General features: G+C 41.7%; 5 protein-coding genes, 3 non-coding genes and 1 pseudogene across 15 annotated transcripts; 3 read left to right on the top strand and 6 right to left on the bottom strand.

The window, feature by feature from the left end:
- The first annotated feature begins 25,308 nt into the window (after positions 1 to 25,308).
- LOC109443678 (lysozyme C, milk isozyme) lies at positions 25,309 to 28,187 on the top strand. Its single transcript, XM_074319203.1, has 4 exons — positions 25,309 to 25,902; positions 26,950 to 27,111; positions 27,692 to 27,770; positions 28,121 to 28,187. The coding sequence occupies exons 1-4, from the start codon at positions 25,764 to 25,766 to the stop codon at positions 28,185 to 28,187; spliced, it is 447 nt and encodes a 148-aa protein (XP_074175304.1). The 5' UTR covers positions 25,309 to 25,763.
- A 7,491-nt stretch (positions 28,188 to 35,678) lies between these two features.
- On the bottom strand, positions 35,679 to 63,568 carry KANSL2 (KAT8 regulatory NSL complex subunit 2). 5 transcript variants are annotated; one of them, XM_074325765.1, is made up of 11 exons: positions 63,437 to 63,568; positions 54,236 to 54,580; positions 53,417 to 53,675; positions 52,458 to 52,636; positions 51,844 to 51,958; positions 46,692 to 46,859; positions 46,301 to 46,463; positions 45,211 to 45,307; positions 41,402 to 41,655; positions 37,118 to 37,237; positions 35,679 to 36,405 (listed from the first exon to the last, which is right to left on the bottom strand). In XM_074325765.1, exons 2-11 carry the CDS (start codon positions 54,426 to 54,428, stop codon positions 36,274 to 36,276), a joined length of 1,680 nt encoding a protein of 559 aa, XP_074181866.1. In that variant the 5' UTR covers positions 54,429 to 54,580; positions 63,437 to 63,568; the 3' UTR covers positions 35,679 to 36,273. The 5 variants fall into 5 exon arrangements, 4 of the variants coding, with proteins under 4 accessions (XP_074181866.1, XP_074181867.1, XP_074181868.1 ...); XM_074325766.1 differs by having other exon boundaries at positions 41,504 to 41,655; XR_012493995.1 differs by having other exon boundaries at positions 36,267 to 36,405; positions 36,553 to 37,237.
- LOC141570280 (small nucleolar RNA SNORA2/SNORA34 family) lies at positions 36,625 to 36,761 on the bottom strand. Its single transcript, XR_012494285.1, has one exon. It is a non-coding gene; the product is annotated as a small nucleolar RNA SNORA2/SNORA34 family (small nucleolar RNA).
- Positions 38,027 to 38,160, bottom strand: LOC141570279 (small nucleolar RNA SNORA2/SNORA34 family). Its single transcript, XR_012494284.1, has one exon. It is a non-coding gene; the product is annotated as a small nucleolar RNA SNORA2/SNORA34 family (small nucleolar RNA).
- On the bottom strand, positions 44,984 to 45,120 carry LOC141570278 (small nucleolar RNA SNORA2/SNORA34 family). Its single transcript, XR_012494283.1, has one exon. It is a non-coding gene; the product is annotated as a small nucleolar RNA SNORA2/SNORA34 family (small nucleolar RNA).
- Positions 59,256 to 94,954, bottom strand: CCNT1 (cyclin T1). Of its 2 annotated transcripts, XM_019724690.2 has the most exons (9): positions 94,685 to 94,950; positions 90,862 to 90,943; positions 84,290 to 84,418; positions 82,168 to 82,228; positions 80,127 to 80,189; positions 77,818 to 77,863; positions 76,568 to 76,731; positions 76,335 to 76,405; positions 59,256 to 65,321 (listed from the first exon to the last, which is right to left on the bottom strand). In XM_019724690.2, exons 1-9 carry the CDS (start codon positions 94,837 to 94,839, stop codon positions 63,918 to 63,920), a joined length of 2,175 nt encoding a protein of 724 aa, XP_019580249.1. In that variant the 5' UTR covers positions 94,840 to 94,950; the 3' UTR covers positions 59,256 to 63,917. The 2 variants fall into 2 exon arrangements, 1 of the variants encoding a protein (XP_019580249.1); XR_012493994.1 differs by lacking the exon at positions 76,568 to 76,731 and having other exon boundaries at positions 65,183 to 65,321; positions 94,685 to 94,954.
- LOC109443657 (cytosolic 5'-nucleotidase 3A) lies at positions 91,589 to 93,466 on the top strand (annotated as a pseudogene).
- A 24,087-nt stretch (positions 94,955 to 119,041) lies between the features above and the next one.
- Positions 119,042 to 122,784, top strand: SPMIP11 (sperm microtubule inner protein 11). Its single transcript, XM_074324896.1, has 4 exons — positions 119,042 to 119,057; positions 119,893 to 120,090; positions 122,064 to 122,208; positions 122,675 to 122,784. Exons 1-4 carry the CDS (start codon positions 119,042 to 119,044, stop codon positions 122,721 to 122,723), a joined length of 408 nt encoding a protein of 135 aa, XP_074180997.1. The 3' UTR covers positions 122,724 to 122,784.
- A 466-nt stretch (positions 122,785 to 123,250) lies between these two features.
- Positions 123,251 to 143,070, bottom strand: ADCY6 (adenylate cyclase 6). Of its 3 annotated transcripts, none has more exons than XM_074325764.1 (22): positions 142,924 to 143,070; positions 137,711 to 138,569; positions 134,114 to 134,263; positions 133,589 to 133,710; positions 133,384 to 133,495; positions 133,087 to 133,214; positions 132,457 to 132,615; positions 132,228 to 132,369; positions 131,985 to 132,113; positions 131,701 to 131,726; positions 131,320 to 131,467; positions 130,987 to 131,084; positions 130,714 to 130,801; positions 130,431 to 130,547; positions 130,007 to 130,165; positions 129,530 to 129,708; positions 128,604 to 128,639; positions 128,391 to 128,520; positions 127,844 to 128,107; positions 126,834 to 127,038; positions 125,904 to 126,028; positions 123,251 to 125,711 (listed from the first exon to the last, which is right to left on the bottom strand). In XM_074325764.1, exons 2-22 carry the CDS (start codon positions 138,566 to 138,568, stop codon positions 125,586 to 125,588), a joined length of 3,501 nt encoding a protein of 1,166 aa, XP_074181865.1. In that variant the 5' UTR covers position 138,569; positions 142,924 to 143,070; the 3' UTR covers positions 123,251 to 125,585. The 3 variants fall into 3 exon arrangements, with proteins under 3 accessions (XP_074181865.1, XP_074181864.1, XP_019580248.2); XM_074325763.1 differs by lacking the exon at positions 142,924 to 143,070 and adding an exon at positions 140,589 to 142,828; XM_019724689.2 differs by lacking the exons at positions 123,251 to 125,711; positions 125,904 to 126,028; positions 126,834 to 127,038; positions 142,924 to 143,070 and adding an exon at positions 140,589 to 142,836 and having other exon boundaries at positions 128,095 to 128,229.
- Between the last annotated feature and the right edge of the window lie 1,109 nt (positions 143,071 to 144,179).

Below are 144,179 nucleotides of genomic sequence, written 5' to 3'. Positions count from 1 at the left end.
TGAAGGTGGGGGGGGGGGAACAGGTGAATTCCTATATTGCAAAGAATCAAACTGTGTGAAAACAAGAGCAACCTCCAAGATATGTGACAAGTATTGGGAAATCAGTACCAAGACTCATAAATTGGGTGAGAAATATATGGGTAAGGTGAGATCAAAACCCAGAATAGAGTTAGGGATGAACAACAAGTAATAATAGATTAGAATTCAGGCAGTTGGAAACTGGGCAGCAAAAAAAGGTTGGGAGTTCCAGTAGAATTTACCCTTCAGCATGGCTGGATTAGAGGCACTTTTGGAAACAATAACCTGGGTTTCAATTCTTAGAAGTGATAAAAGCTCCTTTAAGAATAGACAAATCAGGAGTTCTGACAATTCAACCTTTCCTCTACCCAAGATGACCTTACCATAGATTTTTAAATACCTTTGTTGATGGGAAATTTACATATAATTAAATGCATCTATTTTAAGTGTACAGTTTGACAAGTTTTGATAAGTATATATACCCATGTAACACAACAATCAAAATATAGAACATTTCCATCACTCCAAAAAGTTCCCTCATATCATTTAGCAGTCAGTGTCTCCTCCCTGACACCAGGTAACATCTGATCTTATTTCTATAACTATTAATGGGTTTTGCCTGTTCTAGAAATTCACATAAATGGAATCATACAATATTATGTTTTGTGCCTAGCTTCTTTCACTCAGTATAATATTTTTTATATTCATCGATGTTGCTATATGTAACTACAGTTCATTCCTTTTTATTACTGGGTAGTTTTCCATTGTATGAATATACCACAATACACTTATCTATTCACTTGCTAGTGGACATTTATTTCCACCATGGGACTGTTATAAATAAGGCTGGTATGCACATTTGAGTCAAATCCATTATGAATATATGCTTTCATTTCTCTTGGATAAATACCTAGGAATGGAATTGATGTGTCATTGGGAAGTGTATGATTAATCTTATTTTTTAAATGTCAAATTTTTGTCCAAAATGGTTGAATCATTTTTGCATACCATCAACAATGTATGAGAGTTTCCATTGCTTCACATGCTCATCAACACTTGGTATTATCAGTCTCTAATTTTAGCCACGTTAGTGGGTATATAGTGGTATCTCATCACAATCTTAACTTGCTAATGAATATCTCTATATGTAACAATTGACAAATCCTAAATAATCTTTTATGAAGTCCCTGTTTTTTATCTTCTGTCCATTTTTTAATCTGTCTTCTTATTAAGTTGGGAGCGTTCTTTGTATATATACTAGATACAAGTTATTTTTTAGATATATTTATTGTAAATATTTTCTCTCAATCTGTGGCTTGCCTTTTCATTTTCTTAACAGTACTAAAGTTTTGGAGGGTTTTTGTTTTTGTTTTTTGGTAAAGTCCATTTTATCATTTTCATCTTTTACGTTTAGTGTTTTTCATGTCCCAGCTAAGAAATCTTTGCCTACATACTCCAAGTCACTAAGAATTTCTCCTATGTTTTCCTCTAGAAATGCTATTGTTTTATATTTTTCATTTACATCTATAATACATTCTGAGTTAATTTTTGTGTATGGTGTTAGATAGGGGTCAGGGTTTAGTTGAGTTTTCTTCCCTATGTGGATAGTTGTTCTATAAGTTGTTCTATAACTGTCTATATGGATAATTGTTCCAAAATTATATATATATGTGTGTATGTGTGTGTGGAGAGAGAGAGAGATCCAGTTGTTCCAGAATATTTGCTAAAAAGACTAACTTCCCTTCCCCTATTGAATTACTTTGGCATCTTTGTCAAAAATCAAACATTTATGTGTTCATCTATATCTATACTCTTACTTCGTGCCTAATACAATATATCCTTATGTCAGTATCACAGTTTTGATTGTTATAGCTTGCTAATAAGACTTAAGACAAGTGTAGCTTTTCCAACTTTGTTTTCTTCTTCAAAATTGTTCTAGCTATTCTAGATCCTTTGATTTCCATGTAAATTTTATAATTCTCTTCTAATTTCTACCCCCAAAAAATCCTGATGTAATTTTTTTATTTGAGCTCACATTAAATCTATAGATCAATTTGGGGAGAATTGATATATTAACAATACTGAGTCTTTCTATCTACAAACATAGTATATTTCTCCACTTAGGTGTGCTTTAAATTCAATGTTTTGTCATCTGCATTGTATACATCTTGCCCATATTTTGTTATACTTATCCATGTTTTTATGCTATTTTAAATGGCATCCTAAAATTCATTTTCCAATTGTTTATTCTAGTTAATAGACATAAAGTCAACTTTTGTATATTTACTTTGTATTCTGCAACATTATCAAACTCACTTAGTTCTGGTATTTCTTTGTAGCTTCCTTAGTATTTTCTATACACATGATCATGTCATCTACAAATAAAGACAGTAATGTATTCAAGGTTTTAATTATGACTGGGCGTTGAATTTTTTCAAGTGTTTTTTCTGCATTTATGATTTTTCTCCTCTGTTCTCTAATGTGGTGAATAACATTGATTTTTTTTTTATGTTAAACTAATCTTGCATTCCTGAAATAAACCACACTTTGTCATGGTGAATCAGCATATCTACATATTGCTAGAATTAATTTGCTACAATTTTGTTAAGGATTTTTGTGTCTATGTTCATGAGGTATATTGATCTGTGACTTTCTTTTTCTATAATGTCTGTGTTAGCTTTTGATATTAAGATTATCCTGGTTCCACAAAACAAGTTTAGAAATGCTTCCTCCTCCTCTAATTTCTGAGAGAGTTTCTGAAGGGTCAGTATTATTTCTTACTTAAAATATTATAGAATTCATCAGTGAAGATATCAGGATCTGGAGTTTTCATAGTTGGAAGGTTTTTAATTGTTAATTCAATATATTTTGTTGATATACAACAGCTATTCAGGTTTTTATTCATTCTTGTCCCAAATTTTGTATTGGTATCTTTTAAATAATTTGTATATTTCATTTAAATTGTCAAATTTATTGGCATAGGTTGTTCATAACATTGCCTTTTTTATTCTATTAATACTTACAGGATCTATAGTGAGTCTCCTCTTTCATTTCTGATATTGATAATTTATACTTAATCTGGGTTTTTTAAATGAATCTAGCTGAAGTTTTTTTCAATTTTATTGATTTTTTTCAAAGAACGAATTTTTGTTTTATTGATTTTCCTCTTTTGTTGGTTCCTTTTGTGTTTCATTGATTTCAACTCTTATCTTTATTTCCTTTGTTCTATTTCTTTGAGTTTATCTGGCTCTTCTTTATCTAGCTCCTTAAAATAAAAACTTAGATTATTTGCTTAAAATTTTTACCTTTCCAATATTAGCATTTAAAGATACAAAGTTATAAGCACTGCTTTAGCTGCATCATACAAATTTTAATATTAACATTAATTATTATCAAAATATTTTCTAATTTCCCCTGTGATTTCTTCCTTTACCCTTGGGTTATTTAAAAGTATGTTGCTGGTGACTATAGTTAATAATTATTGTATGTGTGAAAATTGCTAAGAGAGTAGATCTTAAAAGTTCTCATCACAAGGGAAAAAATGTGAAACTGTGAGGTAATTGGTGTTAACTAGACTTATTATGGTGATCATTTCATAACATATGCAAATATTGAATCATTATTTTTACACCTGAATGTTCACACAGTATGTTGCTTAAATTCCAAATATTTAGAGACTTTCTAGATATTTTATTGCTATTGATTTCTAATTTACGCATCCTGTGGTCAGAGACTGTGCCTCTTTTTATACTGTGTATCCATTAATATAGATTTATAATTATTTTTTATTATTTTGTGTTTTAAATTCTATATTAGATTTCAAAGTGGTTTACACATCCACATTACAATACTATAGTATTCTATATTTGGCTATATATTTACCTTTACCAGAGAGTTTTATATTTTCATATGGTTTTGTGTCGCTCTTTATTATTCTTTTCCTTCAGACTAAAGGACTTTCTTCAGTGTTTCTTGTAGGGCAGGTCTACTGATAACGAACTCATTCAGTTTTGTTTATTTGGGAAAGTCAACTTCTCCTTCATTTTTGAAGGATAGTTTTGCTGAATATAGTATCCTTTGTTGGCAGGGTTCTTTTTTCCTTTCAGCACTTTGAATATATCATCTTGCTCCCTCTATTCTTCAAGATTTCTGCTGAGAATTTTGCTGATAATCTAATAGGAGCTCCCTTATACATGACAAATCACTTTTACTCTTGCTGCTTTCAGAATTCTCTCTTTGTCTGTGACTTCTGACAGGTTGATTATGATGTGTCTTAATGTGGGTCTCTTTAGATTGAACTTAGTTCAAGTTATTTGAGCCTATTAAAATTGTATGTTCATTTCTATCCTCAGATTTGGGGAGTTTCCAGCCATTATTTCATCAAACAGGCTCTCTGCCACTTTCTCTCTTTTTCTTCCTTCTGTGACTGCCATAATGTATCTGTTGTTCTTCATGATGGTGTCCCTTAAGTTCCTTAGGCTATCTTCATTTTTCTTCTCTCTTTTTTCTTTTAATTACTCTACCTCAGTAATTTCAAAATTCTTGTCTTTAAGTTTGCTCAGTCTTTCTTCTGCCTGGTCAAGTCTGTTGTTGAGTCTCTGTAGTGTATTCTTCCATTCAGTTATTGTGTTATTCACTTCCAGAATTTATGTTTGGTTCTTTTTCATAATTTCTATCTCTTTGTTGATGTTCTTTCTCATTTTGTGCATGCATCATTTTCCTGATTTCATTTAGTTGTTCCTCTGTGTTCTCTTTTTATTCATTGAACATCCTTATGATGGTTATTTTGAGTTCTTCGGTAATTCACATATCATCATTTCTTTAGGGTTGGTTTCTAGAGATTTAATTTGATCCTTTGAATAGGCCATGTTTTCCTGTGTCTTTGTGTGTTGTGTTATTTCCTGTTGGGACTTCAGCATTTGAAAACTCAGCGAACTCTACCAGTCTCTGTGGTCTGGTTTCATACAGGGAGGATTTTTGCTAGTCAGCCCAGCTATCTGGAGACCTCTCAAGCCATTTCTGGGGATGCATCTTCTCTGGGTTTGCACATATAATCTCCTATTAAAGAGGAGTGCCAGTTTCTACTCAAGATCTCCTTGTGTCTATCTGCATTACTTCATTCGCTGTGGTGCTGTAGAGAGTTGTGATACTGGAGTTCCACCTAGTGTCTGTCTGTGGTACTGCAGACTCTGGTGCTAGACCTGGCCACACTGATTGCCTGTGTTCTCAAAAGCCCCCCAACCTGACAGCCCATTCCTGTCAGTAGTTAGATTCAGGCAAGATGGAATCCAGTGCTTTGGCAGCACCCCAAAAAGTCAGAACATTGGATATACATTCTACGCCTTCCTTTTCCAAGGAAGAAGTCAGAAGTTGAGTGTTTCCTCCCAATCATGTTATGCCATTCCACGCCGAGGGGAAGGTCTCTGGTGAGTGAATGCCAAAAATTCTCCTGCTGGGCTTCAGTAGGGTTGTCTTCATGCTTGAACAACCTTAAACCAATAAAAAAAAAAAAGTATATACAAAATAGCCTTCATCACTTTTAGGGCAAAAATATAAATGTTTATTTTCTGTTTATCCATGTTTGTGGTCTGCTAGCTTCAAAAGATTAGACTGTTCGTAGCCATTTCCAGGAATACACCCAAACAACATAAGCTTTCAAATCTGAGGTGCTCACTTTCACAAAACCACAAATTGATTTACCCCAACAAAAATCCATCATTCTTCTTCTGATATAAGAAATGGAAACTGTAACCATTTTGAGAGCAGGTTGGTGCCACTGGTCTCAGGCTCAGGGCAGCTATCTCCATCTAGTATGGAAGAAGCTGCAGGCTAGTCTCACGGAGTCACCAGCAGGAGAGTTGAAGCAGGATATTTCAGCCACTCACTGAACCTGGGAGTAGCAGGGTCTCCAGTCCCATTGGGTCTTGCCAAATTTTAATGAAGTAAAGCACTAGACTTTCCCTGTTTACATTGTTTCAGATTTGTCCTTTTATTGAGTGGTGAAGAGGGCAGCCAGTTAGTAGCTGAAGCAGAAGAAAGAACCTGAAATCCCAAAATCTACCAGGAAGATCCCAATCCAGGAATCTCTTCACTGGTTTCTGGATTTCTCACAAAGGCACTTGGTTCATATATTATTGTAAATCTTGTCTCTATGTGGGAAGGAGTGTCTGAGCTTTCCTATTCTGCCATCTTGCTGATGTCCTTTATTGCCTCATTTTTCTCTGCCTAGTGGACACATTTCTCTGTTTCTTTGCATTTCTACTAACTGTTTTATTAGCTTCTGGACATTATGGAGGTTCTGTTGTTGTGTCTGAATTTTGTTGTCTTCCTTATAGGAGTTTTGGCTTTGTAATGGTAAGCAAGATACTTGAGGCTCCATTTAATCTTTTCAAGCCTTTTTTCAAGCTTTGTTAGAGCAGGTCTAGATTAGCCTTTATTCTTGGACAAGTTTAATCCTGTTCCTAAAGTGTAGCTTTTCTGAGGCATCTACTGAAAGCTCCCAGTTTTCAATGAGATTTCTCCACTCTGGTGGATTGGAACTCAAATACCTCCCACTCTGAATGAATTCCAGTAGTTACTCAATTTATAGCACTTAGTAATGTTCAGCTAAAGTCTTGTAGAGATCCATATACAGGTTTCCGGAATTCTTTCTCTGCATACCTCCCACCTGCTCTGCCCCACAAATTCAAACAACGTCTGCCTCCCCAAACTCTGATCTCAGTCTCCTCAACTCAGTAAGATAACCATGCTCTGCCCCTCCTAGATCCCAAATCTCAAACATGTGTCAAGGCAAAAAGCTGAAGTGATGGTAGGACGCGCCTTAATTGTTTCCCTTCTTTCAGGGATTACAGTCCTGTACTCATGTTTTCCAATAGCTGAAAACAGATATTTCATATAGTTTATCCATTATGTAGTTGTTTATATCAGGCGTTGTTTAATATCTGGGACCAGTTACTCCTTCATATGTGGAAGCTGAAGACACCCTCATTTTTAAGTTTCTAAAAAAAAACAAAACTTTGCTACCCTTTAAATTCTAGTTCATATTTCACTCTCTCCATTAATTTCCCCTACCCCCTTCTCTGTACTTTCAAACTGTAGCTCTTTTATGGCAGTTTTTACATTACATATTGTATCATAGTTATCTTCAGGAAGATCTTATGTCTTGATCCAATAATACCTAACATGGGGTTCAAAAACATAGATTTGTTGAATTAATGATACCCAAAAATATATTGTCTTATCATCAGTGGAAATATATAAGAAAAGGATAAATGACCCTCCCACTTAGTGGAAGGATGGAATATATATAGTCATTTCCCACTTAACAATAGGGACAGGTCTGAGAAACGCATTGTGAGGTACCTTTGTCATTGTGTGGAGATCACAGGCGGCACCTACACAAACCTAGATGGTATCACCTGCTACTGTAATTGTATGCACTGTACTTTTATACAATTTGCAGCACAGTAGGTTTGTTTATATCAGATCAGCATCGATACAAACATGTGAGTAATGCGCTGTGCTGACATTATGATGGCTATAACATCACTAGGTGATAGGAATTTTCAGCTGCATTATAATCTTATGTTACCACCATTGTATATGTGGTCCATCATTAACCAAAACGCATTGTAGTACATGACTGTAGAAGAGCTAGGGTCTCTCCCAACTCAAAGTTTCAATGGAAAAATGGTTAGGCAAATTGTGCTACATCTACATAATGAATATTATATGATTATCTTGAATGGAGGGATATATAAAATGCTTATAATAAAATTTAGGTAAAATTGCAGGATTAAAATTGTATATATGACAATAATTATAACTGTAGAAATGCATACAAAAAACCTGAAGGACATATATTTTTAAATAATGGAGTGATTTTAATGAGTAGGTGGTATTCACATGTTTTCATTGTCATGATCTAAAAATTAGTCTTGAAAGACAATTGGCCTGGCTACCTGATTACATGCATGAAGAATGATTTAGGATGCTTAGTTATTCCGAAAGCCAAACTATTTTTATTAAATATGCTCCAACATCTTACTAGATTTAACAGCCTTAATGAGTATATTAACTCATTTGGTTATCTGCAAGCGCTTTTGTAACAGGTTTATCCTGCCGGGTTCACCAGGAAGTTTTACTGTGCACAGTGAGAAATTATAATCTTATGAGTGTTTTATTGAGACTTGGTTAATGACTGAGGCCATTGTTTGATAACATCCACTTCATATTTTTTCCAGGATGAAACTTTGAGAATCAAACAGTGCCAAGTTAGGGTATATTTTATGTATGTCTGCACACCTGTGTGTCCGTTCCACAATATTTAGGAGGTAGCAAGCATCTGAAGACAGTTTTTATGGGCCAACTTAATCATATTTCCAGACAAGCCCATTGGAGTTTTCTTCTTTTCCTTAACAGTTTCTATTTACCCTTCTCTTTATTAGCCACAGGCAAAATTGTGTGGAATGTCAGATTAGAATTCTGATTCCACCAGTTTTTTTTCTGACTCTGCCACTTAATAACTGTATGAGCCTGGAAAATGTATTTGACCTTTCTGTGCTGTAGCTCCTGATATATATAAATTGTAGATTATGATAACAACTACCTCCTAGGATTCTGGTGAGGCTTCAGTGACATAAGACTCTTGTCAGAGTGCCTGGCACATAACAACTATTCAATAAACGGTCTCTTAGTATCATTATTTTGCTATCTTGGTTTTACCATAACCTCTTCTTGATATTCTCTCCATTAATTCTTGATGATTATTTGTATCAGGGAGTTAGGATGAGGGATACAAGAAGCTAGTCTTACTCGTATGAAGGTGAATTTTTCCCCAGGCAGGATTTTTGCATTCAGGGATGCGGGCTCTGGATGAAGGGGCTGTTTGATCAGGGTAATATGGGCCCATCATCAAGATAAGAGTAACTGAAAATAGTAAATAGATAACTCTATTAACCAAATTTTATTTTGTTCACTACTATATAGAGAGTCTAGAACAGTGTCTGCCAGGTCATAAATACTCAAAAAATATTTCTTGAATTAATTAAGGTAATGACACTTTTCATATAAAAACATAATCTAATACCTATGAAACAGTACTAGATCTTTCATTTCTACTTTAAATTCTACCTCACACAAAGAGCTGAAATTAAAACTAACTTTTAAGCACAAGTTGGATATTTTTATTACTAGTATCATAAACTCTAAGTAAATAAACACTAGGTTTTCTTTCTACCTAGAAAAAAAGCTCTCATTCTTCTCTTTCTCACTTGGCATCTCCCTCAGGCTCTTTGCACAACGCAAGACCTAGGCAGCCATATTTCATTCTCTACTATTCCCTCAAAGAAAATATGCTAATTACTTCCTTGTAGATCATCATTTCCTCATCCAAGTTTTCCACTCTGCCTTTCACCTGTCAAGGTAAAACACTTGTCCATTTCTTCCAGGAAGGACCATCCCAGTCTGCTACTAGGGAAACCCCTGCCGTGACCCTGTGCTGCCCTCTTCCTGGCCTAGATCTGTTCCCTACTTTCATTGGAAGGCACTCAGTGCTATATTTCTGCAGCAGATTTCCTTCTTCGCATTTGTCAGTCAGCTGCATTTCACTATCTGCCTCCACTATCTTGAAGAGGCCTGACCTGGTATTATGTTTAATCTGTGATGTTAAACTATCAAACTAAACGGAACAAAGTATCTACAGAATTATACTACAGTTTTCTCCTGCCTCCTCCCTGCTAAGAGATTAAAGCAGGTCCCCAGCTCTTAACCCATGCCAGAATAGAAAGAGTGCTAATCTATTACTTAGAGGTCTCACTCTAGATAATCAATCCATACGAATGCTACAAGGACAAATCACAGTGTACTCACATTCCACCTTGGGCTTCATTCTGAGCATTGGATATATATTACGTAAGTTAATATTTCCTTTGTGAATTATAAAGTATTAGATAAATATTGGTTTTAATTGTAGCTATTCTTATGTCTTTTCAGTCTTTCCCTACCTCATAAGGAAGAGGTCACTGGATTTTAGTGAAACAGCTAGCTGTAGTCCCTGATGGACCAGAACATTCCCCTGGAACCAAAACATAGATGCAGCTGCTCTAGTTGGCTCCAAGCTCCATCTCCTCCCCAGGGAGGCTCTTCTTCAAGCCCCACAAGGGAAGGAGGTTGTCCTGGTCTAGAAAAAGCAATAGTGACCATAGCAGCACATATAGAATAGGGACAACAATCTTCTGTGGGCACCCTGAAGTGGGGAGAAGCCAGTAATATGGAGCTTCCACAGGAGAGCAGAAAGTCCACAGAGCTGTCATCTGGCAGAATAATTTAGTCCAGGAGTAAGATGACCAGGACAGAAGGGCTGGACTCCAAGCCCAAAGCAAGTCAGGTCCCCTCTCCACTGACTCTAAGTATCTAGAGTTAATCTGGGTTGACACTAACCTCTGCCTGCAGAGAGGACCACCTCTGACCCAACCTAAACAAATTCAGAAGAAAGGTTGCCATATGTTTTAAATGTCTTGTGTTTGTTCCAGGAGGTTCCAATGAATGGGGCCTATATTTGCCAACAAACTTCTGGAGGCTCTAGGGAGAAACTTTATTTCCCCCACTCTCACCCTGTCAAGCGAGTTTCACCTCATTTTCATACCTCCAAATCCTGCTATATCCTAACAGTTGTTACCCCATAAGAATCACCTCTATGAAACCAGCACAAGTAGGTAGGTATGGGTTTTCCATCACCAACCCCTTGGTCCTTGTTCTGCTGTCTGAGCCTCTGTGGGCTAACTATAACCCCACTTCATAAGAATTCCTCCAATATTGAAAACAACTATTATATTCTTCCATTAATTTATCTTTTCCAGATTAAACATTTCCTCATTCTTCATGTGTTCCTCATACTTGACAGTTCCCAAGTCCCAATTCATGATAATCAACAAAATCTCAATCATTTTCACATAAATGGCTACTAAGTCAGGTCTTAACTGTATTTTTCCAACTGGAGGTTAAAACCGACGTGTAGATATTATATGTGCCCCTGTTAAGTTTCATTTGTCTTTAGTCTAGAATTCCAAAAGACATGATTATTTTGAATTGCAATTCTATCAGCTATAATATTGGTTTCCCCTCTTTTTTTCATGTCATCTGAAGTTTGATGCATATTTGCTATGTCTACTGGTCACTGCTAAAATAGATGAAGAAAACAAGATCTACAAAACCTTCTCCTTTTCACTAGATATCTTTCTCCACATTTTCAGAGAGTCATTCATGAATAGTTTTGGTATACAGCAGCCACACTAAGAGCATTAACTTTAAGCTCACAATCATCTTTTCTATGAAGCTTTACTGAAATTAATATGTCCTTTTCTTACTCCTTTCTCCTAATCTATTCAATTATTAATACTATAAATAAAGGACATTATATGAGGTTTCACACTGTAATTAGCATTACAGAGCTCCTGATGATGTTTCCTTATGAGCCTTCCAAATGTTCTATGAAACATCTGTTTAAAAATTTTACCAGGAACCAAGGTCAAATTCACTGGTTAGCAGGAGCAACAATAACTTTTTGATCATAAGCATTAATTCACAGTCCAGACTTGGAAAGTTTTGGGTTGGTTGACTGGTTGATTGGTTTGGTTAGTTTTACCTAGTTTCTTCCCTTGCTCCATCTCTCTGCTAAACCTGGGGTCCTAAGTCTCAATTTAAGTCTCTTCCCTGACTCTTTAAGAAGTCACTGGTATAGACAAGACAAAATATTTTCAAATACATCTGAACATATTCTATTCACTCTTTGTCTATACCTCCCATGTGACCAAATGTCTATCTGCAAACTGTAAGCCCAAAACCAGAGGGAAGGGGAAGGAACACAAAACCCTATGTTCTCACTGCAATCTGCTAATGTTGAACGTCATCTTTCTTAGCTTCAAAAATGAGAAAACTCTTTATCATGTTGGGCTTTCTGGTTTCTTCCCCCTACCACACACACACACACACACACACACACACACACACACACACACCTCTTTGATTTCCATCTCCAATCTCAATCATGGTTCCATCTCAAGCGCTGAGTGGCAATGTTCCAATATTCCCTCAGTTAGGGGAGAACCCAGTGTTTTCTTTTCTCTTTAAGTAATCATTTAAATGCCTCTTTCTCTAGCCCAAGATTAACTGTCAGATGCTGTAGTTTTTCTATGGCAATTTCCTATTGGAAAATTATTATAACTAACTCATTCATTCATTCATTCATTCATTCCATAAGTACTTATCAAGGCCTTCCTGTGTGCTTGGTGTTAGGGTAGTATTGCAATAACTGAAAGAAAGAATCTTGTACCAGGGTAGAAATTGCTAAAGACTCCACAGTTAGGCAAGATAAGTTGAGCTTTTGACTTGTATGGGGAACACAGAGCAAGAGAACCAAGAAAAGAAAGCATTCCCAGCTTCCAATAAACTGCTCAGAGATTAAGCAAAGTTTGAAAATGGCTTTACCAATGGTCACCAGTCCACTTTTCCAAGGGAAAAGAATGGCTTCCTGGGAGAGTGGGGTCTGAGTTAATTCAAATCTTTCTATATGGCCTCTTTCATAGAGTTCATAATATATATATTGCTTATTGGGATTTCCAAGTCTCATTTTTTTAGAAAGGGAAAATAGTCTGAGATGAGTAGCTGCTTCAGGAATGTGTAAGAATTCAAAGTAGACCACCTCCCCAAGAGGTCACGGGTACTTCTCTCACCCTTCCAGAACAGTCCACCAGGTGTGGTTCTCCTATTGATGATTGGAAGAGCCCTATGCTGCTCTCTGATACTGACATTTCCATCATGGAAAGGATTTGGGCAAGCACCGTATGATAGTAGATACAGGAGTTTTGGAGTCAAGCAAACTTGGGTCCAAAACATAACTCCACTCCAATGACCTTGAATAACTGACTTAAACTCACTGGGTCTCAGTTTCTTTTCTATAAACAGAAGACAGGAAGGCCTGTCTCTAGTGCTTGCTGTGCTGAATAAATGAATAAGCGAAGCACAGCATGTGGTCATAATGGAATCTTGGTTAATATTACCTTCCTGTCTTCTCTTGGATCCAGATCTAGAAGAGGAAGCAGTCCAGTAGTAACAGTGAGAAGCAGACCACCTGGCTGATCTTAGTGGGCTGAGGGGAGAGGGGAGCTGCAACGCCGCGCTTCCTCCCCTTCACCTCTTCCTGGCCATCTATGTGGTAACATTGGGGGGCAACACCCTCATTGTGCTGGCTGTGGCCTCCAGTTAGACTCTCCACACACCCATGTCCTTCTTCCTCTGCCACTTCTCCCTGCTCGAGGTTGACTAGACCTCCAACGTCGTGCCTCCGTTGTTGCAGAGCTTTCTGGAACGGAGGGAAGCCATCTCGCTGGTCAGCTGTCTCGCCCAATTCTACGTGTTTGCCTCACTGGCTGCAGCTGAGTGCCTCCCGCTCTCGGCCATGTTTTATAACTGTTACTTGGCCACATGCTGCCCCCCTCACTACCCTGCCATGACGAATACCCGGTTGTGCGTCTGCCTAGCCGCTGGAGCCTGGCTCAGTAGTTTCTCCTTCTCCACCTTCACTCTGCCCTTGGCAGGCCCTCTGACCCACTGCCCTGGCAGCAGGGGGATCCCCACTACTGCTGTGAGTTTCCTCCAGTTGTAAGACTGTTCTGTGAGGATGTGGGGGTCATGTCGGGAGCTGGAGTGAGCGTCTCAGGCTTCCTGACACTGGCCCCCTTCCTGCTGATTGTGACCTCCTATGCCTTCATCCTGAGAACTGTGCTGCCAATACCTTCGGTCACAGGAAGCAGAAAGCCTTCTGTCCCTATTCCTCCCACCTCAGTGTGGTCAAGGTGTTTCATGGCATCCTCATTGTGGTCTATGTAGCCCCCACACACCGCATGGTCCTGTTGTTCTGAAAGGCCTCTGTCCTCTACACAGCTCACCCCTATGTCCAAACCCACAGTCTGCAGCCTCAAGAACCAAGAGGTAAAGGGGGACTTTCATAGGCTCTGGGGACAGCTCATCCCAGGACAGCTATTGACTTCTGCCTAGATTCCAGCTTAGCCCCTTCCTCAAAGTCTAAAGGACTCAAGGCCACTGCGATGAAAAGATGGAGACTGGGATTGAAAACAGATGTCTAACAAAATGAAGTAACTTCATTTTTCCAGTTGAAATGGGGGGTAGGGATCAAAAATCTCAAGCCTGGCATAGGGCCTAAACACTATAGACATTCCAAAAATATTCATTGGGAAAAACATGAACTAAGTAATTAATACTGAAAAGAATGCAAGAGGGAGCAGAGCCTAACACCAAGTGGGGAGCACTTGCACATTAGTCATTTAAGGTGGCAGGACTAAGGTTGGCAGAAAGAGAAAGGAGGGTTCGGAATATGGTAATAAGAAGCATTAAGAATTAAGACCTTATGACATGCTTCAAATGAAATCTCAGAAATAGAGAAACAAAATTCTTGGGGCTGAAGTCTGTAAAGCAGTGATGCAGGTAGTGACAGGATGAGAACCATTTCCACTGCATACTGGCAGCTCCTCCTGGGGACAAGAAGGGTCAGTGAGAGGCCAGGAAGGAGCTCTAGTCATGCCTGTAGCCCAGGAGGTCAATGAGGCCCCTGCTCTGGGAGTTCCCACTAGTCCTCCTGTCATTGATGTTGGACAGATAAGTAGTAGGGGAAAGGAAGGAGGCAGCTAAATGAGAAAAGAAGGAAATAAATTAAACCCAATGAGAGGATTCTCAAATTCTGCCTCTATCAGAGAATCTTTGAAGGCTTTTTAAAATGACACAAAACCATTTATCTCTCTTTTTTTTTTAATACATCAACATGTTTCTCAAGGTATGGTATGTAGGCTGCCTATATCAGAATGATCTGGAGTAATTGTTTACAAATGCAGATTTCTAGACTTCTCGCCATACCTACAAAATCAGAATCTCCAGAAATGGGGCCCAGGACTCTGCATTTAACAAATGCCGCAACTGATTTTCGGTGTAGGGAGAGGGCATGGTTTCCAGGGGTGAGAGGAATGATAGCAGGAAAACAGAGCAAGAAAAAAATAAAATATAATTACTCATAAATATAAAGAGATGTAACCCTGCACAGTGGGAATAAGACAGTCATACAAAAAGGGCCAGTGAAGGGACATGGAAAAAAGTAAAAAAGTCTGTAATAGACAACTGTCCTGAGTGGGTGGAGTGGGAACATAGAACAAGAAAAAAGAGAAGAAAAGTTCCCTGTCTGGCATGTTGCTCAGGAAATGGTTAGGACCTAGGCTGCATCTGAGTTTTTAAAATGTCTTTATGATGTTTTTTCTTTTCATTAAAGTCAAAAGTGAAATCCTGTGCTGTGTGGGACAGTGTCCTGGACAGAGGACCAGGGTAGAGGGAACAGAAAGCATATCAGGTTCCCAAAGCTTCAGGATGCATGACTCACACCATGCCCAGAGGACTCTGTTTACTCTCTGTGTGGGGGGCATTGAGAACACAGTCTATAGATAGGAAGGGAATTGTCCAGGAGGCACTGGAGGTATGGGCCCCAAGTCCTGCACAAGGCATGTGGCTGCCTTTATCATATCTTTGCAAGAGTATTGAGAAAGCTCCAAGCCCTTCCCCTCACCCCCACCATCACCTGATGCCCATAAGCAGTCCCCTGCCTACTCCCAAAACCAGAAAGTCCAACTTAAAATGTCTTTTTATTTTTTTAATCATTGGTCAAAGGTACATGGTTTTGTAGTCTAGAGGAAAGAAGCAAACTTCTCTATGTTTTGATCCCTGTTCTGCCACGTAATAGCTTGGGCAAATTAACCTCTTTGAGTCTCAGATTCCTCATCTGTATAATATGGAAGGAATAAAATGATAATAATAATACTTCAGAGGATTGTTGTAAAAATTAAATGAAAGACATACAATAAATCTATCTCTGTGTTTTGATTGGCTTATGGTATATTTTAATAAATATTAGCTTCCCTCACCCTACTTCTCCTCAAGGAACACTGGGAGACACTCTGTCCCTTTGGTCACAGCATCACTGAAGGCCAGCCCTTTCCTGCAGCGGAACCCTGATTGCATATAACCACGTGGCACATCTGCTCCTTCCTGTTACCTGGCATTAAAGGACTGAGACAAGCCTGGCAGGGTGGCAGACCATCAGAAAATGGGACCTAAATAGAGGGGAAATCCTGGGGGAAAGAGTCAGAGAAGGAAAGCAAAAGGGAGGAAAGGGAAGAGAGGAAGGGGGACAGGGAACAGGGAAAAGAAAAAGGGAAGCAGTGAGATAATGGAACGGAAAAGAAGAAAATAATAAATGGAAGCGATAAGAAAGGAAAGCAGTAGGAGAAGGAAAAAGAGAAAAGAAAGATTTGGGAAGCCTTTCCCAGATACCTCCACTTAGACCACATGGTGTATTTTCCTAGTGAAAAGGAAACTGGCTGGATTTTTAAAGGATTGCATTAAAATTTTTAGGTTATGAAAAGGAGTTCTGTTCAATATTGCTTTGTAAGTCCATGCTTTGACATACCCTATGTATAGCAAGCACATACCAATAATTGAAAATATGCAAAAAGAGAATATTAAAAAGGCATACAGTAGTTCAAAAGCAAGATAAATATCTCCATGGGCCACAAATGTAAAAAAACTATTAGTAAAAGTGTGAGTACTTGCAGGGCTGAAGCTGAGGACTTGTAGGGTTCCAAGTTTAAGCAGGTACAGGCAGCTATGCGTTCAGCTCCTGCAGGTTAAGAGACTAAAAGGTTTCCAACTTCAGCAAAACTATAACTAGAGTCACTCTACAAATGAGGATCTAGGATCCAGGCTTCTTTTTCATTAAAGAGAAAAAAACAAAAACAAAACCTGCTGCCTGCTTCGTGTGAGGCAAAAACTTATACAGAGCATTTCTAGGGAGGCAAGAGAGTGCATAGCTTCAAAATCAGGAATTAAGAGAGGAAGGGAGGGAGGGAAAGAGGGAGAGAGAAAGAGAGAAAGCTCTCCCATTCAAAATAAGTCTGAGATCAAACATAAAATACTTTGAAAAAACCCTACCCTATAAAAGGTAGCCAAAAAATCAACAGTTGGAAGATAAATTTACAGTAGAAAAAACTGAAACACTGAAAGTCTGGAAATCCTTTAAAATAAATGTTTACGATCCTTAAAAAGACAGTGAATAAATAATTTACATATAACACAGGGGAGAAAATCATGAAACACATAGGCAAAATTAAAATGAGCCCACATAGGAGGGATCCAAGATGGCGGAGTAGACACTGTGCCTGCGTCCTTCCGTGAACACATTAAATTACACATAAATTATAGAACAACCAACCTGGAGAACCATCTAAAGTCTAGCCAAACAGAAGTCCTATAACTCAAAATATAAAGGAGAAGCCACGTCAACACGAGTACAAGGGGCAGAGACTCAGAACAAGCCCCAAACCGCCCTGTTGCTGTTGAAAATCAAGAGGGATATTTCGGCCACGGAAGTTCCCCCTTAGGAGTGAGGGACCCCAGCCCCCCACACCAGGCTCCCCAGCCTGGAGTACTGGTGCCGGGAAGAGGAGCCCCCACAACATCTGACTGTGAAATACAGTGGGGATTCCGACCATTCAGGTGGGACAGAAGGCTGTGGGAAACCAAGATGTCCTCTTAAACGGCCCAAGCACAGAGTCACTCGCTCACAGGCACTCACCTTGGGCTCCAGCAGAGGGACAGTGACTCGGGAGGCCTCAGAGACATACGGGCAAAGACTGAGGTGTATGGCTTCGGGGGAAGGACTAGAGTACAGTTGGCATTTTTCCAGTGAGGAGTCCTTCACCCCTGCAGCCAGCAGGCGGGCGCCATCTTTCCTATGTTGAGCCCGCCCCACAGGCCAAACCTGAATCTGATTGGCCTGGTGAGCTCCACTGCTCCGCCCTGCTGACTCAGCTGGGACCCCACTGCACCAACTCATGCACGCTGGAGGCACTTTCTCTGAGAGCAGCAAGCCCCTCCCCCATCGCACTCTTTCTTGGAAAACAGAGTCCATGGGCCCCAGGCAGGCTGTGACTGGCCTCCATGTGCTCTGAGACTTTTGCTGAGTCACTCCAGGCCCATCACTTGCACCAAACCAGAGTCTACATTAACCTAGGCTAGGGACCACAACTCTTCCCACTTTAGTGACTCCAAGACCCTGCCTCATCCAACTCCCATACCACATGAGACTATCAGTGGCTGAGCCTTAAGGGAGCTGGCAGGTGGCAGCAGGCCTCCAGGTGTCCAGGCTTTTCTTGGAGTTACCTCAGGTCTGGTATTAGTGGCAGCTGTCTTCAGCTCACAGCATGGCCTCTCCCACGTGCCTCCAGGTTTAGCACAGGCAACAAACAACCATGGATCACTTATTAGCTCCTACCAGGTAGCCCCCAGCCAGTCACAGGCAGTGGCTGACCTAGGCCCACAACAAAGGCACTCCCAAGAGGCCCCAGAACCAACATACTTGGAGGTTGGCTTCAGATCATAGCAGAGCACCACCCAATTAGCCCCACAAGTGGCACACACAAAGGGTGGTCTCAACAGGTACCAGAGCCCACTGAGGCAAATCCCACTCACTGGCGTAACCCTCTTGCACAGCAGCCCATAAGCTGTGGATGTGGGCAAACCCCACAGCCAGTCAGCCTGAGGGTCTGTCCCACCCCCTGACATGCCAATAGCAATCAAGGCTCAACTATAACAGGAGAGCACAGACAATCCACACAAGGGACACTCCTGGACCCAGCTCAGGTGACGAAGAAGACTGTGCCACTGGGCCCCACAGGACACCTACTACATAAGGCCACCCAGCCAAGACTGGGAAACATAGCAAATCTGCCTAGTATATAGAAACAAACACAGAGAGGCAGCCAAAATGAGGAAACAAAGAAATGTGTCCCAAATGAAAGACCAGGAGAAACATCCAGAAAAAGAACTAAACAAAATGAAGGCAAGCAACCTACCAGAGACAGGGTTCAAAACAATGGTTATAAGGGTGCTCAAGGAAGTTAGTGAGAACTTCAACAAAGAGATTGCAAGCTGGGGCAGCCGGATGGCTCAGTTGGTTAGAATGCAAGCTCTGAACAACAGGGTTGCCAGTTCGATTCCCACATGGGCCAGTGAGCTGCGCCCTCCACAACTAGACTGAAAACAACAACTTGACTTGCAGCTGATAGGTCCTGGAAAAACACACTGTTTCCCAATATTCCCCAATTTAAAAAAAAAAAAAATCTTTTTTTTTAAAGTGTGATATGGGGGGAGTGAAGGGGAATAAGAGGTTCAAATTTCCAGGTATAAAACAAATAAACTATGGGGATGTGATGTACCACATAGGGAACATAATAATATTGTGATAGCGTGGTACAGTGTCAGATGGTTGCTGGACTTATGGTGATCACTTCTTTAGGTATATATAAATGCTGAATAATTATTGTGTACCCCTGAAACTAATATAATATTATATGTTAGCTATATTTTTAATAAAACTTTTTTAAAAATCAGATTTGTAGCGAACAAAGGAACAGAGAAAGTATGGAGGGAACGGATAGCCAAAGGAAGATGCCTGAGCAAAGATGGATTTGAGGTAAGGAATCCAGAAAGTGGGTTTCAGCATCAAGGACAGCACACACATCCCAGAGTTGTTGGAGATTAATAAGCAGGAGCAGAGAGCTTTGTCTTCTGTGTTTGAGTGGGAAAGAGGTGGAAATATTTCCTTTAACCTCAAAAGGGAGTAGACAACATGGGAGCGGATGAGACCTGCCATTGTGACACTGCCCAACGGAGGAGGAGCTAGAGGAGATCCCTGCCTGGGTTATGAACAACACTCTGACTTCCTTTCCCTCCCCACCCCCCACATCCCAAGGCTACCTGCTCTCTGTCCCTTGAGATTCCATGTGAATCCTTTTTTCTTGGCTCACCTTCAGACAGTGTTGTTGTTGTTGTTTAGGTATTGAGGTTTTTGCCTAGAACAAATCATTCCCCCAGGAAGTAAAGGAACTCAAAAAGGGTGAGTAACAAAAGACAGCAGACCCCCCCATGATCAGGATATGCCCCCGTCTGTACTACATGGACTTCTCAGGACCTGAGGATTAAACTCTTCATACCATCCTCCTACCAGCAGCTCAAGATTCCCTGTGGCATTTCCAGCAAGGTCATCAGTTTTCTAAGAAGACAGAATAATCTTTGTTCCAGGAAGTGGAGTTCTTGACTGATACATTATCTCCCAAAGAGTAATATACCTGGAAGTTGCTCCAAGCCTTAATCCCCGTACATAAAACCAATCACAAAATTAGACTATCCGAGTTGTAAGGCCAAATAGGACTCAGGGAACAGAGAGCTATAAGTCAGAGCCAAGGCCAGACACAGGGCAAGGTATAGAAACTGGACACAAAGATTATGAGAAGTTAGACTTCTAGAGCTATTATGCGGGACAAAAATTCTACCATGAAAAAAAGAGGCACTTCAAACAGGTACTGGATGGATAACTACCCAACTTTCCTATGGGACAGGCACTAGATTCCCCCAACAGTGTTTTTATCCTAATCCTTTCCCTACCACCTGGCTTTAAGCCCTAGACTTTGAGATGGGTGGAAACACAGAGTGGGATCATGCCTCGGAAAAGTGAGAATAACTTCCTCATATCTCTTAAAGCTAACTAGCTGGTGCTAAGGGCTGAATGTGTCCTCCCCAAATTCATATATTGAAATCCTAATCCCAGTATGAATTTATTTGGAAATGGGGCCTTATGGAGGTCATTAAGTGCTGAGCGTGGAGCTCTCATGATGGGATTAATGCCCTTTTAAGAAGAGATACTGAAGCACTCCCTCACCCTCACCCTTCTCACTCTCTCTCACACACACATTAGATGAAGGAGGTGGCCACCTGCAAACCAAGAAGAGGGTCCTCACCAGGAACCCAATTGACTGGCACCGTGACCTTGGACTTCCCAACCTCTAGAACTGTGAGAAATACACTTCTGCTGTTTAAGTCGACAGTATCTTGTTATAGCAGCCCAAACCGACTAAGACAGATGGTGCACAGCACTAATGGACCTCAGGTATTCCTGAGAAAATTAAAACAACCCATGAAGTAATCCTCTAGGATAGCCTGATCACTGCAAAATTTTCTCTGGAACAGAGGTGGGAAGTTACATGAGAGGGAATGATGAAAGCCTATATTTGCTGTGTGCCTACTACGTATAGGCACTGCTTTCTACTAACCCATTCAATACAATAACCCTACAAAGTATATACAATTATCTCCGTTTTAGAAACAATGAAAGTGAGGCATAAAGATAGTGACTTCCACAAGGTCACACATTAACAAATGTCACAGCTCGGACTTAGACACCAAAGTCTGGCTCCAGAGTCTGTGCTCTCCACTGTTGCACTCTAGCCTGTTGCAAACAACAGTGTAACCCCCAGAATAGTAAATCTCACTCTGTGAGCCCCGAGGTCCTATTTTAAATTCAAACATTTTATAGTTTCCTCTTTATTTTTCTGAAATGAAATTTGTGGATAACATACCCTATCTTCATAATTTCATGAAAGGCAACTTAATGTACCAAATGAAATGTAAGAGAGAAACAAAAAGGAAAAAAATTATTATAAAATCATATGTTTTCATAGAAATGTTTGGATACCACCACACCAGAAGACATAATAAAATAGTTGGCTATTAGACCCTCAAACACAGACACAGACATGTCACACTGGCAACTCAAGCATCATGAGCAGCATTACCCCTGATGACAGGATTTTCTGAAATCATAAGTATCCTTGTTAAAGTTCCAAACAAAACCAAGTACAATGTCCCCTTGTTTTACACAATAACTGTATTCCCAGAAAATTCAGTGTATGTTCATTCCATGAAAAATATGCTTGTGTTTGTATATGAAACAAAGTTCGGCTTAATTAATTCTTAACAGGCTTTATACCTACATGAATGTCCACCAAAACATTTAAAAGTCAAGCAGGACACAGAAAAAGTCTTTAGAGGATCGTACTGTCCTGCACGGTGACAGATAGCTAGACCCCACTCCCTAAGTACTAGTAGCTCCCTCTAATCATTATGACAACCAAAAATGTCTCTACACATTCCCCAGTTGCCTCCTAACTTCAGTGAGTCTCCGTCCTTGCCCCCTATCTCAAACCTTCATCCCAGATTCATGACCTCTGAGTTGCTAACCTGATTCCTTTTTCCACTGAACCTTTATCATCTCCTGATCCCTTCACCATATCCCTTCCCTTATCTCCAATTCTATAAAGATACAATACAATATTTAAATGTAACAACAGGAACTAAAGCCAATGAAGCTTTATGAAACCAGAACAGAGTTTGGTTTCATAAGAGAGAGATCTTAACACGTTGCGTACGGCAGGGTTTAAATCCCTCATAAAAATCCACTCAGAAAAAACGAAGATTCTCGTGATCCGTACGCAACGTGTTAAATCAGCCAGTGTATTCCAGGCAGAAGTGGGAGAAAGGGAAGGGAAAGAGAAAGGAGTGGAATGATGGCAGTAAGGGAAGGGATGGAAAGGGGAGAGAAAGGGCCTCTCTCCATCTCACCAGAACCCCCAGAGTTCCTAGAAGTGACTAGGCCCCACCGACAGAGACCACTCTCTAAGGATATGTCCAACGGAAGGACAGTGGTAGTTTCAGGATGGATACAGAGCATCTGATCCAACAGCAACAGAATACCCATTCTTCTCAAGTGCACATGAAACATTCTCTAGGATAGATCATGTTAGGTCACAAAGCAAGTCATAACAAACTTAAGAAGATTGATATCATATCAAACATCTTTTCTGACTACAAGATATAAAACAAGAAATCACTACCAAGAAGAAAACTGGAAAATTCACAAATAGGTAGAGATTAAACAATATGCTCATGAACAAACAATGGGTCAAGGAAGAAATCAAAAAGGGAGTCAAAACATATTTTGAGGCAAACAAAATTGGAAATACAACATACCAAAACTTATGGAATGTAGCAAAAGCAGTTCTTGAAGGAAGTTTTTAGTGATAAATGCCTATATTAAGAAAAAGAAAAGAAAAATCTCAAATAAATGATATAACTTTACACCTCAAAGGATTAGAAAGAAAAGAACAAACAGAGCCCAAAATTAGTAGAAGAAAAGAAATAACAAAACAAAAAAACAAAAAAATAGAGCATACATAAATAAAATAGAGACTAAAAAGACAATAGAAAAAGACAAAATATCAACTAAACTAAAAGCTGGGGTTTTTTAAAGATGAAATTGACAAACATTTTGCTAGACTTAAAAAGAAGAAAAAGAGCAAAGACTGAAATAAATACAATTATAAATGAAAGAGATTATACTGACACCAAAGAAATACAAATGACCATGAGAGACTACAATGAATAATTATACACCAGCAAATTTGAAAACGTAGAAGAAATAAATTTCTAGAAACATACAAACTACCAAGTCTGAATCATGAAAAAACAGAAAATCTGAACATACCAAGTAAGAAGGTTGAATCATTAATCAAAAACCTCCCAACAAAGAAAAGACCAGAACCAGATGTAGTATATCAATTGTTTAAAGATGAATTAGTTAAACTCTTCCTAAATTGAAAAGAACAATCCCAATCTCTTTTTATGAGGCCAGCATTATCCTGATAACAGAGCCAGATAAGAATACGACAGATAAGAAAACTACAGGCCAATATTCTTAATAAATATAGATGTAAAAATGCTCAACAAAATACTACCAAGACCAATTAAATAGCACATTAAAAAGATCACGCACCATGACCACGTAGGAATTATCCTTGGGGATAAAAGGATGGTTCAAGCTACTAAAAGCCATCTCCCTATTATCACAAATTGTGGAATTTCTCCTTATATTTGCTAGTACCCAACCTTGGTGGCCATTTAGCTGCACCTTCCCAGAGTTATTTCAGATCTTCCTAAAATTTCTTCTACATTGGATTATTTCACTTTCTCCCCCAAAGCTCAAAATTATCAGGAATCATAAAGATGTTGATGTATTTTTCATTTAGCTCTAGACCGTATACTTAAGCATATTGACAATCTAGACTGGAAATGAGCAAGAGATGAAGAAACTCTTGTCAAACAAGAAATGGTGGCTAGAAATCAATACTTGGGGTGGAAGCATGTTGGTAAGTCTTTTAGGGACATGAAGATCAATGTTGTTGGAAGTCACTCTGGCAAGTGACAAAAAGAGTGATCTCCAGACTCAGCCTTCTTTGGTTCAAATTTCAATTCCACCATTTATTTGCGGACCTACAGGAAGTTAATTAACTGCTTAGGAGTTTTAGTTCCTCATCCACAAATGTATTCCACATATATAAAAACATACATCAGTTCCTCCTCATAGGGTTGGTACGTGGTTTAATATGGTTTAAAAAGAAGCAAAGTGCTTAATACCTTATGTGACTTACAGTTGGTACTTAATAATTATGATTATGTAGAAGAGAAACTTGTGGCCTGAGACTGGCAAAGAGAGGCTATAAACAGATAGACTCTGGCTCAATATATGAAATGTTTTAACAGCATACCTGACATTCATGCCCAATAAATATTGAAGGAATAGGCAAGAAAAATAATGAAGAGACATTTCAGAGAATGGAATGGTGGGTGGGCCTCAGGATGTTATACATTTCCTATCACTGTACCATCTCAACAGATGGGTGATGCTTCATTTTATGTGTAACTTGACTAGGCCATAGGGTGCCCAGATATTTGATTAAACATTATTTCTGGTCGTATCTCTAAGAGTGTTTCTGGATGAGATTAACATTTGAATTAGTAGACTGAGGAAAGCAGATGGCCTGCCCCAATGTGGTTGGGCCTCATCCAATCCGTTGAAGGCCTGAATAGAATAAAAGGCTGAGTAAGAAAGAATTCTCTCTGTCTGTCTTTGAGCTGGAACATTGGTCTTCAGACTCAGGCTCAGACTGAAACGTACACCATCAGCTCTCCTGGTTCTCAGACTCAGACTTGTACTAGAACTTACACCATTGGCTCTCCTGGGTCTGGACTTCTCAGCCTACATAACTGCAGGAGTCAATTACTTTTAATAAGTAAATACAAACATATAAATATGTGTATCTGTGATAAATATACATATATGTATCAGTGATCACAGATAGTAGAGAGAATTCAAGTCTAGTTTGGGGTTTAGATTTGATTACTTCTTTTAGATGCAAAGATATTAAGAATTTAGTCTCTCTAGTGAGTGGTCTCCTGTTCAACCAGCGACTTACTGATTGCAGACGCCAAAAGAGCCTCAATCTCTCCAAACCCAGTGATGCCCATCATGGATCTCCCACTAGACTGAGCGGGAAAATACCTTCAGCCACGCACAGATAATGAGCCAAAATTTAGCAGAGCACACAAGGACAATCCGCTTTGGGGGACAGTCCAACAAAAGCACAAGCCTTGAAAATCATACTTCTTTCTCCTACCAACTCCTTTCTCTCCCCATTTCTCCCACTCCATGCATCTGCACAAGTCCAGAAATGCCCCCGCCCACTGAGACTTTATTCCTGGTACCATTCTTGGTTACATACCCTTCCCTGAAGTTCACACTGGCAGGACCAGTTTGGGGAATTAGCCTTGGGCAGCCAAGTCCTTCTTCCTGGCACAAACGCCAGCATGGCTGCCCATTCAGAGAGGCCTGTGGCCAAAGGGTATAAGAGACAACAGTGTCCTGGACAGACCAGTCTTGGGTTCCACTAGCTGCAGAAATGAGGTCAATTCTGATCATCCCCATTTTCAGCTGCTTCTTTGCAGCTTCCAATGCCAAAATCTTCTCCAAGTGTGAGCTGGCCCGCAAGCTGAAGGCCCAGGGAATGGATGGCTTCCATGGCTATAGCCTGGCAAACTGTGAGTATGAACCATCATCGTCCTTTCTGTCTCTGCCCAAAGACGCCCTCTTCCCCAACTCAGAAATCTCTCCCTTTTTATTTAATGATTTCCTCTCTTGTCAGGGCTCTCTCACTCCCCTGCCTGCTCTTCTTGTTTCTGACGCCTCTGCCCTGTAACTCCTAACTGGTTCTCCTTTTCTCTTTCCACTAGGGATTATCTTACCTATAACATATTTTCTTCTGCTTGTCCCCTATATTACCTTCCCACCCAATGGCCTGGAATTTCCTTGGACACACCCAAAGACTAACCTAACCACTTCATTTTACTGCCACACCTTTGCTTTCACCTGCATCCTTTTTAGTCCAGGTCTCTGCAGCACGATAGGTGCTGCCTCCAACTTACTTCCTCCCTTACTCATTTGTCTGCCAAAAAAATAACCCACCTCTACTAAGGCTGTCTCAGTATTGTTATCCTAGTGTCACAAGGGAGTTAGATGGGGATGGTGAGAACAGAAGATGAGGCAATGACCAGGGTACAAGGGCTGAGTCACCCATCACATAGGGAAGCACACACGGAGCTATTTCAACTTCCCTTGAGTATCTTCACTTTTGTCCATGCCAAACCTTCTCTTTCTTGTTACTCACAAAGATGGTTTTTCTGAAATTCCTTCCTAGGATTCTCCTCCAACTACCTCTCTACCTCTTCTCTTGTATATACCTTGAGGTAGGGAGCAAAAGTGCAAATACACGGCAGGAGTTGACTATTTGGCTGGGAGATGAAGCTGGAAAGGTAGACTGGGGAACAGACGGTGACTGGTCGATGGTTGAGCGTTACAACTGCTCTTACTGAACCAATTGTTATTACACACTCACCATGGGCTAATTATTGCTTAGGCCTGGGACTACACGGGGATTCTAAACGACCTCCAACATTGAGGATCTCATAGTCTTTGCATTTCAGTCTCAGTGGACTTTCACGTCTGGTAGCTCTAGTACAGCACACGTCGTCTCGCATTACGGAGCACGCTCCCTTTTGTATCCACACCTCTTGCCCTCTCTGACACAGGGGTCTGCGTGGCTCAGTATGAGAGTAACTTCAACACTCGGTCCTTTAATGGGAAAAACGGCAATGGCAGCAGTGACTATGGGATCTTCCAGCTGAACAACAAGTGGTGGTGCAAAGACAACAAGTATCCCTCAGCGAATGCCTGCAACATCATGTGCGACAGTAAGGACTCTATCCGCTCTCAGGCCTGGGTGGAGAGGGGGTGGGTAAAATAAGTGCCAAATTGATGCACTTCCGTAACACCTGACCATCGGCATGTGCTGGGGAAGCTGAGTATCCAGAATAAAAGGGCCCTCAGCAGTCCTCACACTAAAACAAGACTCCCTAGAGATTCTCCTTTCAAAAAGGAGAGAGATACACCCCTGACTCAGCCTCACCTTCATAGGTCCCCCTCCCTCAAGACATGTTATACTGTTCCTGGCACACACACCACTGCCTCAGCATTGCACACACCCACACACAGCACTCAGGACACACCAAGCAGTGGCCTGAAGACAAAGGCTGTCTCCCTGGTCCATCCAGTCCTGGATGCCCTCTGGAGGGAACAAGGCTTAAAAACAAATTCTAAGCAAAGGCACGAAAACCCAGGCAAAATGAAAGGCAAACCCACGGTATGAGCTCCCGAGATAAAGCGTTCTAAATCGCAAGGCTGTTTCCTCTGGGAATTCCCTTCAAAAAATGATTGGTTATTAGAACAGGAAAAGGGATGCTCCCCTCACCGCTCAACCACTTTTCCTTTCAGAATTTCTGGATGATAACATCAATGATGACATCCTCTGTGCCAAGAGGGTTGTGAAGGATCCCAATGGAATGTCTGCATGGTAAGGGGACCGTGAAGCGCACAGACCAGCCCCTCTGCCAGGGGTGGGCCTGGACTGGAGCTCAGATGCTGATGTAAGCAGCCTCTATGTGGCAGGATTTTCCCTGGACTTTGTAGGGAGTCGAGACTGTTCTCATGATGTGAAATGAGGCAGAATAATATTGCGACATTTTCACCACAGCTGCACTACCACTCCCACCCACACGTGTCTTAGATGGGCCAGGCTTCCCTACCTGGGCCTCTCCCACAGCATAAACGGACTCCAGTCTGCAGGCCCTACATTCCCTCTCAACTGAGCCCTTTACAGACTCCTGCCCCTGCCTCTGATCTGTTTTATTTCTCTATCCTTAGGGTGGCATGGGAAAATCACTGCAAAAACAAGGATTTGTCCAGATACCTGGCTGACTGTCAGCTATGAGACTGTCCTTGAGCACGGCTCCTGGAGAAAGTGGCCCAGAAGGCAGGGAAATTCCTCAAGGTTCTTGGGAAGCTCTGACTCTTCCCCCATCTCTGCCTCCAAAATAAAAATTACTCAAATTCAGCTGTCCCAAGTAGCATGTTTAAAGGCTGGGTCATGATAGAGACTTGTTACTTGATATAAACAGTTAGAAATCCTGTTCTGTCCAAGCCCACCATTGAAGATTCACATATCACATCTGGAAAGATAGTTTAAGGAAACTTTTTGCCGGAGAACTTATGGGTTACCCAGTCTGGGCTAAAATTGATAGCTGAACATAGCATTCCTGATGCTGACTGTGATGAAACCCATTTAGTAGAGGTGGTTAATATTATTCTCCATCACCAAGACAGGAAGTTCAGGATGAAACAGAAGGAAATTATGGAAGAGACTTGGTTTAGATATGAGGAAAGACAGGATTGGGAGAATGTCAGGATGATGATGTTGGCTAGGGTACATGACTAAGCTGCTACAACAGAGTTCCCAAAATATGGTGCTCTCACAAAATAGTCCAAGATAGGTAGACAAGCTACTTTATCCCACAGACATTCCGAAACCCAGATTCTTTCCATCTTGCCTTTCCATCATCCTCCACAGCTACTCAAAGTATGGCTCATGGACCAGCAGCATCAGCATCACTTGGGAGCTAGAAAGGCAAATTCTTGGACCCACCGCAGACCTACTGAGTCCTTGTTGTAACCTCTGTTTTAATGAGCTCTATAGGTGATCCTTACGCACAGAAACATTTGAGAAGCCCTACCTTGCGGTATTGTCCTCCTCTACCTGGACAAAGCTGGATTGAAGGCACTCTATGCTCCTATTTGCAGGAAAGGGAGTAAATGTGGAGAAACACATAGGCAATGTTTTAAGGCCCAGATATAGAAGAGGTACATGTCGCTTACATTTATACTCCAAATATAGAATTTAATCACATGCCATTCCTAGCTGCAAGGGGGCCTGGGAAATGTAGTACTGAGCTAGGCAGCTATGTGTCCTACTATAATATTATATCCATGGCAAAAGGGGAGAACAGATTTTAGTGGACAATTAGCAATTTCTACCATAGTAATTAACAAATCACTTAATAAAGTGAATCGTAATCTCATTCCAGTAGTGTAAATGTATCATTGAACAAGTATGACTCATGGGATATAACCATGTAAGAGTATTTTTGTGTCCTACCATCCCTTTCAATTTATTCTGTGGAGTAGCTTCTCCTGACTTTGGATAAAAACTCAGACAAGTACCATGACTTTTATGGTCACCCCCAGGTAATGAAAGTACACCAACTGTCCAAGGAATCCTCCTCTCTTCTCTCCAGCTTTTTTCCTGACCTCTCCTACATCTTTTATAGACTAACAATGGAAGATCAACTAAAGATGCAAACATATTTCCACAATCTCCTTTTGTAAATATTTGTGGTCTTGCATTTCACTTTGAAAAGTGGCATCTATTGTCTTGACACCTCCCGCTGAAACTAAAACAAAGTTTCCCATTTAACCTCCTGATACAGTATCTTTTAACAGTTTACAAAGTACTTTCAGAGACTAGGTCTTATTCCACCACACTCTGTGTGTTACAGAAAGCAAAGCACTGAAGTGTCACTCCCCGATTGCCACTGTCACTGCCTTGCTGCTCCTCCAGCTGCCACCTTCCAGGGAGCTAGCTCTCTGAAGGGGTATCTTCATTCCTGCTGCTGCTCCTACAATTGCTGGCTGGACTCCTTTCCTTATCTGGTTGGCACTACCATAGCGGAGCCCCAGTGGAAGGTTTCCAGGTAGGAGAAGAAAGGAATGGAGGGACAGGAGAGTAAAGTAAGTGGGAGAGACCAGCTTGTATTCTGGCACCAGTATAACACAGCTTCTTATCAGGGCTAATTCTCCCCGTTTTTCTGGAACAAGTCCTCTGTACCTCCACATTCTAGGAGGTAACAAGGTAAGCTCTCACAACTATCCAAGGACCCTGTGTCTTCCGGCGGTACAGTGATTATTCCCAGTTCCTACCCCGTCCTGCCATGTGACCTTCCGAGCACTACAGTGGACGGGGTATATTTCCCCACCACGTGGATGCTGAGCTTGGCCATGTAACTTGCTTTGCCAATGGAATGTTAGTAGATGTGACGAAGTAGACACAAAAAAATGTGCCTGCATGGTTTTGTTTGGCCTCTGGTGCCCCTGACTGCCAGAAGAGAGCATGCCCCAGGTATCTGCTACCCCTCCGCCCCCCACCTGGGCTCCAGAATGGAACACGTGGAACAGATTTGAACCCAGCCCAAATCCTGGCTCCTAGAGTCCCCTGCCCATTTCACTCCACCAACCCACCAGACCCAGGAGCAAGAAAAATAAATGCTGTTGTAAGCCACTGCGTTTTGGGGTGGTTTATGACACAGCAAAATAAAAGCTGGCTAATACTTTTCCTTCCCACTGTAATTTCTCAGAGTTGTCCCTTTCACTCTCCACCACAAACCCTACCTCCACGTTGATTACTAGCAAGACTCTAAGGACTCAAATTCTGTACCTCCCTTGATGGATTTGCACTATATTTAGTTAAAATGTTTACTGAGCTCTTACTTTGTGATTAGTTGCCCGGGAAAGGGATTTAGATGGGCCTACCCTTTGTCATATTACAATCCCAGGGAGGAAATCTAAAGACCCCCACCCAGAATAATCCAATCAGTAACTAATACAAGTGGACCTTTAATCAACATCGAATGTAGCTTTCTTCTCCCCACATAAAACCAATAATGAGTGTATATACATTTTTTGTAAATGATAGTTCTGCATTTATGAGATAAAAAAGTTAATTTTTTTTTCCTTTGGAGCACTTCTTTGGGCAGAGCTTTGGATGCAGGATATTTTTATGCACCCCTGAAAATGCAACATTGTTCTTTTTAATCCTTTTTAAATCAACTGAAGAGCCCAGGCAAAAGAAAAACAAAACCCAAAGACTCACCCTGCCAGATATCAAGACATATTATAGGTATAGTCTATAGAAGTTAAGCTAGTGTGGTATTGGTGTAAAGATAGGCAAACAGATTAGTGGGGCAGAATGGCAACTGTCACAAATATGGTCAATAGGACAGAGACAGCACTGTATTGCAGTAGGGAAAGGTGGTATTTTCAATAAATGGTGGCGAATCATAAAAGCATATGGCTGCTTTTGTTATCTTTTATTCATCGCAGAGCTCTCTGTGGTATTAGGAGGAGGAGGAACAGACACGCATCTTTGATTCTAACCAGGTACGAAGTTTTAATAAACAAAAATTTAAAAACAGAAAGCAGGACAGTGAAGTAGCTTACCTTAGAGCTGCTGAATCAAATCAAACATCTGTCCTAAAAATTAAAGTTGAGCTTCCTTTTTTTGAAGGGAGAGTTGTGATAGTGAACTGGATGTGGGAGTAGAAGAGAGGGATAATGGCTAGGCTTCCAGTTTGGTCACTGGGTGGATGATACGCCATTCACTAAGCTGTGAAACAGAGATAGAATGTGTTGGAACCAAGCAGACCAGGTGTGAGAAAAGTTAGATACACTCCTCAAATCCAACCATCCACGGGGGCTCAACAGTGAGGCCAGGTGGTATTGCCTGATGATACCAGGATGGTGACAGTCCTAGTGACCTGGTTGTAAAACCAGGGTGGCCAATTATTGCAGGCTGTGGGATATAGGCAGCTGAGCCACTTGGGGACCCCAAAGGATTAAGAAAATGAAAGAAATTCACAAAATATTGTCACTACTAGAGGAAACTTTGAGCTAGATATCAAAGAAAACTGAGACTATGAGCTCTTGCCCATTACATTATCTCTGGTCGCTGGAATCCGAAGGCATCAACCTCTCTACCCCAGCCACACACCGGTCACAAGTCTGAGAGAAAGAAAATCCCATTTGCAATGACATGGATGGATCTTTGAGGGCATTATGCGAAGGGAAATGAGTTAGAGAAAGACAAATACTGTATAATCTCACATAGACACAGAATCTAAAAAAAATACTAAACTCATAGAAACAGAGAACAGATTGGTAGATGTCAGGGAGAAGGTAAGCAAAAGGTGCAAACTTCCAGTTACACGATTAGTAAGTTCTGGGGATATCATGTCCAGCTAAATTTAACAGGGTAAGCAGCAGAGCCAGAGGGCTTCCTTAAAAGGAGGCCCTTATCATCTGCAGCATAAGAGGAGACACAGCTGAGGAGCAAGCTAAGGACTTAGTAAGAGTTGAACTTCAAAGAAGCTTAAATGCTCAGCCAAGGTTGCACTGTTACACTAAGGTCCAGGGCCTGATTGGAAAAACCTAGGACCATAGAATATGGGATGAAGACATCTAGGTAGAGGCCCCTGAGAATATTGGCTCTGCAAACTTCCCTGAACCCTCAGTTTGCAGAGATGATCCTCACACCCTAGCAAGAGCTAGCACTTCTCCCATGTAGGAAGACACTATGTACTGTAATGAGTCCCTCATTACTTCCCCATTTACTTGGGTGACTATACACTGGGAAAAGGGGAATACTCAGTCCTTTCAAGACATAGGTCTGACACTGATACCCAGAAACTGCAAGTGTCATCATGGTCCTACATCATACTGGGGGCCCTTCCACCAGCTCACTGAAGTTGGGTGCTGAGCCCACAGACCGGCCAGAGGATAAAAATACCCAGCTTGAGCCCCTGGTACGGCACTATTCCTCGACTCCATCAACTGTCTTCTTGGTAGTAGGTAGAATGTATTGGGCCCCTTCCGTCATAGAAGAGCTAGCAGTACATCCTCACAGGGGTGTGTATTTCAGGTATAGGTTTCACCTTTCCTACTCACAGAACCCTAGCCAGAACCACAGGCATGAAATTTCACACACATGGCACCTGACACGGAATTCACTGCATAGCAAAGGAGTGACCCACTGGTTGTATCACATACTGCAGCATCCAGAAGCGGCTGGCCTCAGGGATCCCTGGAACTGCCTACTGAAAATACAATTGAAACACCAGCTTGGAGGAAATACTTTTCAACGAAGGGTGCAATCCTTCAGCGATCTCTATGTAAAGTGCTACATTCCACTGGGAAGAATAAATGGGCTGACAGAGATGGGAGCAGAGTAGCCCTATTTCTCATACCCAGTGAGCCACTGGGTGATTCCCACACTTTAGGCTCTGCAAGGTCTTGGTCCCAAAGAGGGGTGCACTCTTTGCCAGGAGATACAGCAAGGATCCAGTGGAGCTGTAAGTTACAGCTGGCACCAGGCCATTGAAACTGTTGAAGAACTAGCAGGAAAGGAGCCCCCATTTTTGCAGGAAAATTGACCAGCAGGAGGAAGTCGAGCTTCTTTTACACAATACGATTAGGCAAAACCCAGGTCATCTACTTGGGTGCTACATTGTTTTTCGGTTCCTGCCATAACCAATTACCACAAACTTAGTGGTTTCAAGAAACATAAATGAATTATCTTACAGTTCTATACGTTAGAAGCCCAGTACAGGTGTCTCCAGGCTAAAACCAAGGTATTAGCGGGTTGTATTCCCTTCTATAGGCTCTAGGGCCGTCCGTTTCCTACTCATTCAGGTGCTGGCAAAATTCAAGTCTCCTGCAGTATAGAACTGAGGTCTGATTGTTTGCAGGCTGTCAGCTGGGGGCCATTATTCAGCAACTACATACCTCTCCCTGGTCCCTGTACAAGGTCCCCCCACATCTCAGAACCACCAGAATCCTTCTCACACTGTCATTTGTCTCTGATCACAGCTGGGAAAAGTTCTCCATTTTTAAGGACTCGTGATTAGATTGGGCCCACCAAAATAATCCAGGATCCTTTCCCCATCCAAAACCCTTATAATCTTAACCATGATTATACAGTCCCTTTTGCCAAGTAAGGTAACAGGACCCAGGGATTAGGATACGGACATTTGGGGAGATGCTTTTTCTACCACAGGTGCAGCTTGGTACTCCACCACCCAACTGTAACTGGACATGTGCAGCAACCCTGGCCTGAGAAGCGTGATCACCAAAGGCTCAATACTCCTCGGGAGTGTTCGGTTCACACCACCAGGTAAGCTACCAAGACCCACCAGCGTGACAGCCAAGGATGAAGGGAATTTAGAATGTTTAGTGGAGGGAGCTGACAAATTGTACCCCCAAGCCAAATTGCAATAGTTGTAATTCATCCCCCTAACCTTCATTCCTAAGAGGCCCCTCAGGAATTGTGCACCACCAAAGCTCCTTTCAAGAAAATCTACTGTAGTTACCAGCCTCCAGCTCCCCCACCTTTTGACCTACAAGGTGTCAGAGGCCACCCTTCCCTTAGGCTGCTACCCTTAGGGGGCTACGACTGAACACAGAAGGGTTACTAGGCCATTTCTTCTAACAGGGAACCTTTGTTAATCAGCCAGCAGACTTTCTCATAGTGTGGCCTGAGGTTCTTCCTACCAAATCCTGTTTTTCCTGTGCCTAATAGAAGCCAGGACCTTGGAGGAGTGGCAGCTGTATGTGGCCTTCTCAACTCACCACTGCTGCTGAGTTTGCAAAGTGGCCATCGAAATTTCTGGGGTGCTAAGAATGCAGATTCCCTGGCCTCTACTTCCTGCCCCCCCCCCATCCAAAAAAGTGCTCTTGGGCCTGTTAATTTACAAATTACCTTGAGTGATGGGTGGACGCTAGTGGTTTGTAGATCACTTTTTAAAACAGGAAGAACATATTCTAATCTCTAATCCTGATGCAGGAGCAGACATGTTCTTGTTTGTTAAGCTTGTCTTGTGTATAAAGTACAAAAAGTACTAAACAAGAAAACAGTGGGAACCACAAAATGAAGAAAAAAAAAAGAGTATACTACTGAAGATGATCTCAGGAATTCATCTGATGGACCTTCTGAGTTACTTTTGACCACTCTCTGGATGTAGATATTTAAACTAAAGCCAAGGTGATGGTGTAACTACATAAACTCCTCTGTTCCTCAGCTCAATTCTTAACAGAAGGTAATCTTTCGGCCTCCTTGTCATAAAGCATTATAGAAATAGACAACTTCGAGCATAGGTAACTTAACCCTAACTGAACTTCTATTTTAACCGTACCCTTAGATTCATCGTCAACATCATCCTGACGATTTAAGCCTCTCTCTGTGATCCAGCATCAGGCTCAACTTCTCTGGGAGATATAGTGTACATCATTCCTAGCCCTAGAGTATTTTAAAATGATAATCAGACAATGTGAGATAGACATGGGAGTGGAAGTAGGGAGCACAGAGGAGTGTAAAGAAAGATATTTGGAACGGTAGGCTTTAATAAGGAAGTCCCACCCCTTTCCATTTACTTCTTACAGGTTTTTATCGTATCCTGCAAACCAAAACCAAAGTCACTGAAAATGTATTAACCTCTTGGGATGGAAGTCTATCTGTCCTGTTTTCCCTTTCCCATCAGAGACAGCTCCCTAAGGACCCCCTCCCCCCAAAAAATACATACTTTCAAATACAAACAAAACATGCATTTAAGTGATGGTTTTATATATTCGAACATTTTAACATTTAATAGAAACTATGTATAACAACTTTTTGTGATATCTTACATTAAGACAGTCACTACAGAAATGTACATAGGTTAGAAGCCAGAGGAATGCTGTGGGCTGTTCACTGGGAGACGGCGGTTCATATTACCTAATTAGGTGAGAGGTGAGGACAGGTTAAAAGGCAGCCTGTTAGACAGTGGTAATGAGTCACTGGGTCCATCACTATCCCAAGGGTACACAGCTCCCACCTAAACACCTATGGAGATTTGTCCCAAGACGTGGGAAATCCCCCTACAAAGATGTCTCCTCTTAGGCACAAAATCCCAAATATTTGCTCAATCCCAGCAGCAGATTCACCTCTCGCTCTCTTCCTTGCCGAGTGGGAAGACACCCACAACTTTTAGACACTTGGTTTCTTCCCCCAAAATTTGGTTTATGTTTGACTACAGCACTCAGTAACCCAGAAGAACAAACTGGTCTGGGTTGTCCTTTAGTGAGAGATGGTCAGAAGTACTTGTTTAAAGAACAGGACATTCAAATCCTCCAAAGTCAAATGGTTCCCCCCAAAACTATCAACTGATAGAAGTGGGTTCTGGCTTCCCATTTGCAGTAGCCATTCCACTCTGAGGCAACGCTGCAGAGGTTTTCTCAGAATTTCGAGATCCCTGTGATCTGCATCCATCTCCGGCCATCTGCATCTGGCCCTGTTGAAAGAAAGTCGCTTTGGTTACAAATTCATTTGTTGTGGTCTGAAGCATGAATCTGACTTATCAATGCCATGTATCACAGCAACAAGAATAAGACAGCAGAAATAAAACAACTCTGGGCAGTTGCTCTTCCCCATACTTAACTATCTCTGATCCTGAAAGCAGAAGTCATTACTTGCAGCGTTCCTAACTCTCCCAATGGGAGGGAGAGCTATGGGTTGTTTCTTCCAAATGAAATAGCCATTCTCTGCTGAGGTTCCAGAACAACCAACAGATCACAGGAAGATGGTCCTTTGGGCCTCTGCTTGAAACCAACAACCATAGTGTACTTGCTGGTCTTCAGTCAGGGCCATAGGTATCCCACCCAAGGCGCAAAGAAAGAAGCCAAATCGCATTACTTATCCTTGCTTTATGAGGAAAACAATTCCAGAGTTAGACTCCTTTAAAAGCAACAATTTACCTAGATTCTTTGTCTCGACCTTTTCTAGTTAACTAAATAAATTTGTGTCCTGCTCTCTGAGCTATGATAACCAGGGGACATTAGGTATTCTAAGAGCCCATCTGGAGACTGCCACCTGGGGGGACCTTTACAGTCTAGCGATGACAACCCCGCTCCCTGGGAGTACATGCTAGCAGAGCCATCAGGGAACCCACTGCCTGGCTAGGGTCACTACTGAGAGAAGTCTGGCTGGGATTGTTCTTCACTTGCCAAAATATCCACTGTGCCTTCAGCAATGTCTTTGACTGAATGATCTTCAAGGGTCAGTGAAGGATCAAAAAGCAAGGGTGAAGGAGGGCACTGCGTACCATCACCCACGACATCCAAGTCCTAGGAAAAGAAAAAAGCCTATTAGCAGTACCAAAGAAACGAATTAGCTAAAGCTAGTAGTTTTCAGCAAACCTCAAAGTAATTCTCCCACTTCCCTCACCCCTTGCCCACCTTGAACCAAAAAACTAAAAGATTTTCCATAATGTCCAACAAATGGGATAAGATCTAAAAGCACTAAGATATTTTTTTTGCTGCTGAGTATAAAACACGGACCACTACAGTAGTTTTCAAAAGTGTATTTTTTAAATAGGAAAATACCAGGGGGTCGGGGGAGAGGGGAAGTACGAGTTATAGTTTAATGGGTAGAGTCTCTCTGGGCTGTTTGCAAAGTTCTGGAAATGGACAGTGGTTATGGTTGCACAATATGTGAATGTACTTAATACCACTGAATTGTACACTTAAAAATAGTTAAAACAGTAAATTTTATATTAAAAATATTTTACCACAATATTTATTTTTCTTAAAAGCATATTCTAAGACTAACTGTAATCAATACCTAAATTCACCAGTGGTGAATCTAGTATGGACAAATCAGCCTAACTTCAAATTAAAATATTGCCTTAAAAGAGGGACAGTATGACACTGCTTGATTAATGTCCTAACAGGCACAAAGCAATCCAGGGAGCAAAAGAAGGAAAAGGAGAGAAGAAAGAAAGACAGACAAAAAACTCAAAGTTCCTCTTACTGGGTACAAAATACTATTTTGGTTAAGGCCGTATTCCCACAAAGTAAGTCCCTGATTCTTAAACTTAACATGGTCCAAATGCTCAGTTAAAAATACTGTCTACAGACTGTTTCTTCCAATGGAATTGGCCATTCCCACTGGGGTCCTGAATAGCCAACAGAACACAGGATGGCATTGCTCTTGGCTCCTGTTTGAAACCAACAGCTACAACAAACCACTGGTCTTGATTCAGGGCCTAAAGCATTACAAAGGCTCAGACAATGTGTCAAACTGACTTTCATGCCACCACTTTCTGAGAGTCTACTGTTAAACTCTCCTGCCTAAGAGTGAAAATTACCCCAGGGTTTATACTCCCCCATGCCCAAACCACTTTATAGAGGCTCTATGTTTCTAGTAATCTAGCTTCATGAGAGGCTTACTTAATTCTATGCTTTTGAATAAGAGTTTGAAATCCTTTCCCTTCCTTGGGTGTGCTAATCACCAAAAGCGAGAATCACATCTTTACAATTAAGGTAAAATAAAGAATATACATCAAGAACATACTGAATTTAAAGCTGCTCAATTTAAGCAGAAACAGAGGGAAAAGGATACAGTCGGCTACATTCATTTCAGATGTGTTAGAAACTTCTGTAATATCCACAGAAACCAGTGTTCTCACACCGTTAAGACAGTGAACTATTTTCCCCAATTATTTTACTATGCACAATTATTATATAAATAATTAAAATGGAATTTAAAATAACCCATTTAAGTGGTGAGACAAGTTTTCCAAGTCTCATGATGATAATGGTATGGAAATGTTTTCAAAGGAAAATAGATACTGAAAAGGCTTTTCTCACATATTCAGTGTTGTCTGTTACAAGAATTAAAATTGGGGAAAGGAACCTAAAATAAGAGAGGAAAAAACAATCAGCAGAAATGCCTACCAGCAGGAATGCTTAGAGACACAAGCATCAAGACACTGAGAATCCACTTTTGTTCTGATCTCAAAAAGAGCTCAAACACCATAAACACAAAAAAGAGCAAGGTCAAAGTAACAGGATTAAGGTATTAGGTTGTTACTTGCCAGACATCCCTGGATCGAAGCACAGAAAACAGGCAAGTGTAATATCCAGAATGAAAGGCTGAATTTTCACCCATGTTAATATTCAATACCTAGCCCTCCCACAAGTCAAGTTACCAGAAATTATTAACAAGTTATAGAAATGATATCTAAAGCAGAACATAGGTAAAAAGATTGGTGAAATTCATAAAAATCAAGAAATCATATTTTCCCAGCAAAATTTTATACTGATAAATATATCCAGAATTTGTGGGAGGGCAAAAATTGTTTTCTAAAACTGAATTTTGTTTCAACATTTCCTGGAGAATTCTTACTTCTAAAGGTTAAGAAAAAACGATATTTTTTAATGACCAATGTGGTTTATCGAAAATACATTAATATGAGTACATTAACATAATAGATGATCAATTACAAATAGGTTAACTGTTTATCATTTTTACCTCTAACAAAGGTACATCTTAAAAACCCACTGGATTCTCAAAAATAAGGTTACTGCTCAGATATTCTTTAAGAAATCCATACCACATATAAGGATTAACAGATTTGATGATATATTTTAAATATTTAAATTAAAATTCCTTAAATGACAGTTTTTGCCTTGAGATCACATTTTACAATCTTTAATATTTTATGTAAATATTTTATGTAAAAAGAGCAAACAAGTATATAATCTTCAAACATATTAGGACAGTCATATTTTCTTAAATCTGGATTATCAAAGATTTGAGAAAGAAAACATTTAAAACAAAGCAAAAACAGGTAAAAGAGGAAAAAGCAAAATGGTCAAAACATAAATGTCCCTAGGAATTAACAATCAAATGACATAAACATTAATAACCTAGTACATAATATACATGTGCTAGTTTCTATATTCGTACATTAATATTTGAAGAGAATTTGGTGATACAGTGGTTATTAGGTTATTTTTTAGACCCTATAAAGCTCCTCATGTTACTACTACGTTTAAAAAAGTAAAAGCACTTCTCTGGGTTTTCTTCACATGTAAAATGAAGGAAGCAGACAAAAATCTGTCCCTATCAATTTACAGCTATCTAGTCATTTACTGTCCTCAATATAATCTCACTGGAAAAATCTGGAAAACACTGGAGCATATAATCTCTAAGGTCACTTGTATTTTTTTTTTTTAACTTTTATTTTAAGTGTGTTTTTCCAGGACCCATCAGTTCCAAGTCAAGTAGTTGTTTCAATCTAGTTGTGGAGGGCGCAGCTCACAGTGGCCCATGTGGGGATTGAATCAGCAACCTTGTTGTAAGAGCACCGCACTCTAACCAACTGAGCTAACCGGCCACCCCTAAGGTCACTTTTTAATTCTCATATTCTATGAATCTGTGTGAAAGAAACTTTTTAAAAAGCAAAAATAATCAGGATAACAAAAACTATAGTATTATAAATGAAGTAATAAAAACCAGACGTTTAATATACCTATAGACTGTATATAACCCCCAAAAAAGGGGAGAAATTATGGGGGAAAATTGCAATCAACTTATTCTTAATGCCACTTTTTCTTTTTCACATATTACCCCCGCTCTAGTATATCTTTTTAGTGAGCAATATCCTTGAGGCCACCCAAATCTTACTTCCACCTCTAGCAAACAATCTTGCAACCTATATTGAATTTTCCATTTAGATCTGTCACCTTAAACATGTCACAGTTATACACAAAATACCTTTATTATGAAATTCAGGTATTTTTTCAGAATAATGAAGCTCTTTATCCAGAAGGCTAAAGATTAAGTAAAGTGCCAACAAGAGATGGACTGTCAATTGATCCCTAAAGTCAAATGGTAGATAGTACTAATTAGGGAAACAAAATGTGAGCTGGGTTTATGGGCTGAGGCCAGTCGAGGAACAAACTGGAAAAGGTAGAGTAGCATATATACTTAGAAGACTGTAAAAGTAAATACTCAGGGAGATCACTGTTGTTCTAGTCCGTTCACAAAATATGTGATAACAAATCAAAAATGAAAAACAGTAACCACAAGTAAGTTCAGACTCATTTCTTGGCAGACTCATTAATCTGAAAATGAAAACCCTGACTACAGAGCCGAAACGCAAGTTTACACCATCAAGAGTAGATATCAGAACTCATTTGTATTACTAAGATTCTAGTGAATCATTCACCTTACGGATGGGTACCATATTCCTGGCTACACCAAATCCAACCATAATCTTGACATTCCAACTTCAATTAGTTTAGTTTCCCTTATTCCCTCAGAAAAACTTCTGCCAATTTAAACTGTCTCTAAATGAACAGCTAACATACAAATACAACCATACATATAGAATTTCAAATACTTTATCAACTCTCCTAACCACAAAAGACTAACCTATTCTCACCATTAATAAATAAGGCCTTGCCTCAAGGGCCAACCAGAGCAGAGCTTCTCTAACTTACATCACTGAACTCCAGAGGTAAACTCTCAGTGGGCTGAAGCTCAGCAGCACTCAAGTACAGATCCATGGGGCCGGCTCCCAGATCGTCTGGCACAGACAGTACCTGCTCGGGCTTATACATCTGAGGAGGCAACTGGAAATGCAGTGGGCAGCAGGGATCCTCAGAGAGGTTTACAGGAACTGGTTTGTTGCAGGGCACCTCTTCAGACCCCTGGCAGCATTTGAAGAGAACCTGATTCGTGTCCTGACAAATATCTGTAGAAAAATGGTCAAGGAAAATAAAATGGATCTGTGGAAGGTACAAAATAGAGGTGTCTGCCATGTAAAACCCAAAGTCTGGACTACACAAGATAAATGGTTACATTTGATACAGAACCAAATGCAGTCAGCAACTTTTAAAGTTACTTCTCAAAATTAAGTGTCATTTACTAGCATCTAATTCTAGCTCTACCAGTAATTTAAAACTAGTTCTCAACCTCCGTTTCAAGATCCTAGTCATTTAAACGAGAGCCATGAATCTTGTTCTCCCTTATAGGGTCAAACACAAAACAGTTGAAAACACAGTGCTAAGCAAACAGCAAACAATCCTAGGAATCTGCACCTATTCAGAAGAAACATGTCATGACAAATGCAAATAGATTGCAGAGGCTTCTACCAACCCCTTCCAAGAGTCGAGACACGTTATATCTGCTCCACTAAGCAGTATGGCAAAAAGTTTGTAAAAACTTTTTAAACCTTTTTAAACATTCCAAAATGTTGACATGATAAATTTCTTTAAAGCAGCAGGGGACTAGGGAAAATGGAAGCTCTAGTAATAGTAACTAGCTATCACATCCTGAAAGTAAAAATACATTCCCATGCCCCGTTTTTAGACGGGTGCAGCGTGAGGGGTGTTAGTGTAGGGGGGTCCTATTATGATCCCCAAAAGGGAAAAGGATAATTTTGCTTATGAGGGCCCATGGAAAGAAAGTACTCCAGGAGCTCTAACAACTTTCATTAAGGCTAGAAGCAGAAAAGGGTTATTATTTCAAAATTGGTAAAGAAGCTCTGTAGGATCAATCAAAATTGAAATTAGATAAAATAACATTCCAGTTCAAGTTACTCTACGAAATACATTTTACATTACCATTTCTTGAAATCCTAGCTATATGGTTATTTTCCTATTATTTCAAATTTGGGCTTATTTTTAAATAAAAAAGCGTGATTTTCTATAAACTATCCAGGATTATGAAATTATGGGTAACTTTTATCCTCAAAATTTTAAGGTAATTTTTAAAACCTAAAAAAATCTAATGTACATTGTAATTTTTAAACCAAATGAAAACTCTTGAATAAAGCCGTTTCTTTCAATTCATTCTTAGAAATTGCTAAACTTTTTTTTTAGGCAGGGTTTCACAACCGTGGCATTAACAGCATGGGCTGTCCTGTGTATTGTAGGACATTTAGCTGCATTGCTGGCCTCTACCCACTAGATGTCAGTAGCACCCCAACCAAGTTATGACAAGCAAAAATGTCTCCATTGTCCAACGGGGGACAAAATGGCCCCCAGCTCAGAACCACTACTCTGAAGGACCATCAACTATTAATAGTACAAAGTAAACAAATGTTTATTGGATAATCAAATGAACAAACATGAATCTAATTAGAACAGATTTGCAGTCTCTATGTGCTTAAGAAACCCAATCTTCTTGAAATTATTAGTAGTTAAAATGTGAATCCATTAAATGTTTTAATCAAAACTTTTTTCATGGAATTCACAGGACTCTCCCAAGTCTTACTTAACACCACATAGCCTGGAAAAACCCTCCCCACCCCATCCTCCTCCACCCCATTTCCTTTCAGATGGGGACAACACAGACAGAGAAGGGAATGGTTGACCTACAACTAGAGAGTGGGTCCTTCACTTTCAGTCCAGTGCTGTCTCCATTAGACCAGAGTAAAGAGTTAACAGGTCACCAATGGCAGTCGCATCTTGCTCTGAAATAAGGACTTAAGGAAGGGTAAGTGACTTAGGCAACTATGGAGTGCAAAGGAAAAGAGCATCAAAGAAAAAAATACTTCCCTTCTCTTTTCAAATACATTTCATTTTCAGCTTTGATTTTTAAAATATTAATATGCTAATAAACTGAGCATGGTACTATAAAGAAAAGTCTAAAATACTCCTTAATACCTGTAAATTGGGTTTTTTGCCTTATAAAGTATTTCAAGCTCACTGAAGAAAACCTGAGAAATACAAAGCAGTGGAACAAAAGGCATTCACAACCTCACCCTCACCATCCCAACAGTCAATTTCTATTACATTCCCTCCCAGTATTTAGTTCCATGTACTTAAAATATACTCTACAGAATTCCATATCCTATTTTTGTTACTATCAAACATTTTCCTACGTCATTCACATATTTTGTTAAATATATTTAATGCCTGAACATACTCAATATCATGTTGTACCGTAATTTTCCTCCCTATTCCCCATCTCTGAAAATTTTAAGGCTGTCTCCAGTTAGAGAAATTTTATGTACAAATACTGGTCTGCATTTGATTATCTCCTTAAAATAAATTCCCAGGGATGACATTATCACATCAAAAGAATATAAATATTGTCAAACTGCTTTCTAAAAAGCCTGTACCATTTTATATTCCCACTGGCAGCGTTTAGAAGGACGCGTTTTCACCACATCAACGCCAACCTTTGAAATTCATTCTGTCATTAAATAGCATACCTCAAATTTATAGATTAAAAAATTTTTTTATTTCGTATTTCATTTATTTATAGTAATGATAAGCACTATTCAACTATCAGCCACTTCTACTTTAAATCTATCCATATATATAGCCTTTGCCCAATTATGTTTTAAGTATTTACCTTTAGTTTTCAGTTACTTTGCACAAGCATTTTATACATTAAGGACAATAATCCTTTAACAGACACTTGTTGCAATAATTAATAAATTGGTAAAATATTTAATAAACAGAATAGAAAAAATCAAGTCTTCCTTTCAAAAAACCAAGAGAAGGTTCTCCTCTTCCTATTAAACAAAAAACAAATAAAAACATTTTATTTTCCAAATGTTTAATCTGTTGCCAGGTGAATGGCAAATCCAGCAAGATTTATTCCTTTCATATAATGAAGATCATTGTATTTAACAAATACTTTTACAGTGAAAGTAACTTTCTCAATCAATGTTCATAATAAAGATATACTTTCACAATCTAATAAATAGCTCAAAAAGTTTTGTAGCTCAATAGTAAATGTAGTCTCATAGCAGAATCAAAAGGTGCTAGATTGTTGAAAGACAAATTAATTGGGGGGAAATCATCCCATTTTTGGAAACAGTTAAAAGTTTCCAATTTGAATGAGTACAAGTCAGGGCCTTAACCATATAAAAGGATAATACTCAAAGGAAGCCCACAGTTCAGAATTATCCTATTGTTACTGGTAGAAAATCCAGTCTTTTTGTAATAATTAGATTTAATAGTATAACAACTCTAACGAACAAGTTAAATTGGGGATCTCTGTATTTTGGAATCCCAGTATTAACTGACTACTAATAAATATTGGCCCACATCTATCACCAAGGTTTCAGATGTTTCTTTCTAATGAATTGACCATTACATTTCCTAAATCCTGAAATGGCCAACAGACCATAGAAAGACATTTCTTTAGGCTCCTGCTTGAAACCAACAGCTTCAGCAAACTGCTGGCCTTGATTCAGGGCCAAAGGAAAATAAAGACCTTCTATTAAATAAACTATCAGAGATTCCCACTAGCCTTCAGTCTAGCTAGCAAACTGAACAGAGTAAAAAGATACGGGTAAGGCAGTGTCTGGTCATTGGGAGAGACTGATTAGAACAACGAACATCATCCACAAAAGCCAAGCACCTCTGACTGGAACGAGTGGTATGGGCCTAAAATGGAAAAAACAGATAGAACAAAAAAATACAATCAATTATCTATGAGAATAATTAATTATAACATGTAAGAAAAGCGCATCTTTAAAAGCTGTAAAATTCAACATTTAAATTTGTCCACCAATACTACAGTGCCAAAAAAAGTATATACATTTTAAGAAACAAAAACTGTATTGAAATTATAATACTCAATATATACCGATAACAAAAGATTAATACAAATCACGTTTGACTTCTGCAATTACAAGAGGTGCTCAAGTGGTTACCATCAGTGTCCAGACACTTCCGATTACGGCGAACTACTGCTTGAGCAACGTTGATCAAAGTGTCCACTTGTGTACATTTTTTTGGCACCCCCGTATAAAAAAGGAAAAAATAAATTAAAAATCTCATGCCCAAATAATGAGTTAACCTTAATTTGAAATTCATTCTCCGTATTATACAAGTGTAATATAGCCTAATGGTTTTCAAACTATTTTCTCTTTTAGCAGAACCCTTTGCAAAATTGTAATCTTATGTGGAGCCTCAACAAATAAAAGATAAAAATGCAATTACTCTTACTGAAGCAGAGACAAAGGACTTAAGAAACAAATTTAAGAATGATCACTTAACTGTGTTTCCTATCAACCTTACTACCCAACATTCATTGCTCCTATTATTCTACCTATTTTCCCATTTTCGACAATCTGTCCCTATTTCTGAAGAATTTCTGAACCAAAGAACTGAGAAATCTATGGCAACACCTGAATTTGCAGACGAGAATAGAGGCGCAGCGAAGTTATCAGTGCAGGCACAGAACTGGTCAGAGGAGAGGGAACAGAGACTTGAACCCGTATCTCCAGACTTCCAGGTAGATGCTCTTTTCAATATACTGTACATCCAGTAAGTCAGATGTCAGAGCCAAGACCGTACACAGCAGTGTTTTGACAATTACCCTAACCTTGTAAATAAACCAAACGTGTATACCTTAGAGGTACACACACAAATTACCTGCTGGGCGGCACCATCCGTGGCCAGCATTCTGCGCTCCTTCAGTTGCCTATGCAGTAAGGCTTCCACTCCATAGCGCTGACGATACCGCCGAAGACATTTTAGACGCTTTAAGTTCTCTCGTTCTTTGGCCAAAAGTCCCTCTGGGCCAGTCAGGAGACTACTACCTGGAGAATCACAACAGTCAAGATGTTAGCTGCCAAGCAACCAATCAAGGACACGTCTCCAAATTAACAAGAAGTGAACAGAAAAATCATTGGCAATGAGACAGGCAGTTTCAAAAGCAAATTCTCCTCCACTCCAGATACCCAGACACAGATAAATCTAACTACTGCCAACATGTAGGTTCACATGTTAAACCTACAATACCTTGTTGGAACCGGCATAAAACTTGCCTAGAGCTTCATGTTCCACTTTGCGATTATGTAAGTAACGTCGCTTCTTCTCTTTGAGCAGATGCTGAAGTCGTTTAAACTGATCAATGTACAAAGACTGTAAACGAATTAGTTTCTCACGCATAATCAGGGCCACTTCTTCAGCTGTGTAGACACCAGCATGTCTGGAATAACACAGAATTCAGCAAAGCATAAGAAAGCACAATAAAACCCAAGCATAAAAGGAGAAAAGGGTAGAGATTACACTTAAGTTTGTTATTTAATAAGCAGTCACTGCTGAGACAATCGCTTTGTTAACAGGATTCTTTTCACACATTTTACCACTCAAGTTCTGTTACCAAAAACAAGAAAAAGCAAATCTCCAAGAATGGACATTAATTTATGATCTCACAATTTGAGGAAGGGAAGATGTTTCATTATTTTTCCCAGTTATTTGCATTATGTTTAAAAAGTGAAGCTATAGAACACTTTTTTTATTAAAAAATTATTTATTACAAAATTTTTATTAATCTACATTTTTATTCCATCTAATAATACAAAAAAATCACTTACCAGTCAGGACAACTTAAAAACATTTGATATAGTAGTATGTATCTTAATATATTTTAATTAAAATACAAAAGACAAACAATTACAACTTCTAATTTAAAAATACACTACTCTATTAGAGTTTACATGAGCCATCAAACACTGGTCACAATGGCTAGTCATTGTCCTCAGCTTCTTTTCTTGATAACAGTCTCAAATTAGAGTACCCTGGGTTAACCCTGATTGCTAAAGATCAACGATCCATATCATTTATTAAATTTTGCTGCCAATAAATAGAACTTTTAAAAAAGTTATTCTAGTGATTAATGAGGTCACATAAGCAAATGAGTTAAAAGGCAGTTTAACCAGACTATTTCCTGCTTCTGATTTAACTCAAAATTAAAAGATAAACTGCAAATTTAAAAGATTTTTAGTTTCATTTGTCTTGTATAATTATATAAACAAGGGCAAGCTAAATATATACCGACTTGTTATTCTCATATTTTGACTTAGTAAAAATTACTTCCCTTAAAAGGCAATACACATGAATTAATCAAACTAATTTTAAGTCCAAAAATTAGGCTTTCTTAAAAAATTAGCTGTTAAAAAAAAAAAAAGTACCTCACACAATAAAAAAAATTAGCTATTAAGTCACTGAACTACACAGAATAAATAAAATTAACTTTAGGACTGAAAGCAAGTAATCTCGGCCACTGTTTTTTCTTAAATATAAGTAAGAACCAATTACTACCTGTGTATAAAAGTAGAACTACAAAATACTCTGAAGTAAAAATAAGTAAACAGAAATTAAGAACCAAAAAATGAAGAATCAATTCAGCAAATTACAGAAATAACAAAATCCAAGACTATCAGGAAATGTGGATAGGTTTTAAAAATATCTGATGTCTAAACAAGGTGACTAGATTATGTCTTCAGGAAAATGGGCTGTATCTGCAACCCTGAAATACTGAGGCCTTAATCTAAGTATCAAGTTTATTAAAATGAAATTAATTTCACTGTACCCTATCAGAAGAGAATTTAACCAACAGTTTGGGAACTAGAATTTATAAATGGGAAGACACTACAATTAGAATTTCTACAAATCATTTCGGGTAGCGGTGAGAGCACCTTGACTACGATGAGTGCCTAGTTAATGTGACAAATGGGTCATTTATTTATAAAAAGATGTTCTAGACAGTCACAATTAGTTGTCTAACTTCCCTTGTGATACGTGCAAACACAAGTCAAAGTTTTATTGTTAGAATTCATCTTCAAGAAAGAGGGTGTCAACTTATATTCCATTAAATAGTCTCTCACTAAAAAGCATTCTCTCAAATTTCTTTATTTTGATAACAATGAAGACTCAATAATCTGAAATGACGATTACCAAAACAAGTTCTGGATGCTTGCTGAAGTCATATGACAAAACTTATTTTTTTAAAAAGATTTAACAGTTAACTGTGAAAGATTTAACAGTTACTCGTAAGCTAAAATTTCACCTGCATTGGACATTACTATAAACAAGCCTTTAAAGATTACTTTTTACAAAGCATTTAAGTAAATGGTTACTTTGAGGGAAATCACATATATACTGGGGGTGCCAAAAAAAATGTACCTAAGTGGACTGGCCCAGTGGCTCAGGCGGTTAGAGCTCCATGCTCCTAGCTCCGAAGGCTGCCGGTTCAATTCCCACATGGGCCAGTGGGCTCTCAACCACAAGGTTGCCAGTTCAACTCGAGTCCCACAAGAGGTGGTGGGCTCTGCCCCTGCAACTAAGATTGAACACGGCACTTTGAGCTGAGCTGCCCCCTGATGGCTCAGTTGGTTGGAGCGCAGGCTCTCAACCACAAGGTTGCCAGTTCGATTCCTCGAGTCCCACAAGGGATGGTGGGCAGTGCCCCCTGCAACTAAGACTGAACACAGCACCTTGAGCTGAGCTGCCGCTGAGCTCCCCAATGGCTGTTGGTTGGAGCGCGTCCTCTCAACCACAAGGTTGCTGGTTCGACTCCCACAAGGGATGGTGGGCTGTGCCCCCTGCAATGAGCAACAGCAACTGGACCTGGAGCTGAGCTGCGCCCTCCACAACTAAGACTGAAAGGACAACAACTTGACTTGGAAAAAAGTCCTGGAAGTACACACTGTTCCCCAATAAAGTCCTGTTCCCTTTCCCCAATAAAATCTTTAAAACAAAACGAAACAAAAAAATGTATGTAAGTGGACACTTTGGTCAACATTGCTCAAGCAGTAGTTTGCCATAATCAGAAGTGTCTGGACGCTGATGGTAACCACTGTGAGCACCTCTTGGGCCAGTAACGTAACTGGCCCAAGGTCAGATCGTTTGGTATTACTGAAGGGAAATGCAGGTAGCATAGCATAATTGCAGATGTCAAACGTGACTTGTATTCATCTTTTGTTACTGGTACATATTGAGTATTACAATTTTAATACAGTTTTCCTTTCTTAAAATGTGTATACATTTTTTTGGCACCCTATGTATATCTATAAGGCAGAAACAAACTATGCCAACAGTAATTCCTAGGCTAAAATCCCTAATGCCATTACTGCAAATACGAAAAGCACCCTTTCTGAAACAAGCAAGTGAACATATATACTATCAATTATTGATTCAAAAGCGACCCTAGTAACAACAAACACTTACACCAAAAATGAAAATTTTTAAAGAATTTCATTAAACACGTGTATTAAAATATAACAAGATAGTAATATGTAACTGTATTAATAAATTGAATATTAGGGCTGGCCCGGTAGCTCAGGTGGTTGAAGTGCTGTGATCCTAACACCGAGATTGCGATTCGATTCCCACATGGGCCAGTGAGCTGCGCCCTCTACAGCTAAGACTGTGAACAAACGGCTCTCCCTGGAGCTCGGCTGCTGTGAGCAGCCGGAGGTCGGTGTGAGCTGCCATGGGCTACCGTGTGCTGCCAGGAGCAGCCGGTGGCCACTTAGTGGCCAGCATGAGTGGCTGGTGACCGACTGCCTTAGCCGGGGGGGTGGGGGGTAGCGCAAGGCTCATAACACCAGCATGAGTCAGGGAGCTGTGTCCTACACAACTAGACTGAGAAACAACGGCTTGAACTGGGGGAGGGGGGGGAAAATGGTTAAAATTGTAAAGTTTATGTTATGTGTATTTAAAACAATAAATACAATAAATTAAATATTAGCAGACATTTAACAACTCTATTTACATTTCTAAAAATACATATATTTTAGTAGGTCAAAAATTTTCTTGGATAATCTCACCAAGATAATTAAGGAAAGCCTTATATTTCATTGCCTAATAGTTGCACATATTTGATGTCTTATTTTCCCTTTTGAATGTTCCTTTTAGGAGAAGCTAACATCAAGTACCTAGTCCTTTTAACATTTATACTTCTCATAATATTAACTGGTATTTTGATTTACATAGCAGTCTCTTGTAAATTATAAATTAGCATGAATGTGTCCCCTAGAGACTCATCTACTCTAGATTACTAATGACGAAATCAAGTTTCTGAACCTTCAAACCTGAGTGTTTACCACACTTCAATGAAGTCATTTTGTGACTCTGTAGAGTCACCTTTTCAAAGCAGCAAGGTTAGCATTTCTAGAAGCACAATGAAAAATAAAATATATGTATGCTTAATACAAAGTTACTACTAAGAGAATCTTGCTAGAAAACAAACATTCCTTTTCAAACTACTTAGAGCCTTTCCAAACAAGTACTTCCTGAATAGCTGACTACACTGAAATTACTGGAGAAGTAGATAAAATGATTCTACTCAGGAAACGTAACCCTAAGTGACTTCTTATAAACCTCAGAATCCAAGGTAACGAAGAAAACACTATTCTAAGAACTTAAGTTCAACACAGTCTAGTACAGAAATTCATTACCCCCTCCTACTGTTTATAGTACTTCTTCTTAAACTGTGAGTAGGAAGTATTAAGAGACAGAAATCAGAAAGGGGGGGGAAGCAAACTAAACTAAACCTAAACCATGAGACTTAAGAAATATGAGACTTCAGAGTGGCAATGTTTTTATGTTTCTGCAATTCCTAAGGTGATCGATCACAGGTTAAGTGAAGAGCAGAACCTTAGTAAAATATAATTAGGCTGATTACTCACTTCCTGGTTTCTAAATGTTTCTCTTTCTTAGGCATGAAATTAGAAAAAAAGGAAACGCTGGAATACCTTTTTATTTTTCTTAAGAAAAAAAACACTTTAAAATGTAACTTTGCAAAAAAAAGTAGTTATTCAAATATAATCACTGTTATTCTTGTGGTTTAAGCCAAGAACCCATTCACATCAATTTTCTCTTCTCTAACTGATTCAATCCACCTCCACTCCTACGTCCAAGGAATTTCCTATTTTCTCCCCTATACTTTCTCAAGTGCATAATTTGACGTCCAAAAATTTTCTGAAAGTAAAGACTTCTAAAAGAGAATCAAATCCTGCTTTGAAGTAAGAATGATGAATCATGGCACTTTAGTTTACAGCTGTTTTTGCTCACAAACAGCTATCTTCAACCCTCCTAGGTTATTAATCTACCAACGGTATGCAATACTACATTCCACATAGTAACTACATAAAATATTTAAAAGCTTATGTGGAGTTACAACTTACTTTAGGGGATCTTCTTGATCACTGTCTATGCTATCAGCTTCACTGTCAGGGTCACCTCTCCATGTCTGATCCACAGTAATGGGTTCCTGCTCCCCATCACTCCAGCTGTCTTCATCTAAGGCAAGGAAGGGAGAGTAGCCATTAAGACTTCCCATCTCTGTAACTCCACTACACAAAACTGTATTACTTAACATATCAAATCAAATCTTAAAATTAAAATAACGTAGTATAAAGGTACTGGCAAATAAAAATGGCTTAAAAAAAATACAACCCAGGTAAGATTACTTATAACATAAAGGAATTAACCATGCCTTCAAAAGGTCAGAAAGTCCAACTCAAAATTATTTTTGGTTCCTGAAATTACCTCACCTAGCAAAGATGAAAAATATATAAACAGCAATGAAGAAAAACAGTCATAAACTCAGGAAAGTAAATCTAAGCACAAACTACTTAAAACTGAAAAGAATTCGTGAACAACATAGCAATCCTGGAATGAATTAACGATGATATTGTATTATCAAGTGCCATATATGTTCAAGGCACTGTGCTCAACCAAAATAAATTCTTTGTTACCTTTCTTCCTCCATTTTCATTCTAGGAGAGAAGATCCTTACCCAGAATTCGGCTGGCTTCACTGCGACTACTTTCTGGAGTCTGAGACCCCAGCTCTGTCTTAGCATATGAGCTCAGCTGGCACAAGAGTGTTTCACCCACAGGGCCTGGACCAGTCTTCTTCATTTGAGCATGAAGTGCCAGGGCGTTCCTACGGGCGTGTTCAGCACAGAAGGACACCCTAAGGAGACAAAATATTAACATTGTATACTCAGGTTCCTTCTTGAAAGAATTCAGTGCTTTCCATAGTCGCAGATCTTTAGATCATTTTTAGAAAATTAAAACAATCATTATTTTCATTTATACACTAAAAAGGCCAGTGAGGCAGAGTAATTTCACTGGCCCATGGTCAGCTCATTTGGTATTACTAAAGAGAAATGCAGGTAGCATAATCTAATACACTACCCATCAAACAAAACATTCCAACTATAAAAATGCTGACATCATTTCACAAGAAATCTGATACACTTTTGTCTTTCAAAACTGATTTTGGAAGGCAATTCTACATTTTACTTCGGTATCAATACACTGTAGTTAATAAGATGTGGAACACAATTTTAAAACCAAAAGGTGTATGCAGAATTATCTATCAAAATTATGCTTTTGCATGGATATCTTTGCTTACATAATGAAAGCTATGAAGCCTTTCCCAGAAAAATACACATAAGTACAATTTTGCATATTATTTAACAAGGTTCAGGCCCAGCCAAAAGAGTCATGGATCCCAGGATTAAGAATAACCCTTTATTTTACAGATAAATGAAAAGATCCAAAGATGAACTGAGTGGCCCAACTGGAAGTGGTCTTCCGGTCTCCACCTTTTCATTTGCCAAGGATACAGTCATAATCCCAATTTAACAAGCACATGAGCTAAAAACTCGGTAGCTATGCCCATACCCACATCATACTCCATCCAGCTCTCACTTTAAAAGTACAAACAAAATTATCTACATATATTTACCCATCTTTCTTCTCCGGCTTTGGGGCAGCACTGGGACATCTTTTCCCATTCTTCGTCGATATATAACTACATTGCTTGAAGGGTGCATTCTTATCTTCAAGGATATGTTTAATGCAAAATTCCTGCCCCTCCAGACGAGGTTGCGAGCATGGGCGATGAGTAAATGAACAAGCGAGGGGCTCCTGAGACCTGGGCACTGGGGTAATCCTCCCCCGATTGGTCGGCAAGACGTGGATCCGAATCCTGTTCATACCAAAACCTGCAGGATCACACAAAAGACCAAAAAAGCCCTTACCCTTCCCCAAAATTTATCCTCCACAATATGCAGGCAGACCGCGGGTAGTTTCTAAAAAACAGACAGAAGTAACGCTCCGTAACTACCCTCAGCCAGGTCTCCCCTGGCATTAGTGAATTTTCCTCCCCTCCACTTCTCCCTCCATGCCCGCCCCAACCCCGACCACCACCACCACGTTAAAAGTATCTCAGGGACTCGCAGAGCCGCAGCTCGAGCGGGAAGCGCCAGCGCCCGCCACACGCGGAGGCAGCAGCGCCGCAGGGCCCCGCCTCCGCCTCCCAGTACACCGCCTTTGTCCCGGCCCGCCTCAAAGCTTAGGGTTGAGCCCTGCCTGTCCTCGGCTACCCGTACAAGCGCCATTTTGTCCTAAGACTCCGGGCACCGGAGAATCTAAGTCTTGGGAGCCTATAGGAGAAAAGAAACTCTGATGCTAATCGAAGCAGAGGAGCAGCTCGGAAGGGGCAGAAGGGACAAAACAGCAGCCTAACTGCAAAAATGAAGAGCAAGCACAGCCGCCATCTTACCTTTGCGGCCCCTCCGCACCACTCTGGCCGCGTCACCCGCTTCTAACTCGGTCCCGCTCCTTTCCGGTCTCCCAACCGCCGATTGGCTACCGCGCCTACGGCGGTGTGCCACCATTGGCCGAGGCCAGCTACCTATAAGGTTGGGGAGGGCGGGATTATGAGAAATGTGAGGCTGGGGTAGGCGAGACGACATGTCTGTCAGCAACTCGAGTGAGGCGGAGCCAGCGCGGCCGGCGGGATCCCCTCGCGGCTGCTGCTGTATTTCCAACTCAGCGTCAGCGCGTCTGGTTTTCAGGCCTTTTTTGGGGTACTCTGTGGTCTTTGGCTGCTGCTACTTCAGCACCCCTACACAACCGGTAAAAAAAAAAAAAAGTCACACATCTGACTCTTACTGTTTATTTTATACAGGAAAAGGCCTTAGTTTTCTTTTGTGAACAATTCATTTACTGAAACATTTTCTGAGTATTTAAGTCTGGGAAATTATATATATAAACATTTAATTTTCAGAGCAACCCTAACAGGTGGAGGCTATTATCTCTATAACCACGTTAAGATAACTGAGGAACAGAATGGGCCCATATCTAGTATATGGAGAGACAGGCAAACTTGAACCCAGCCCTCATTTTGTATCCCTTTTTGCCTCTCATATAGTAAAAAGAGGATTGGACTGGAAATAAGGAAATACGAGTTGTGTTTTAGGCTATGATTCTCTAAAATTCTCTACAATTCCATGCTAAATAATGCAGGTATATAAAAATGGCAGACACAATCCCAATTTTATCCTTTAAGGATTTTTTTAAAGTTTAAAGTATCTCTTTTTTTCATTTCCACCAGTTCTCCTGTGGAAATGAACCAACACTTTCTCCCCATAACCCTCTGGATCTTTTTTGTGTCCCAAACTTACCAAGCACGCTTATCTGCTGTCAGTTTCATTTACATAAGAGATTTCTCCACTACCAATGAGGTAAGCATGATTCACAGTGGAGGTGAGCATAGAGAATCCACACACACTCAAGAACAGCACTCAGTTTAGGCACAAGGAATGATTAAAACAAAAACTGGAGGAGGGGGAAGACAGGTGAGATGCTGTTCCCAGAAATTAGGGTAGCCCTAGAAGGCCCTCTCCGAAAATTTATTCATTCAACAAATATTTATTGAGCACATACGTTAAGTGCCAGACACTGGGGATACAGAGAGAACAAGAAAGATAACCCTGCTCTTTTGGAGTAAACATTCTAGAACAGTTTGGGATTATGGATGCAATACAAACCTAATAGCAACTATGATTTACATACATAAGCAAATGGCAGACACAATCCCAATTTTATCCTTTAAGGATTTTTAAGGATTTAATAATTTACCCAATTAGCCTAGGGTAAAATTGGTCTCCTTATACAAAGAAGGCATTTGTTATAAATACCCCATAACTCAAAACTGTTTTATGAGGCAGTCACATTACAGAAAATCTGGGAATCAGAATCTGCAACCAATTATGGTAATATCAAAACTCCGTGCTCCTAACTCTGAAGGCTGCCGGTACGATTCCCACATGGGCCAGTGGGCTCTCGCACGATTCCCACATGGGCCAGTGGGCTCTCAACCACAAGGTTGCCAGTTCAATTCCTTGAGTCCCGTAAGGGATGGTGGGCAGCACCCCCTGCAACTAAGATTGAACAAGGAACCTTGAGCTGAGCTGCCTCCCGGGGGGCTCAGTTGGTTGGAGCGCATCCTCTCAACCACAAGGTTGCTGGTTCGACTCCCACAAGGGATGGTGGGCTGTGCCCCCTGCAGCTAGCAATGGCAACTGGACCTGGAGCTGAGCTGTGCCCTCCACAACTAAGACTGAAAGGACAACAACTTGAAGCTGAACAGCACCTTCCACAACTAAGATTGAAAGGACAACAACTTGACTTGGGGAAAAAAAAAAGTCCTGGAAGTACACACTGTTCCCCAATAAAGTCCTGTTCCCCTTCCACCCTCAAAAAAAAAGGAATATTAAAACTACTATAGGAAATAATGTAAAGAGGCATTAAGGACTAGATAGGGATGCAACAAAGACTTCCCAAGACTTTTTTAATTAGAGGGTCTACTGAAGATCTTAGTTGAAAACAAGATCCTCCTGCTAAGCCCAAAGGAGACAAAAAATTGCTATTTAGAACCACTTCCTTCTAAACTGGGGAGGAGGCAGATATTACTAGAGTCAAGATATTGGCAAATTCTTTGTGCTGTTTAACAAAGTAGATGGCTGTTTTTAATCCACTAAATGAACACTTTGCTAGTTACTGACAGTTTAAAGTGGACCAGAGGGTGTTTGCAAATAGAGGTTGGGAAAGGTGAATTCTTAAAAGAAAGGGAATTTTTTTAAATTTTGAGTTTTGGGGGCTAATCCTAGAGAAAGGTGAGAGACTGAGAATAATGCCACACTCCTGCTCCTTCTGCAGTCCTCCTCATCTCAGTATAACTCCATCCTTCCAGTTGGTCAGGCCAAACACTGGGAGTCATCCTTCACTTCTTTTTCTTCCAACCTTATAGCAGATCCTACTGGCTCCAACTTCGATATACCGTGTTTCCCCGAAATAAGACCTAGCCGGACAATCAGCTCTAATGCGTCTTTTGGAGCAAAAATTAATATTATATAAAACCGGGTCTTATAGGAAAATGAGACTGAGACCCGGTTTTATATATTAATTTTTGCTCCAAAAGACGCATTAGAGCTGATTGTCCGGCTAGGTCTTATTTTCGGGGAAACACGGTAGGTAACTTTTCATTACCTTCAGCGCCTCCAACCTGTTCCAAGCCACTCATCTCTCACCTTTATTATTGTGAGTCTCCTTACCCTTGACTCCTACAATCCATTTTCAACACAGAAGCCCAAATAAACATATTAAAACCTAGGCTAGATTATGTCACTCTTCTGCTCAAAAGTTTTCAATGGTGCTCCATTTCACTGTCTTTATAATGGTTTACAAGGCCTTAGTGTATCTAGACTTTTATTGCCCCGCTAACCACATATCCTACTACTCTCCCTCCTCACTAGCTACACGGGCCTTTTTCCTACGTTCTTACCTCAGAACCTTTGCGCTTGTTTCCCGGAATGATCCTGGAATGATCTTACCCCAACTATTCCCATGGCTTGCTCTCTCACCTTTTCAGGCCTTTGCTGAACTGTAATTTCATGAGGTCTTCCTCCTTAGCTGTCTTATTTCCAATTTCAACAATCCTACTTACCTGCACACACATACAAAATCCCTATCCCTCTTTCCCTGCTTTACATTCTCCAAAGTATTTATTATCTAACATACTGTTTTACTTGTCTCCGCTGCAACTAAATGTAAGTTCTACGAGGGCAGGATGCTTGTTTATGCCGTATTCCCATCAGTAATCAGTACATAGTATTTGGTACTATTTTCTAGTGCAGGAATAAATGAAAAGCAGGGCAGTGCCTGAAACTACTTTTTAGAATAGGTATATCTAGTGCAGCATGTTCTCTATTGATTTCCTTTTGTTCAGCATCGTTTTGCTATAATGTTGAGAAAACAGAATCGCTTCCTGGCTGTGGCCACTGTGTAGTTTGCATGTTCTCTCCAGGTTTGCGTGGGTTTCCTCCTGGAATACAGCTTCCTTCCACATCCTAAAGATGTGCAGTTAGGTGAATTGGCTTGTCTAAATTGTCCCAGTCTGAGTTGAGTGTGGGTGTATGAGATGCATCCTACAATAGAGAAGGGCATCCGTGGGTTGGAAAAGCAGGTTGGAAAATTGTTTTATTTTAAAATTAATCTTTCTTAAATGTATGCATAGGTCACAAGTATTTCAATGTTTAATACTAGAAGTGTTTGGGGTCCTTATTGTAAGTTTAATTTTTTTAAATCAGAAATATGCCATAGGAACTTACCTCTTCAATTAGCCTAGGGTAAAATTGGTCTTCTTATCTGTCATTTCGCTTAAAGTCAGTTTCCAAGAACCTACTGATGATGTTATTTAAGTTTCAAGTGTACAATTCTATAATACATCTTCTGTGTATTTCACTGTGTGTTCACCACCCAAAGTCGAATCTTCCGTCACCATATATTTGATGGAGTATTTGAGCATAAAAATTCTTTCCCTTTAAATGTGTAATTTACAAGATTGGCTTGTGTGCATAATTTTATTATGTCCGAGGAAAAGGGTGAGTATTCACTATTTTTCCAGGCACCAACAAGAATGCTATTCCTTTTTTCCTTCCCAATGCACTCCTAGTCTATACCAACATTTTGGATTTTTCAAAGAAACCAACTATACAATCATGAATCATGTTAACAGTGCTTGCTAGATAAGCAGTACATTTTGCTATCATCTGTTCAGCTATGTATTTTTTGTGTACCAGTTACTCTTCCAGATATCTACGCAACAATGTTCAATGAGGGTTCCTCCCCGCCCCCCAACTACATCATGCTTTACTCTATCAGGTTCAATGTGATGACCAAATCTTAGGTCTTTCCAATGGTCTCAATTCCCCCAGGATCTTGTGCAGTAAGAAAATACATACTACTATCAAAACTAAAACAAAACTATAATCATATCAATAAAATGACAGTTAAAAACTAATTTGGGGGGGCAAACAGGTGGCTCAGTTGATTAGAGCAGGAGCTCTGGGCAACAGGGCTGCCAGTTCGATTCCCACATGGGCCAGTGAGCTGCGCCCTCGCAACTAGAACAAATCAATGAGCTGCCACTCAACTCCCGGGTGGCCAGATGGCTCAGTTGGCTGGAGCGCGGGCTCTCAACCACAAGATTGCCAGTTCAACTCCCACAAGGGATGGCGGGCTGCGCCCCCTACAACTAACAACAGCAATTGGACCTGGACCTGAGCTGCACCCTCCACAACTAAGATTGAAAGGACAACAGCTTGACTTGGAAAAGTCCTGGAAGTACACACTGTTCCCCAATAAAGTCCTGTTCCCTTCCCCAAATAAAAAAATATATATATTTAAAAAAGAAAAAAACTAATTTGAAGTCTCAGTACACATAAACAACAATCAGATGAATGTTTTATAATTAACATTTATTGATGGGATGGATAAATACAGATTGAGAAACATACTTGACAGCAAGATATCAAACTGATAGCCAGACTATAAAATGTATACAACATCCTTTAAATTTTTTAAAAAATTTTTTGAATTTTTTACAAAGAGCCCTTACTGTAATGGTCACTTATATCCTATCATTCACATAACAGCAGTAGAGATACCAGGGGTGGCATCCAGAACTAAGATGCCCCAAGGAGGACAGAGGCAACAGCAGAATAATATGCTGAGAAAGGACTCTTAAGAGCAATACAAAGAAAACGGACAAAAGTATTAATATCACCACAAAACTGTACCTGAGTGACATAGATTGGTAAAGTGTTTTACTTTTTTTTTTTTCGTTCTTTGCTCTTTGGTCTGATAAAAAAAACGGAGAATTTTAGGTGTGTGGAGTAAGGTGAGGGAAAGGTCAGTTTCAAATCCAGAAACCTAGGTTAACACTCACGAAGTTAGGCTGCTGCGTGCTTTTCTTTGGGTGTTTAACCCAGCCAGCACCTCCATCTTGTAAGCAATTCCAATGTGATAAACCACTAATCGGTTAGGTCCTCAGCTTTCCACTGAAGACTTCCTGAACACCTGATGGAGACATACTTGCTCTGGCTACAATTAGCATGCTGTCAAGCATCCCTCTCCACACTTAACATGGCAACAGAAAACCCAAGAGTCTTTCTGTTCTTTTCATTCAACTATGAATACACACTCATAAAGGGGAAGAGCAGACACTGCTTTTTAAAAACATTATTTTTCTTTCCCTACCTTTTCCAATGCCAAGTTCATATTAAAAACATTAGAAACATTAAAATGGGTCTCTCACTAAAAAATAATTCTCATTCTAGACCATCCTGTCAGGCAGGATTACAGTACCATGCTTGTTTCAAACTCACATCCACAGAGGGATAAAAAGATAAAATTAAACTTGACAGTGTGATACCAGATGAACATTTCTTAAACCATCAGGAGCAAATACTGAGTTAAAAGCTGGGTGTTAACAAGCAGCAATACAAGAAACCTGGGGAGGTATCAAAGTCACTGAAAGCTTATTGGGACTGCAGAGGGCTTATTTCTCACCATGTGAAGGGTTGCATAGACTGCTTAAATTCTCCCAAACCCAAGAGAATAATAGTTGTATTCCAACTTCGAGATGTTCTAGAATCTCCAATTTCCTAGCATTAGTTTCAAAATAACTCATCAACAAAAGAATAATCCTTTAAAAAAAAAAGTGATCATTTCCCAAGTTCCCACAGTTCCTATGTTTCTGTGGGAAACACAGACGTTTAAAACCCAACCATACTGGGATAAGACCCTTCTAACTGCCTTTGTCCAGAAGCAAGGTAGAGGGGTGTGCATCTTCAATATGTGGAATTGGGTAGCAGAGGCTTAAGGAAATCCAGCATTAATGTCCCCATGATTTTATTTCTATATCCTAAGCCACTGTTGTTTCCAACTGGAGATTTAGAAATTTTGTATCAACACTGGTGAAGCCAATAATACAGAACTATGAAAAAGAATACATTAAAGCAAAACACTAAAATCACTGAGAAAAAAGAAGCAAGCTGAGGGTCTCATATGGAAACACACTGATTCATGAGTGAGAAGACTAAACTAATTCCTACATATTTTCTAAACCCAAAAAGCATAACTGATACTTCAGAAGACCAATTTAGCTTTAGACTAATGCTTCACTAGAGTTCAGCTAAGAGCAACACAAGTATCTGATTAAAAGCCCTAAGGACAATCCACAGGTTTTGTTTTTGCCAACAAGAGACTCAAGCAAAGTTTAGGAATGAGATTTACAGAACTCGAGGCTCCAGGCCTGCTTACCAACTTATCCTTGATACTCTAGGTTAGGAGAAGAAAGAGCCATGTTTACCTGACTAACTTTGGATGTATAAATCCCATTTCTCACCCTTTGAAGGTATGAGGGTAGAGAACACACAGCGTTTAGAAACCGCACAACCCTCTGAAGCCTAAGTTTACAGGAATCTGGACAACATGCATGTTAGTTGACGGGCACACCTGCTAACCCAAAGACAATGCGCAGCTTCATGCAGAGCAAATAAGGAGTTCATGACATATACACGGATCTAAAAGCAGACACTGTAGATACCTTAAAACAGTAGCACGAGGCATTAATATAAAAATTTCTCTAAATTGACCTATATCAGCAATGATCTACTAGGGCAAAGGCCAGAATACACAGTATAAAGCAGCCTTTAGGCTCTATAAACATTTTTTCCAGTTCACTCCTGACAAGTTCTAAGGAACTAACTAGACTGCTATGGAGAAAACTGCTAATTAGGCCAGTGGATATGTATGTCTGTGTGCTGAAAGAGTGCATGTAATTAGAAAATGTGACATGATGAGAAAAATTTAAAAGCTGGAAAAGATATTTTCATAATCAAAATCAGTGATCCTCAATTCCACAAAGATACAGATGCAAGCTAACTAACCTTCTGGGAAGATCAGGAAGGAAAGCCGACTCCACCAAACAAAATCTAAACAAATAGAAAGCCTGTATTTACCAAAGACACCACACACCTACCAATTATCTAGCACAATACAGAAACTATCAAGGAGAAAGAGGAAAATGTCATCTATAAAAGTGAGGTGACATTCCAAGTCAAAAATAATGCTAGCTTATAGGTCAGCAGCGAGCTCCTTTTGCATAGCCACAGCAGGTACTCTAGACAGTTCAAATAAGCAAAGATGCATATTTACCTTCAGTTAGGGTTTACTGTACAAATTCCTTCCTGTATTAAGTCAGTGCATCATCAGTGCCAACTGCTTCAGTGTTCTCCCCAACCTGTTCCTGGGAAGCAGCAGCACGTGTACAACCCCCGATTCCCTACGACCTCCAATGAAAAACATTTCAATTTGTCCATAAAGAATATTTGGTGTGAAGGAAGCTGCATTAAAAACAAGACAAATTCAAATTGCATCATTTTTTTTCATAGCAAAAAATGCCATGAAGACCAAAGAATATAATATTACATCAAATGATCTGTGGGGAGGTAGCATTTTCATTGACACAACTTGGCTTGAATTCTTCCAGCCCCTTAAAAGATTCTTTTCCTCGACAAAAACTTTCACTCCTAAAATCTGGGATAATTGAGTACCCTTAAGAACAGGACACCTGATCCATTTTTTTTAAAGGATTCTTAAGAAATCTCCGTAAAAAACCTCTGTCTAGTATCTAAAGCCACCAAATATGGACAATCTAAACATAACTTATCTGTGGGCTAGGCTTGCTCACCCTCATAGATGTCATACTCACAAGCTCCAATCTCAAGCCACAGGGGCTGCAAAAACTGAGGAGGCAGCTGTTTGACTTCAGACATACAGACAAAAAGCAAGTCTCACATTTATAATATAATTTAAAATACAATGACCTAAAAATGCCCAATCACAATTTCATTTTTTTCAGGATCCTCTAGCTCCATGGCTTCTCCCAGAACAATTCTCACATGGTCTGGGCTTTCATCGGCAGGATATATAGCACATACCCCTTTCCCATCAGAGACCCTGAGACTGCTCTCACTTGAACACTTTCCCAAAGCCCACCTTGAAAAAGACACATCCAATTCTGTAGGGCAGAAGCTAGCCTTGCTCTCCAACCCTTCTCCTCAACCCCACCTTTGTTCTGCATCAAAGGGGGGGAAAAGGAAGTTTTTATAATGGAGTCCAGAGTCAGGCTATTGGCTGCACTTGCCCAAACTAGAATTTAGAAGGCTACCACTCAATTACGCCATAAAGAAAGGGGAAAATACCATGTCAAGTGCATACCTCTTCCTTCCTTCATGTTCTAAAGGCCACACCATGTTCTCTCTAGTAGACTGTTGGGAAGTGAACGGTGAGGGACAAGGAGGGAAAGATACAACATGATTTTTAAACACACGCACTTAAAAACATACATACTCACACTTTCATACACACTTAAAGGTCTCAACACTTCAAGTGGCCAAAGCCTATCTCAGATCTCATGGCCAAAAGCCTACCCTCCCATCGCCCTATACATCCTCCCACCCTCCAATCCCACCCCCCAGGACTCATTGCTATGTATCTCATACACACAGCAAAATCCCTATCCCTTTCCCAATTATATATAAAAAAAAAAAAAACTAAACAGATAACTTACTTTCTTTAAATTATTTTTTTAAGTCTCTTAAAAGATTTTGACGTTTAAATACTTCCTCTCTTCTGATATATTAAACATTGAAAGGATCCACAACTGTTTGATAAAACAAACCCTCCATATTTCAGTCCTGGCAAGAAGAGGGAAGATATCAACTCTAATCAACCTAATGAGGAGGTGGAGAGGCCAAGAATAAAGAAAGTATTCTTCATCTTTCACAGCTTCATCACATTCTCACCTCTCTAATACCAGTAAAAACTATAATAAAATAGTTAAATTTCTGAGGCAGCAGATATAATAACCAAGGCCGTCTACCATCCTCCCACCTATGTCTCAATATTAATTTATTCCCTAGTCCAAGAAGGGAGACATATTTCATTAGGGAAGTAATTTTCTTAGTCCAGAATCAATCAGTAGTTTAAAAAAAAAAAAAAAACCAAAACGTGTTTTTAGAGAAGATTTTTCTCCTCTTCTTCTCTTTTTTTTACTTAGGAAGGGGCGGAAGTGGTGGAGGAGGTTCTGAAGGTAGAGGTGGTAGCCGGGGTTTGTCTGTATTGCCAGATCTGGAGGACATTCCACCAGCCCGTGGATTTAGATATTCACCATAAGAATGAACAAATTCAAATGCAGGAGGCTGAGTGGGTTGAACACCCTGGGCATTGAGAAGGGAGTGAAGCATATTCACAGTATCTTGATAGTCTATTGTCTGGGTTGTATTGTGACCATTGGCCCCAGCGGGGCCTTTATCCAGTTTCATATGAGGAACTCGAGATTTACAGCTGGGCTGTGAAAAATGAAGGCTACTTGTGTCTGAGCTATGCCCAGGCAACTGGGCCATTGAAGGAAGAGGAGGGAAGGAGAAATTTATGGAAGAGGATTTAGTACTCTTGGCAATCTTGGCTGGATGATCAAACATTGCCCCTCCAGTATCTTCAGGGGGACCCCTTTTACGAGTAGAACTGGAAGAGGAGAACGAACTAGTCAAGCTAAAAGCTTTGTGTGCTAAAGCGCTTGTCTGGCTACTCTGTTTTATATCACCTGGACGTTTGTTCCCAGTACCAGCTGGAAGCTGCGAGTGAGAATGCTTGTGTGAGTGGTGATTATGATGATGATGATGATTAGATGGGTGAGTCTTGTGCTTTTCTTTGTGCTCTCGACTTTTTGAGACACTGTCATCTATAGAATTGTGCTTGTCAGGTGCAGCATGGACTTTAATGCGCATTTTTATCTCGTCTGGTTTTGAAGAGGCAGCTTTATCTCCACTTGCCACTGGGATTCTCATTTTGAGAGCTGTTTTGTCAGGCTTTTCCAGAAAAGGCCGCTCTGGGTTTTCTGAACCCTCTATGGGCATTTTCAGAATGACGGAAGAATGGCTATCATGTTGAGACAGGAGATTCTGGGCAGCATATGCATACTGTGACTTCACATTGGCCTCCATGTTTTCTAGTTGTCTCTTCTGGGCAGCCAACTCTTCTGCATGCTTTGCACGGTACTCTTTAAGCGATACTTTAGCTGATGGCACACTCTTACTAGTCTGCTTCTGGGAAATAACTGCATTTGAACCATCCTGTTGCAAGAAATGATCAACTCCTGTAAGTGCTATATTCTCACTAGTCCGATGACCCTGAGAAGGTTCTCTTTTAAAAGGTTGGGAGGACAGCCAACGCTCGCCCTGTAACATCTCCACACTGCTCAAGTTGCTGGATGACTCTTCAGTAGCTGGAAGGGAATGCACTGCACTTGTGGTAGAAGAAGTTGACATGCTCATTAAACCTGCAATAGTTGTGTCTGAAGAGCTCTGGGAAATCATATTGAGGATTGTCTGCTCCGAAGTATTTGCATCTGCTCCCCGGTCACCTCCTTTTGTTTTCTGGGCAGCTTGGCATGCCTAGAATGAAGCAAATAGTATCTCTTCACTTCAGGTAATTTATCAAATGGAAAAAACAATGAAATGAGTACACTGTGCTTCCTGTGACACTGCATAGCCCATAAGCAGGAGGCTACTTTAATATGAGATTGATAATTATTACCATCAGATTCCCATAAGATTCTAAAACCTTCAACCAAGAGTCACGCAAACAGGATCTCAAGGTATCTGCACTTCCATGTTCACTGCAGCTATTCACATAACCAAGATATGAAAGCAATGCAAGTGTCCATCTATCAATGAATGAATAAAGAAAATGTGGTATACACATACAATGAAATATTATTTAGCCTTAAAAAAAAAAAGAGAAGGGTTCCTGGATGATTGCAGAGTAGGAAGCACCAGGAAACTGTCTCCCTACCTAAACGACAACTACACTGGCAGAATCTGCCTGATGTAACTATTTGGGAAATCTGGTGTCTCTTGAAGGCTTACAACTTCCAGGGAAAGGCTTGGACAGTAAATTGGGGTTAATTTTCATCAATTTCAGTTCTCAGCACAGTAGAAACTATCCATCGCCCACCTCAGCCATGTAGCAGGTAGCTGTGCACCTATATCTGGAGTGGCTTGCACAGAACTTTAAGGAAGCCAGGGTGGGCAAAAAGGACTCTATCCTCCAAATATTGGGGATCTGTGCTATGATCACTGATTGTTTCTTCTGATTACAGAGGTATATACCAAATGGCAGGCAGGCACTATTGTTGTACCTCCCTCCATTGTTGCAAATCCCTCCCCCTCTGGCCAAAACAACTTCCAGGAGATTTAAAAGGCCAACACTCCTCTTTCCCCCATTATTTTTTTGCTTTTTCCCCTTTTGGAATCCAGATATTAAAGAGTAGGACATTTAAAAACAATGCCATATACAGTACAGGGAAAGTTGACCTGTAAGTGACCATGCACGTCCAGGGAAAGTGACCATGCACGTCCAGGGAAAGGCTCAGAAAAGACCTTAAGTTTACACCTCAAGCTGATCCTCAGCACAACAATGCCCTACAAAATCAAACCTCCTCCCAAAATTAACAAAAACAATAAGAAGCAAAAAAAAAAAGCAAACCATGGGGGAGGGAGAAAATCTGATTTCCAGCGTTATCACATTAGATTCAAATGTCCAATGTTCAACAAAAAAATCAAAAGATATAGAAAAAAACAGGAAAGTATGGCCCATTCAAAAGAAAAAAACTAAATCAACAGCAACTGCCCCTGAAAAAGACCTGATGGCAGATCTACCAGACAAAGACTTTAAGATAACTCCCGTAAAGATACTCAAAGAATTAAAGGAAGACGTGGAGAAAGTCAAGAAAAACAGTGTGAACAAAATGGAAATATTAATAAAGAGGTATAAAACCTAAAAAGAAACCAAAAAGAAATCCTAGAGCTGAAAAGTACAATAACTGATAATGAAAAATACACTAGAGGTATTCAAAGGCAGTTTTAAATCAGCAAACCTGAAGATAGAACAATGCAAATTATCAAGTCTAAGGAATAGAAAGAAATAAGATTTAAACAAGTGAACAGAGACTAAAGGACCTGTGATACACCATCAGGTGGACCAACATATGCAATCGTGGAAGTTTCAGAAGGAGAAAAGAAAAAGGGCACAGAGAATTTTTGAAGAAACAGTGGTTGAAAACTTTCCAAATTTATTACAGACATGAAGATAAACATCCAAGCTCAACAAACTTCAATTAAGAACTCAGACTCACACTGAGACACATTACAATCAAACTTTCAGAAGCCAAAGACAGAAAATTCTGAAAGCAACAAAGAGAGAAGCAAATCATCACATACAAGATCACAAGATTTCTCATCATATACTTCAGAGGCCAGAAGAGAGGGAGGGGGCTGATACATTCCAAGTGCTAAAAGAAAAAAATTGTCAACCAAGAAGCCTATATTCAGCAAAAATATCCTTCAAAAAAGTGAGGGAGAAATTGAGACATTTCCAGATTAAACAAAGCTGAGGTAGCTCGTGACCACTAGATCGGCCATACACGAAATTCTCAAGGGAGTCCTCCTAAGTGAAAAGAAAGGAGACTAGACAGTAACTTGAAGCCATATGGAGAAAAAAAGATCTCAATAAAGGTAAAAACATGAGCAATTATAAAAGCTAGTATTATCATAACAATGGTTTTGTAACTGCACTTTTTGTTTTCTACATGATTTAAGAGACTAACAAATTTGAAGGAGAAAAAAACAATCATTAGTGTAAAATCTAGTATTACTGTTAACTTTGATTTATAACTCCAAATCTGATTTTCTGTAAGTTTAAGAGCCTAGTGGATTTAAGAGATTATTAGTTTATGTTTTGGGGCATACAATTTATAAAGATATAATTTTGTCATATCAATAACCAAAAGGGGTAGGGGAGCAGCTGTAAAGGAGTTTGTGTGTAATTGAAGCTAAACTGGTATAAATTCAAATTAGAGTTATAACTTTAGCATGTTAAATGCAATCCCCATGGCAACCACAAAGAACATAGCTATACAGAATACACCAAAAAAAAAGGAAATGAGAAAGGAATTTTTTAAATTTCACTATAAAATAAAAAATTAACCAAACACAAGACAGTCATGCAGAAAATGAAGGACAAGAAAAGCTCTAAGGCATATAAAAAACAAACAGCTTAATAACAGAAGTCTCTCCTTATCTGTAATTACTTTGTGTGTAACTGGATTAAATTCTTAATGAAAAGATAGAGATTGGTAGAATAGATAAAAACACCTGATCCAACTATATGCTGTCTACAAGCACTACGATCCAAAGACCCAAACAGGTTGAAAAGTGATAGAATGGAAACAGATATACCAGGCAAAGAGTAACCAAAAGATAGCAGGGTAGCTATACTCTATCAGACAAAAGAGACTTTAAATAAAAAAAGGTTTCAAGAGACAAAGAACATTCTATATAGTTTTTAAAAGGCTTAATGCAGCAATAAGATATAACAACTATAAACATTTACACACCTAAGGAAAAGAAAAGAAAAACATTTACACACCTAATGACAAGTCTTCAAAATATGTGAAGCAAAACCTAACAAAATTTAAGGGAGAAATAGACAGTTTTACAGTAATAGTTGGGGACTTCAATACCCCACTCACAATAATGGATAAATAATCAGACAAGACAGGAAATAAAGGACTTCACAAAGAAATCACCTAAATCTAACAGACATATACTGAAGACTCTATCCAAAACAGCAGCATACACATTCTTCTCAAGTGTACTTGGAAGATATCCCAGGATAGACCATAATATTGGCCACAAACTAAGTCCTAATAGATTTTAAAACATAGATATACAAAACATCTTTTCTGACCATAAAGTTAGAAATCAATAACAGAAGGAAAATTGACAACATTGTAGAAATCAACACTTTTAAACAACCAATGGATCAAAGGAGAAATCAAAAGGGAAATTAGAAAATACTTAGAAATGAATGAAAATGACAACATAATATATCAAAACTCATGGAATGCAGCAAAAGCAGTGCTGAGGGAGAAATTTATAGCTATAAATACTTACATTAAAAAAAAAAAAAACGACACCAAAATCAGACAAAGACACTACAAAAAAAAGAAAATTACAGACTAATGTCACTGATGAACATAGATGCAAAATTTCTCAACAAAATATTAGCAAACCAAATTCAACAATACATTTAAAAGATCATACATTATGATCAAGTGGGATTGATTCCAGGAATGCAAGGATGATCAATATCTGCAAATCAATCAACATAATACATATTACCAAAACAAAGAATAAAAATTACGTAATCATCTCAATAAAAGCAGAAAAGTATTTGACAAAATACAACAATCATTTATGACAAAGAGTCTCAACAAAGTGGGAATAGAGGGAACTTACTTCAATATAATAAAGGCCACATATGACAAACCTACAGCTAACATCATACTCAACAGTGAAAAGCTACAAGCTTTTCCCCTAAGATCAGGAACAAGACAAGGATGCCCACTCTTACAACTTTTATTCAACATAGTACTGAAAGTCCTTGCTACAGCAATCAGAAAAGAAAAAAGGCAACGCATCCAAATTGGAAAGGAAGAAGCAAAATTGTCACTATTTATAGATGCTACTATATAATTAAAAAACCTACTCATCTACTAAAAAACTATTAGAACTAATGAATTCAGTAAAGTTACTGAATAAAAAATTTATAGTTTATTAAATTCAGTGGCATGTCTATACACTAACAAATTATCAAAAGAGAAATTAAGAAAACAATCCCATTTACAACTGCATAAAATAAAATAAAAATACCTAGGAATAAATTTAACCAAGAAGGCGAAAGACCTGCTGTACTCTGAAAACTGTGAAACACTGATGAAAAGAACTGAAGATGACTAAAATAAATGAAAAGATATACTATGCTCACAGATTGAAAGAATTAATGTTTTTAAATGTCCATATTACCCAAAACAATCTACAAATTCAGTGCAATCCCTATCAAAATACCAATGGCATTTTTCACAGAACTAGGAAAAGTAATCCTAAAATTTATGTGGAACCACAAAAGACCCTGAATTAGCCAAAACAATCTTGAAAGAGAAGAACAAAACTGGAGGTATCACGATCCGATTTCAAAGTATACTACAAAGTTACATAATCAAAACAGTATGGTACCAGCACAAAACAGACACAGTTCAATGGAATGAAATACCCTGTTTCCCTGAAAATAGGACCTAACTAGACACTCAGCTCTAATGCATCTTTTGGAGCAAAAATTAATATAAGAACCAGTCTATTACATTATATTATATTATATTATATTATATTATATTATATTATATTATAATCACATTATATTATTTGAGACCAGGTCTTATGTTATAGTAAAATAAGATCAAGTCTTACATTAATTTTTGCTCCAAAAGACGAATTAAGGTGATTGTCCAGCTAGGTCTTATTTTCGGGGGAAACACGGTAGAAAGCCTAGAAATTAACCCACACTCATATGCTTAATTAATCTATGACAAATGAGGCAGAAATATATATACTGGGGAAAAGATAGTCTCTTCAATAAATGGTGTTGGGAAAACGGGACAGATACATGCAATAAAAAATGAAACTAGACCACTTTCTTACACCACATACAAAAATAACTCAAAATGGACTAAAGATTTAAATGTAAGACCTGAAACCACAGAACTCCCAGAAGAAAACATAGGCACTAAACTCTTGACATCGGCCTTAGAAACATTTTTTTTGATAGGTCTCCTCAGGTAAGGGCAACAAAAGCAAACATAAACAAATGGGACTACAACAAACGGGACCGATGTAAAAAGCTTTTACATACCAAGGAAACCATTAACAAAGTGAAATGACAACCTACTGAATGTGAAAAGATATTTACAAATGATATATCTGATAAGGGGTTAATATCCAAAATATATGAAGAAATCATACAAATGAACATCCAAAAAAAACCCACAAACAATCCAATTAAAGAATGTACAGAGGACCTGAATAGACACTTCTCCAAAAAAGATACACACATGGGCAAAAACATGAAAAGATGCTCAACATCACTAAGCACCGGGAAATGCAAATCAAAGCCACAATGAGGTATCACCTCACATCTGTCAGAATGATTATTATCAAAAAGGCAACAAATAACAAGTGTTGGTGAGGATGTGGAAAAAAGGAATTTTCTCCTGCACTGTTGGTGGGAATGTAAACTGATGCAGCCAATATGAAAAGCAATATGGAGGTTGCTCAAAAAATTAAAAATAGAACTACCATACAACTCATCAATTCCACTTCTGGGCATTTAGACAAAGAAAATGAAAACACTAATTGGAAAAAACAAATGCACCCCTATGTTCATTGCAGCATTATTTACAATAGCCAAGATATGGAAGCAGCCCAGGTATCCCGATAGATGCATGAATAAAGAAAATGTATGTACAGAATATTCCTCAGCCATAAAAAAGAAAAAGAAAAAATGAAATCTTGCCAATTGCAACAACATAGACAGACCTAGAGAGTATTATACTAAGTAAAATAAGAGAAAGACAAATACTATATGATTTCACTTATATGTGGAATCTAGAAAAAACAAAACGGAAACACTCATAGACACAGAGAACAAACTTATGGTTGCCAGAGGGGAGGCGCATGGGGAAAGGATGAAAAATGTGAAGGGGAATATGAGGTACACACTTCTAGTTATAAAATAAATAAGTCACAGGGGTATAATGTACAGCATAGGGAAAATAGTCAATAATATAATAAATTTGTATAGTGACCACACTTACTGTGATATTGTAAGGTATATAAATAACAAATCACTATGTTGCACACCTGAAACTAACATAATATTATGTCAACTATATTTATCTATAAAAAAAAGTTTTTTAAAAAAGAAAAAAACAACAAGAAAGACCTTAAAATAACTAACTTTACAACTCAAGGGACTAGAAGAACAAACTAAACCCAAAGCTAGCAGAAGAAGGAAATAATGAAGATTTGAGCAGAGAAAAATAAAGAATAGAAAAATCAATGAAACCAAAAGTTGGTTCTTTGAAATAGAAAAAGAAGATCAACAAAAATGACTAACTTTTAGCTAGATGGACTAAGAAAAAAGAAAAAAGGCTCAAACTACTAAAATCAGAAATAAAAGTAGAGCTATTGCTACCGATTCTACAGAAATAAGAAGGATTATAAGAGTACTATGAACAACTGTATGCCAACAAATTGGATAACCTAGATGAAATGGACAAATTCCTAGAAACACAAAACATACCAAAACTAAATCATAGAGAAATACAAATATAAATACCTATAACTAGTCAGGAGATTGAATCAACGATCAAAAAATCTCCCCCAAAACCCTTCACTGATTAATTCTATAAAACATTTAAAGACTACCAAACCTTTTCAAACTTGCCAAAATTTTGAAGAGAAAACATCCCAACTTATTCGCTGAGGCCAGCATTACCTTGATTACCAAAGCCAGACAGAGACACTGTAAGAAAATAAAACTATAGACAAATATCCCTTATGACCACTGATGTAAAAATCCTCAACAAAAAAACAAACTGAATTCAACAGCATGTTAAAAAGATTATACACCACGAGCAAGTGGGATTTAATCCTGGTGGAATGCAAGGATGGTTCAATATATGAAAATCAACCCATATAATATGCCACATAAACAGGATGAAGAAAAAACATGATCATCTCAATTGATAATAGAAAAAGTATCTGACAAATTTCAACTCATTTCCATGATAAAAATAATCAGTAGACTACAAACATAAGCAAACTACCTCAACATAATAAAAGCTATTATGAAAACCCACAGGGAACATCATACTCGATGAAAGACTAAAAGCTTTCTCTGTGACCAGGAACAGGGTAAAGATGCCCGCTCTCACTATTTCTATTCAACATAGTACTAGAAGTTCTCGTCAAAGCAATTAGACAAGAAAAAGAAGTAAAAAGCATACAAATTTGAAAAGAAGTAAAATCATCTATTTGCAGATGATATGCTCTGATAATAGAAAACTCACAAGATTCCACCAAAAAAGTTAGAATTAATAAATGAATTCTGCATACTACCGCGTTCCCCCAAAAATAAGAACTAGCCGGACAATCAGCTCTAATGCATCTTCTGGAGCAAAAATTAACATAAGACCCGGTCTTATTTTACTGTAAGACCGGGTCTTTAATATATAATATAATATAATATAATGTAATGTAATATAACATAGTATAGTGTAATATAATATAATATAATACCGGGTCTTATATTAATTTTTGCTCCAAAAGACACATTAGAGCTGATTGTTCAGTGAGGTCTTATTTTCGGAGAAACATGGTAGCAGGACACAAAGTCAACAGACAAATTCAGTGGCATTTCTATACACAAACAATGAATAATCTGAAAAGCAAATTATGAAAACAATTCCATTTACAGTAGCATGAAAAACAATAAAATTAGGAATTAATCAAGGATGTGAAAGACATGTACAATGAAAACTGCAAAACACTACCAAAAGAAATTAAATAAGACAGTCTCGTAAATGGAAACTTATTCTATGTTCTGGACTCAAAGACTTACTATTGTTAAAATGTGAATACTACCCAAAGCAATCTATAGATTCAATGCAATCCTGATTAAAATACCAATGATATTTTTTGCAAAAATAGAAAAACCCATCCTAAAATTCATATGGAATTTCAACGGATCCCAAATAGCCAAAACAATCTTGAAAATGAACAAAACTGGGCTCACACTTCCTGATTTTAAAACTTACTACAAATCTACAGTAATCAAAAGAGTGTGGTATTGGCCTAAAGATAGACATATAGATGAATGGAACAGAGAGCCCAGAAATAAACCCTCACATATACGGTCAAATGATTTTTGACAAGGGTGCCAAGACCATTCAGTGGGGAAAGCACAGTCTTTTCCAACAAACAGTGTTGGAAAAATTGGATATCCACACACAAAAGAATGAAGTTGGACCCTCACCTACCACATACAAAAATTAACTCTAAGTGAGTAAGGGACCTAAATGAAAGACCTAAAACAATGTAACTCTTAAAAGAAAACATAGGACAACAGCTTCACAACACTGAATTTGGCAGTGATCTCTTGGATATGACACCAAAGGCACAGTTAACAACAACAAAAAGATAATTTGGACTTCATGAAAATTTTTAAATTTTGTGCATCCAAAGATACTATCCAGAGTAAAAAAGGCAACCCACATAGGAGAAAATATTTACAAATCATATAACTGATTAAGAGATTAATATCCAGAATATATAGCGAACTCAACAACAAAAACAACCCGATTTAAAAATGGGCAAAGAACTTGAGTAGGCATTTCTCCAAAGAAGATACACAAATGGCCAATAACCACATGAAAAGACGCTCAACATCACTAGGGAAATGCAAATCAAAACTACAATGGGATACTACCTCATAGCAACTAGGACGGCTACTATCAAAAAACCCAAAAGTGTTGACAAGGATGTAAAGAAATTGCAACTCTTGTGCACCGTTGGTGGGAATGAAAAATGGTATAGCCACTATGGAAAACAGTGTACGGTTCCTCAATAAATTAAAAATAGAGCTACCATATGATGTAATTCCACTTCTGGATATATACCCAAAAGAATCAAAAACAGGGTCTTGAAGAGGTGAGGTATTTGTACACCCATGTTGATAGCAGTATTATTCATAATAGCTAAAACTTGAAAGCAACCCAAGTGTCCGTTGATGGGAGAACAAACAAAATGTGGTACATACATACAATGGAATATTATTCAACCTTTAATTGGAACAAAATTCTACAATATGCTACAAGATGGATGAAAGGGCATTATGCTAATTGAAATAAGCCAGTCACTAAAACACAAATACTGTATGATTCCACTTATGTGAGGTTTGTAGAAGAGTCAAAATCATAAAGACAGAAAGTATAATGTTGTTACCAGGGGCTGGGGTCAGAGGAAATGGAGGGTTATTGTTTAATGGGTATAGTTTCAGTTTTACAAAATGAAGAGTTATGGGGATAGATGGTAAATGATGGTTGCACAATATGAATGTACGAGTATTTGATACTACTGAACTGTATACTCAAAAAATGGTTAAGGTGGTAAATTTTATCTTATTTGTGTTTTACCACATTAGGAAAAAAAGAAGGAAATCCTGCCATTTGCAACAACTCAGATGAACCTAAAGGACCTTTGGCTAAGTGGGATAAGCCAGACACAGAAATGACAAATACTGCATGATCTCACTTATTGAGTAATCTGAAAGAGTCAAACGTGCAGAGGCAGAGAGTAGAATAGTGGTTGCCAGGGAATGGGGAGAGGGGAAACGAGGACGTATTAGTCAAAGGGTACAAAGTTTCGGTTATATAAGATGAGTAAGTCCTCTCTGGGTACAGCACAGCGCCTATACAATACAGTATTGTATACTTAATCGCTTCTTGGCCTTTTGGTTAAGATTAAGTGTAGTACTGTATACTTAAAAATTTGCCTAAGTGTTCTCGCACCAAAAAAAAAAAAGTCACAGCAATCTATACCAATGCTATTAAGGCAATAAAAAAATGAGGTTGTGCATACCTAAAATTCACTCCTGAACATCTATGCCTTATGACTGCTTATGATTCCAGTTAGTCCAAAAGTAAATTGTAGAAATTTTGATGGTTTTAAATGAAATTAAATGATGACCTATGTGCTCTCAAGTCTCCTTTGAACCCTACACAAACTCATTTTCTGCAGCTCACTCAACTCAGGAAAATAAAATCAAGCTTATTTTCTGGATTTCTGAGAAATGCGGGAATGTTTTAAATAAACTTTCCATATGACAGACACTGGGAAAAAATATGAAGAATTCCATTATTCATACGTAAGACTTTGAAAAATATCTGAAATACAACTTTAGACCTCAATCTGTATAAAAACAAAATTCTAAAATCCATTTCAAAAGCAGGTAATGTCAAAGATAAAAATCATGGTATCAGCTCTAACTTAATAACTCTGTATCTTTCCTCTACAAGAAGCCAACACTCTGTGATTCAAAGAAGCCACATTTTTTTCCCTCACAGTGTCCACACAGAAAACACTCAACCAATGTTGCTAACCAAATGACTATATCACAAGAGTTGCAAAACACAAAAATCCTGCTATCACCCACAGCCACTGTCTCGAGGCCAGTACCCAAGCTAAGATGTTGACGTCATGATTATTGCATAACCACACAACTGGAAGGGAAATTCCAAACCTAGGGTACATAACCAGTTCTGGTATATTCACTGGTGCAGTCAAAAGAAGAAAATGGTTTGTTCCACATGCTAACAGCAATAATTTTATTTTTATTTTTATAAACAACATGCATTTATTATTCAGAGTTCTAGTGCTTGGGAAGTCCAAGATCACGATAGTGGCAGATTTAGTCTGGTGGCAGCCACTTTTAAAAGCAGTAATTCTTACCCTCCAATTCCGAATTCGTTTAAGCCTGTTGGGGGTTTTCTCCAGGATCTGTAGAAATTCATGTGTCAGTTCTGCAAATGAAATAGAACATTTAAGAAAAACTCAGAGAGGCAGAAGGAATGAAACAAAAATAACCTCAACTAACTATTTTCATCTGAATCAAGTCACCTTTGGCCAGATATGTGACAGATCAAGATCAAGTGCTTTTCAAGGACCCTTACTCTAAAACTTACCATCTAAAAGTTCCAGGGTCACAGTGGCGTCAACATACTCCCACCAGTGCTTCCCATCAGTTGAGACTGGGATCTCCCAGTTGGACCACTTGCAAGCCAGATGAATGCAGACACAGGCCACCACAGGAGGTGTGTACTGCAGGCTAAATGTGGTCAAATGCAGGCTGACACCAGAGGGAAGGAAACAAGAGAGTGTCATGAGCTCTCAATTCTGAACCCAAAGTTAAAACTCTCCATTATTTAAAAAAAAATAAACACTGGAGAGCAAGAAGGGCAAGAAATATCCAGCGCTCTGATCCAGCACTCAACATGATTTTCCGTTAACCCACCTGCTCAGATAATACCATTTATAAATTTTTGACTATACATCACTCAATCCACATAACTGACAAAGGAACAAAAAAATAAATTTAAAAAACTGGGTACTCAGTTTTGTTTAAAGCAAGGATCAATTATTCCGAGAATAAGCTCAGAACTTCAGGGAAATTACTTTTGATATGGATAATCCCTAAATCAAATACTTAAGGATAAACCCTAAAAATATCCTGTCTCTTGCAAATCTTAAGTCTGGCCTATTTAAAATAAAGAAGAGACAATCACTCTCTCACATGTGAATGTACTTGATTGACGGTTTATTTTAAAATTCCTCCTATCAGGCTATAAAATGAACTTCTTAGCCCTGACAGTCATTAGGAAGTATCTTTGGTTTCTATGAACAACAAGCTTGGAGATAAGAATGAGCAAGTCATTTGGTAATACAAGTTATGTATTAATAATTTTTTCTTTAAAAAGGGAAGAAAAAAATATTACAACTCTTTACACATATATGTGACTATCTATCTGGGAGTGGGGAAAGAAAACAAGACTTTTAAAATACCCTAATTATTGCAGAGTCCACCAATCAGATTTTGTCACTGTCAACGAATTCCAAGATTACGAACTTTCAGAACTAAAACCTAACTAACACATGCAGAATTAAGTAGGCTATCAATCAGTCATAAATAATTATATCACCTTAGCAAATTAAAAAAGCACCATGGAAATTTAAGACACAAATGAAAATTGTGCATAAAAATCAACATTTACTGGAGAATTGTCTATATAACACACTGTATCAAAGATCCATGCCTGGGCCGTTGAGTTCTAGTTACTACCTGACATCTTTCCATATGCCCCTCAAAATGTGACAATCCCAGCCCAAGTAAAGTCCTACCCCAAAAATAGAAAGGGAAAAATATTAAAATATAAACCTGTTGGTTGCCATGAAGTAAGAAGTCTGTGCTAAGTCCTTGCTTGCTAAAAAAAAAAAAAAAAAAAAAAATGGTGAGGGGAGAGGGAAAAAGTTATCAGTTCCATTTATTCTCAACAATTATTTAGTAAGCATTTAATATTTGCAAGGTAGAGAATATCGTGGTGAATGAAGCAGACATGGTCCCTAACCAACAGAAGTTTACATTCTACCAAAAACAGATTAGCAATTTTTAATCATACTATTAGTAATTATGCTGCTTCCAGACCTAGGACTCAAGCTTTACTCTGTACACCAGGAATCTGACACTTGTTTAAAATTCAATTCCTGGGCATCCTCCCTAGAGTTTGACTCACTATGTTTGGAGAAGCACACTAGCATGTTTAACACTAACCCAGAGATTCTGATATAAGAGTTCACTGAAAAATACTTAATTGGGGGATGAACTAATTTGGAGGCAAGATCAGAATCCAGAAGACCTTGACATGTTTGGAAAAGTGATTTGTGCTTAAAAAAAAAAGTTTTAAATTAAGTAACCTGTAATCTAATCTCAAAATCATCAAATAACAAAACTAATAAATTACGAGAAAAACAAAAATTCCTTCTTTAAAAAGAACTGCTCTGGATGACAAAGCAAATTTTAATCTTCCTTAAATATTAGCATCTATCCATCTCTATTTAACCCTATCCTTGCTCAATACAAACCTTTTGATGCTTTCAAAATATAAAGAACTCAGGCAAAACTTTCAGAATTTTCAGGTAAAACACACGTAAGTGAAATACGAAACAAGGCCAATTATCAGTGTGGTCTAAAAAGGCACTGAAATGCATAATGGTGTGTAGATCTTCTTGATACTATTTAAACTAAATGAGAGGAACTAGGTTTCATGCAATTACAGCTACTAAAGTTAATTTAAAATAAAAAAGAAGTTTTGCCAAGGGATTGTCAAGCATGGAAATACTAAGTTCAAATAAATTCTAGATGATCCTCTGGGTGGCCTTTAAGAATATCTAGGGTGGGCTGGCCTGGTGGCTCAGGTGGTTGGAGCACGTACTCCTAACACCGAGAGTTCGATTCCCACATGGGCGAGTGAGTTACGCCCTCTACAGCTAAGATTGTGAACTACAACTCTCCCTGGAGCTGGGCTGTCGTGAGCAGTCATGAGCAGGAGGTTGGCGTGAGCTGCCATGGGCTGCTGTGAGCAGCCGACCAACATCCGCCGACCAACTGCCTAGGCAGGGGGAGCTCAAGGCTCATAACACCAGCATGGGCCAGGGAGCTGTGTCCTACACAAACAACTGGACTGAGAAACAACATCTTGAACTGGAGTGGGGGCAGGGGGAGGCGGAAGAAGGGGGAAAAAAAAGAATATCTAAGACAATCAACCCTACAGTCAAAGATTGCCAATTCCCAAGACATCCTTAAAATTGCTTTTACTTATTCATGATTTGGTGACTTTTTTTTAAATTCATTTATTCGTTCTAACTTGTGTGTGTGTGTTTAAAATCCTCAGACTTTTCTTTTTTCCCCTTCTTCCGCCTCTCTCCCCTCCCCCCCTCCCAACTCCGGTTCAAGCTGTTGTTTCTCAGTCTAGTTGTGTAGGACACAGCTCCCTGGCCCATGCTGGTGTTACAAGCCTTGCCCCCGCCACCCCCCCAGGCAGTCAGTCAGTCACCAGTCATCCATCCGTCGCTCACAACAGCTCACCAGCTCTCACCAGCTGCCAGCCACTCATGGCGGCACACGGTAGCCCATGGCAGCACACAGCAGCTCACGATGGCTGCCGGCCACTCACACTGGCTGCCAGCCACTCATGCTGGCTGCTGGCCACTCACAGAAGCACACAGTAGCCCATGGCAGCACTCAGCAGCCCACAACAGCTCACGCCAAGCTCCAGCTGCTCAAGGCAGCCCAGCTCCAGGGAGAGCTGTTGTTCACAATCTTAGCTGTAGAGGGCGCAGCTCATTGGCCCACATGGGAATCGAACTGGCGACCTCAGTGTTAGAAGCATGGTGCTCCAACCACCTGAGCCACCAGGCTGGCCCGATTTGGTGACTTTTCAAAATCTGCTGCCAGCTTTCACAAACATCCTCAAGAGGCTAATTCTCTTTAAAAAGAGATCATCTATTTTTAAGAACTTGACAGAAAAATCCCAAGTCAGAATCATTCATGCTGATTTAAGCCAGTTAGGCCTTTCAATTTAACTGTTGGTCAAAGCAGTTGTCTTACATGTTTGTCCACAGCAATCTTAGCCTCTAAATGAAATGGTAAACAATTTAAGAGCGCAGTCTCAAGTTGCGATTCCTTACCTCGAACAAGTTGAGTGCACTTTACCACATGTGTATGTGGGTGATCAATTGTTAGCTCAAAGCCTAAAAAAAAAGTAACTGGTTAAAAAGCTAAAGTACTTGAGACATTTTATACATCTTTTATCTGAGTCATCATTAAAGGCCTCCCTTGTTTTCCTGTCCCGAAGCTGTTGTTCAGAGGCTGAATGACACAAAGTATACAGCATGCTTTTCTCTAAGACACATTATCTCAAAGCTATTTACAATATTTTGAGCTATAAGATACCACTAAGATGATAAAGCTAATGCAATCTCAAGGCCCCAGAGGAACCAATACCCTCTAAAACACAAAACATGTTTTAGTGGACAATAGAATATATAGTTGGAAGGAGCAGTTACTCAAGTGATGACTATCTTACAAAGCTTAACCTTAAGGAAACATTTTAAAACCTAGTCGTCTTACCTTTTGTTCCTTTTCATCATCTTAATTACAATAGGTACTGATCATTTTATCCAACCCCAAATGCCCTTTACCAAAATTACTTAAGGAGGATCAGTGTGTCTATAAAAATTTTTTGAGTTTCTCTTTTTGCCTATGTAAATAAAATTTTCTAGATAAAGAAATTCAATTGAGAAATTGACATAGTGTAAATTCTAAAAGGATAACTGATTCTTGCAAATTAGATCTTACTGGTTTCCACATTAAAACATTAATAAAAATTTATTCCACCAGAAAAACAGCATTGTCCACTAAAACATGGTTACATTAAACATAATGTATTTAAAGTAAAAAAGTTAATTAGCAGAAATTAACTTCAGAGATAAACTTTGAAAAACTAATTGTGTATGTGTATATACATATATATATGCAATAAAATACAGCTGTACCAGTAACTTTCCAACACAGCTCATGAAATCCTCCCCTACCTAAAGAGAAAAATGATTGCCAAAAAAAAATAAATCTTAATTTTCCATATCTGCTAAGCTTTTAAAGACAGTCTCTCTGATAAAAATAATAGATAATAACTGATCATCCAAGTTGCCCACGAACCATTATATAGCAGGTCCTCAAGTAACTTCATTCAACATCATTTCACTATAACGTCGATGAAACAAAAAAAACTGATTCTCAGGTGGGGCCACTGTCAGTGTGGAGTTTGCACATTCTTCCCATGTCTGCATGGGTTTTCTCCAAGTACTAAGGTTTCCTCCCATGTCCCAGAGATGTGCACATTAGGTGAATCAGCTTGTCTAAATTATCCCAGTCTAAGCAGTGTGAGTGTGTGTGATGTACCCTGCGATGGAAGGGCATCCTGTCAGGGTGGATTCTGGCCTTGCACTCTGAGCTGCTGGAACAGCTTTCCTGCCACCCGCAACCCTAAGCTGAAATACATGGGTTGAAAAATAATTATCTTATTTTTATTATTCTTTCTTAAATGTTTGTATAGCTTACATTCATTTCAATGTTTAATATTAGAAGTGTTTTAGGTCTTTATTTACAAGTTTGGTGATGTTTTTGTGACCAGAAATATACCATAGGAACTTAACTCTTGTTTGTATCAATCAGCCCATGGTAAAATTAGTTTCGCTATATATTGTTTCACGTAAAGCCAGAGTGTCCAAGGGCCCACTGATGATGTTAAGTGAGGACTTACTGTAGCTTGAATTCCTCCACCTCCACTCTGCTGTTCTGAACTCTGATTACCAGTTTAAAAACAAGTGCTGTAATCTAAATACAATGACAGATTATAAAAATCCACTGAAGAAAAAAAGTTCTTAAAATAGTTTCTGCCATTAGTTAATAGAAAGTTAAAAACTGCCAAACCTTAAAAAGCAAATCATGATTCCTAGAATGAAAAAAAAAAACAGCAACTGCTATTTCAAAGGTCAGCTGTGCCTTTATTCTTTCTTTGTTATAGGCCAGGGTGAAACTGAGCTCTACAACCTCTAGACTTTGCAAAACCTTTCCAAGAGATTTTCCTCCTGTTTACTATTTTGCAAATTTTAAAATCATGTCACATTACATATATTTCTTTAATGTTTTAAAGGAAAATAAACTTACCTAAAGTCTGCAGAATTATGCTTTCTAATATCACCAGATCTTGAACTTGTTGCAGGTAAGCCTGTAGGTGAGAAGACACACAAGGCACAATATGTAAAGTGTAAACAATTCTAACAACCAGTCCCAGGGAAACCAAAGCCACAAAAGGCAGAGGTGGAGTAGGAACTGACATTAATCTTTATCACTATTCAGTATATATTCTGCTTTTAAAATAAAAATGGTAGTATACTGAGAGAGAACACTTGATTCAAAAATGGCTACAGAAAAAAGCACCAGATAGTTGGTTCATTTTCAGACTGACATTTTAAGTTTTAAAGTTCATTTGATGTAGACACATGAAAATAAAAATACGCCTTTTTCAACATTATCAAAATACATTTGCAGAGCCTCCCTACGCAGAGGCAATGTAGGTAATCTCAAACTTCTGACTCCTGTTAACCTTCCCCTGTGGCATAATGCTAGGTTTCTAAAAATTCATAGAAGAGTTCAAACGAAAAGGGAACAAGTTCTCTCAGATTTGTATCTGCTAATATTGTAGCCACTATCCACACACAGCTATTGGACACTTGAAATGTAGCTGGTCTACACTGAAACGCACTATGAGTGTAGAATACACACCGGATTTTGAAGACGAAGTTAATATAACAATATTAATGTAAACTGCCTCATTAATATTTTAATATTGATTATATGCTAAAAATAACAATATGATTAAAGAAAATAAATATGTTAAATTTTTACTTTTTAAAATAAATATTTTAAATACAGTTTAATGAAAGTTAAAAATTTTTAAATTACACTAACTCCCCTTATACTGCCATTGGACACACTGGTCTAGAACTCTAGGAGAATGAGACTTTGGCCAGGAATTAAGAGACTTCTGTTAACTTTCCACTTAACTTTATGATCTTTATTAAGTCCAATAAGGACTTAAACTACGCTAATTCTGTTCCATATTCTGAAGGAAATATGTTCCCCTAATCACCTCACAAGGAACAGAAACTCAAGTGAGAAGTTCCATAAATATACTTTAGAGAAGAAAAAATAAGTGGGGATTATTTTTTTGTTTTATTTTGTTAAAATTATTTTATTTGGTCAATTCTATAGACCAATGGCATTTAGTAGTCACTCTCAAACCTAAATAAAAGTCAAGAGTAATAACTCTTCAGTAAGAGCTACTGTGTAGTCCAGAGAAAATGAAGGAAGTCAAGACACTGCTATACAAAACATTTAATTCACATAATTAGGGCCTATTATCAACACAAAAAGTACACCCCCCAAAAAAAAACCACTTTCTCCAAAATGATCAACAGAACACACAATTCCATTTATCTACTTGATAAAGGATGACTAACGCATCCGAGGTAAGAGACTTAAATAATCTAGTAACAGAAATCCCTGATTTTTCTCCAATTACAAATGTCAGACCTCTCTATTTCTCACAACTCACCAATCCCCAGTCACTGACTTCTAAAGTAGGACAGAGTTTCCTGCCTAAGAAAGTCAAGGATGGATGGAAGAGAAAAAAAAGCTGTATGTATATGCACAGAATAAAGGTCTGGATGAATATAGTATGCTGGAACTGTTATCAGCAGTATCTGCCTAGGAGGAGATGGGGAGATGATTTCACTTTTACTTTAAATGATTCTTAAGTGTTTGGATTCTTTTATAATGAACATATAGAACTTTTGTGATTTCTTAGAAGGTTCTCTTGAAACAGAGAATGGTTAAAATAAATATACATGTACATGATGAAATACTATCTCGACATTTAAAGCAAGTGGAGAATTAATAAACTAGGAAATATTTGGGATAGAGTAAGTGGAAAACTACAAAATATATACATGTATAGCTATTCATAGAAAAGAAGCTGGAAATAATAATGGTTCACTTATATATCTGTGGTCCAAATTATCTTTGTTTTTCTGCATTTCCCAATTTTACTGCAATGAATACAATTTACTTTTGCCATAAAATTTCTATGATGTTTTTGTAAAGGGAAAAAACAAACACGAAAAGGTTTCTTTAACCGCCCCCATTCGGATTTCAATAAATCAGTTACAAAAGTAAGTTATCAGCAACATAAATGAAGAGAAACAGACACGTGTAACTAATCCCATACCTCACTCCTAGTATCAGGAAGTGATTCCTGTGGATGGAGACAAGCATGGGCTACCTTGATGACATGTTCCAATTTTTTGGGCTGCTCCTCTACTTTAGCTGCTAGAAATAAGGCCGCTGGAGCCACAGACTGGATGGAGAGAAAATAAATCGTATTTATTATTTGTGTATTTCTAGATCAAGGTAGATCTAACTTGGTTAAGTCTCAAACCAAGTTCGTTGCTTACCTCAACTTCTGCATCACCTTTTGTTTACGATATTCCCCTACTTAAAATGTCCTGTCCTCTCGTATCCATTAATCCACACTCTCTTCCAAAAACCATCATTTAACAAACTCTCATTAAAAGCTACCTATTCAAAAAGCCACTAGATGTAAATAGACAGCTTTCTATTTAAAATGAAATTCTTTACTAAGTTTGTATCAAAACAATCTATAATTTTTTTTTAAAGGAATAAACTGAAATGTCCAGAAAAGGCAAATCCACAGAGACAAAAGAAAGTAGATTCGTGGCTGCCAGGGACTAGGAGGAAAGGGGAATGGGAGTGACTGCTCAAGTGTGAGGAGTTTCTTTCTGGGGTGATATAAATGTTCTCGAATTAGATCATGAAGATGGTGGCACAAATCAGTGAATATACTAAAAACCAGTAAACTGTAGATTTTAAAAGGAGGAATTTTATTGTGTAAAAATTATCTCAATTACATATGGGAGGCATAAATCCTAAAAAAAAAGGAATGCAAAGTACAGTAGTACCTTCAAGAGGTTGTACGTGGAAAGCACTTAGAGGGGGAAAAATTCAAGCCAATACACAAGTAGACATCAAACTCAGACATTAAACAATATAACAGATTAGAGCAATATGACATAAATGTAGCCTGGTGATCTGGGGAACCTCAGGAAGTAGAACTTCTCTTGACATTTCAATGATCAAAGATGGCAATGGCAAGAGCTAGAATTCACCAGGAGTCAAAGAAATGCAATAAATCATTTTACCGAATTTAAATTTCTATTTCACTTTACTGAGGAACGCATTCTAATACATTGTTATCTTCGGGGGATATGTTCCAAGATCCCCAGGGGATGCCTGAAACTTCAAATGGTATTGAATCCTATATAGATTGTCTTTTTCCTATACATACATACAGATACCTATGATAGGTATCTGTGCCTACCTAAATTAGGCACAGTAAGAGATTAACAGTAACTAATAATAAAATAGAATTATAATGTACCGTAATAAAAGTTATGTGAATGTGGTGTGTGTATGTGTGTGTGTCTCTCCCTAATAACTGATCTGATAACCGAGATGACTACTAAGTGATTTACAGGCGGGTAGCATATACAGACAGCACGGAGACGCTGGACAAAGGGATGATTCACATTCCGAGCTGGATGGAGCAGGACTGCAAAAAATTTCAGCATGTTACTCAGAACACTGTGCAATTTAAAACTTATGCATTGTTTACTTCAGGAATTTTCCATTTAACATTTAGGACCACGGTTGACCACAGGCAGTTGACCACAGGCAACTGAAACCACTGAAAGCAAAAGAGCAGATAAGCAGGAACTACTATACTTATTTGTATCCTTGCTGTTCTGTTATACTTTGCTGCAACAGATTTTTCTCCACAATTCAATTCATAGGAACAATTCTCATCCTTCATATTTGTTGCAGATGTATGTGGAGCTTACTATGGTATATATACATTCCTAGAGCTTAAGATAAGGAAAGAACCAGAGGAAAATGGGCATGAACAAAGGTGTGGAAGAATCAGGGCACCAAGCACATTTTGAACACTAAACTGAGTTGGTCAAGTGATAGAGATAATGGGATGTGGAGCACAAAAGATTTTTTTTTTTAACTTTTATTTATTTTAAGTGTGTTTTTCCAGGACCCATCAGCTCCAAGTCAAGTAGTTGTTTCAATCTAGTTGTGGAGGACACAGCTCACAGTGGCCCATGTGGGGATCGAACCAGAAAACTTCTTGTTAAGAGCACCGTGTTCTAACCAATTGAGCTAACCGGCCAACCACACACAAGATTTTTAACGAGTGACACTAAAGATTTTCAAAAAAATATGTAGAGTTTAAGAAACATTTAGACAGATTAATCAGGTGGTAGGTAGGACTGAAAGGAGGAAAGGGTAGGATATACTTAAAGTTATGTTTTAAAAAACGATCCGGGCATTGGAAATAGGTTTAGAGTAGGCACTAGCAGTAGAAATAAAGAAAAAAAGAAACATAGGTATCACTTGAAAAACTAATAGAGAGCTTCACCAAATATATGTATATGTATTTGCACACAGAGAAAAAAATTCTAATGGGATATACTCCAAAATGTTAACAGGATTATCTCTGAACACTGGGTTAGAGGGAAATCATCATTTTCTCTTTTATTCTGTCTTCTTTTAATTTTATGACAATATTTAGAGAGAGAGAGAAAAAAACAGTAACATAAAATTAACAGAACTTTATAACTGATTGGAGAAAGGAGAAAAGGACAATTCAAAGACAACACTAAGATTTCTTAAGCCTCCAAATTTGCCTTCGAGGGGCTGAAAATATATTTGAAAAGAGCTAACTAATACATGGAATACAAACAATGGCTAACAAGGCAACATAATATCTCAGTAAAAGACTGAAAAAGGATAAATGACAAGCCAATTTTTGTGCAAATCAACCATATACAAATACTCATTGTTCCTTGTGGAATCACTTACCAAGCTGGCTTATCAAAGCATTCTCCCATCAAAGGCAGTTTCTCAGAGGAATTCTTATACCAGGTATGAGTATAAGATTTTCTCCATTTCAAAAGAACAATAATAATGCCAGCTAATATTTATTGTTTGCTATGTGCAGACACTTTGTAATTAGTTCATTTAAATCCCATTAACTAGTCTATGATGTAGACACCATTACTGACTCCAACGAGATGAGAAAAGTGAGGTCTATGGTAACTTGCCCAAAGCCATACAGCTAGTGAGCAGCGCACAAAGGATCCAAATCTAGACATGTCTGACTCCAGAGCCCATCCTTTTAACCAATAAGCTTGACCTCTTAAGAGTCAACTAATGAGAGTAAAATACACCCAAATTTGTTAGTTATTAAAATACCACACCTGTATTTAAAAATATTTAAATATAGCATAAACACACATAAATGAAGTTGCTCACCACTACTTTTATACTCCCCCACTTGAAAACATTTTTAAAAACAGTACATAGAGAAAAATCAGGATTTAAGGTTGAATTTCTTCTCAAAAAGAGTAACCACAATGCCAGAATTTAAGTGAATAAACCAGTGATTTAATCATGTCCACTAAAGAAACAAAATTTATTTCAATCAAAAGACAAGTTATCGGGGCCGGCCCAGTGGCTCGGGCGGTTGGAGCTCCATGCTCCTAACGCCAGTTGGATTCCCACATGGGCCAGAGGGCTCTCAACCACAAGGCTGCCAGTTCAACTCCTCCAAGGGATGGTGGGCAGCGCCCCCTGCAACTAAGATTGAACATGGCACCTTGAGCTGAGCTGCCTCCCAGATGGCTCAGTTGGTTGGAGCACAGGCTCTCCACCACAAGGTTGCCAGTTCGATTCCTCGAGTCCCGCAAGGGATGGTGGGCAGCACCCCCTGCAACTAAGATTGAACACAGCACCTTGAGCTGAGCTGCCGCTGAGCTCCCAGATGGCTCAGTTGGTTGGAGCGCGTCCTCTCAACCACAAGGTTGCCAGTTCGACTCCCGCAAGGGATGGTGGGCTGCGCCCCCTGCAACTAGCAACGGCAACTGGACCTGGAGCTGAGCTGCGCCCTCCACAACTAAGACTGAAAGGACAACAACTTGACTTGGAAAAAATCCTGGCAGTCCTGTTCCCTTTCCCTAATAAAATCTAAAAAAAAATAAAAAAGACAAGTTATCTACCTTCCAGGGTCTTGGAAATATACTACTATATCTTGATCTGAGTGGTGGTTACATATATAATAACGCAAAAAAAGTAAGCAAGTTGCACTCTTCAGATTTTGTGCTTTACTGACTGTATGCTACACCTCAATAAAAAAAAAAATTAAAAACAAAAAACAAAAAAGGCAAGAGTTCTGGGCTCCAAAACACTATCAATGAAGAGATACAACAAAATGAGGGAAGTATTCACAACACAATGCATATAGCTCTAATATAAAAAGTACTCATATAAATCAGAAAATCGGAACAATGAAACAGGCAAAGTGAATCAACAGTGAATCTTTAGGTTAATTCTTCAGTTTCATCAGAACAGTGACCAATAGGCATAAGCACCTCAACTCCACTAATTAAAGAAATGTAAGTTATAAAAATAATTTAGGACTCCCTCTATCTTGCTCACCACTGTATCCATAGTGCTTCACAGGTAGTTATAATAGAACTTAGTATTTCCTGAAGTAACAAATACTTGTTGTTAGCAAGGATGCAGAGGAAAGGACCGTCACCTACAGTGCTGGAAACAATGCATACTGATGTAATCTTTCAATAGAGCAAACTGACACAACAAAAAACTTTTAAATGCATGCCCTTGGACACAGCAATTCCACCTACAGGAATTGATACTGAAATAGTCATGTAAATGCACTACATATGTACCAGACTATCTTATGTAACATTGTTTATAATAAACTAGAAGCAACCCAAATATCCGCCAGTTAGTGAGCCAGTGAAATAAATAATGTTAACAACACAAAGAAATACTATGTGGTCATTTAAAATAATGAGAAACCAATATGAAAAGATGTCCAGTATATATTGTTAAGTGATAAAGGCAAATTGTGTAAGAGTAGTATAGTAAGAAGTGATTTTTATAGAAATACACAAATACTAGTACATACATAGAAAAACGTCTGAGACACTACATGCCAAAACATTTATTAATGGTTACCTCTGGAGGGTGGGATTACACTCTACCTTATGCATCTCTACATTGTTTTAATTTTTACCATGAGCATGTATTACTTTTGTAATCAAAGAAAACATGGAAAATGCATGAGAGCTTGACAGGACTTACAATGCCACGACAATGTGTTAAGTCCTCTTGATTTGAATTTGGATTCATCACAGCTAAACACAAAATTAATATACAAAAGGGGTGATATTTTTGATCTGTTAATTCCAGAATGTGCCTAAAATCAATTCTCTAGAGGATCAATAACCCAAATTAAAAGTCACTGGATTTGAAAAGGTCACGACATCCCCAAGAATCTCTTTATATTGGATAATTACCAGATCATTCATTCAACAAGTTTACTAAAGATGCTTTGGAGAATACACAGGAAAGTGAATCTCTGTCCTTGCTAATAAGCTTAATGCATGGGAAATAAGGAGTTATAATTCAAAAAGCAAAGTAGGGGAAAAGAGAGAGAGAGTGAGAATAGCATGCACAAATTGATGTGAGATGTGTTTCACCCTGGATTTCAAATATTTATCATAAATAAAAGGGAAGAAATGTAGAAAACTTTCAGAATTGGCAAAACAGCTCTAGACTTCCTCTTCAAATCTTTTTATCCACTACCTTCTATTCTAGAGCTATAAGACAGCCTCATTAAATGCTTCTCTCTCCCTCTGATGGCAAGTGCTCCTTGCCATCAGAGGTAGAGCATGGCTGAAGGCGGGGAGGCTAAGCGTAGAAGAAAGCCAAGCTGGCTGGATAATCAGCAAAAATTGGGAATACTTAATCCACAAATTCAAAAGGTTTCCTGTGCAATTACTCCCAATACTGAGTCCACCAATATCTTACATTACAAGAGCAATATCTAGCTTAACAGATTCTCTTCCTATGGCATTAAAAAAAAAAAAAAAGCTCAAAATCCATCATCCTAAGTCTGAACCACTTTTCCTCAAAACATAACCTTAAAAAAAAAAAAAAAGAAATATTTAACTCACAAATCCATATGAAGTGTTCATCAAGTTTAGTCCTATTACCTTGTGAGTGTATTAAACAAATATAGTCTTACCTGCAACTGGGATATCACTATGCACGCTCTTCCAAGTCATTTACAATAATGTTAAATAGGACCATTTCAGGGAGCAAAACTTAAAATAGCACTATTAACAATTCTGTCCAGAAACAGAAAATCCCTTTATTACTATTATTTTATTTTCCTGTCTTAAAAGTCATACCCAGTTATCACATAATGTACCTTCCCCCTCCAACCTGTCATTGATGGGTATTGTATCAAAGGGTTTTAGATAAATCTAATTACATCCACTTGTTTTCCTCTGATCATATTATTTACCACTTCAAATATTACACTTAAATTACTCATAGTGTCCCCTTTAATGCAACTCTCCCATCCCAAAAGGTTAAGTTTACATGTTCAATCATCTATTCCTTTATTAAAGAATCCACCTACTCTAAGGATGACTAAACTTAACTAGACCCTTCCTAGGAAAATTGGAAGGCTGGATTCAGAACAGCAGTGTGACACATAACGAAAGTGATCAACCTTAAATTCTAAACTTCAAATTCCAGTTCAGCAGCAAAGATCAACCACAAGCAATATGAAGTTGGAATCAATCACAAAAGAATTATACCATATAAAAAAATTATACTTACATTTCGATGGAACTGTGTAAAGGACTGAATCATGTAGAATCGATGCATGTATACTATAGCGGTGTTGATAGTCAATTGTGAGCTACAATGCTCAAGTTAAGGCCCCAAAACAGACAGAAAATACAATTCCCCAAAAATACAACCTCTATATCCTCCCAAAACAACCGTGCAGCTGGGCAGAGTAGATGCTGCTGAATGAAAATCATTCTTACCTCTCCACCGAATTAACTACCAATGGCACTTATTAGCATGCCTTAAATGTAACAGGTATTCACTATACATTTGCTGAATAAACAAGCAAGCTTATCAGCATGTGTGGATCAAGAAGGAATATAAACAAAACTATATAGGACCTAAACCTGTCACTTGCCTACTGAAAATCCCGCAACAGTGATCCATTATTAATGCTCAGGATAACTCTTCACTTACAACACTCTCCCTGACCTGGCCACGATGTCTCCACTATCTCCTCACCTTCTAAGCTCCAGCCACCGAGCCTCCTCATATTGGGATCCCTGGGACCAGAAACACTCTGGAATGATTGATATCCATTCACTGAGAAGAAAAACGTTTAAATGCCTTACTTCTAACAACCAGAGGACAACGTGGGGCATACAGAGATGAGGCAGTCCCATGATGGCAACAACCATAATGACAACACACATATAAAAAGGAAAGGGCTAAGATGTGCTGAAACAGAATTTCAAACAAAAAGTTTAATTCAGTACTGACCGGATGCTTACAAAACAAACTGAATACTGGCAATAAAGAGAACACCTCTTTTGAAGTGAATACTTTAAGACACAAATGTTACAGCCAGCAACACATTTAAATAGAAGCTGCACCCAAGGATAATTTTTCATTTCCAGAGTGAAAAGAGCCTTGAAACTATGTAGCTTTCTCTGACAAAAATGCTTGAATTGACCTGCTTTTTCAGCCTGGGTCGCGCATGAGGCCCCGTTCACGTACTAATGACCATGGTAGCTAGTGCCAGTGTGTGCGCCCAGGTGGCAGTGGTGGTGCTGGCCCAGTACATATTCACCTTCAAGACAAGGCGGAAGACCAAGAGCATCGAGACGCCCATATCCAAACCCGCATGAGATATGGCTGTTGTTCTAGGACAAATTCGTGGACAGAAGAACTCAAGAATGTCTTAAGGAAGACTGGATAACCAAGAAATGACTAAGACTCTGCTGTACATGTGAAAATGGTGCCAGAATTCCAGAAAAGCACTCAAACAGTTCGCATCAAGAACCCTACAGGAGTGTAAGAAATTATCTGTGGTCTTACCAAAGGAGGAGCTGTCAAACTTCAAATAACAGACTTTGACTTGACACCAAGAATTTCCTACAAAGGGAAAAGATATCTAACATGTCATGTCATTGACAACTGTAAGCTGGTTTCAGATGAATGTCGAAAAAAGTTACTGCAACTAAAAGAAAAATATTACGCTATTGAAATTGATTTTGTTCTTACCATAGAAGAGCAGGACCCTTATATGGTAGAACGGTACATTAAATCACATGGTTTGCTTGTCAAACAGGTTTTACCGGACCCTGAAGAAGTTGTGGCACAATCTGATGTTATGCTCAAGAATATGAGAATTTCTCTGATAAGCTCCAACACAGTATCCCTGTGTTCATTACTTTTGGCTGGTATCAGTGATGCACTAGGTTATCTGTCAGGCTGATGTTTACTATCCAAATATCAAAGTAGCATCCAACTTCATGGATTTTGATGACAGTGGGTTGCCCAAAGGATTTACAGAACTAATTCATGTATTTAGCACACATGAAGGTACCTTGAAGAACACAGAATATTCCAGTCAACTAAAAGACAACAGTACCATAATCCTGCTTGGGAGACTCCCAAGGAAACTTAAGAATGGCAAATTGAACACATTCTGAAAATTGGATATTTAAATGGCAGAGCGGATGAGCTTTTAGAAAAGTATATGGAGTCACGACATTATTCTAGTAAAAGATGCATCACTGGAGGTGGCCAACTCTAACTTACAGAAGATTCTGTAAACAGGTCTTCAAGACCTCTCTTCTAGGGGTGCAACTGATGCAAGAGCTGCTCATCTGTTCACCTTGGTGAAAGACTTTCATTTATAATGTTCTTGCTCTTGAAGTTTTTCCTGTACATAACTGAAGTATTTTCAGACATGTTGAATCCATGAACTTCTTGCTTCTTTTTTTCCACCGCTCTAAACACTCACCATATTTTTTATCACTAAAAAAAGAATCTTAAAGTCAAAATTTGAAAAACAACTTCCTACGTTTCCAGAGTGTAGTCTGTAGTTTAATGTTATCATTAAGTTTTTGAGGAGTCTTTTTATACTAGGAAAGTTTGTTGAAGTTTAAAAATGTTTATGAAATGGTGAAATAATGTGCATGATTTTAAATATTGCTATTATTGTAATTTGGGTGAATTATGCTGATTCTATATTCCAGCACTGATAATAAACATGAAATGAAGAACAAAAACAAAAAACGCTCGGAGGGGGAGGAATCGCCAAATTATGAGGTGTGATCAAAAGATAGTGAATGTTTAAATTTTAAAAATGTATTACAGTAAAAGACACATTGCCATTAATCCCCCTCAAAACACTCCCCCTCACTTTGAACACACTTATCCCATTGTCCTTGCCACTTTCTGAAGCAGTTCAGGTGTCTTTATTTCATCCTCCATTATGACAATGCTCCATGTCACACATCACTTGTGGTATGGCAATTTCTGTCAAATAAAAACATTATGGTGTGTCTTCATCCATCTTATTCACCGAATCTGGCACCGTGTGACTTCTGGCTCTTCCCCAAAGTCAAAATGACCATGAAAAAAAAAACATTTTAAATCAAGGCAGGACATCGAGGCAGCCACGACAGTGCAACTACAGACACTCAGGAAAGAGGACTTTCAGAACTGTAAATGGCAAGAACGATGGGATAAGTGTGTCCAAAGCGAGGGAGAGTATTTTGAGGGGGATTAATGGCAATGTGTCTTTTACTGTAATACACTTTTTTAAACATTCACCATATTTTTTTATCACACCTCCTACCTCACCTTTGAAATGAGAAAAACGAACACATTAGCATTCTGAGTATTTTAAAAACCCAGTATTTTGCAACAGGTTTTTAAACCAGTAGATCTGTAGATCTACATCCCTAAAATCTAAACTGACATTCCTCCTTCCTCTGAAAGTCTGTAAAACTCTAACAGTAGCTACTACTTGAACTTGAGTGCCAAGCAGTGTGTTGGGCATAGAAATTAAACTCAAGAGGTATCACCCCACTTAAAGATGAGAAAACCAAGAATTCGACAGATTTCTTAAACAGTAAGTGGGAAGAACGGATTTTGAACCAAAGCTGGGCATTAATTCTAGGCCACCCTTCGTAAGACCTTCAGATACTGAATTTCTCAAAAGTCTCTTTGCACGCTAAGTTCAAGAGGCAACCATCAACGATGAAACCTCCACCAGACACCTAGGACATCAGAGGAAAGCAGAATTTCAAAGTCACCAGCACAGGAGATCAGAGTACACTGAAAACGGTCGAAGAAGGGCCAGTTAAAACACAAAGCCTGGAAGGATACGAATTCCCGGAAAGGTTGGTGGCCCCGGTGAGCGAGCGGGAAATTAACTCCGCCTCGCCACCCTCCCGCGGACACTGAACTTCAGCCCGCCCCATCGTAGGCTCCCTCACCTAGACATCTAGCCCCTGCCCACCCTCTTCCCCCTACCATCCCTAACAGAACCTGAGGCCTGGACGCGACAGCAAAGCGGGACTGACTCCAAAGCCAAAGGCCTAGGCCGCAAGGATACACGTAAAGACGTTGCCCCATGTCCTGAAGCAGATTGGCCGCCTGCTGACGATAAGAAAGCTCTTTATCTGCGTCTAGACCAAAACGACGGGATGGGCTATTTTCCAGCTGTTCTCGAGTAAAATACCACCGTTTGTTCTTCCTCTCTTCCTCCATAGTGCTTCAACCAGAAGGCAGCGGCGGAGGCTGCAAGCACTTTCCAGCGTCACTTCAGCGGCGACACACATCCGCTGTGCGGCGGCAACTGCGCCGTGACGAACTTCCGCTAAAGGTGGACGGCTAGGTTGTGACATGCTTCCGCCGAGGCGTATAGTTGAAGGGTCTACTTCCGGAAGGAACCTCGCGACAGCTTGTAGTCGAGTAAACAGCCAGTAAGCGACCAGGAAAGACCTTGGGTCGAGGACGCAGGCGCCAGTCATGTGACCCTTGGGAGGCAGGGTCAGGTTGGAAGTTCTCGTTCAAAACCACGTCTCCTCCCGCGTGAACTGGGCTGAGCATTCCCGCCTTGGGTTAGTGGGTGAGGCAATGTTGGTGGCGGCTGGCGGCGCCCGCCCACGCGCCGCGCCGCGGCTCCTCCGAGAATTTCGTTTTTGGCGGAGGGGGCGATCTGAAATGGGGCAGCGGAGAGCTTGACAGAGAAAATAGGTGAGACTCAAAAACTGAAAAAAGTAATCAAAGAGAGGGGTCCTATCGTGTAGCGTAATGTAAAGCAACTAGAAGGCTCTCACATTGTTGGTAGGGAGTCAGGTAAATTACGCATATGAAAAGCCGGTACGTAGCTAAAGCCTTGAAAGCATTCTTGGCTTCGCCACAGTGGTCCAGTGAAGGAATAAAATGAAATGAATAGTATTAACTTAGTGCTTACCGTGTTCCAGGCACAATACTGGCCCTTAAACATACGATTTCATTTAATCGGCGCAACCTCAAGAGGTAGTAATGTTTTAATCCCTGTTTGCGAACGGGAGAGCTAAAACCGCTCCTTCAGTGTGGAAAGCTTGCACACCACCCTGCACCATCGTGCACATGCACAATTTTGTAAGTTCCCGTCCTCTGTCACGATGTAGCCCAGTCCCAACGCTTGATGGCTGTGTGATCCTGGGCAAGACTTCTCTGTGCCTCTTGTACAATGTAAATGATAACAGTACCTATCTTTTAGGTTGTGGGAAGGATTCTAAATGATTTAACGAGTTACAAGTATATCATAGTAACTTGCACATAGAAAACATTTAGCAGATGTTATAGTAGTTACTACATTATATTAATATTGAGAGCGAGGACAGTGCCTCCTTCATTTTTGTATCCTTAGCACCTACCTAGTACAGTCCTGGCCCTACTAATTAATAAATGTGAAATGCTCAAAATACCCTACAATAAAGAAACTGAGGCTCAGAGAAATTAAGTAGTTTGCCCTACATGCATGGCTTATAAATGTAGATTTTTTTTTAAAAGTCTGATTTTATTCTTTCTATTCCAGCAAACTATATTCTTTTCTGGAACACTAAATTTACCTTGATTAAATTTGGGTCATAGAATCATTTGTTTTTTATAATACGTTGAGTGTCATCATTTCTAGATATGGGTGTCTCCACACAGTAAGTTTGATTATAATTCATTCTCAGAAGCATTTCCTTCCATTTCAGGCCCTCCTCTGCCATATACTGCCTACAGATAGCCTAAGCTCCATGTTAGTCTAGAAAAATTGAGATTCAGGAAGATATAAGTTACATCAAGTTACAACATTTTTTTTAAAAAGTATGATTTCAAACTTCTTCCATCACAGACTTTTTTCTTTTAATAAACATTTTTTTCAGTTATGTAGTCATGTGTGTTATCTTTTAAAAGCCAAAATTATTTCTCCTAGATCCCCTCTTGCCTGTCTCCCTGACCTGTGTTTGGTTCTCCACTTAATCTCATGGATTGATAACTCCATTTTGAATTAGCTATCGTAGCTCAGTCTGCCAGTCTTCCAAGAAAAAGTTGTCATATCTGTAAGGCTTCAGGCAATGCATCTGCAAACCATTGGCTTGTTACCCTGCTATACAGAAGAGGAGGAACTGTGTAAATCAGAGAAAGGAAAGGTTCTTTGATTGAAGATGAAATTATTTAAAAGTAGCGATAACAGCAGTGATAAAATAATTGCTAAACATGAGTTTTTGAGTCAGGGCTGGATACAAATCCCATCTATTTTTCTTTAACCATCGTAACCATTTATAAGTGTACAATTCAGTAGTATCAACTATATTCACATTATGCAACAGGTCTTACAACTTTTTCGTTTTACAAAACAAACTATACCCACTGAACAGCCCTGACATTTCCCCTCCCCCAGCCCTGACAACCCCATTCCACTTTCTATTCCCACAAGTTAGACTACTTTAGATACTTCATATAAGTGGAATCATGCAGTATTTGTCTTTCTTTGACCAGCTTATTTCACTTAGTATAATATCCTCAAAATTCCCAGATATTCTTTTAACTAGCTGTGTGACCTTAAATGTCATGTCTGCATCCTGACAGAACACCCATCTGGCACATAGTAGGTGTTCAGTACATGTTTATTGTCAATGCTAACCTTCTGGCACATTGCCTTAAGGAACAGTTGACAAAACCTTAAACCAGAGGAATTTTTTTGTTGATAGTTTATATAGGACTCCATTTTCTGTAAATCACACCTAGAAAGCTATTCTTCCTATTCCCTAGACTAATCTAATACAGGATTATACTATATTTCATGGTTTCATCTTATTTTGCATTGTGCTTATGAGTGTCATATTTCAATCATGTCAAACATTACCATTTACTACTGTTAAAACAATTTCTCCCTACATTCCTATAGTCTCCAAATTAAAATATGAAAAAAGATGGTGTGCTATTCCTAACTATCCCCAACTCCACATTCAGTGATGTCATATTGATATCTTGAAATTGACCATGGTGTGTGTGTTTTTGCCAAACTCGAATCAAGAACCAACCTATGATTGCATTTGACAAACGAGTATAGCTTTGACTGTTGGTTGACATTTTCTTTTGCATTTATAAGATGAAAGTAAAACAATGAGACTTATGTTGGAACTTATTTGTCAGTGATTTGAGCAACATCTTTGCTGAATTGGATAATAGGTTTTGAATACTGGAAGACTATTTCAATCTGTGCTATTGAGAATGTAATGGCTACACACGATACACTTTTAAGCTTAATCTACATAATTAACTTTTCCTCTATCACTTTCTTAATTCTAGATGATCAATAAAACAGATTAAGTCAAGCCTTTGTCTATAGCATTTGCCAGTTTCTATAGTACTATCTCCCAAGCCAATTTCAAGCTACCAATGTGACTATCACTGATCATGAAATTGGGAAGAGATGAACACACAGTCACATAGTGTTTCCTCCACACAGATACAATTGACAGGGACTTCTGGTTTCCAGTTTGACATGGAAAGAGCTTGGAAGTCATCACTCCTATTCTCACAACCAAGAAAAAAAAAAGCTGAACAAACTGAAAATCAACTACCCTTCCTAGATGCATCAGAGAATTGAGGTGACAGGGCAGGCTGCTACCACAAAAACCAGAGAGACAGGCAGAACAGAATCATGGCTTACTGGGGAGCAAAAAATACTGGAACCAGCCCTTGATAGGGATACTTGAAGGGCAATTAACTAATTGCTAGAAACTGAAACTAGACTAGACTGAGAGATTAAAAACAGTTCTGGGGACCTAGACTTAAGAGATCCCCCACATTTTTGTGAGTTTTACCTCCAGGAGCCCCACAGGTCTTACTATAAAGATTAAAGAAAAATCTCAACCTTCTGGCAGGTAAAGGGGAAAGGTAGCCATTGTAAAATACACCCAGAGCATTCAGTTCTCAACAAAGGCCTGCCCTCAAGGAAAACTATTTAAAGGCCTAACCAATGTGAGAAAAAAAACAGCCAACTCCAGCTGCTAACTTTGTTTCACCTAAGGGGAGAAAAAAGACAAATATTTGTGAAGGTCACACACTCCAGGGAAACAAGCTAACTGAAAGACTGAGACCTAATAAGATTCCAGAACACTTTCCCCCATTTTACCAACACATCAGTAGGGCTTTTATGTAATAATGGGATTACATCTGGAAGAACTACAAGCTCAGAGTATTTAAGAAGGAATTTCTAGGGAAGCCCAAAGATAAGGACATCAGAGGAAATTTTAGCCTCTGACACTTACAGCTATAGCAAACTAGAAACAGCCTAACTCCCAGCTAGATAAAGATAAACCTCAGTTGCTTTTACCCAGTATATCATGTCTGACTTTCTAAAAAAAATTTACAAAGCATGCTAAAAGGCAAAATATACAGTCTAAAGAGACAAAGCAAACATCAGAACCAAACTCACATATGGCAGAAGTTTTAGAATTATCAAACTGGGAATTTTAAATAACTATGATTAATATGCTAAGGACTCTAATGGAAAAAGTACACAACATGCAAGAACAGATGAGTAATGTAAGCAGAGAAATGACAACTAAGAATCAAAACAAAATGCTAGAAACAAAAAACTAACAGAAATGAAGAATGCCTTTGATGGGCTTACCAGTAAACTGGACACAACCAAGGCAAGAATCAGTGAATTTAAAAATGGGCCAATAAAAATGTCCCAAAATGAAAAGCAAAGAGAAAAACAGACAATATCCAGACACAAAAGATGTAAAGAACCTCATGAGCATAGATAATAGTAAAGTGTAATAAAATAATTAGGAAGAGAAAAGTTTTTAGTATTTATTACCTTTATTTTTAATATAATGTATTCAATTGTAATTTTACATAATTTAATTTTTAATAATGGCTTGTTTAACATCCAGCTCACAAAACTGCTGAAAATTTAGCAAGTGGCTCTTGAAAGTAAGAACTGGCTCAGCCCACAACTGCTTGAAATAACTTAAAAGACTCGTTGAAAGTACCATATTAAGATTTAAATACTGTTTGCTAAGGTTCCATTATATGCTGAACACTGCTGAAGAGATTTACACACATACCTCATTAATTCTCATAACTATGAAATAGATACCATCGCCACTTTTTTAAATAAAAAAACAGGCTTACTCTACCCAGTCAGGCACCCAGACTATGGCAACACTGAGATTTGAGCCCAGGTCAGTGCCCTTTCTACTCACTGTCTTCTGAAATTTAGAGTATAAAAGACTAGGGCAAGAAAAAGAGTAACTGGCACTTGATTCCTCCATTTTCCTGACGTTATTTAGCCCACTCCCACTCCATCTCTGCCATGAACCCATAAATGCTGTGCCTCCTTAGACAAAGGAAGTGTCAGTCATAGTAATTCTTCAGAACATCACCATGGTTACCAAACACCACAGTCCAGCGCTCCAGCCTGGACATTCCAGGAGAGGACAGGGAAGGAGCTGAGATGGCCTTCTTCAACCTGTATCTATTGGGATATCAAAATTCCTTTCGGCACAAGAAAAGGGACACAACTGAAGAAACAAGTAAGAGTAATATAGAGTCAAGGGTTAGAAGGGCCACTTCTTAGCCATTTCTTTTCTACTTTGGGTTAGAGATTTATCCCCCAAGATTAACAATTACACTAGTTAAAAGTATGGAATAGGCAGAGTATCCATTCAGGTTCCCTGTCTTATCATTTAATATCCTTATTAAGATACCCAGTTTGTTCAATCAAATAAATGTATTCATTTGCTCACCTAACCAGCATTTGTTAAGTACCAACGATGTGCCAGACTTTCTGTTGTTGATTTGGGTTACAAAGATAGATAGGATAAGGCCTCTGCCATAAAGTGGCTAACTACCAGCTGAAGTATGCAAACAAAAAATTTGCAATATAGTGTATGGTTAACTTAAATATGGAATGCTACGCAACCAAAAAGGAAATACCTGATACTGTCAGATTTGAAATGAGAATAGGAGGATCCTTTAGAGAAGACCTCACACATGAAATGCTCCCAGAGCTGAGTGTTAAAGGATGATCGGAGTTCGCCAAGTAGATAAGAAGGTAATATAGCACAGACAAAGGAATAGAAACTTGAGAGCCATATTAAGTGAACTCCCAAGTCCTTGAGTACAAATAAATGGTCAAGTAGATAGGTGCTGGAAAGCAGTCCTTGAATACTCGTGCTAGGCAGGGGCCAAGAAATTGAAGAATGCTGTTAGCTATGCTAAGCATTTTAACTATAGGGAGCCATTGAAGGATTTTTAGTTGGCAGTGTGTAATTATCAGGTCTGTATTACATCCACAATGCCTAGCAGTACCTCACACATAATACAGGTTTCATAAATATTTGGGGGGTGAATGAATAAGTAAATGATATTGAATGACTAACCAAAACAAGAACTTAGGGGAGGCGTTGTAGGATATGTGACAATTGATTAAAGTCTTAAAAAAATGAATTGTTTAAAAGCACAGACATGGAGGAGAAAGGGTATTCTGGGCAGAATGAAGAATACATGTGAAGGAAATTAAGTATAGACAGGTACTATAGCAAAAGTTATATTGGGGTGAGAGATAGGGGTGAGTGATGGGGTGAGAGAGAAAGTATACAGCACAAAGTTAAGACTGAAAGACTGTGTAGGCCTCCATTGGCACTCTCTGTCCTCTTTCGAATTCCATCAAAGAAACTCTGTTTTACATATCCAGCTTCCAAGTAAGACCTGTACAAAGGGTCCGACTCATCGACCCTAGGAATCCCTTAATAGCCTACACCAGCCCTTCCCACTTGCCCTCATCTGGGTTCCAGCATTATGCCATGGGGCCGCTATTGTCTCCAAATAATGAACTCTTCACCCTCTTTCAGAGAAACACACTTGGCCTAACCCACAAATTTCCCTTGTTCTATCCAGGCCAGACCTCTCCTGGCTGCTCCAACCCTGCCTGCCCCTACTAAATGGGACTTCTCCCCATAAGAGAACTAAGCATCAAACCTGGTATTTTCCTGCCCAGTTAGTCACTTATGGACAAGATTTGGTACCAGTCCAAAGAGGCTTGGGTCTCATTTCTGATTAATTTCTTTGTAGGCTAGGTAAAAGGAAAGACTTCACTTTATAAAAACTGGAGTCCCCTGTGGGATGACAGGGAAGTATCCTGATATCATCTGCTTACCCAAGTTGCTTTCATTCCAGTGGCAGACTATCAGAGGCAGGAGGCTTGGCCAAACTGTTGGCCTAAAATAATGTTAGAGGAAAGACTGAACATCAAATTTGCCACCCCTAACACCCTGCTTGCTTCCCCTACCCCTTTCCATTTTACACTCTGGTTACCTCTCAGGATTTGGACAGAGCAGGTCCACTTACTAAATTCTAATTAATCCCTAATTCTGTTGGCTCAAGCACTTAATAGCAACTATTTATTTAGTATGTACTATATTCAAGGCATTGTGCTGAGCACTTTACATGCATGATTCCACTTAATCCTCTCAACATTCCTGTGAGGTGGGTATTACTAGTCCGTTTTTACCAATCAGGAGATAGGCTCAAAGAGGTGAACTTATTTACCCAAAGTCACAGTGATAGAGCCAGAATTTGATTCCAAATCGTCAAACACCTATGCCTCTGCTCATTTTTAAGCAGTTACTTATGGGGACAAATGACACAGATCTGCTGTGAGCAGGCCACTATACGAATGATTGCCTTTCTAGGAAGACCTATTAACCTCTAAACCCTGAAGTTCGAATGTCGGGTGGGCTTTACACAGAGTTATTCAATTCACTGTTCCCCGATAGGTGGTTTTCAAGATGGCCAGGCACCCACCATTCATTGGTGCTGAATGGTAACTTTTTGCTCAGCTAATGGCTAGAATTGTTGACTTGGGGACTCCTTTATGAAGTTGACACCTTGTAACCTTCTCCATAATCCCTGGGCAACTTCCCAAGAGAGTTACAACGTTGTACAACTTCACAGCAGTGTTCTGCAAGCACAGAAAAGAGTAACTGGGTAGGTGCCTTGTGATCTTTTCTTCCTCTCTCATACACACACAGGCATGTGCAGTACAGAATCATCACTGTGTGGGCCAACTATTATATGCAGATACCAAAACAATAGGATTTATCTTCTCTCCTTAAAACTCAAACTTTGCTGGAGTTATTGGTTAAAACTCAATGCCAGGAGTTCAACCATATCTTATTTCTTCGAATAAAACTAGGAAGTTTCATTTCTGGGACAAGAGTTTAGGCAATTAGTTGCCACTGATCCCATCTTTCTGGGAGGCATTTTGAAGTAAAAAATTTGGCCATTGGACCTGGAGTGTGGCTCACCTAATCAATACCCATAAACTCCTAACCACCAACTGGGGATCCCCAGTATAAACCTCCACTAGACATCAAGCTAGCAAGCTTGGATCAATTAGTAACTGTTATGTAATGAAAGTTGAATGTAATCACAGTAGAATCTCTCTTATCAGACAAATAGTTGGTTAGTTAATTTAAAGGAAGATTAAATTGAAATTGGGGAATCAAGAAAAGATACATACCTTATATATTTTAGTTTCACTAAACATGTACCTGCATAATTGTATAGTCACCATTTTTTTTGATATACCAGTGTGCCAATTCCATTTCTTTGAAAATGTGTCTACTGATGATTTTTTCCCCTCGATGCATCAAATAAGCAAATTTTTGTATGATTTTTCTCAAATCTTTTTAGTTATCTCCCTCACGTCTAATCAATAGGAATATTTAAAAGTTATCTTTTTACTTCTTTTTCAAACTAATATTAAATGTAAAGGATCATGTCCAAAAGGTATATAATGAAAAATAAGTGTCCCGGGGCTGGCCCGGTGGCTCAGGCGTTAGAGCTCCATGCTCTTAACTCCGAAGGCTGCCGGTTCGATTCCCACATGGGCCAGTAGGCTCTCAACCACAAGGTTGCCAGTTCAATGCCTCGACTCCCGCAAGGGATGGTGGGCAGCACCCCCTGCAACTAAGATTGAACATGGCACCTTGAGCTGAGCTGCCGCTGAGCTCCCTGATGGCTCAGTTGGTTGGAGCCCGTCCTCTCAACCACAAGGTTGCAGGTTCAACTCCCACAAGGGATGGTGGGCTGCACCCCCTGCAACTAGCAACGGCAACTGGACCTGGAGCTGAGCTGCGCCCTCCACAGCTAAGACTGAAAGGACAACTTGAAGCTGAATGGCACCCTCCACAACTAAGATTGAAAGGACAACAACTTGACATGGGGAAAGAAAAAGTCCTGGAAGTACACACTGTTCCTCAATAAAGTCCTGTTCCCCTTCCCCAATTAAAAAAAAAAAATTAAAAAAAAACACATTTAAAAAAAAAAAATAAGTGTCCTGCTCCAGCCCTCTCACCTCCACTCTCCAGAGACAATCATTTTCAACTATTTTAGTTGTTTCTCTTGGTACTCACCTTCATACTTCTAAAGAAAATGTTTATATACATGTATCGATTTATCCATTTTTAGTTGTTATAGATTGCCTTCCTTTTATGACAGTTGAGAATATAGCTTTCTTATGCCATACCCTGCACTTCCCCTCTCCCAGCCTAGTTTTTCAGGTATAGTTCTGTCAGTTTTAGGTTTGTGGTAGGCAAAATTCTAATGGCCCTCAATGAACCTTGCCCTCTTATAATCCCCTCCCCTCTGAGTGTGGGTGGAACCTCTGAATATGATGCATAACACTCTAGTGATTGTTACCTTATTTAGAGAAAGGGAGATTATCTAAGTGGGCCTAATTTAACCACACAAGCCCTTTAAAAGCAGAGTGTTTTCTCCAACTAGTGGCAAAAGAGGAACTCAGAGATGAGAAGCATGAGTGGGATTTGATGCATCATTGCTGGCTTTGAAGAACAAGGGGGCCACTTGCCAAGGAATGTGGGTGGCATGTAGGAGCTGGGAGTAGCCTGGCTGACAGCCAGCAAGGCTTCAATCCTATAACCACAAGAAACTGAATTCTGCCAACAAACTGAATGAGCCTGAAAATGCACTCTTCTGTAGAACCTCCATGTAAGACCACAGCCCAGCCAACATCCTGATTTCAGCTTTGTGAGACTAAGCAGAGAACCCAGTCAAGCCTGCCCAGACTGCTGACTTACAGAATTATAAGATAATAAATGGATATTGTTATAAGCCACCAAATTTGTGGTCATTTGTGATGCAGCAATAGAACACTAATGCAAGTTTAAATCAATAGTCTTGCAGTCTTACAGATATGCAAAATCTGTTCACTACTAAGCCAAATAATTTCACTGTGATAACTTTTCCTTTCTTGTTCAACTTTTTCTTTATCCCTAGAGTTAAGAATCACCACCATTTTTTCATTTACCTGGTTCTCCATGTAACTGTTGTTATTTTTTCCCCAAAAAATACTTCAACAATTCTGTCAAATGCCGAGTGATAATGTTTTTCCAATCACTCAAAACACAACAGATAATCTATCAATTCTATTTTTTCCAAACCCACTCTAGTCTGGACTGTTCACTCTCTAAGCCTGGTACTAGCTCTTGTCCTGGAACTTGCTTTTGCCCCTCTCCAAGGTTTTATTCCCTGTTTCCTGGAACGCATGTTTTCTTTCTTGGTTTACTCCCTCGCTTTCCTGGAATATATCCTCAAATAGCTTTCTAAGAATATGTAGGAAGTATATTTTTTGAGTCCAGAATGGTTTTATTTTACCCTCACACTTGTTTGTCAGTTTTCTGGATATGGAATTCTAGGTTGAAAATCATTTTCTGAGAATTTTGAACGTATGTCTTTATTGGCTTCTGGCTTCCAGTTGGATTCCTTTGTGTGAGATTTATTTCACTCTGGAAGCTTTTAATTTTTTTTTGTTCCCTAGTGTTCTGAAATTTCATAATGATGGAACTTGCTATAGGTCTTTTTTCATTCATTGTGGTAGACAATCCAGGAGCTTTTTCAATCTGGAAATTTGTACCCTTCATTTCTGAGAAAATTAATTTTATTAGTTCTTTATTAATTTAATTTATTCTCTATTTTCTCTCTTCTCTCTTTTTTTTGAACTTCCATTTGTCAGCTATAAAACCTCCTGACTTGATCCTCTAACTTATTCATCTTTCTCTATATTTTCTTTGAGTTTTTAAATTTTTACTTTTTGGGAGATTCTTCAATTTTATCTTCCAACCTTCTGTGTTGATTATCTATTGCTGTGTAACAAATTACCCTAAAACACAGAGACTTAAAACGACAAGCATTTACTACCTCACAGTTTCTGTGAATCGGAATCCAGGAGCAGTTTCACGAGGTGGTTCTGGCTCAGGACTTCTCCTGTGGTTGCAGGCGGCCTGCCAGCAAGGGCTGCAGTCATCCGGTGGCTGAAGACCTCGGTTCCCCTCCTGCTGTTGACACAACACTTCAGTTTTTTACCACATGGGCCTTCCCATAAGCTGCCAGAGTGTTCTCACCCGGCGCTGACTTTCCTCAAAGCAAGTGATCTGAGAAAGAGAGAAGGAAGCCACAATGCCTTTTTATGACCTAGTCTCAAAAGTGACTGTCACTTCCACTTTATTCTATTTGTTAGAAAAGAGTTACTAAATCCAGCCCACACACAAGGGGAGGGGAAATAAGCTCCACTTCTTGGAAGGAATATCAAAGAAGTCATGGACATATGTGAAAACCACCCCACCTTTATATCAGAACATTTTATTTTGGTTACTGTATTTTTAATTTCCAATGCCATTTTTGGTCCTCTGCTTTCCTTTTCCATATTTTCTCTCTTTTCTTCGTGGATATTACACTTTAAGTTCTGTTCTGTCCCCTACATTAGCTCTGTCTCCTCAGGGCCCTTTTTCCTCTGAGTTTATTTTGGTCTCTATTTTTCTCATTGATGACTAGCGTTAAATAACTGGTGATCTTTGGGTCTCTGTTATAACTTAAGAGGGAGCAACGAAAACACTGACTAGAAGCCTGTTGGGGGAGTTACCCACTGTAGGCTGCACTGGGAGCTTTTCTCTGGATCTCTACAATTTCTCCAGGGAAGAATTGTATAATTACTTCTCTGGGAGTTGGCTATATGCTTGTCTACTAGCATACTGGGACCAGGACAGGAGAAAGGGGGTATCAAGAGTCTCACCTTTGAGGATCTTGATAACCATCAGACTTTTAGTCCTGCACCATATGCCAGCCCTCTCAGTGAATCCTGTCCAGGAATGCGGTGCCTTTTAGATTCAGTTCCTCCAAAGAAGACTCTCTTCTCCAGTTTTATTATGATATAGTGGACATATAACATTGTGTAAGTTTAAGGTGTACAGCATGTTGATTTCATACAATTATACTATACTGCGAACTGATTACAACCATAACCTTAGCTAATAGCTCCATCACATCACATAATTACCATTTCTTTTTTGTGGTCAGACCATTTAAGATCCATTCTCTTAGCACCTTTCAAGTATATTATACGGTATTATTGATTATAATAATTAGATCTCCAGCAATTATTCATCTTATAGCTGGATGTTTATACCCTTTGACCAACATCTTCCCATTCTCCCCAACTCCCAGCACCATTCTACGTCTTGTTTCTATGAGTTTAGCTTTTTTAGATTCCACATATAAGTGGGATCATACAGATTTGTCTTACTCTGCCTTAATTTTTCTCACTTAGCATAATGCCCTCAAGGTCCATCCATGTTGTTGCAAATGGCAAGATTTCCTTCTTTTATCATGGCTGAATAATATTCCACTGTGTATGTGTGTGTGTGTGTATATATACCACATCTTCTTTGTCAATTCGTCCATGACAGACACTTAGGTTTCCATATCTTAGTGATTGTGAATAATGCTGCAATGAACATGCGAGTGAAGATATCTCTTTGAGATCCTGTTTTCATTTTCTTTGGATGGATACCCAGAAGTGGGACTGCTGGACAGAGAAATCTTTCATCTCCTTGTTGGGACAGGGTGGTTTGCCTGGTTGTGCCACATGCTCTGTAGACAGTTTTCAGTGACCACCTTCCTATTCTCAGACCTATTCTTTACTCCCACCTTTTGTGGTACCCGTGACATTCTAAGCCTCTCAGGTGAATTAGCTCAATTCTAGATGTATCCTCCACTTCAGAAACTTAAATTAGAACTTTTCCATCTTGATAGGTTAGTTACCACCCCTCTATCCACTTTCCACTTTCCAAACGATATTTCCACTGAAATATATCTTGCTCTTTTTGCCCTTGGTTAATGCCACTATTCCACCATTGTTATTTTGATGTCATTTAGCAAATTTACGGAATTTGTTTAGGAAATAAGTTTATATGATCAATTAATTATTTTAAAAACTTTTTTGGTAATATAATTGTAAAATTATAGAAAAGTTTTAAGACTAGTACAAAGAAATTCCCTATACTCTCTACCCAAATTAGTCACTTATTGATATTTGGCCACATTTGCTTTCCCTCTGTCTGTCTGTCTCTCTCTCTCTCTCTCTCTCTCTGTGTCTCTATCTCTGTCTCTCTCTATATATATTTTTTCTCAACTACCTGAGAATAAATTGCTTCTTATTATATCCGATTATATTTTAGTTTGTATTTCCTAAGAATAAGAACATTTCCTTAGATAACAACCCACAATATAGGTATCAAACTTAGCACATTTTAACACCAATACAATACTGTTATCTAATTAGCTATAGTCTATATTCCAGTTTTGTTAATTGTCCCATTAATGTCCTTTACAACAAAAATTTTCCTTCCAGGATGCAATTAAAGATCAAGCATTGCACTTACTTAGCATGCCTCTTTAGTCACTTTTAATCTGGAAAAATTCCTCTGCCTTCCTTTGTGTTTTATGACATTGACATCTTAATAGTATGGGCAAGACATTTTGTAGAATTTTCCTTAATTTGGATTTATCTGAGGTTTCTCATGTTTAGATTAGGTTTAAATATTTTTGTAAGAAATAAGCAATATTATGTCTTCAGTACATCACATCAGGAGGCTCATGATGACATTTTATCCAATTATTGGTGATACTAACTTTGACCATTTGATGAAGGTGGTGTTTGCCAGTCTTCTCCACTGTCAAGTTCCTGTTTTTGTTTTGTAATTAGTGATAATTTCCAGGAAAACACTTTGAAAAAATGTAAATACGCTATTCTTCTTATACCCACTAGTTTTAGCATCTATTGATGGGTCTGCATGAATCAGTTATTTCTATAATAGTTTCAAAATGGTGACTTTCTAACATCCATTTTAACTTAAAGTTTACAGTAGTTTTTAAAGATTTATTGAATTTTTCCAAAATATTTAACTGAGTTTTTGTAAAAACCACTGTTCTTTTTGTGTTTTTAACACATATTCCATTAGTTTAAATATTATTTCATTAAAGTACAAAATTGCAATCAAAAAGTAAAACTAGCATAAATTATTTGGAGAAGAAAAACAACTGGCTCTTGATAAGCATACGATTCAACTTGCTCAAGCAGAAGTATGCAGGTAGCTACAGAGTAGCTCTCCGCTGCAACTGGAGTATTGCAGGCATCTGTTAATATTTCACAGCAAATGGAGAACATTAATCAATCCAGCAAACCTATTAAATGGAGCTTCTGCAGGAGGTTTCTACTGTAAATAATATTGAGCTATTCATATTTAATGTTCTAAAATACATCAAGAAACTACAGCATCTTAAAGAATTATTAATAAAAACTTAGATATACTTGTCCTTGACCACGCTGGAGATTCCTGAATGTTTGCCAAATTTACTATGTGAATTGGGATGTAGGAGAGGGATAAATGTGAGATCACTTTCTAGACGCAATTTAGACTCTCATAATTCCTTGTGCTAAAATATCACCCAAGGATAATGGTACCTGGCAGAAATTGAAAAGATATCCTAAAATTCATATGGAAATGCACAGGACCCAGAATAACCAAAGCAATCTTGAAGAATAACATTGTTGAAAGACACACTTCCCAATTTCAAATCTTCTACAAAGTACAGTAATCAAGATAGTATGCTACTGGTTATAGATCAATGGAATAGAATTGAGAATCCAAAAATAAATGCTTACATCTATGGTGAATTAATTTTCAACAAGAGTTTCAAGACAATTCAATGGGAAAGAACAGCCTTTTCAACAAATAGTACTACATAAACTGAATATTGACATGCAAAAGAATGAAACCGGACCTCACCTTATACCATATACAAAAATTAACTCAAAATCATAGACATAAATGTAAGAGCTAAAACTTTAAAACTCTTAGAAGAAAAATTTTAATAACTTTGGATTAGGCAATGGTTTCTAACATATGACACAAAAAACATAAGCAACAGACTGAAAGCTAGATGAATTGGATTTCATCAAAATTTAAAAAGTTTTTTAATGTTTGGATTATAAAACAAATTTAAAATAAATATGTATAAACTCTTATTAAATCAATAATCATAAGAGAAATTAAAGTTGTTAAACAGTTGCATGAAACAAGGCTGTGGGCCCAGATAATTTTGATAGGAAATTTTTTCAAAAATTTCAGACACAGATAATTCCACTCTTAAAACCACAGAAAACAATGTAAATAATTGATTAATTTTATAAAACTTACACAAAACTGATAAAATGACAAAACAATACAGAATATAGTACAAAAGAGGAACCTACAGACCAATGTAAATATAAATGGACAAATCCTACCAGCAGGTTTAAGAATATATTAAAGACAATCATCTACCATCAAGTATGTTTATTCCAGGAATACAATGATGACAATATTAGGGAATACATTAATAAAATATATCACATCTATATGTCAAATTAAAAAGATACATACATGGGCAGCCAGTTTGCTCAGTGGTTAGAGCGCAGCGCTCATAACACCAGGGTCACCGGTTCAATTCCCACATGGGCCAGTGACCTGTGCCCTCCACAGCTGGATTAAAAACAATGACTTGACATGGAGCTGATGGGTCCTGGAAAAACACACTGTTCTCCAATATTCCCCAATAAGAAAAAAACAAAAAGATACATACAGCGCTCTCACTAGAAATTAAAAAGGCATTTGATATTTTTAAAAATACTTTGTAAAATAAAAGGATATTCCTTACCATAATAAAGACCTCCCACCTTATATCATACACAAAAATAAATTCCAGATGGATTAAAAAGCTAAACATATAAAACAAAACTACAGAAATATTAGAGGAAAATATAGAATATTTTTAGAATCAGGGTGGCTTTGGATAACTTTCCCTATAGAACATAAAGCCCAGAAGCCTAATAGAAAAGATTGACAATGTTTACTAAGTGAAAAATTATAAATTGTATATCAGAAGACATCATAAAGTTAAAAGGCAAGATACTGAGAGAAAATATTTGCCATATATAGATGTGTGTATGTGTTTAAACACACACATATACAGAGGGTGCCAAAAAAAGTATACACATTTTAAGAAAGAAAAAAACTGTATTAAAATTGTACTACAATGAATGACACTAGCATTCATTTGATTAACGCCATCTTTTGAGCAAATGTCATACAACACATTGCTACCATTGAACTTCTAAAAATTCCATTGAACTTCTAAAAGTAATATGTAGATAACATCTCTTAAAATGTGTACATTTTTTGCACCCTCTGTATATATTCATATGTATAATTCATATATATATAATCAGAATATATAAAAAGCTCCTAAATAAGACACCAATCCAGACTCCCCTCCTCATCCAACATCAGATGTTTATTTATTGGGAACCGATTGTGACAGGCACCGAGTTAGGCACTGGAAATACAACAGTGATTAACAGAAATAAATAAGTAAATAAACAAGATCTTCACAGATTGTATTGTAACAAGTGCTGGGAAGGAAATGAGGGGGCAAGACAATAAATCAGAAGTTACAAATTGCTGGCCAGAGGGCTAGATACAGCCTGCAGAGTGCTTTTTTTAAATTTTGGGCCAATATTTAAAAATCAGAATATTTTTTATGTAACACCCACACTTTTGACTTCTCTTTAAAAATTAGAACTGACCACACTGGCCCTAAATACCCAGAGGACCACAAACAGCCAGAGCAAAGTAGCAGTTGCCTCTTTAGGTGGGACAGCTTTCTTACTCAGTTTGCTTTACTCATTATCATCTTCCTGGCTCTTATTGGCAATTGAGTTTGCCGATCACCATGATGGAGAGCAACTTGGGAAGGCCCACTTTAGACAGAGTGATCAAGGAGGTAATATTTGAGCAACACCCTGAAGAATGAGAACAAGCCAGCCATGTGTCGCACTGAGGCAAGAGCTTCACCTTCATAAGAGCACATTTCAAAATCTAGAAGCAGTTCAAGGCCAAAACTATAGTGAATCACCTCTACCTCCCCTTTTGATCCCAGACTGCTTCCACTGCATCCCAACCAGAAGCCTATAATTCATTCCCACTTGGACAAGCCATTTAATTGTGCACACCTGAAATATCTGTGTACTCTGCCCATCATCTGTGACCTCATAACAAAAAGAACCTTAGAACAATATTTCTGATCCTACGCTTTCCACAAAGACATTCAGGCAACTTGGTTACCCTCTGCCAAGTTTGTCTTCAACCACGTCATTCAGACTTCCACCTGAAAATTCCATTCAACAGGAATGAGGAACATAATGGGGACCTTGTCTCCTACCTTTTTATTACTTTGGAACTGGTTTGGGAAATTCACAAGGAGGGTGGGAAGATTATGGAAAAAAGACAGCATTCTCTTTGGCTCCTAGCAAGCCACATCCACCTTGCTTACCCCGGCCTTCCTAATCCCAATTTCTATATTTATTAACAAGGAACCCACAGTTCCTGACTCTATATTCAACCTTAGTTCCACAGCCCAAATGATCTTGCAAGACTCTTATTTGTCATCCATGCTTGTCTTCAGAATGATGCTTGGTCCCGTTCTCTTTCTGGCTGGTTTCACCTTGTTAACACATTCACTCAAGTGATTTGACCCTTTTCTGTCTACAGCACTGGCACTTCCACCTGTTCTCCATGCTAAGATCAAGCACATTCTTACCTGGCCCCTCAGCAAAAGCTTTACCAGCAACCATAAAATGAACCTGTTAATATTAACACTTTTCATTATTAACACTCTTACTATAATGATATTTTTAAGTCATTTACAATTTTTCTTTGAAAGAAGATAAGCATTTTTTTTCTTCTAGTAGGTGTGAGTGTATTAACATTTGACTCAAAAAAGCCCACTCAAGCTTTCCTTATTATAGTCATAATGAAAACTCACAGAGGTGAGTCAGCACATGTAACCAAATATTCTGCCATTCCCGCCTCCTTCCTTTCTTTTTCCCCTGATCAAGAACCAAAATAGAAAAACCAAAATAGGAGAACTGGGGTGTGGGGAGCGTACTCTCTCTGGTCTATCCTCGGCTTCAGAAACTCAGTTTTATCAGGGACCCAAAGTTGTTCAGATTCAGGGGCTAAATCACACTAAGCGAATTCAGAATGCCTCCGTTTTCTCACCTGTAAATGGAGATAATAATGCCTTTCTTATAGATGTGTTGTGGAGATTAAATAAAGTAATGTATGTAATACACCTATGACCTAGCACATAAAACTGTACAACAGATGATTGGAAGAAAAGTTATAAACCATAATATATAAGTTACTATTCACATGTGGAATATATACCTATCCTATGACTGGAATATCTTTGTCTAATTCTCCAGACAACTTGCCAGGATAAACCTGGAAAGCAATATTTTTAACCATAAGATTCCTTGAGAAGCAAACTATGCTGGCTGGCTTCAAAGGATATTTCATCCAGGCCCTGAAGAGCCTGGTCACTACAGCTGCCCACAGAAGAGCACCCCTGACCAGTGCCCAGAACTCTCATGTCCACCGATGAGTAGATTCCTGCCCATCCCAGATTCACCCTTCCCGATCCTAACATGGGTGGCCCCTGCAGGTTCAGCCCAGCTTCCAGAGTTAGTTCACCTTATGCCCTGGTCTCTTGAGTACCTAAGCTTTCCCTTCTCTATCCTGCCCAGGGGAGCATGGCCCTCTATCTGTCCTTTCTTTTGCTGAATCTCTCACCACCTGCTTTAAACGCTGCTTTCCCATCTACTCTCAGCTTCTTACCTGGACACTTCCCTTGGTCCAGGAGTGTTTTGGTGCTGATTTCAGACAAATTCCTGCTTATCTGGCCCTTTTCTGAGACAACTCCCTCACCTGGTTATATGAAAACCTCAGGTCAAACCAGACCGCATCATAACACTCAGGACCTTGCTCACTGACAGGAGTTTCAGAGGCAAATCAATTTGGAGGGGAGGGGACAGGAAAGATTGTGCTTGTTCTTGTCTTAAGACAAATGACTGCCAGATTCTCCAGCAACTGCCCTCTAGCCACAGACACAATGACCTCCAAGCTCTGCACATCCAAAGGGGCTCATGCCATCTCCCTCCACTGCTGCCTTTATTATTCCTCTTCCCAGAGGAATTCACTAACTAGTCCTCAGAGTTGTTCTCACTTCCATGCTGCAAATGAATCTCTTCAAAGAAAAAGTCTAGAGTCTTTGTAAAAAGTGAGCACATCTGACGTGCATTACCGTTTTCTGCATCCTGTCAGAGGATGTAATAGATGGTTTTCCCCACCCTGGCTGGAATGTCCTCTGCCTGATCACTAGGTGTCCCAACCTCTCTCTGAGCTGCCTGTTGACGGTGACTCACTCACCTGTTAGAAGACAGCCAGGAATGCCATCCTTAGTCTCCAGCAGAGGGCACTGTAGTCCTGGCTTTTCAAACAGGAGCAAGAATTCAGCCAAGCATGAATTGGCCAAAGCCTCTGAGATTCTATGCCTTTCCAAATGGATAGAACTACTGTAGTTATAAAAATGTATCTTAGAAACCCATATGTTGTATAGGTACTAAAGACCACCATCCCCTAGCCACCTAAAACTAGAGGGGAGAAGTTACTAAAGCTACTCATAGCTACAATCCGCCAAAGCCTAGGGAGTGGGCACATTCAAAGTGGGGTGACTGTACTGCAGCAGACAGGCCATTTTTCCCACAGGGCTCAGCCTCTCCCCATTGGTCTTCCGCACTGGGACTGGTCCAATCAATTGCACAGTGTCCACCAAGTTCCAGTCCGCTCTGCTCCCCCGATGCTGGCCTAGAAAATGACATCCCACATTTCATGGGAACTCAGGGAGCCAGGATTCTTCTGCCTGTGGATCACGGTAAAGATATCATGTCCCCCACCCAACTCAAGTCTGATCTAGAGTGAGCAGACACACTTGACAGAACCCCCACTGAGCTGTAACAAGGAAGCCCATCAAGAGGCTAGTCCAGGGCCGGCCCAGTGGCTCAGGCGGTTAGAGCTCCGTGCTCCTAATTCCGAAGGCTGCCGATTTGATTCCCACATGGGCCAGTGGGCTCTCAATCACAAGGTTGCCAGTTCGACTCCCGCAAGGGATGGTGGGCTGAGCTCCCTGCAACTAGCAACGGCAACTGGACCTGGAGCTGAGCTGCGCCCTCCACAACTAAGATTGAAAGGATAAAAACTTGACTTGGAATAAAATCCTGGAAGTACACACTGTTCCGCAATAAAGTCCTGTTCTCCTTCCCCAATAAAATCTTTAAAAAAAAAAAAAAAAAAGAGGCTAGTCCATGTTTTCCCTTAGTCTTTGGTCTCTCCTGGATGTTCTGATTAGATTATTTCAAGAGCCAGTCTGGTGTGGTGGTTAACAGTGTAGGCTCTGGAGCCAAACTGATTGGGTTAAACTCATGTCTGCCATATGCTAGTTATGTGACATTGGGAAAATTACTAAACTTCTCTGGGCCTCTGTTTCCCCGTATTTAAAATAAGATAATCATAGTACCTACCTTTCATAGTTGTGCCGAGCTCATCCACTAAGTATTAGCTCTTTTCGCTGTAGTTATCTCCAGAAGATCCATGAAGTCCATTTTACGTCCTCTGTTATCTCATGCCCCATCTGCTTCCCCTGTGTTCAGGGTCCTGAACAAGTGCACCACTTTGAGGAAGAAATGTTTGGACATGGAGGTGAAGAAACTCCCCCACATGTGAAATATGCCCTGAGGATTGGGCTCATGCACCTGTCCACTTCCTCCCAAAGCGCTGGCAATTTCTTTGTGTCAAGAAAGACAATAAGTGCAAGATAGCCTTCCAAACACACGTCAGCCAATTTCAATCCATCTTAATGCCCCAGCCAATCGAAAGGGATCAATGCCCAGCATTGGGTATGACCTCCTGGACAGGAGTCATTTTTTATGTATGATACCACAACATTTCTCTAAGCTGATCTTGTATGATTTTCTAGTCAGGGTGGTATTACTCTGCTAGCGGTGACACCAAGTTCAAGACAACTGCAAATAACTTGTGTTAGGTATCATCACCGCTATGTACTAAGCATCTGGAACAGGCAGGCAAGTGCCCTAACCTGGCAGTCAGAATTCTGGGAGCCGCTGAAGCAGATGCAGTCTGAAAATTCTTCAACCTGAAAATATTGTGGCCTATCAGCCCCAGTTTCAACTAAGACACAATGGGCAGATTTGGGATGACCTAGTGGCCCTGGGAAGACTATAATATCGAGAAATCTGCAACGTTAATTTGAGTAAGTGTAAGATCCACCTAAGTTCTTTTGCACCATCCCAGATGTTCTTCACAGTCCATTCAAAGCATTAAATGGAACTATGGCAACTCCCAATTTATGGCCCAATTCTAAAAGAAGCTGTCCAGGGCACTTCATATCTATTTACCCCCCAAAACCATATGGAACATGGTATTAACTGGGCAAATGAAGAACCTCTGTTGTACCATCCAGCAACAAAATGATGGATTCTACTCCTTTGCCACAGCTCCTTGCATCCCTCTACCCAAAACATGCCCTTTCACAGAGGCTGTGGCATGATTCTTACCTACCTCCTCACTACCCATCACCTCAGGTACTTTCAAACCAGAAAGCTTGGGAAAGCTATGGTTACCAAAAATATCTTCCAGCTTGCCAAACACTGATGTAAGGAGTATGCTAACCGGTGCTTGATTCAGGAGGAAGCCATCCTAGTGGGTGATACTGTCTAGCCACCTCCAAGCACATAGCGACCATCCATATGGGAAGCCAGGAACCTGCTACTTAGAAACTGTGATAATAGAGAAGATCGTCTGGCTGTACCCTTAAGGACAATCAGTCTGAGCCTCACGACCAGAAAACGAGCTCCCACTGTCACATGCATTCAGACCAATAAATCTGCACAGTCCAGATCCCACTGCCCACTAGGAATATGTGCCTGCTTTCTCCTCAGTCTACATCTACTTGACCACGAACACTCTGCCTGAAGTCAAACAACTGAACTCAAATGACACTGCCTCCAGGAACTAGCCGATCTCATTGCTGCAACCTGTGCTGAAGGACAGATCAGCCCCCTTGTTCCAGCCAGGCTTCCAGAACTCTATACTCTGTTGCCTCTCCAAGGCCTCAACTGTCTGGAGAGGGAAAGGATTCAAATAGTGCCTTCTCACTCTGGCAGGGTCATTATCTCAGAATATTAAAGAAGATTTCCGTTGGAGTGCAAAATGGAGGGAGGAGGGACAGAGCTGGTGAATGAGTGGGACCAAGCCAGGAAGAAGGGGAAAAGCTGGAGCTGAGGAAGAAACTCCAGAAAAGAAATGGCATCTTCATTCTCCATCAGAGGTGAGGCAGTGATCACAACCATTTCCAGAGAGAACAACCAACTTTCATCTAGTTCCTGACAGCTCAGGATTTGGAGATACAAGCCAAATCCTATTTAAGCAGAACATGAATTTATTTAAAGAATATTGGTGGGATTACACCAAACAAAAAAGCCTCTGCATAGCAAATGAACAACAAAATGAAAAGACAACCTACAGATGGGACAAAATATTTGCAAACCATGTGTTTGATAAAGGGTTAATGTTCAAATGTATAACAAGACCTCTTATAACTCAATAGCAAAAAAAAAATTTTTTTTTATTAAAAAGTAGGCAAAGGAACTGGAAGACATTTCTCCAAAGAAAACACACAAATGGCCAACAGACGTATGAAAAGATGCTCAACATCACTAATCATCAGGGAAATGCAAATTAAAACCACAATAAGATATCGCCTCACACATGTTAAAGTGGCTATTATCAAAAACAAAACAAAGCAAAAGATAACAAGGGGTGGTTGTTGAAGATGTGGAGAAAAGGGAACTCGTGTATACTGTCGGTGGGAATGTAAATTGGTGCAGCCACTATGGAAAACGGTATGGAAGTTTCTCCAAAAATTAAAAATAGAACTTCCTTATGATCCAGCAATTCCATTTCTGTGTATATACTCAAAGGAATTGAAATCAGTATCTCAAACTGATATCTGTACTTTCATGTGCATTGCAGCATCATTCTCAATAACCAAGATATGGAAGCAACATAAACATCCATAACACATGACTGGATAAAGAAAATGTGGTATATGTATACAGTGGAACATTATTCAGCTTAAAAAAAAAAAGGAAATCCTACCATTTGCAACATGAACCTGAAGACATTATGCTAAGTGAAATAAGCCAGACACAGAAAGACAAATACCAAATACTACATGATACCACTTATATGAGGAACCAAATATAACCAAACTCATAGAGGCAGAGAATAGAATGCCGGTGGCCAGAGGCTTGGCGGGAGGGGATAACGGGGGGGGGGGGGGGGTATTAGTCAAAAGATACAAGTTTCAGATGAATAAGTCCTGGAGATCTACTGTACAGCGTAGAGCCTATAGTTAATACTGTATTATATACTTAAAGATTTGCTAAGAGGTTAAATCTTATGTTAAATGTTCTTATCACAAAATAATAACAAAAAGAGGGTGGGGTGAAATCTTTGGAAGGGATGGATATGTTTATGGCATAGATTATGGTGATGGTTTCACAGGTGTGTACTTATCTCCAAACTCATTAAGTTGTATAGTATGTTAAATATGTACAACTTTTTATATGTCAGTTATACAATAGTTTTAAAAAATATTGGGAAGCACATAAAAGCTGTAGAGAGAACAGAGAACCAAGCTTGGTGGACAGTTACCAGAAACAACGTTCAGAACCATGCCACAGACCTGGCCGGCATGCAGCATGCACTGCGGTGGTGGGCACTGCTCGCACAAAGGACGCTGGGCCCTGGGTGCTGCTACCAGAAACAAGTGCATCTTCACTGCCGCAACTTCCCATCAGCAGAAAAAAGCTTTACACGTCCCTGCTTCTTTGCAACCTCATCTTTGACTCAAAATCTGGAACCGATGTGTTGACTGACATACCCCAAACTCTTTGCCCACGCCCTGGCTGCAAGAGAGGCTGAGTACCTTAGTCTGTTCGGGCTGCCAGAACAAATACTATAGACTGGGAGGCTTATGAACAACAGAGATGTATTTCTCACAGTTCTGGAGGCTGAAATCCAAGCTCAGGATGCCGGCATGGTTAGGTGAGGGCCCTCCACCAGGTCACAGATTTCTCTTTATGGCAGAAGGCGCAAGGGAGCGCTCTCTCAGGCTTCTTTTATACGGGCACTGATCCCATTCATGAGGGCTTTGCCCTCATGACCTAATCACCTCCCAAAGTCCCCACCTCCAAACACCATCACCTTGGTCATTAAGTTTTCAGCATGAATTTTGGGGAGGACACAAACATTCAGACCATAGCACTGGGTAAGGAAGATCTGTCTCAGCCTAGTGATATATAGGTTTTGCCTCAGAGGGGCTTCCCAAACGCTCATAAGAATACTAGGTCTACACTATACTGCTTAGCTCTACCCCACCCTACCCTCCCTTACTCTACATTAGCCCCATCCCGTCTCTCTGCACTTTACCTAGCATAATCAGGCTCCAAATCAATAGCAAGCTCTGAGCCCTCTCTAATGCTTCTAACACTTGCTATCTTGCTGCCTGAAACACTCTCCCTGGTACTACCATGTCCCACAAACTCCTCCTTATCCTCCAAGACTTAGCTCAAACATAACTTCCCCTATTAGACCAATTAAGGCTCTGCAAATATGCCAGTCCCAGGAAAGGAGTGTCCATCCATATAAGGGGCCTTTTCCACCTGCACTCATCCTGAGTATCTGTCAATATCTTGATTCCAGCAGGCCACACAAAATCCAGCAGTCAGGGAGGAGCAAGAGTGGTGAAGGACATCTCATCCTCACTGGGTTCTCCCTCCCTCCCCTCTGTGCCGGGCATTGTGATCTGACCCCTGGGATCCCAAGAATCGAGAATCAGATGTGAGTGGCTAAGAGAGATCCCTGTCACGTTCTTGGTTAGCACGGAGAATAGAGACTCAGAGAATCAAACAGCCCCATTTGCCAAGTACTTACCGAAATTCTGCTCTCGTTTCAGACCAGAAGGAACTGGTGCCCACTAGGCTTCCCCCGATAACCTCAGAAGATGGGAATTATTCCGTGCACCAGAATAGCCACAAGAGGTACCATGAAGCTGTACGGAAGGTGTTGTTAAAGACATGTAAGTATCTTGGAGTGGGCACCTTGCTAGGGGCAAAGTAGGTATGTCTGAGTTCCTAAAGAACGGCTGGGATGAGGTGGGGCAGGGTTATAGGGCAGGAAATAAAAGCCAAGAAGGGACTGAGAAGATGAGGGACAAAGTGGACCTGGATGGTGGAGTGAGCAAGGTAAAATAAAAATTGAATCAGACATGGAAGCGGAAGATTAGGTTTGAGTCCTAGTTTTGCCTCTTTTAAATGTCTCACATAGAGTGGTCACTTACCTTTATTAACATGCTTTCTCATTCATTAAAAAACAAAACAAGAAACAGAAAATGCCTGCTTTACCAATCTTACAGAATTGCTGTGAGGATCAAACCAAAAATGAGACAATTTAGGAAAATACTTGTGTATTATTCTGTGCTATGCGTTTGAGGAGTTACAGTAAGACTGAGCACTCGCTTTGGAATTTGAACTGAGGTTAAACTCCAAACAAGTTGTGTGACCTTGGGCAAGTTCTTTTAACCACTTAACTTCTCTGGACCATCTGAAAATGGAAATAATACTCTAGCATTGTGTGAAAGTTAGAGAAACTTTAAAAAGCATCTAGGACAAACTACGAATACATGCCATAACTTGTAGGAATGTCCAGGGAATTATGCTATATAAAGAAAGCCAATCCCAAAAAGATCACATACTGTATGATGCCATTTATATAACATTCTTAAAATGACAAAATTATACAGAACAGATTGATCACCAAGGGCGGCCTAGGGGCTCAGGGTATGGCTATAAAAGGGCAACTTCAGGATCCTGTAGTGATGGAACTGTTCTATAACAATCTGTTAATATCATGGCTATAATGGTTGTAACACGGGACTGCAGTTTTGTAAGATGTTACCATTGGGGAGACATGGGTGAAGGGTACACAGAACCTCTGTGTATCATTTCTTACGACTGTACGTGAATCTATAATTATCACAAAATTAAAGTTTAATTAAAAAAACTAAGATGCTTTCAGAAATTAAAGACATATGCATGAAGGAATATCTAAGAGTTATTTCTAATAACAAACCTTTTAAAAGATTGTCAATTAATAGGAAAATAACTAAGTCAAAATGTAACGTCTACTCAATGGTATATTATGGATTTTTTAAAAAATAATGATTACAAAGACTATATAAGCAGACTATTAGGATATAATTCTAAGTTTTCAAAATATACAAGTTTTATACACTGGTGTAATTAGATTTATCCAAATAGGTTTATCCAAATAAAGAGTGAAAATACAAAAAAAAAAAAAAATCTACACAGGTCTGACATTATTTCAAAATTTTAAGAACACCTAGTACAACATTTAGAACATGATTGGCATTTGATAAATGATATCTATTAGCAGTATGTAAACTTGAGCTGATAGCATTGCTAAGTTTCAGAGATTTACCTGGTATGAACAAAGGAAGGAATTACTTCAGAAAGGAGGGAAGGGAATGAGGATGCTTGAGCCCCAGGGGTGGGGGGGTGAGGGAGGAAATGAACCTGTGGACCCATCTTCTATATTTCCCAAGTGGGTTGACCACTTGTTTTTCCACTGTTCTAGCACTTGGGGAAAGTTCTCTTAGAGATGGGCTTAGTAGCAGCAGGAAGAACCAAGACTGATTCAACTGACCATGAAGGGTGTGAAATCCTGGAATCCGGAAGTAAAGCTGGGTGTGGTGACCGAATTCCTAGGAATCCCCAGCACCTGGTCAGGCCCAGTTGCTACCGTGTTTCCCCAAAAATAAAACCAGGACTTATATTAATTTTCGCTCCAAAAGACGCATTAGGGCTTATGTTCACGGGATGTCATCCTGAAAAAGTCATGCTAGGGCTTATTTTCCAGTTAGGTCTTATTTTCAGGGAAACCCGGTATGTTGGGCTTGTGCTGCCCTGAGGCACAAAAGGGAGCAGAGAACTCAAAGAAACTGGCTAACCTGCCCTTCCCCAAACCATTCAGTCCCCAATCAGGTCTTCAGAGTCCCCTTGACTGATGCTCAGAACGTCAGCTTCTGGAGGTCCCACATCCCAGGTGTGCGCCCAGAGGACACCATGCCGTGGATCCGCAGCCCTCGCCACTGCCTCATTAAAAGCCCAATGACCAGGTTAGGCTGGGAGGAGTGAGGTGGGGAGACCAAGGGAAGTACTACTCCACCCCCTTCACTTAAACCCTTAGAGACTATTTCACTCTACTCAGAGTTAGGGAATGGAAGAGGTGGTTTTGGTCTTACCAGGGAAAGCTGGCCCCAGAATCTGGGCAGTGGTGGCATCAAAGGAGTTAAAGATTTGTGTGTGTTTGTGTTTCGCCTTATGGACGTGACTTCTGAGCAGCACAAGAGTTGCCAGCATTCCTGTGGGAGTCCTGTGCTCCCTCCATCGCTGCCTCCCCGCCCCTCCAGCCACCATCCATTGGCAGCAGGCCTACTTCCCATCACTACCCCTGCCCATTCTTCCCTGCGGCAGTCTTGGGAGCTATGTTTAAGGGCCCCCCGACCACTACCCCCTACCCCCACCCCCCCCCACACACACATTCCAGCCTGGCCTGGCTGAATCTGAGACCCTCTTTTCCAGGTTTATGGATCACTCTATTCTCAATGACAGAAACTTCAGTCTCTATTGAACAGGATGTGTTTGCAGAATGACAAGAGGGGCCATGGCAGGAGGGCAAAGGAGGGGAAGACGAAGGAGGTGTCCTGGTTCTGACGGCTGACCAATGGGAGGAGGGCATCAAGAAAGCAAAGTAAACAGATTGGACTAGAAGTCACTTGTATGCATTGCAAGGAGGGGGAGGGAAATCGTCCCAATGCCTAGATTCCTAGGAGATCAGGTAGGTGAGCGAGTCTCGAAAAAGCCAGAACTTGGTGTTTGGTTTGGGAGGGGCCAGGACACTGGAATGACCATCACAGCAGGTCCTGCCTTCATCTGAGGAAGGGGTTTGAGTGACACATCTGGAAAGACACACTGGTCCTCATGATGCTAAACGGCCCAGAGTAGTCATGCTGTCTGAACAGTGCAGCTTCCCCTTGACAAGGAGAAAACCAGAGGAAGCCTTCTGCCCACAGACGAGAGGTCCACAGAGCCCGCGGCGTGGGCAGGAGTCTGCCTCCTACACCAACCCGGGTCCCAGAACAGCTGCAGAGAACGGAATTTTACAAAGAGTTTGATTTTTATTGATATTTAAATATATTAAATATTTCACTGAAATACATGGTACATCACCCTGCCCCCCTCCCACAGTGGTTACATTATAAAACCGAAGTCCATGGCCCTCCCATCCACTGACTCCCCCACCAACTGGTGAGGAAGGGGGCAATGGTAGCCCAGGGGAAGGGTATGGCTGGCACTGTGGTACGGGGAGCCAAGGTCTGGACAGGCCCTTCCCACCTGGCAAAAAGCAGAGACAGGTCACCCAAGAATGAGGTCTTCTCACTCTGGTTTCCTTATACCCTCACCCCCAACCCCATGGCTCCAAGCAGTCCCTTCCTATCCAGGGATATGGCTGGGGGAAGGGAAGCTGATTTTCTGTCTGGACCAATTAGTCTTTTCCCCTCCTCCTGCCTTGGCTAATGAAGTGCCTAATGGCCTATTTGGTTGATGCCTGAAGATCCTGCAAGGCAGGCAGTTCGAGCCAGGAGCTGGAGTCAGACAGGGCACGAGGAAGACCAAGAGTGCCACTTGCCCCTTCTACTCCCAAACCCAGCAATTCCGGGACCCTCTCTCCTTTGCCTCTGTAATCACCTCCAAGACAAAGCAATCTTCAAGCAAAATTCAAGCTAATGCCTCTGATTTAATTAGGTACAGATGGAGAAACCAAGGCACCAACTAATACAAGCCAGAGGCAAGGAGGTTGCAGGGAAAAGGATAAAAGGAAGGCAGCGTTAGGAAGGGAATGTAGAGTCCAGCCTCCTAACCCTCCTGCAAGCCCTTGCAGGCTTCACAGGGATTGGGTAGCCAGGAACATGCTAGACTCAGGCTTAAGGCTGGGGAAAGCCAAGTTTCGGGTTCCCCTGCCCCATCCCCTAGTACCAGTATCTGGGTCCTCAGAGGGATCCCATGCTACCCCAGACCCAAAGCATACCATGTCCCAGGACACCAGCTGGGGAACCCAGGAAATTCCTGAGCCTCTGCCCACCAAACCCCAGACAGTTCAGGCTTGGTCCCTGCCCCAGGCAAGGACAGTCATGCTGCACACATGGCCCCCAAATGGCACTTAGGGATTTGGCACAAAAAGGACTCCTCTCCCCAGAACGCCCCCTTCTCCTGCTACCACACCCCACCTCACTCCTGTGCAACCTGGGTATCTGTCTCCATCCCTTGGAACTGTAAAGCCTGCCTTATTCCCAGAAGACGGAGGCGCACAGGAGAGAGGCAGCCCGGGGTGGAGAGCTGAGCAGCAGGAGCCCACGGACACACACAGCTCTGGAAAACAGACACGCACACAAAGACAGACACGCATGCACATTACACAGACACACAGGCCCTCCCCAGGGCCCAAGGCCTGGGAGGACAGGTTTGGATCAGGGATATCTTCCTTCATGCCCTGTCCCTTTTCCAATTTGGCAACAGAAGGGGTGGAGATGCTGTATGCCCCCTCGCCAGCTGACAGCAAGAGAGCCCTGGGGCAGAGTGCCCTGGTCCTGACTGTGGGGGCTCTCGGATCAGTCTGGCCCCACCCCACTCCCGGGCCAGCCGACTTTCTTTGGCATGTGCAGGTGAATTTCCAGCTCCTGATCGGACAACCCCACACAAATGCTTGCTCTCCGGCTGGGCATTTTCACAGTACCAGTGAGGCCACACACCTCTTTCCCTGGAGCTTTGCAGGAACTGGGGCTAAATCTGAGCTGACAAAAGTCCCTTTGTTCCCCTTTGGGGACAGATCTTGGGACTAGGATTTGGCAAATGGAAACATTCCCCTGAAATGTGGACAGAGCCAGGTCCCAGAGCGTCTCCCTCCTCTACCCAGTGCCTACGAAGGAGACCTGGCTCAGGAAGAGGGGTCCCCAGGACCATGCTGGGCTGCAGGCATAGGAAAGGCAAGCATGGAATAGGCACTCCTCATGCCTGCCCAGTCTTTGTACAAAATATTCCCAGAAAAAAGGGAAGAAGGGCCCAGCCCTGAGCCTGTTGCCCAGACAGGGAAAGGGTAGGCATGGCAAGCTGCCGTTTTCATCTCTCAGGCAGGAGGGCTCCCACTGCCTCTGCCGCTGCCCCCTCCCCTGCTCCCAAAAGCTGGAAGAAAGGAGAGGGAACAGGTCTGTCCAATTTAAAAAGAGAGTCACTTGCAAAATCCTCTTGGTATCCCCTCGTTCTCCAGCCTGAGGGCAGACGAGCATGGTCCAAGCCCAGCCTGCTGGGATGTTCCTTTTTGTGGTCAGCAGGGTCTGGAGGCTCAGGGCCCTGTGCCGCAGCTCCATCCAGGGAGTGCAGAGTCCACTCAAAGGCCCACCTTGGTCCCTTCAGCTGAATTTGTAGCTGGGCCCTGCTAACTGCTAGGGCCCCCATTGAGGAAGTAGGTGGTCATCTCCCCCTTGCCCTTCACCTTGACCACCCCTCGACACTCCAGCTGGTAGCCCTTGGCAGCTAGAACCTGGTACAGGTCCGTGGTCACCTGGGGAGTGGGAGGGGAGACTGCTTAGCCTGGGATCCTTCCAGTTACATTTGCAGAGGCCCAGGGGTCCCCTCATCACTCTAGCTGCCCTCCCCCAATCCCCACCCCATCAACCACAGCACACTGCCACCCTCCCCCTGTCCTAGCGAGTGCAGAGAGGGACCTCCCAGGCTCTGCTCACATTCCCCTTACCTGGATTCGGTCAGGGACCCCTGTGCTGTCCATACGGCTAGAGACATTCACTGTGTTCCCCCAGATGTCATACTGTGGCTTCCGAGCCCCAATGACGCCTGCCACGACTGGGCCCATGTTGAGTCCTGGGGGGGGGGGGGGCAGCAAGGCACTGAGACAAGCGGCTGTTCCAAGGTCAGCCCAGGGAGGCATCCCGCCTTTAGAAGGACCCACAGAAGAAACTGGCAAACGGACAAGTGTCCTGGGTGTAAAGAATGGAAGATCTGGGCCTGTCAGCAGAGAAGCTCCCCTGACTCAAGACAGCTATACTGTAAGAGAACGTACACTGTGCCGAGCAGGCCAATATGCATTTCCATTAGTTATTTCATCCTCTCAACAGCCCGAAAAGGTAGGTATCATTATCCCCATTTTACAGATAAGGCAAGTGAAGCTTATGAAGTTAGGGGACTCGCTAACTAAGTAAGTGGAACATCCAGAATTCAAACCAGTCTGACTCCAGAACCCATGTTATTAACCACTCCCATCCTCAGTCCATCTGAGAGGAAGTGCCTTTTATCAGACTGGCCACAGACAAGGGCACAGGCACTGGAGTTTACATCAACCTGGTTTTGAATCCCAGCTCAGCCACTTACTTACTAGTTATTTGACCCTGGACGAGTCATTTAATCTCTCTGAGAGTCAGTCTCTTTACCTGTGAGAGGGGATAATAATGTGAGGATTGAAAGGTGCTCACAAAGGTCTGAGACAGTGCCTAGCATAGCTGGCCCTCAATAAACAACCTGGCTTTCGTATAAGACAACATAGGAGGAGAGAGAAAAGGAAACCCCACATGAGTCCTGATGGGGAACGTGTGATGCCATCCTGCTCCCTCAACTTCCGCCAGAGACAGACAGCCCTGGGAAAACCCGCCAGGCAGCCAGGCCCTCTCACCGATCTTCATCTGGAAGTTGTTGAAGGAGTGCTCGTTGATGTGCTTCATCTGCTCCATGAGCCGCATGGCGTAGTCCGCGAGGGCGGTGATGTGGGAGCGGCCCACCTGATCATAGGTGCTGGCGTTCAGCCCGGAGGCAGCCATGTAGGTGCTACCAATCGTCTTGATCTTCTCCAGCTGCCGGAACCGCTCCTCACTGATGATCTGGAAACACAGGGAGACCCGGAGACCCAGCTGTCAAGGCAAAGAGGCCAAACCCAGCCTTGCCCCAGTGCTCATTCCTTGCCGTGCCTTGGCCCCCTGCCCCCCCTTGCCCTGTTGCAACAGTTCCCCCCCTTTTAGTGAGAGAGCCCCCGCTTCCAGCTGCTGCTCTCAATGCAAGACCGAAGAGCCAGGAAAACAGGTCTCCCTCACCAGGCAGCGGTCAAAACCCAGGCCAGGGCTTGAGCAGAGCTTCTGGTCAATGCAATAGCTCAGTGGCAGAACCCAGAACCCAGAACCGCAGAAAGAATATCGGGCACCAATTATTCCAACCCTCACCTTTTGGGAAAGTCCCAGAGTGAGGAAGTGCCTCTGCCCCAGAACAGTGAACACCCTATTCCTGTCCTGGGTCTTCAGGACACTTCCTCACACTTCGCTTCCATTTCCTCTATTCAGGGGACCATCTTGCGGACTTGGCCTCATAGGGCTCTGTCCACAGACCACTGCTTTCTTCTTCTATGACATCCACCTGGTACCGATCCTGTTCCTCCCGATCCTCTCGTCGTCCTCTGCTCCCCGACAGTGATGACCCTGCCCCACTGGGCTCACCTTCTTGCTGCCTCTAACACCTTCATGGGTCCCTATTCTGCCTCCACTGGACCTACCCTTACCCCTGCCCCTGACCTCTCTGGGTCCCATTAAACCTCCCTCCCTTCTCCCAGTACCTCCCACCCCCTCCAATCCTGGTCTTCTCAGCCACTCTCTGTTCTCCCTACTCTCTGCCAGCACCAGCCGAGTGGACCAGTACCTCGTCAAAGTCCGCAATGATCTCATTGAGCAGCCGCAGGCACTCGACACCCTCATTGTTTGCCTCCAGCTCCACATAGAACTCAGAGAAATTGGCGATGGAGGCGAACATGACAGCCACACACTCGCACGACTGGTAGTAGAGCTCATCGTTCCGGCGCTCCCGGGCCAGGAAGTGGGCGGCCACGTCCTTGGGCAGAATGTTATGCAGCAGCCGCCGGTTGTAGGCCTGCAGCTCCTCCATCTCCTCCTTCTCCCCTGTTGCCTGTGGACACCACACCCATCACCCATTGCCCAACATTCACAGGGGTGGGTGCCACGGCCAACACCTGGAGATGGGCATCAGAGGGAACCACGTGGAAGAAGCAAGGCATGGACAGATGAGGCCTAAAGAACAGGCAGAGGGGTAAAGGGGGCAGGGACGGGATGGACACAGAGAAGGCATGGAACCAGGGCAGGCCTGAAGACTGGCTAGCTAACCAGAATGGATTTCTGGCTTGGCCCGGGCTCTGCCCCCAAAATCCTCCCCTTCCCCTGTCCCCCGTCACCTGCAGTTTCCAGAGGAAGTCCAAGCGGGCAGTCGATTCCACCTGCTGAGCGTGCAGATACAGCGCCAGTGCAAACACCAGCAGAATCACGGGGGTCATATATTTGAGTGCCACCCTCCCCGGAGCTGAGCTGAGGGTAAGCAGAGGCACGCTCAGTGTCTGAAGGAGCCATCTGGCAGCCCGACCCTTCACTGCCTCAGATCCCTCACTCACCAGTCCAGCCCATCGTAGGTTGTATTGGAAGAAGCCCTGGCAGGAAGACACAAGAGACAAAGTCAAGTTCTCCTGGGTTGCTGAGTGGGGGCATGGAAGGGGAGACAGAAACGGCACTTACTGAGCACATACCACACATCAGACATTGGGCCAGCGCTTTTGCTGATATTAACGCATTAAAAGCAGAAATGTTACTCCTGACTCCTCTACTTACCAGCTATGTGACCTGGAACAAGTTGTTTAACTCTCCAAGCCTCAGTTTCCTCATTAATACAAAAGGGATCGGATCTAAACACTGCATGCAAAGGCACAGCACAGCGCCTGGCACGTGGCAAGCTACTAGTATCTTCACAACTACCCTGTGCTGTCGGTGGCATTGTCATTTTACAGGTGAGGGAATTGAGGCTCAGAGACGTTAACTCCCCTGTCCAAGGTCACATAGCTAACAAATGGCAGAGTAGGGATTCAAACCTAGTAGACTCCAGAGGTTCTTTTCAACTACACCAAGCTATGGCCACATCCCAAGGGGTGGGATTTACAGAGGAAAAGCCAGTGTGGTTTCCCAGGCAAAGCCCTCAAGCAGGAGTCAGAAGTTTTGGTTCCTAGCCAGGGCTCTGCCACCAAGCAGCTGTGTGAAACTACAAGAGTAGATATGAAAACATCATGCAAATTTGAGAGGGAATTTTTGTTTTTACTGTCTAGCCTAAAGGACACAGGAATTTCCCAGGACTGGGGTTTCCCTGGGGTGACCATTTGGGGTCAGATGCTGGGAGTTCCTCCACTGCCTCCTTCTCCCCCACCCCACAAGTGACGGATGAGTGGTGATATTCCAAGGGTCCAAGGGGCCTGGGCACCAGAGAGGCGCACAGTGTCCCAGCAGGGCCGGGGAGGCTTCTGGGGGTAACAGGAACCAAGGATAAACTCACAAGCCATGGACGCCAAGCAGCAGGTCATAGTTGTCAAAGATGGTGGCTGGGGGACCCAGCAAAAGCAGCACCAAATAGATGAGCCCCAGGACCAAGATCATGGCCAACTTCCCGATGCTGTTGATGTGCAGGAAGACAGAGCTGGCCAACAGACTCAGCAGCGCGTTCCCGACAAAGTACTGGGGGCAATGGCAGAGGCGGTGTTGGGGGAAGGCAGAGGCCAAGGCACCCCCATGCAGAGAGAGCCCTGCACGCCCCTGCCTCCCCTAAGCTCCCCTACACCACCTCACACCTGAACCTTCTACACCCTCAACAGCCAGCCCCACAGCGCACCAGGGCCCCTGGCTGCTCCTAGTGTTGGCGACTCTGGTGAGATCCTGGGTCCCCAGTGCCCATCACCAGGCCTGGCACAGAGGGGTCAGTAACTGGTGTTGCTCAGGACCCCTGCCCCGCCCCACCTAAGCACTGCTTGAACACCTCAGGGAAGCTGCAGGTGGGTGCGGTGCCCTCACACAGGGGAGAATCCAGGCCCAGAGAGTAATTGAGCTGCTGCAGGTGGCATGCGGTGATGTCAGCAGGTGTTAAATTCAGCATCTGGGCTGCACAGGTCCGTATGGGGGTGTGGTTACAGGTGAACTGCAAAAATGGGGGGAAGTCTATCAGCGTAAACAAGGAGGGCAGGGGTTACAAGGGCCCTGCCCAGGTGCCTTATATCCCAGGGGCCCAAATTCTCACTGAGGGATGACCAGAGGTGGGGAGAGCAAGGAAGAGAGAGGACCGAGTTGATCTCACCCTCTCCTTTGGGAGAATGGGCTCCCTGAGGGCAGGAAATGTGTCTCATTCATCACTGTACCCCAGCACCCACAGCAGTGCTTGGCACACAGGAGGGGTGAACCTTTACCATGTTGGCGATGGCAGACGTAAACACAAGCAGGACCGAAAAGATGCCCACCGCGGTGCTGTGTGCCCGGGAGCGGACGATGCTGCGTGACAGACGTTGCAGGGCCTTCGGGAACAGCTGCAGACAGGCAGGGGATGCGCGTTGGAGGCCATGTCAGCCAGGGAGTCGGGCCACGCGAGGATGGGGCCCGATGGGAGAGGCACAGCCTTCTCCTCCACCTCCCTGTGTGCCCGCCCTGGCCCAGCTTGCCCTCCAGCACCAGCCCAGGAAGGCCCCTACGCACAGAGCCACAGGAGTACACGGTGCAGGTCAGCACGGTGATGAGCAGCAGCAGGAAGATCACAGCATAGATGGCAAGCATCGGCGTGGAGCTGGGGCAGAAGAGGGCCCAGGAAAACATTACTCTGGAAGACATGGGTGTCCTTGCCCCACTCCCCAGGGCGGGCGGGCGGGCGGGGCGCAGGCTCCAGGGACCGTGGGCTCGAGTGGGTGTTTAGGAAGTTCTGGGAAGTGCTGGAGGGAAGCAAGTCCACGTGAGGAGGGGCAGGGCTCTCACTGTGGGAAGATGAGGAGCTGGATGAAGCAGATGAAGCAGAAGACCAACAGGGCACAGGCCACGTAGGCTCCAAAGCGGGGGTCCACCTTCCGTGAGTACTGAGGGAGAGGAGGCTGAGTTGGCGCCGGCTCTGCCCTGGGGCAGCAGCGCACTACCAAGGGCCTCGAGGGGGAGAAGCAGTCGGCCCAATTGATAGGAATCCCCACTGTGCCCTGTGGTCACCCCCCCAATCCCCAAAAGCCTCTCCTGTTCCCTCACCGGTGCTCAGACTTCCTTGCCTGGATCCCCCCTCCTCCCCCAGCCCGCGTTCATCTGCCCCAGTGTCCCCCAAACCTTCTTTTCAAGATCCTCTCTCTGGAAGGTGAGCAGGAACCGGCGCACGTGGTCCTTGCGCAGCTGATCGATGCTGCGGGCGTCGATGGCACGGCCCAGGAACTCGTCCACCTCATCCTCGGGGTTCAGGGCATCTTGTGCACCCCGGCTGAGGGCAGGGGACATGGCCTCACCAGGTGCACGAGCATAGCCATGTGAGAGGCAATGAGAAGGGAAGGGCACGGGCAGCAGCGAGAGCAGGGGATGTGAGCGGGGCTGCGGCACCTGCTCCCACACGACACAAAGATCCAGGAGAGAGGGGGACCTCCACTCCCCCATCCCTGTCCCAGGTGCAGTGCCTTCCCCTCCTCCTCCTCCTCCCCCCTCAGTAGCCTGACTTACTTGTCTTTGCTGGAATCATCAATGCCCTGGAGAAAGGGACAGAGTATGCAAGTGAGGTGAACATCATCTGCCCTGCTTCCCTGTCCCCAACACTGTGCTGAGTGTTCCCCCATCCACGTTGGGGGACTTGGGGCCCCTGGGATGAAATCATCCCTCCTACTCCCAATAAGAGAGATCATACATCGAGATGGCAGCCACAACAGGTAGGCGGAAGAGGGCAGGGAGACAGAGTGTTGAGGGAGACGAGAATGTGAGGCCCAGGTCCTGGGGCTACGGGCCCTCACCATCTGGCGGAAAGCCTTGGAGTCCTTGGTCCGGGAGAAGGCACGGTCGGGCACCCAGCGTGGCATCAGACCTTCCAGGGAGTTGGCCCGTGTCCGCTGCAGCTTGGCCAGCATGGCCTTCTCCTCTTTCTACGCAGGCAGCACAGGTCCAGGCTCAGGAAAGGGGCCCAGAGAAGGCCTCTGCCTGCGCCCCCATGTGTCCTTCCCCCCACCTGTCCGTCCCTGGACCCGCCCTGGCCTGACCCGTTTCTGGCTGGCGCCCAGGATGAGGAAGGTCTCAATGTGCTGCTCCTTGAGGTAGGCGTTGCGCTCCCCGCCACGGCCAGGCTCCACCTCGTAGTCGCCATTCAGGTACTGCAGCGTGGCTCGGGTGATGTGTATGCGGCTGCGCCAGGACAGGAGCGTGAGTCCTGGGCCTTCCCACCTTGCTCCCATCCTCACCACATCCTCACCACGGGGACCACACACTCACCCGGCCCGGCCCCCTGCCTCCATGTGGTTGGCCAGAGTCACGTCATTGGACCATACATCGAACTGCCATTTCCGCAGGCCAAGGACACCGCAGTGCACGCGCCCGCTGTGGATGCCTACACGCATGTTCACGTTCACTCCCGTCACCTCACGCACCAGCCTGGGAGGAGGCAGCTCTGGCTCAGCTCCTGGCAGGATCTGTCCCACTTCCAGCCCAGAGCCCAGGCCTTCTGCTCCCCTCAGAGCCACACGGGCAAGGGCAGACCCAGAGGCAGCAGCACACTGGCTGGACACGGGCGGAAGACTGCATGGGGCTCAAGGACAAATGTTTGAGAACTGTGGAACTGAGCTGCGAGAGGAAGAATCACTGTCCTCTTCATTGCGGGCCTGCTCAGCTGGTATTCTCTCTAGCCCTTATCCCCCTCACCCTGGCTCTCCCTACCCTACCCCACTGGCTGGAGTCTAAGGTGCACAGGGGTCTTTATACAGGCTAAAGAAAGAGCCATCCCTCTCCTCAGTGATGGATCTCAAAGATAGAGACTGAGGAAAACACGCTAAGGGACATATCAAAGGGTAGCAGCAGTCTGAGGCCCCCTCAGTTTCAGGAAGGCTGGGAGTGGGCTCTGCTTACGAGATGGCCTCGATCATGTCCACCCCCATCTCCACACAGCAATGCGCGTGGTCTGCCCTGGCCTCCGGCAACCCCGACACACAGTAGTAACAGTCCCCTAAGATCTTGATCCTCAGGCAGTGATTCTCCTAAAGGGGAAAGAGTTGGGGGAGAGTCACCCTTACTCTCCTGCCCACCCCGTCTGCTGGCCCACCACCCTCACTGCACACACCATCTGCCCCCACACCCCCAGCCTGCCACCAGTGAGGCTGTGCTCTCACCACAGTGGGTCCTACCCCCAAGCCCCAGAACCCTCACCGCTGCCAGCTTGTCAAACCGGGCAAAGAGCTCGTTCAGGGTCATAACCAGCTCCTGCGCAGTGCACTGGGATGCCAGGCTGGTGAAACCTTCAATGTCCGCAAACAAGATGCTGTGGATGACGGAAGAAGATGGAACGACCACATGGCCCTCCCAGACTCCCAGGTATCTCCCCCCCTTCCTGGCATCCTCCCACCCACCCTACCTGACATTGTCATGCTTCTGGATGTAGATCTTGTGGAACATCATGTCTTCTTTCTTTGTGTTGATGTCTTCTTTCATCTCCATGGCAACATGCTGGGGCAACACGGACAGCAGCAGCCGCTCCTAGACCAGTGTGGTTTCTGGTTTCAACAGGGCACCGCTACCTTCTTGACCTCACATTTTAAACCCTCCTGTTCCCTCCACATCCCCAGGGCCCTCTCAGTCTTCTCTAGAGACCTGAGCTTCCCTTCTGGACCATGGCCTGAGCCTCCCCCATCATAGCCCTCAGCAGATGGCCATCCCAGCCCGCTCTGACCACATCCCATTCAATCACCCCTCAGATGTGCTCTCATCCACTCCCTCCCACCCTCGGACAGGTCAGGAACCCCAGTGTCACAGGGCGTCTGATATACAATCAGGGAACCATTCACACTTAATGCATGGGGTCCTACGAAACAGCAGATCCAACCTTCAAGTTATTTGGGGGTAGGAGGGGGAAGGCCTCAGTCAGCGAGTGCAGCCCCACCTGCTGCCGATTCTCATGCTGTAGATGCAGCCGGGCCTGGATGTAACCGCGAGTCTCCTGAAAGGCCTGGCGCTGAGACACCTCAGCTGGGTAGTGCGTGCAGATGCCAATGACGTTGGTGCAGAGGAAGAGCAGCACGTTGGCACCGAGCTGTAGGAGAGGGCAGAGGGGTGACCACCTCAGCCACACACAGGCGACGAGCTAGGCTCCTGCGCCCTGTCTGTCTCCACGCTGTCCCCACCCCTACAATGCATCTCCCCAATTCCCCACAGGACCCCAGCTCCCTTCCTGGATCACGGCATGGCTAGAAATGAGATCTTTTCACAGCTCCTGGGAGCAGCACTAACCAGGGTCAGTTAAGTCATGGGCCTGAGCCCAGTGCACTGTGATTTCCTGCCAACAAACACCCCAAACAGAAGACAAATGCTGCTGCTTCTGCAGGTGGTTCTCCTTATAGGACAATGCCCACGAGACCTGAGCTTTACATCCTCCTGTGAGGGCCCAGGACAAGTCACCTCATTTCCCTGGGCCTGTTTGCTCATCTAGAACCTGAAAAGGGAGAATAAGATCGCTAAGGTCCCTCCCCACCCTGATATAATAATAATTACTGTTATTATTACTGGAGATAATTTGTTTGCTACCTAGGTGTCTTCTCCACAGTACAAGTGTATTTCTTACAACTCTGTGAAATACGTAACACTGTCTCATTTTAAAGGTGAGGGACTCAGGCCCAGAGAAGCTAAGTAACTTGCTCAAGACCACACCGCTGGTAGTGATTGGTGTGGTATTTGAGTCCAGGACAGTCTGTTTTCAAAGCCTGTGTCCTAACCCTACTGCACAGCACATTCCAGGTGTCAAAGGGTCCTACTCACTCCACTCACCCCGGCTCTGGAGGCCCCTCCTCAGAGCCCAAGCTTGGGAATTCATCAGTTCTATGGACACAAAGAACCTTTCCTAACTGGGAGAGTGCTACCACGACTGGCAACCCCCAACTCTTGGCCCAGCCATGCCCCACAGCCTAGAATCCTGGTCCCAGGATGTTCAGCCCTCTATCGTCATCGATGGAAAGCCGGCCTCCATGTTTCTGGAAATTCAGGGGTTAACCTGGCACTTGTGGCTCCACCCCAGACTTGGCTAGGGCAGGGCTCTGGTTTTAGGAGAAGGGAGGGAAAGAACACCAACTGGAAGTCAGGAGTTCTGGGCTCTGCCTGGAACCAGAAGTAGTCTTGCAAACTTGGGCAGGTCACTTAATCTCTGGGACCTCAGTTTTACTTTTTTGGGGTAAGATGGAGGGGTGTGTCCAGCTAATCCCTACGCCATTTCCAGCTCGGAGACTCTAGAATTGGCCTCCCAGTCTCCCTTCCCAGTCCAGCTTACAAGGCCCCCGTCCCAGCAGCAGGGGTGAAGAGGGGGGCATACTATCTCCCTCAGGGATTTCTAAGAATAGCCCCCAGTGGGGGAGAAGGAAAGGAGGGGTAAACCAGGCAACTTCCCTTCCTGGCCCCAGGAGCCCAAGAGGAAAATGTGAGTCATGGTAAAGGGAAGGGGAAGGGGGACGAGAGACTGAAATAGATCTGCACACAGACCCCCATCAGACTATGAGAAAATGGTGCCAGGGTCCCTGTAGGAGACTGGGTGAAACTCCCAGTGTGTCTGAATGAACGGGTCAGAGGAGACTGAAGGCTCCTTCCCATGAGCGTGAGCAGGGCCGGATCTGGGAAGGGGCTGCCCAGGGAGCCTACAAAGGACGCCACAGCCCTACCCCGTTCAGAACCCATAGGGCAGCTGGGCACAGGGAATGATCCTCAGCTCAGAGGAGGGGTATGGGACTGGCACAGGGGCAGGGGCAACGTTCTCCACTGGCCCCAAGAATGTACCTGCCGGGACCCACTGGGTGAGGCTGCAGCCATGTGCCCCTGGGGAGGCGGGAGGCTGGCATAGTCCTGGCCTCTATAGGGCTGTGCCTCCCCAGTCAGGCTCTGGGCCTGGCTCTGGGAATCATGCCAGCTGAGTGCAGGGAAGAGTCACTCACCCACCCCTAGCCAGCCAGAGAGGAGGAGGGGAACGGGAGACACCACCTCCAAGCTCCTCCTTCCCCAGGAGGGCAGTCCAAGTTCAAAGCCCATCAGGATAGCTACCCTGAAGGGAAGTAGGGGGCTAGCAGGAACAGAAGGACCCTGGTCTTTGAAGAACTTGGGAAGTGCCCTGCAGGCACGTGCTCCACACACAAAAGAGCTATAAAGTTACTTTTTAAAAGGTACTTTCTGTTCCGGGAGCACAGGGAGCACAGCTAGGTGGGGAAGGGCATCAGGCCAGAGGCACCCGGCTTCTCCCCTGGCTTCTCACCCTGGACACCCCAGGCAACTTCCTCTTCGTGGGTGGGGCCAGGGGGGCTATAGGCTACAAGCCCTAGGCAAGGAAGAGGCTGGCTCCCTCAAACCTTGAGCAAGACAGAGGACAGCACCCTCTAAACCAGGGTGCCCACTGCAGGATCATGAGGTATGCTGGTTGGGGGGCTGTGCTTGCAGCCGCCCCTGAAGGATCAGGTAGTCAAGACACCTGGTCTCTGCTCCCTGATCAGGGGGTGACATGAGACGGCAGGCTCTACAGGCTCGTGTCTCTCTGAAAGGGCCTTCTCAGATGCCCCTTCACTGGGTACCACCCCCACCTGCACTTCCCTGCCCCAGGTGAGAAGCTGCCCTATCGGTTCTCCTCACGCTGGGAGAGGGCTGGGCCCTAACAGCAACATCAGGAGGTACATATTACTTTTATCTCAGTTTTATAGACTGGGAAACTAAGGCTAGGAGAGGCAAGGTTCGTTGTCTAGGATCTCAGAGAAGAACGCAGCCCATTGAATGACCCGGTCCTCCTTCAGCCAAGCCTTTATTTCTCTCACTCAACACCATGCTGTCAAGCCCCACCTGACGCCCACTCAGAACTCAAGGCAGCAGCCAGCCGGGGCAGAAAAACTGAAAGCAGGGCTGCCTGACCCCTGGTGCCCAGTGGGAGAGAGCGGGATGAGATCAGACCCTAACACCCCTCTGCTCCAGTCCAACCTCATTCGAACCACTCCCAGCCCAGGAGAGACCTGACCCGTTATCCATCAGCTTCCAGGCCTTGACCCAGGAGAGCGGCAACTCCTCCCTTGCTACCTCCATTTAAACCCGCTTGATCCCTCCAGATCACTACAGATAACTTTTCAAAGATGGCGTGAGGGCCTGGGTCTCAGTTGTCACCCTGGGGCAGACATGCCAAGGCCTGCACTAGCCTACACTGCCTTCCGGGCATGTATTATATCTCTACAGGCTACACTACAATGTCAAGGGCCTCAGGCCAAAGAGCTGTACACTGTGGCCCACGGTGACAGAGCACAGGCTTAAATCCTGGAGCCCTCCCTCCCCTCAACAGTGCCCTCTACCCCAGATCCCAAATGGAGGCCAACTCCTGACACTGGGCCTCCCATTACTTGCCCCTCCTCCCAGATATAGCCAGACATCCCTGTACCCAGTATTCCCCCATGAGTCACCCACCCTTGATTACCAGACCCCTCTTCATTCTCGGCCTGGTGGCCCCATGCCTACCTCCCTGACCACCCACCTGCTTCCAGAGGAAGGCATCGCCACGGTTGAGCTGCCAAGCCAAGATCAAATGCAGAGTGGAGAGGCCCAGGCCGCTTAAGACAGCTGCCCGCATGCGGATGGGTAGAAGCGTGTAGGTGATGTAGACAAAGAACACAGGGCACCAGAGGCCTACAGAGGGGCTGTGGGGAGTGGCTGCCAGGGCGCCCCCGACCTGCACAGCCGCCAGGATGCCCAGCACCACGTAGCTCACCACCCACATGGAGTCCTGGCGGAAGCTGTGTCGGTTACACACCACCATGAGCACCACGAAGAGGATGGCGGCACAGGCCAGCAGAGCCACGTAGGCAGGCTGAGGGTGCGCAGGCGCGGCGTGGAAGGCCAGCAGCACAGCAGTGAGCAGCACGAGCACGGCCATCAGCAGCGTCAGGCTGCTCTGGTTCATCTGGAAGAAGTATCGCTGGTACAGGCGCTCCAGCTTGGCTGAGCGGAACTGCTTCGACTGGAACACCTGCAGCAGACGGCGCCAGCAGGATCGCCCGCTCCTGGGTGCCACACCGGGTGCCACCTCAGCCGCCCCAACTGCCGTCGTCGTCTCAGCATCCTCGAAGCCCAGTGCCACGGCCCGCAGCCCCAGCTCTGCGCCCTTGCCTGGGCCACCCCTCCGGACGAAGGCCTCATCCTGCCAGGGGCATCGAGGTGAGGCTGCAGGGGTGGGGCTGGGTGGCTGTGCATCCTGGAGGCAGCTCATATAGTGCGGTGCACAGAAACCACTGGTCCGAGTCCCGTGACGCAGGCGTTTCTGCCCATTACATTCACCCCAGGCTGTTTTCCGTTCATCCACTTTCGGGACCAGGAGGCCACTAAACCATGACATGCTGCCAGGAGGAAAGGAATGAGATGGTATTAATACCTCCTCACGGCCTGCCACCTCCAGTAGCTATCCTTAACTGAGCACTCCCCATTGCCAAGCTCCAGACACATCATCCTCATAAAACGAGGCTGAGAAGATGATAGTATCCCCATTCACCAGTATGGAAACTGAGACAGCGGGAGGTGAGGTAACTTGCCCAAGATCAAGCAGCCACATAAGTGTGAGAACCGAGATTCTAACCCACGTCCAATCTGACTCCAAAGCAGTACACTGAAACATTCACCTCTCCCCTAAAAGGCACTGATTTCCGGATGGTTACAAATTCGAGTGCCTGTGTCAATGAGCAAAATCACCCCTAATTCAGGAGAGTGCACACCCTGCACACAGGGGCAGCACCACCCCACACCAGTAGATCGTTGCCCCGGGAGTCCCAGTGGAGCCTGATCTGATTTTTCAACAGAAACTAGAAAAACAAAATGTAGATTTTAATGAAACATCTCCCGATTTTTAAGTGTTGGCAAGTAATTCACATTTTTCAATACTGTAAGCCAAATAAATCAAGTCTACGGAATGGATTCAGCCTGCAAGCTGCCAGTCGGTGACCTCTGTACAAAAGGGAAATCTTTCCACATCGTTCCCCATCACAGTCACACACTATGCACACTTCACCAAGCTAAATTCAACCTCTCCCTCAGGTCACAGCTTACATGGAACTTCCTCAGGAAAGATGTCCCAGCTAAGTTTGGGCCCATGTACCCTCTATACATGTCCTCCGTGGTACTTACCACAATTATAATTAAATCGTTCCTTGTTTAATGTGTGCCTCTGCTCCTCTAACTATACATTTTGTGAGGGTGGGGATTATATCTACTGGGGATGCCAAAAAATGTATACACACGACTTGTATTCATCTTTTGTTATCAGTGTATATTATTACAATTTTTATACAGTCTTTTCCTTTCTTAAAATGTGTATACATTTTTTCTGGCATCCTCTGTATTTTGCTCTGCACTTTTATCCTCAGCACCAAGTACTGAACTTGGTTCATAGTAGGGACTCAATAAATTTATGTTGAAAAGGTAGAAAGCTCAAGGACTTTGGTATAGAGCAGCTAACATGAGAGAATAACATAATGCTGATCTTATGATTCTTCACCTTTCTCACTGCACTTGGTCCTCTTAGCCTCTTTGCTGGCCCCCAGGATGCTGTGTCCAGGCCAGCCTAAAACCTTGCTGCTTGCTGTTCCCTTTGCCTGGAACAAGAGGTCCTCCAAGTCAAAAAGCTCAAATGTCCCCTTATCGTGAGTTTTCCCTGACCACTCTATTAAAATAGCAACCCCCTTTCCTGGCGCTCCTATCTCTCTCTCCAGCTTTATGCTTTCTTTTTCTCCACAGCTCTTATCAGCAACTGCCATTCTATATATTTTTCTTATTTGTTCATTGTCTGTCTCTCCTAACTGGAATGTCAACTTCACGAGGGCAAGGATTTGGGCCTGTATTGCTCATTGTTGTATCTGCAACACCCCTAGAGTCTAAATAAATGTTTACTGAGTGGACAGATGGATGGATAATACTCCTATGCACGTTCTCTGTGCTTTACACTTTTCAAGGTCCTTTCACATGCCTAATTCCATCTGATCTTTACCAAAACCCTGTGAAGCTGCTCCTATGGCCATCTGGGGCACAGGACAGATTTGACAGAAAGAAAGAAAAAAAAAGAACAGAGGTTCACTACAGGTTTATATAGCTCTCCCACGTTATAGAAATTAAGAGTAAGCGAATCAGCCCCAGAGCTCAGGTCTCCTGGAGGGAATGTATCTTGAACTGGGTGGGTGGACTCCATGATAATACCCTCAACGTGTCTCCTAGCTGAGCTCAGCTCCAGAGAAGGTGAGGATGAGAGCACTGTCATCCCTGGATGCCTGTGTCTACACCAGGGCCACACTCCTCCATGCTCACAGGGCACCCTGAGGGGCTCCTTGTACTTAAACCGCAGAGCTAACAGCACTCACATTTGTACTCACCAGGGGACAAGAGGACAGTACCCAGCGCTTGCCGCAGGTGGCCACAGGACCAGCTGCTCCAGCCAGACAAGCAGTACTCCCAGCCGATCCCCAGATGCCCACGAAGCAGAAGGTAGATTGTGATCGCTCTGCACAGTAGACACCCCCCACCCCTGGTTCACCCTCTCCCACGTTCTCTTGGCATCCCTTCTCCTATATTCCACAGAGCAGCGCGCTCTTCAGCCCCTTAACATCACCAACAGCACCATCTGGAGGGACAGATCAGAAACCCAAGACTTTTAGTCAGACCGGCATTTTGCAAAAGGTCACCAAAGAAAGCCTGGCTCTTCAAAATACTTCATTAGAAGCACGATCTTTGGAGAGAGACCAGGTTTCCAACCATATTGTGATTATTCTCTAGCCTCATGGCCTTGGACAAGTTATTTAACCTCCCTGTATCAGTTTCTTCATCTGTAAAATGGGAATAGTAACCATTGTGAGGAAAGAATCTAACAGTACCGGTCACATTAGTACACAGTAAAATAGTTCTTCTCCCCACTCTACACCACTTTAAATCCAAAACTCTGCCAGTGTCCAAGAGATGGAAAGACAGGAAAGTCATGAACAACAAGAGGCATCACCCCAGCTAGTCAGCTGCCTGGTTCTATCAGTCTCTGCATCCTTGGCTGTCAGTCCCCAGAGCTGCTGGAGACAGAGCCCAGAGTGAGATTTCCCACCCCACCCCATGACATTTGCCTCAGCCTCCTCCCACTCATCAGTCCCCTGACCTGTTCTTCCCCCATCACTAGCACCACTGGCCCAGACCTCTGTTCCCAAAGGACCTGTGCCTGGCCATGTTCCCAGCCCCCGGGAAGCACATCCTATCATCTGGCTCATAGTCACAGAGGAAGGGGCAGACACTGTACAGGGGAACGCATGACCCTCCCCAGAACGCTCTGACTCCCACAAGGGGATCGTTTCAGAGCTCTATAATTGTCCAACCAACTGCAACCATCCCACCCTGGGCTCCACTCCAGGCACTGCCCATCTTGGAGAACTCATCCCATGCCAGGCAGGGAACAGGGGAGGGCACTGTTCAAAGCCACAAAACTTCCCTATATGGTCCCCCAACCCTCCTTGTCCAGGAACCCATCACTATGAACCACAGACCAACTCCCTCTTTCCCAGAGACGGTCTCCTGAGCCTGTGCCTCTGACCTTCTCCCTGGGCTCCCAATTGCTTTGCTCTCTACAGATCTGCTGCTCCAGGTACCACAGGCTCCCAACAGCAAGAGCCATGTCCATTCAGCCTCGCAGACCAAGGCCCAGTGTCTCCCAGACCTCAAGTACCTCCCAAATCCTGATCCTCCAGCCTGACACCCAGAGTCTGAAGCAGGCCAAGGCCCAGCCCCAAGAATGGCTCTGCCCGCTGCTTTGCCCCAACCCTCTTCCTAGCCACCTCCCGGCCATCCTTTCTCCAGGGCGCCTCTGCCCCTGCCCTCCTTGGCAAAAGGAGGCTCCAGGGGATTTAAATGGATTTCAGAAAGTTCAACGCAGAAGGCACTGCCCAAGCAGGCCCTTCAGTGCCAGCACCTCCCACCGTGCTGGGACGTGGGCCTCAATTTCAGGCCTTTCCAGATGTAGAGGAGCCTCCCCAGGGCCTGTATCTGGAAGCCCAAAGGCACGTCCTCTCTTCCCCAGCCTTTGGTCTCCCTAAAGAAGGCTCCCACCTCCACCCCCAACCAAACAAGCCCCACCAGGCTGCTCCACCTCGCAGGGGACTCCAGTAAGCAGAAGGTATGGGGCAAGAGTCCCACCTCCTGTTTCCACCTCTAGCTTTGCAGTCAGACCCGAGTCGGTTCTGAATCAAGTCTGTTCCCCGGACCCACCCTGCAGCAGCCCTAACACCACCCCTTTCATTCCCAAGGTCTAGAGGGAAAGGAGGGGGAATCCTGCAGTCAGAGGCATCCCTCCCTCCACCTAGGCTGCTTCCCCCTCCCCGAAATACAATCACTCTACCCCAGACTTGGAGGCTCGCCCCACGGCCCCGCAGCAAAAACCTCAGGACAGCGCCTCCCCCAGTGCACGCCTTTCCCACAGGTCGAAGCCAGCGGGGAATTTGCTCCGGGAGGAGGAAGAGACTCGTGCGGCCGGGAATGAGGGCCGGGAGCCTTGAGACCCCCATCACCTCCCCGACTGCCCTCGGCCAGTCCCCAGGGCTTCCCCCAAACACTCTCGAGATTCCCCATCTCTGCTTCCTCGCCCCCCAGAGAAACTCTCGGAACCCGGCGGGAGACCTCCAGCCGCACAGAGCACCAGGCGCCCGCTTCCCTCCCCCACTCCCGGGTGCGTCTCACCTGCCGGCCAGGGTCGGCGCCTCCCCCAGGCCCCCGCCCCGCCGCCCCCGCGGGCTCCGGCCGGCCGGCCGGCAGTCCCGCGGTCCTGCTCCGTGCCCGCGCGTCCCGGCCGTCCCTCCCGCCGTCCGCCGCTTGCCCGGCCCGCGCTCCCTCCCTGCTGTCCAGCGCAGCCGCCCTCTACCCCGGATCCAGAAGTCCCCTCCCCGCCAGCTCCCGGACTCCCCGCCTTAAAGGCACAAGCTCCTTTTGTCTGGGCACCCCTCCTCCTCCCCAGACTCCGGGCAGGGCGGCCCACTCCCCTTCGGAGGAACAGGGTAAGGGTGGGGGAGACTAAAGAAGGGGACCCTTCCCTCCGCGCGCCCCCTGCTCTCCTCCGGCCGCTCCCTCCCCCAGTCCTGGGAAAACAAGCGGCCACTGTTCTGGGATCAAGACCCCGGGGGGAGGGGGCCGTCCAGCCGGCTCCCAGTTCCCTCCACCCCCGGGCCGCATCCTCCAGCCTTCTCCTCCCACCCTCACTCCTGGGGTCTCGCAGCGCTCCCGCAAACCCACCCTCGTCAGCGATTACCCCCAGCCCCTCACACGGTTGGTCGGCTTCCTTCCTGTCTGGGACCCCTGGGGCAGAACCCCGCGCCCACTCCTCACCCCACCCTTCTCCCTCCCCCAACCCCCGCCCTGCCTGCCACTGTCCTGCTCCCTCCCGCGGGAACTCAGCTTAATAATTAATTAAGATTTCATTCCACAAGGCGCCAGGTGTGTGCGGCCTGCTTCCCCGCGCACCACTTTTTTCCTCCTCCCCCAACTGTCTGGGGCACCGGCCTCTAAGCGAACCTACTGCACCCAGAGCCCAGAAGGGGAACTGAAAAAGTGGCACTCTTCAGGCTGCCCGCAGCCCCATTCTCTCCGGGGATCCCCTCCCCCGCACCTGCCAACCTGCACAATCCCTCCCTCAGCACCTTTTACCTAAAGGGTTGTGCTTCCCTGCTGAGGTGGGGGGTGGGGGGAGGGTGCATTGCTAGGCACACGAACTGAGAAACTGGGACTTTTATTTATTTCCACGTTTTCAAGCGCGGAACAGCAGCCAAAGTTACCAGGGTGATGGGGAAATCACGTGGAAGCTGCTTTAACACTTTGAGGGTTACAAAGATGGTGTAGCCAGAAAAGGGGAGAGGGTTAATTCCCAGGATAAAGGTGAGTCTGATGTTAGCAAAAGTGCCATTCCTCCAGAGCTGGGAAGAGGGCAGCTTCCTTGGTATCCC

Source organism: Rhinolophus sinicus, linkage group LG02 (genome assembly GCF_036562045.2).
Source record: "Rhinolophus sinicus isolate RSC01 linkage group LG02, ASM3656204v1, whole genome shotgun sequence".
Lineage (NCBI taxonomy): Eukaryota > Metazoa > Chordata > Mammalia > Chiroptera > Rhinolophidae > Rhinolophus > Rhinolophus sinicus.
Note: the sequence above shows the minus strand (reverse complement) of the source record. Positions and strands in the feature narration are given on the sequence as shown.

What these genes read in the sequence shown, in the direction of transcription:
- LOC109443678 (XM_074319203.1), top strand. Translation starts at nt 25,764, where the DNA reads ATGAGGTCAATTCTGATCATCCCCATTTTCAGCTGCTTCTTTGCAGCT. An exon ending in TGGCTATAGCCTGGCAAACT is followed by an intron (nt 25,903 to 26,949) that starts GTGAGTATGAAC and finishes TCTCTGACACAG; the next exon opens with GGGTCTGCGTGGCTCAGTAT. An exon ending in CCCAATGGAATGTCTGCATG is followed by an intron (nt 27,771 to 28,120) that starts GTAAGGGGACCG and finishes CTCTATCCTTAG; the next exon opens with GGTGGCATGGGAAAATCACT.
- KANSL2 (XM_074325765.1), bottom strand. Translation starts at nt 54,428, where the DNA reads ATGTCGTCTCGCCTACCCCAGCCTCACATTTCTCATAATCCCGCCCTC. An exon ending in GATCAAGAAGATCCCCTAAA is followed by an intron (nt 46,860 to 51,843) that starts GTAAGTTGTAAC and finishes GTGTTATTCCAG; the next exon opens with ACATGCTGGTGTCTACACAG. An exon ending in CGGATGGTGCCGCCCAGCAG is followed by an intron (nt 45,308 to 46,300) that starts GTAATTTGTGTG and finishes TTTCCATTTTAG; the next exon opens with GCCCATACCACTCGTTCCAG.
- CCNT1 (XM_019724690.2), bottom strand. Translation starts at nt 94,839, where the DNA reads ATGGAGGAAGAGAGGAAGAACAAACGGTGGTATTTTACTCGAGAACAG. An exon ending in TTCCTGATACTAGGAGTGAG is followed by an intron (nt 82,229 to 84,289) that starts GTATGGGATTAG and finishes TCTCACCTACAG; the next exon opens with GCTTACCTGCAACAAGTTCA. An exon ending in GACCCTGGAACTTTTAGATG is followed by an intron (nt 76,406 to 76,567) that starts GTAAGTTTTAGA and finishes TTTCATTTGCAG; the next exon opens with AACTGACACATGAATTTCTA.
- SPMIP11 (XM_074324896.1), top strand. An exon ending in GAAGGTGTTGTTAAAGACAT is followed by an intron (nt 120,091 to 122,063) that starts GTAAGTATCTTG and finishes CAAACCATTCAG; the next exon opens with TCCCCAATCAGGTCTTCAGA. An exon ending in ATTAAAAGCCCAATGACCAG is followed by an intron (nt 122,209 to 122,674) that starts GTTAGGCTGGGA and finishes CCTCTTTTCCAG; the next exon opens with GTTTATGGATCACTCTATTC.
- ADCY6 (XM_074325764.1), bottom strand. Translation starts at nt 138,568, where the DNA reads ATGTCATGGTTTAGTGGCCTCCTGGTCCCGAAAGTGGATGAACGGAAA. An exon ending in CAACTTCCAGATGAAGATCG is followed by an intron (nt 126,029 to 126,833) that starts GTGAGAGGGCCT and finishes CCCCCCCCCCAG; the next exon opens with GACTCAACATGGGCCCAGTC. An exon ending in GGGTCCCTGACCGAATCCAG is followed by an intron (nt 125,712 to 125,903) that starts GTAAGGGGAATG and finishes CCCACTCCCCAG; the next exon opens with GTGACCACGGACCTGTACCA.